Raw genomic sequence first — 121,896 nt, 5'->3', positions numbered from 1 at the left:
TGTACCTACCAACAAAATAGCTGCCTATCTCAGTTAACCTAAGTTATTTAAAGTATTTGTGCTCATCTGTATTAGTTGTTCTCCTTTCCATGGAACAATTTAGTGTCTGGTAAATTTCACTTGTTATAGGGACTATTGCTATCTCATTTTGTTGTTTCTTCCAAGCCGAAAACAAAAAGGAGCAATAGTAAGAAGAGACCCTGTGTAAAATTTCATTGAGACTTCCACGAGATGCAGAACATTGTGCTACTAGCATTAAAAACAGTGGGAGATTTTTACAGCAAATCAATTTAATATGAAGGGCCAGGTATTTTGTTAAAGGTAACTTTATGGAGAATAAAACTTTTCTTAAACAGTGAACATATGAAGAGAATCTTGTATTCTTTATACTTTTATTTGAGGATGGATATGATTTCATGTAACTAATCTATAAACACACACTTTTCTTAATAATAGCTGGAATTTCCTTAAAATGTAGGTTAATTCTCAGTGAATCAGAGGTTGAGCACACCCGTCTCAGCAGCATATGCTGCTATTTGATGTAGGGCGAAGATGGCAAGTGCTACCAAGATAAATCTTTAACTCCCTGTTCCCACCCATGTCCTGTTCTTATTTTTATGCCGCTCCAGATGTTTGAGATGCGTCATTTTCTCAAATGAGAGCTACAGTCACTTGGCACACGGAGCTACTCTCTGTCAGTTGGGGTCAGCAGAATGTGAGCAGATGCCATCTTTTCTGTAAGTGCAATCAATTCAGTTAAACCTTTAATTGTAAATGCAAACAGAAGTTTCATTGCTATGTAGGGGAAATGATTGGTCTCCTTTACTAAGTCATTTGGAGGGTATTGCAAGGATTATGAAGTAAGTGCTGAAAGGGTGAAAAAAACCTCCTGAATCGATTCATTGAGATCCCTGGAAAGATCTACGGCAGTGACGGAAAACACAAGCAATGATGTGTCTCTGACACATCACCTTTCTTTCCTCCCTTCCCCTTTTCCAGTAGCAGTGATGCTCAGTGATGTGCTTTAGGCACACTGCCAACGAATTTTCTCCAAATTTCCCATGAAGGAGTAAAAGTATTCACTGTGCATCACTTGTCGGTCAGGGGGAGGGCACTGGCACTAATAAAGCGAATGTGTGATGCTGGGGAAGCTCTCCGGGTCTTCTCCTCAAGTAATGGGAGCTGGAGCCCTGCCCCATCACGCTGCAAAGGAAATTGGCCAAGTACAACACCCCCAGGCAATTTTTGTGCCTGGGTTCACATTTTTTACAATTTGTAGCAAACGCTGTGAGATGTGTCCATGGGAAGAGGTGTAAGTGATCTGTGCATGAACTGGGGTTGCCTTGGGGCTGTGAGGATGACAAGATTAAAAGAGGATGATTTATTATGGCAGAAATCTAACTGAATCTAATAGCAGGTTGATCTCAATCTTAATTAAAACATATTTTTTACAATTTCCTATTTTACTTTAGAAGGAGAACTATTGTGGGAATTGGGGAAACTGTAATGCACTGCACTCATTTTGTGCCTCCAAATAACCTTTTATTTATTGTGGCAATATTTTCCATTTTATGTAGTGCCACATTTTTCCATGGAATGGAAACTTATGGAATTTCCCTTCCAAGAAGTGTCCTAGCATCTGTCTTGCTCAGCCCTAAAGCCAGTCTTTCATGCACCTAAGAATGGCAATTTCATGCTAAGGAGATGCTGGGTGGTTCATAATCGCACTGATCGGAGCCCACACGTGGAATCAGAAATCCCGGGCTCAGCCCAAACACTATCAGGCTCTGCTGATCTGCCGCAGGTAGGTGTGTGTCGGCACCATGTGCTCCCTCCCCAGGCTTGTGGGGTCAGCTGAACTTCAAAGGTTATGAAATGATTGTTGAATATCCCTTCAGAGGGCTGCAAGAGTATCGGCAACTCGGTGCTGTAAGATTTCAGCCTTCAGCTCTGTAAGATTTTGTATGAAGAGAAATTTGGACAGTGTTACTATTTCTAGGAAGAAAAAATACAGGCGTGTGTTTTCATCTCTCTTCTTGCACCTTTCTCCTCGATTTTCCAAGCTGAGCTATTTCTCAGAGACACAGCTATGTATCTACATATTCCCTTGCTGGCATTTCCCAGACTACTCAGACAGCCTATCATAAACAAAATAAATGCATTTTCTGAGCAAAAATTCAGGGTCTTTAGAACATAACTGACAGTGAAGTGTTTAAAAACCCGTACATGATTTATGACTTTATTTAGTCTAGAAGGAATAAAGCGTTGTGTGCATTTTGTTAATATTTACATTAAAAATGAGGGCATGATTTTTTTCCCATGCCTGAGTCAAATGACAAAGGCTTTCTGCTGCACTAAAGCTTCTGCCTGGTGTGGAAAAAGAAGAACAGCCACACACAACAGGAAGAGAAGACCACGACGTGTATGACATCCTGTCACCAGCAGCCTTGGGAATCCCAAGAAAACCAGCTGGGAATCAGCAAGACATCCCAGCTCTTACAGATTGTTCCTTGGGTCCTTTGATGAGAGCCTTTTGTACTGCCAGCTGTAAAAATAAGGGGTGGGTGTCTTGGTGGAGGGCCCCTGCCTGGGGAGCATCCCTCCAGCAGAGAGGGGAGATGGCGTTTGCCATTCTCCCGTGAGCCCTGTCTGCTTTCCTTTTGGCCTCCATCGCACCACTTGCGGAACCTTTTCTATTAGTTGTAGGTATTGGTGTTGGTGGTGCAGGATACAGAAGTAGCTTGAATTTCTTTTGCATCAGGACCATTTACTGGACTAGAAGCTAGTATGGAAACAAAGTGAGTGTTCTGGCTGCTTCAGACATAGCCTGCATGCTGTGCCCATGGGAAGGCTGTTGGGTCACAGCTAGGTATGCAAAATGAAATAGTCTTAGAGGTGCTGCACACTCACAGCTCAGCACCTCTGAAACCGTGCAGTTTGAAACTTAGATATTTGCTCTGGACACAAGAACCCTGCTTAAATCACAGAGCACATCCAGACACAGCTTAATAACCAAAGTTTTAAAAGACTGGCAAAATACTCGTGCGCTTCACTAATCCATGTATGTATCTCTTACGTAAAAACAAAAAAAGATCTTTACATATAAAAGTGTCCTTTTTCCTTCACCCTTTGGTTCAGGTAATATAGGCATAAAGAGTTTCAGCTCATCAAATTTGACTGACTTAAAACCAATTTGGCTTTTAAGTGCAGTCAATGTATCACAGTGTGACCTCTGAATCACAGGAAGTAGCCCTTTTTTTAACTACGATTTTTTTAGCAGGTTTATACATTTCCTATATTGACGGTAAAAAGACAGGAGAAAAGATTTGTGTGCAATTATGCAAGCAGAATATAAAAGAGGAAATTATTTTAATGACCTGCAGATGCCTTTTAGATTTTTAAATTTCTGGAGCAGGAAAGGCATGCTTCTAGGAGCACTGAACGGGAAAGATGACCTAGTTCAGTTTAAAACCACAGATGAACTGAAACTACTTTTCCAAACTTCACTCCAGCAAGCAATCCCATTGAAACATGGTTTTAAAATCTTATCCAAAATTGCCGTGCTAGGAAAAGGAGAAGAAAACTCATCAGCCAACACTGGGCAAGGCCTCTCTGTGCAGGCAAGTGGCTGCTCTATCCAGGCCGATACTTGAGACGACAAGGAAAGGCAATGTTGCTTCCCAGAGTGTAAAGTCTTCAGCTTTTTATTAATTGATTTTATTAATTTTAGTTTCTGTTGGATCTGTTTAACTGCTGGAGCAGGAGAGTTTATTATCTTATCTTGCACCGCTCTCAACAATCTAGTGCTCATGACAATACCTGTCCTGGTTGGCTTGACTCCTTCCATCCCTTCCCATCTCAGACTCCTTGGGAGCTTCCCATACTGAAACAACTACCTACCTGTCTATTGCTATAATTTATTTATTTATTTATTTATTTTTAGTCAGTGGCTTATCAGCAGATTTAAGGATTCTAAAACACTGCCTGAAGTACTGTGATTGCAGCACTGTCCACAGGGTACCTGGAAAGGGGTTTGTGTGGTTGTTTGCGCGGTCTCTGGAGGCTGTATGTTTGGAAATTACACCAGACTGTGGTTTTGAGGTTATTGTTACTGCACGTTGTTGGGGCTGGGATTCAGTGGCACAGCAAAGGCCACTTAACAGCATTTCTTATTTGAAGGTGAATCATATTTCTACTGCTGGTACAGAGACGTGATGCTACTAAGGCAGATTTGCAGAATAAAAATGTTCACAGCCTTTCTGAGGTAAATTTATTGGCATTATTGCAACACGGGGAGAGGCAGCCTTGATGAAAACCTTCAAACAGCCAAAGTTGCCTCTTGCTGATGGTTCTAACGCTGTGACAGTTTTGTTCTGCTACACCTGTGAATCATTTTAGGTCATTGCTGAAGATATGACCTCGCATAGCTGGCTTGTGATTCCACACAACAGTCTAAATGACTGCATTTACCTATACATTGTAGCTATTGTTCTACCTCTGAGATCCTGTTTGCACTCTTACACTGCCTGCTGCAAGCATGAGCTGGGAAGCGCTTGCTGAATCTTGATAGTTGGAAGCAGTCACACTAATTTTTAAAATCTTACAACATTTTAAGATGTTTCTCATCTGAAAGAGGTGAAGAAAACAAGTAAGAAAGATGTACAGGAAAACTGTCACAATTATCTCCACATACTATGTGACAAAAAAATGTGGCCTGTATACCGCATATTGTATAATATACTGTATATTGTTTAATGTATAATATTGCATATAAAGCACAATATGTCCTAACCCTCCTGAAGGTTAGTCCAAATTGTCAGAAATACTAATTGTAGCCTCAGATATTGCCAGGAATAGATTTTATGAGGGAAGTCAAGATCTTGCTGTTGGGAAGGATGCTGCAGCAAGTCTGCGGCGTGTGTGCCTTCACACTTGTCACTTCCCTGTGGTTCCTCCTGGCAGGGGCAGCTTGCAAATGCTCCTTGCAAAGCAGAAGCGGCAGCCCCTTCGCTGAAGGGTGATCTCCTTGAGCAATGGTTTATTTATGATTTATGGTATTTTACAGGATTTGCTTTCAGCTAAGAGGAAAAAGCGGCACACCAATGTCAGGAGGTTCATTCTAACTGACACGCTTAAACATCTGCAGAGCTATTTCAACACTGCAGATTCCCAGCCCGTTCTGTCATTTCCCAAGTTTTCCTTCAGCCCAGATAACAGCAGAAATCCGATGGAGTTTGTGTGCTGAGGGTTTGCCTTCAGAGGCACGCGCCACGTGTGGTGCTGTGGTCTCACACTCAGCAAAGCACCATGCTATGCAAGTGTGTGAAGTCAGTGAGAACAACCTGACAGATCAATGAAAGTACCTGTTGTTCTTGTGTGGGGCATGAGAATCTTTTTGGAGTTTCAAGTTTTGTGGTGCCTTTGACCTTTAACGATGGTGGTGATTTAATGTGCTACCGAAAGGCAGTTACTTAGGTTGAGTGTCCATGTGCCTAGAAACTTTCTGGCTCTTTACTACTGAGCAGTACAATTATTTTTAGCGAAGGAAAGGCTTCTTTAGCAGCTTCTCAGTCTGGTGTATCATGCTGGAGACGCTGATTTCCTAGAGCAATTGCTCCAGGAACACAGCTTCTAAATACCGATGAAAATCAGGAGCCGTACCATCCTCTGCACAGAGCCACGCGGAGGTGGAAAGGCAACATAAAAACACATTGTGTCTGCAGAACTGGGGTGCCCCACGGCTGTGGGTGGGCTACACAGGTGCCCCCCACCCCGACAGGCTGTGGCAGAAGTGACAAAGGCTGCGCTGTCTCCCAAGTCCCCGAGCCTCCCTGGGACCGGAACCTTCCCCGTGGGTGGGGGACAGCCCAAGGCCCCCACGGCCCGTGGGTTGGACAGACATCCCCCTCGATGTGGCTTGCGGAGGGCCGGGAGCCATGGCTGCCCTGGCAGGGACACACGTGCACGCGCACACTCACTCACACGCAAACGTGCATCCGCTTCCCACGCGTAACCCACGCACCCCCCAGCCCCCTCGCCCGGGGCATCCCCCCTGCCCGGCGCAGCCCCCCGACTTCGCGGCAGCCCGCGCCCAGGCCTCCCCCCGCCGCAGCCCCCCCCCCGGCTCCGCGGCAGCCCCCCGCCCAGGGCTCACCCGCGGCATCGCCCCCGCCCGGCGCAGCATCCCCCCTCACGCCGCGGCAGCTCCCCGCCCGGGGCTCAACCCCCGCGGCAGCGCCCCCCGCTCGGGGCACAGCCCCCTCCCGCCCCCGCCCGTCGCAGCCCCCCCCTCCCCCCGCGGCAGACCCTCGCTCGGGGCACAGCCCCCCCGCCGGGCGCAGCCCCCCCGCCCCCGCCCGGCGCAGCCCGCCCCAGCGCCGGGAGCACCCGGGGGCGGGAGCGCCGCTCCCCCCGCGCCCGCCCCCGCCACCGCCCGGGGCCGGCCCGGCCGCCGCGGCATGAAGAGGAGCCTCCGCGGGGGCGGGGGCTGAGGCGGGCTCGGGCCTTGCGCGGCTGCGGAGCGGCCGCCCCATGCGGGCTGCGACCCCCGCGGCCCCTCCGCGCCGGGATGGAGGCGCCGGGCTGCCGCCGGCGGCAGCTCCCCGTCCTGCTGCTGTGGGGTAAGTGGCGGGGGGTCCTGGCGGCTGCCTCGTCCGAGGCGGCGGGACCGGCCGAGCATCCCCGCGGCGTGTGCGTGGCCCCAGCGGGCAGCGGCTTCTGCCGGGGCGTGGGGGCGAACTCGGGGCGAGGCGGCAGCTGGCCCTCCGCATCCCCCCACTTGGCAAGAGCATCCCTTGCGGAGGGAGGTTTGCTTCGGGGGTCCTTCTGGGGAGCGGGCGGGCAGGGCAGGGCTCGGGGGCTGCGGGGGGATTGCTGTGTCTCTGTGTGCCTCTCCCCCCCCCCCCCCTTCCCCCCCCCCCTTCCCCCCCCCCCCTTCCCCCCCCCCCCCGGGCTCTCCGTTCGGCGCAGCATCCCCACCGCCAGCCTCCCCCCGCCGGGGGGGACCCCGAGGCACGGCACAGGGCGCGCAGCCCCCCGGCAACAACGCTCGCACCGAGTGCCGACGCCAGCGAGGCCCCCCAAACCCGCCCCGGGCGGCAAGCTTCGGCTCCCGGGAAGGGTTTCGGCTGCAGGGCAGCGGCCGCTTCCCGGTGGAGCGGTTGGGTTAGAATCCGGCGAGTTGTAGAAGTGCAGGTATCCCTCAGCTTTTAATATAAGAGTAACTCTGCTGCTAGAGCTCCCCTTTTTTTACCCCTTCCCCCCACACCCCCACCCCGTCAGGTAGCTTGCCTTAGGGCGGCTGGAGTTTACGTGCTGCAGTCTAGGCAGAAGTTGCTGGGAGAGGTCAGCTCGCATCTCCTTCATTCCCCAGGGAATGCAGCGGTGTAGTTAATCCTCCATGGTCCCAGATAGTGGAGAAGAAGATCAGACCTCGTAGGTTTAGAAGGTTTATCTGAGGACTTTATAACTTTGTTTGCTATCTTTGTGCAAAACTGGTAAACACTGGACATCTTTCTATGAAAAGACCCAAAAATAAAGGGATAGTTTTGGCGATGGTGCTTAGTAGCATCACCTTTACCTGGTCTGTCAAGAGTGACATGCCAAAGGCATCAATTTTCTGATTCTCTGTGGCTTGAGGACTGCTGAAATCTTACCTTAATTGCTCAGATTTTTTGTTATTTTCCAGCTGCAAAGGATTAAAATAAATGGCCAACACCTGTCTTGCCACATAAAGGATTTGTGCGTTCTTGAACGTAGAGAAGCAGGCAGAGATCCTTTTGGGTGGTGAGGTGGCCTGATGTTACTGGGACTTTTACGAAGCAAAATTGCTTCCTGGAGACACCCCCCCCCCCCCCCCCCCCGCCAAAAAAAAAAAAACCCAAAAAAAAAAAGACGTTAAGGATATCTGTTAATTGATAATGCGTTACTTTTGCTTGGAATTGGAAAGGAAAGATATAATCAAGAACTAATGAAATTAGACTAATTTCCTAGTAGAAAAGCCCTGAAAACGAAATCGAGGTTTTTATTAGGGAAAGCCTTAAGTGGTGGAAAACCAAAGTTCTTGAAGTAATACAAGCATGCTTTTCATGTCAGTTATTTTGGAAGGATTTTTACTTGACTTGAGTGTACTTTCTTCCCTTTTCCCTAATGGCTTCTTTTGATTGACCAGAGACCTGTGACCTCTCTCATTAAATTAAAACTCTGGCCAGGATCCCTCAGTGTTAGTTCCCACTGAATCCAGTGGGAAGCCTGCCTGGGTGGGGAGCGGGACAGTACTTCTGTAACCTCAGGCTGCTGCTTGCTGTGTATCTTTCTGCTGAGGGCTCTTGACACGTTCTCACTATGTAGAACCATCTGCTGTGTGTTCTCCCTTCTTAGCCAGGATGGCAAAAAAGGCAGCGTGTTTGCTCTCTGGAAGCTCAGTGGTTATAGGAGAAGTTCGATGTGCTGTAGGGGTGTGTGTGTGTGTATTGGAAGTGAAAGAATGTGTGAACTGAGGTACCTGGTACAGGGGCATGTCACCCGTACTGTTTACCTTATGAAGTGCTGATAACATCCAGAACGGGGTGAGATGGAGAGCTGGAAATGTCAGCTGTCAGGTGAAATCCTCAGTTCTTTGCTTAGCAGAGCTGTAGGTACTTCGAAGATGCCCACTTACTGCAGGATCTAAGTGCCTCAGAGATAACGATATATTTACTGTAATACCGCATGCTTTTATTTCACTTCTATGTATGGAAACTGACGCAAGGAGAAACTTAAGGCATAAATCAAGACTTTTAACAGACTAAGTAGGTTTTCTATACAAGTTGTGGTTTTGGCATCCCTGTCCAAACGTTTGCTCCTTTATTCTTTGTATAACGCCTGCATTTCAATGATGCTATTTGTATATGAGTTGGAAGATGCTACCAGAGACAAGCTGGGTATTTTTTTGAATTCTGGAGGAATCCTTCCCAGTATATGTATGTATGCACATACAGAGAGATGATGTGATTCATATGTGGAGCAGTTTTCCTATGTAGGTTTCAAAGACTGTCTAGAGCTGGTTGCATTTCATAACTGCTGCGAAACAGCGTTAGGGAAGCTTAGCATTTTGGCCAGAGGTGAACGACTGGACACTTGGAAAGCTGGGAACAGAGCCTGGCTCCAGGCTTGCGTTCTTACTTTCTATTTTAAAGACCATACCTCACCCTGCAAATAATAATGAAAAAGCTGTGTATTAAAGCCTGAATTCTGCCAGGTCCTGTGCCCCCCTTGCGTGGAACATGGCATCCCTAACTCCTGGAGAGTTTGGTTTCTAATGAGGGGGAAAAAAAGCCCCAAAAGGAAACAATTTTATTGGGTTAAAGTTTGCAGACCAAATCAAGTTTTTTCCCGTTATTTGCTTATGAATATATCATGCTGTTCTGCAGCTGCAAAGGGTGGAAGGAAGAAAAGGAAAACGGTTGTAGGAGTTCTGAATTTAATAGACCCAGGCGGGTGTGCGTGCAAAACAAATAAAGCTTTGCAAAAAGCAGAACATCAGACTTCTGAGACGGACCGAAGAGTTTTGACAAAAAACCCTGCTCTATTAAAACAGTGTTTTGCTTTCTAAAGACATGATTTCCAACGCTAGGTGAACGGAAAGGCAGGCAGCAGACCCCATGGATACCTATCCTGAAAGCAAAGTGTCAGTGTAAATGCAACCTCTGGTTCAACCTGCTGTCGGACCCAGGCATCCTCCCTACCATCCCTCACCTGGTCTGTGTCTCCCGAGTCCTTGTTCGGGAAGGTGTTTCCCTTTTCCCGAGGTGTGCAGGTACCACGGGAGGGGTCGGTGGTAAGTGCCCTTGGCAGGGCGGTGACGGCGTTGCTGTCCCAGCCCGACCGCCTGTGGTGGCAGCCAGCGGACTGCAGGGGGCAGCACCGAGCAGCAGATGCCACCGCAGCGTCCCCGCGACCTGCGGGGATGGCACGCGCTGGCCCGAGGTGACTCCGGACTGGAGGTGGGAAGGAGGAAAATGGCCTTTCTGAACCTGATTTACACCGATGAGGTCCAATCCTGGTGGAACAAAGCAAGGTCTTAAAAAGATTAGTCAGGACGAGTTTGGTACAATGCTCTGGGTGATGCTCTGTTTGTGCTGAGAAAGGAATGTACTCTGAATAATTAGAAAAGGTTCCACTGAGACGTTAAAGGAATGTGCTCTGAATAGTTAGAGAAGTACTCTGAATAAGAAAAGGTTCCACTGACGATGTTAAAGTAAGGAATGTACTGTGAATAATTCGAAAAGATAGGGTGGGCACCTGAAGGAGATAAGGAGACCTTGAGTCAGGAAATCGTTGAACAAAGAGTTGAAAGGTTTACTCCACCTAGATCCCACCTATTATGAATAGAATGATTGGGTGTCAAAATCAAATGAATATGTATGTAAAGATGTTGTAACCTCTCAGGAAAACTGTATACCTGACATCACTGAAAACTTTGGAGCTAGTTTGTCTGGTGGGAATCGGCTAGCTCCCCAGTGTTGCACGAAATAAATACCTTTGCTGCTTAAAGACAAAATTAGTCTCTGGGCAGTTACTCCGTGCCGTTTTGGCATCACTGGAAACCATTCAGGTAGTAAACTCTTGCTCTTCAGTTACTAAGATGTCCCCACCTGAACAGTAGAGTTTTAAACACCTTGGAGGTCTGAGGGCTCAGCTTTTTCATTTGTTTTACTCAGACCTGTGAGGCAAACTGTCGGAGGCGGTGAAGTGAAGCTGGATGTCTATATTGAGCCCGGCAAGTTCTATAGGTGCTTTATGTGCACCTGTAGCTATAGGTGCATATATGCACAGACCACGAGATTTGAAGAAAAGGGTCTTGGGCACCACTGGGCTGGCTCAAGGGGAACTGGGGGAGGTTTTGCCAATTCAGTTTGTGTGAACGTTGCTGCACCAGCGGTTTTTGCACCATTTGTTGTTTCAGTTTCTCCCACCTCTTTGCTGGCAACAGAGATGATTAGTGGCTTCAATTGGAGGCAAATGAAACAAATTCCTTTTTTTCTTACCAAGGACAGAAATGTGGTGAGGGGGTCCTTAACAAAGCACCATTTGCTACCACCTGCGTCTTTACTATTGAAATTAGTGCTTGACAGAGAGGTATGAAGAAAGCAAACTGTTCTCATTTAGGGCTCGTAAGGAGATTAATTTTCACAAACATAATGAAGCCTGTTTTAATTCACACCTCTTGATTTTAGTGGAAGCTGTCACATGAACCATCTCATTTTAGAATAGAAGTGTAGTATTTTGTTTTTTATGAAAACAGCCTGTGCTTTTTTTCTAAAATAAGAGTCTCTTCACAGCCAGGCTTGCATTGAGATAAGCTGGAAAATTATAAATGAAAAAAATGACATTATTTTAATGTAAGTGTATATGTACACCAGCCTAAGAGCTGCCTGGAGAACGGTCATTTGGGAGGAAGATGTGTGTGAGTGAGGAAAGAAAGGAGTAGGAAAGCTGAACAGGAGGAAGCCTTCTTTTCCAGAAGTTTTTAGGTTTGATCTCTGTTCATATGCTTGCTTCCCTGAAACCAGTCTGAAAAAAGGAGGCAGCTTTGTTCCTCTCTAAAGGTTTTAAAAGAAAATGCGATGGCACTGTTAGAAATGGTCCGAAGGCTACAGAGGGTGCCAGCCTTCACCTTGAGAGCAGCTTGGTGTGACCTACGGTATTGGCTTGAACAAGGGGCATGCCTGCATACCAGCTGGTGGCCTCACATTGCCCCCTGGCATACGGGATTTTGTCTGCATGAAGCCAGCCTGATGGCCTGTGAAGCCAGCCTGATGGCCTTCTGCAGATGGGATGCCACTCGCTGTGCCTCTGCTCTGAGACCAGGAGACTCGATTGGAAGAGGATGATGTAATGGGCACTGCTGGGGCCCTAGCACAGCACCGGAATGACGAAAGCACATCTTGCTTGCCTCGAACCAGATTAAGCTGATACTCAGCAAAGGACTATGCAGAAGCACCGCACCCTGCAATAAAGCATCTGTCTTATTCTTTTCACACCCTAATAAATGTGACTAATTTTCCCTTATTTTGGACAGTGCGATCTGGGGAAAAACTCTGTGGGCTGTCTGAGAAGAAATATTCTAATTCCCGTTGGCCAGTAATGACTGTCACTTCTTAGGGGAATTCAGAGTGTTGTTTCCAAGTGTTGGAAGTGACAGATTTCTTTTGCATTCCTTTCTGCTCAGAGATTGATGCTAGAGACTCTGATCTTTAAAAAATATTCTTGCATTGTTGTTGTCACAAAATACACAGTTTGAGATTTGATAGGGTGTGTAGCTCTTGGTCTCTGTGCCCTCCTGCCTTCTGCAGAAACGAAAAGAAGGTATTGCCTTAGGGTATTGCGAAGAGATGAGGGAGATACTGGGACAGAAATAGCATCTTGTTGAGGTCATTCAAGTGCTCATCAATAAGACACAAATTCCAGGTTTCTTCCAAGACTCGGACTTTAAAGCTCTTGGACTTTAGCTTTGGCCTGTAGTCCCCTCGCTTGCTCTCTCTCTTGTGCACTGGAGCACACCTGCAGGGCTGTGAGGAAAGCGTCCTCCTGGTAGGGTGGTGTAAAGGCCACAGGTGCTTGCAGTTAGTGTCAACATCTGAAGGGACTCTGCTGTCTCTGAGGTACCCAGAGATGTTCTGCAGCTTTGGAGTGGAGTGGGGCCTTTTCTCAAAGGATATCTCAGCTTTGGCATCAGGGCTTTGCCTCTTGGTAGCCACGTGGGGCTGGGGAACGGTTTTTCTCTTCATGTTTGTTTTTGGCAAGTGGCTGAAAGCATTATGCTGCCTTACCACTTCTCTGGAGTTCATGAGCTGTTCCAGCTTTACTCCTCAAGGATCTCCAGGTATCAAGAACGTAACTTGTCCAATTTAATATTAGGTTTCTTTAAATGTATTTAGCAATGTGTGATGTACACTTCCTATGATACAGCATTAAGCCTACATGTTCAAGTGAAATAGGAAAAACGAATTTGTTTGGGCTTTCAATGAGGAGATGCTCAAAGCCAGTATTTCCATGAAGTCATTGATTGTCATACAGTATGTGTGAAATCTCTTCTATTCCTATTCAATTTTTAGAAAAGCAGGTCAGTATGTAGTTTTTTAATAAACAAAATGCATACTTCAGGATAACTCAAAGTCTTAACGTATCACACCACCACCCCTATAACCCTATCCCCCCCCTCCCTGCCCTCCTTCCCCCAATGTATCATATTAAAAAATCATGGGAATCTCCTTACTTATTTTCAACCAGTGGACCTAGACTGGATTTGCATTCAGGGAAGTGGCACTTCACTGTTAGCTAATGTTGTTGCTGAATATGCTTCCAGGGGTACGTTTGGTGTAGGAAGTGTTCTACTGTAAGGTACTTGGTGATGCACAATGAAGTAGAGGCAGTGCTGCTGGAATAACCATTGGTTCGGTTTCTATTTAACTAGCTCTAGCGTAAACCAGAAACACCAGCAAGGTCAGAGCAATGTGAGGAAAGGTCAAAGGAAAATTAAGCTCCTCAAAATATTTGTGTTTTCCTGTCTTTCTGCATTTTAAGGTGTTGGAAAGAAATGTTAATACTTTTTTCTTGCATTTGATTAAATATTATTGATAATGGGGTGGGAATCACCCTCTGTGGGGTAACATAACATTTTAAGCCCAGTATTTTCAGTGAGTTTTAATTGTTTTTTCTGGTGGGGCAGTAGAGAACAGGTAGAATATGCATTGCAACACCACGAGGATGTTTGATCCTGTACTGGTCTGGTGAGGATTTTGGCTGCTGTTGTATGCTGAGTATGCCTTAGACGTATTTGGGTTTTCTTTTCCTCCCAGCTACTTCATACTTTATCATGCAGTGAATTACAAAAAATCTTGTCAAAGAAGTAGAAATTGTTGGCAGAAACAGTCAAAAATAAATGCCTTCTGTAGGGAGTGGGAGATTCTCCATCACTTGCGATCTTAGTATCTACCCTGGAAATATTTATCGAGAATATTCTGTCATTTGAGTAGATGTTACTGGCTTGATACAGAAATTATTGGAAGACTTTCTTTACCTTGTATTACAAAAGGGGTAGAGCAGAATGATCCGAGAGATTCCTTCTGGCCTTAGAGTGTATTACTCCACAGGGTTTTAAAATAAAGCTGTGTAAGTTTGTGAAGAAAGGAATTGTTGACACATTGGCAAAGTGGGAGGGAGGGAAGTCCTCATTCTTCCCTACTCCTCTTTCTGCCGATTTCTTGTGTGACTCCAAAATCCCAAGGAGGCTTTTCCTCAGTCTTTAGGGGGAAAAACGGTTCATATGGCACAAAATCATGGAAAACTTAAGCCCCAGAAGAATGTCTCCGAGATGGTGAAAGCAGGCAGATTTTGGGAAACTTTTTTGCGGCTTCACTGATGGTGTTTGAACTGAACAAAACCATATGTTCTATAGATCGATGCTGAATAACCAGTGTTCAGATTATGTCTACAGTTGTATTTTAGTTCCTGGTTTTTGGGCTGAAAGGTCTGGGTATGCAGTGGCGTGGCTGGCGGTGTGTGGAGTGCTGTCTTCTCTCGGCAAGGGTGAGTTGAAGCACTTCGCCTGCTCCGCAGGGCAGGGTTGCTGAAAAGCTCCCGTAGCAATGCAGGGGGCGTGATTTTATGCAAAACCAAACAGCCAGCTCTAATGGCACCAACTCGAGTCCCGGTGTATTGGGTTTGCCTGGGAAGGTGGTGGTGGTGGTGGGCTACTGGGGTGGCTGCTGTGAGAAGCTGCTGGAAGCTGCCCCCGTGCCCGATGGAGCCCGTGCCCGCCGGCCCCGGGGGGGACCCAGGGCTGAGCCCACCAGCCGCGGGGGCAGCGGATTTAAGGGGGGAAAATCCCCCCAAACCTGCACAACTGCAGCTGGAGAGAGGAGTGAGGAGGTGCGAGAGGCGCAGCCCGGCAGCCCCAGGGGCAGGAGGAGGCCGGGGGGAGCAGCTCCTCCCCGCAGCCCAGGGCAGAGGGTGCCCCAGGGGGGCTGTGACCAGCGGGTAGCCTGCTGGGGCAGGTTTTCTGGCAGGGCTTGTTGACCCCCTGAAGAAAAGAGCCTGGGCTGGGGCAGTGTGTGAACAGCTGCAGCCCACGGGAAGGACTTATGTTGGAGGAATTCATGGAGAACTGTCTCCCATGGGAGGGACAACGATGTGTGATGGACTGGCCGTAACCCCCGTTCCCCATCCCCCTACCCACTCTGTGGGGAGGAGGTGGAGAAATCAGGAGTGAAGCTAAGCCTGGGAAGAAGGGAGGGGTGGGGGAAAGGTGTTCTAAGATTTGGTTTTATTTCTCATTATCCTAATCTTATTTTAATTGGCCATAAATTAGATTAATTTCCCCAAGTCATGTCTGTTTTGCCCATGATAGTAGTTGGTGAGTGATCTCCCTGTTCTTATCTTGACCTGTGAGCCTCCATTAGATTTTCTCTGCCCTGCCCAGCGGAGGAGGGGGAATAATAGAGCAGCTGGGTGGGCACCTGTTGTCCAGCCAAGGTCAACCCTCCACCTCCATTTACGAAAGAGAAGTGGTGGCTGAGTCATCAGTCACACAATAATACAGTTAGTGCTGATGCTTTTTTTAATTGTGGGACATAAATTTTTTTTGCAACTGGCTTTATGCAGGTGTTAATTTGTGTAACACCCAGAAGGAGCTTTAGCTTTATTCTCAAATTATTGAAGGCTTTCTTTATTATTTATAGGGTGAAATATTGAGAAAAAGCCTCTGTGATGAAGGTTTGGATAATGACCACAATAGGGTGGCTGTGCAGCTGGGGACCCCAGGGTATGGATCAGCCATCCCAGAGCTCAGAAATGTGCAAATCCGAAGATCTCAGGAGCCTTTTCTTCAGGGCTGGTCATGTTCACTGTTTCAACCTAGCTCCACAAATAGGCATGAATGATTTCTTCTTCACACCCTAGCAATTCTCATAATCTGGGAAGAAATAGAGTTTTTCTGTACAATGTTTACTTTTTTTGGTTTTCCATACTTGTGAACTGGCATAGTTCAAGCACAGTCTTTGTTTTCCTATGTAAACGTGAGCGCTGCTGATGTGCGGTTACTGAAATGTCTTTTGGTCTTGGGCTGGTTGAGAAAGCAAGGTCAGACATACTACCCTCTTCTTAAATTTCCTTAATCAAATACTGACATGAAAGAAAAACAGGGTAGAGATTATTAACGGTGGTAAAGAAAACTTAAAGTAACAAGACGTTTGCGCTCCTCTGAGGTTCAGTTCTGTTCCTCAGATCCACTGAGAGTCAGGATTTACTCTAGGATCAGCCTAAGTAATTTCCTATACCAGAGTCTGATGCTGTGCAGTTTCCTATGTGGATATCCATCCAGGGAAAGTCACAGTGTGCAGGGATCGTGCTGCCATGCAACAGCTGGCAAGGTTCTGTTTTCTGTGTTTATTCCTTGGACCAAGGATGCTGTTGCGAAGAGCCACGCACACTTATGACGAGCAGGTACTTATATAGTAGTGTAAGTAAGCAAGTGAGGCTCTGAGGTTTTGTTAGCTTTTGATTGCTCTTGTGAGTTTGTCATGGCAGTGTGTCATTTGAAATATTATGTGATCATGTAGTTGAATATCCAGAGCTACGGAGCCACTGGTAGGCAAGCTGGGCTACAGAAGAAAAACAACCCATATGTGAAGGGTCAGGGCAACTTACTGTTTCATGGTAGGCATAGAAATCACTGAAAACATGACTACACTGAAATTACGCTGATGCAATGCCTCAACATAGTATGTAACAGCATTAGGAGTCTGTGAGAGGAGTACAGGCAGCATCGAGAGAAGGTGGATGTGCAGGGTGGGGACTGTTGTCTGGTCAGAAAAGGAAAATACCATTTTCCCAGGCCGTCTGATGGCAGTATCTTGATTTAAATGCTCTGCCTGTCAAAAGGAAGAAGAAACTTTTAATGTCTTCAAGTATCCCATGGGTTTAAACACTTCCTCAGGAGGGAGTGTGCTGTGACCCTCGTCTGTGAAACCTTCATGGGTCATTTCCCTTTGCCAAGTTTATTAAAAAAAAAAATCACGTCTCTTTCAGGCTTCTCCACAGGAGCAGATTATAGTCCTTATTTGCCTCAGGGGACTGGTGTTTGACAGTCATTCACAGGTAGATAGGTATAGAGTAAAGTCAGTATTGTGCTGACCTGACGTTTCCTGATTATAGGGAAACCTTATGTCACATCACATTTTCTCTTCTGCTTTCCTGCCTTTTTGACTAGTGACAGGCAGCTGGGTTACGATAATAAGCGCCCATTAGCTCAGATATGTGCTTCCAGGTGATCAGGTGGTGGTGTCACACTGAGGTCCTGGATGTGGGTGACATCTTCGGGGGCTGTCACAGTTCTTCTGTGGATTGGTGTGTGTGTGTGTGTGTGTGTGTCACAGTAACTGCCAGCTGTCTGGCCTTTTGGGAGGAATAAATCTGAACTGTGCTGCCTCATTTGTTGCTGCACCTTTCCCATAAACTGCACAGTGGATGCATTTCATCATTATCTTTTAGGCAGAGGGTTCATCATGTTTTTCAGTTGGTTTGGTGAACATTTTCTGAGAGAAGGTGGTAGCAGTGAGACAGCGGTCCTGGCATCAGACTGCTGGGTCACCGTGCAGTCAGCATGATGCTGGGTCCTGCTGGTGACCTTAGACAAATTCCTTGCTGGTTCTGTCATTATTTCTGCAGATGATGTGAAATGGAGACCACAGCAGCGGTACCTCACCAGGCTGTAATGAACCTGAAGAAGTGTAGGTTGTTTAGGGGATGAAAAAAGATTTTTACTTCCCCTTGCTAGAAGCGTATTTATCTGTAATCCTAAATTATTAAGAGCTATGATCTGGTTGGTTTAGAGGTTATACGTCTGTGTGACAACTGCTGTATCCCAAGACCCAGAAGGCCAGGTCTCACAGGTGGAAATGAGGATCACGAAGACTTTGGAAGGCCTGTAGATACATCCTGAATAACAATCTTTTTCCTAATGTCCTGGAGAACATGTACAGAAGTGAATTCAGTGAATTTTTGTTTGTTAGGAAAGTTGTTCTGCTCGTTTCTTCTGGCTGTAGGCTTTAGCACCACCTGGGCAGTGTAGTCCTCTGGAATGTTCCTCCAGCCACTGTCAATCAGATCGTGGTCCCTGTATTGTTGCTGAATGTCATCTTGAATCAGTTCCTAATGCCACAAATCTCGTTCTACTTAGAAGCAAATGGACTCCTCTTATTCTTCAGTTTCACTCTCTGGAAGCATGGATCTTGAGTTGGGATTTCTGTCAAGGATCACGTTTGTCTATGCCACCCCCTTAGAAGGGTTTGAAGAGAGTTTGCTTCAAACAATTGATTCTGTTGCTGGAATATTTGGTTTGTTGTCTATCTGAAAGTCAGTGTCTGTAAAAAAATTTTTTTTTTTTTATTTCAGTTACACTATGCTTCATGAAAAACATAATGGGACAGAAAAGAGATGAAGAGAACATTACATAACATTACAGGTTGAATTACAAAACTTCCATTCCAATACAGATCTTAACATTTGGTTGATTGCCAAGTAATCCCCTCCTTAAGTCTGTCATTTAACTGGTATGGTTTATTTAAATATTTAATTAATAAATAATTAAAAAACAATTACAAATACTGGTCATATATTTATTTAAATAAAACATACTGGTTTCAAAGTAGCAGAAAATCCATTCAACACCTCTGGAAGTAGACATAGGTTGTTCAGAAGTTGCGAAGCATTATTTATGTGCTGCCAGCAGGGATTTAAGAATCCTTCACAAAGGAATGTAAAGGACAATAATTTGTATTCCTGCTCTGAAAAATTCCCAGTTGAAGTATGAGTTCAGAATAATTGTCACATTTCTTTGCAGTCACTAGAAAGCTGGGGAACTCTGAACCAACATGAGACTGAACAGTTGATGCCCTCAGTAATGCTCCCTGTTGATTTGCACTGACAAAATGAAAAAGCTTAAATTGCTTCTTTTCATGCTTTTCTTGTTCTGCAGGAAGAAGACTCTAATGCCCAAAATTGTTAACTGTCTGAAATTACCTTACCAATTCCAGAGCAATAATGTAATGTTTCAAACTGTGATAAAGTACAGCACTGAACTGCACTTTTAGTTTTGAATATTACATTTCCATGGCTAATAGATGTTTTCCATACCATGGACACAATGGGGGGAAAAAAACAAAGGTGTTAAAAAGGATTCAGCATCGAAGCAGGGGATAATGGGATGCTGACTTCCACGTTACGCTAGCTCTCTACATAACTTCTTGAACACAGGGACAGATCAATCCACCCTGCCAACAGGTTTACCTTGCTCCTGCCCATTCACATGCTGAGGTATGTTTTTTCTGGGTCAATTTTGAATGCAAGTGTAACACTTCTTTCAAGTACTATATTTATTGCAAGCTTCTGTTTATTCCTGGCATCCTTCCTTTGTGTTGAGTTCCTGTCATTGCCCGGCTCCGTGAACTTCAGTTACTTCATTTCCTCAGCTGCTTTCACACTATGTGGTGATGTTCTTGCGTCCTGCCCCTGTCCCCCCTCCCCATCCCACTCCTCTTATAAAGAAAAGTGTCAAAGGGACTGTGTTAGTAGCTCAGAACAAAAGATGACCTTCTGAGCCTTATGTATTGTAGAAAGGGATATTTAAGGACTGGCAGGTGGGACTTTAGTTTTTGTACCAAAAGCATGATTTTTCCTTTCTGTGCTTTTATAACAGCCTGCAGACTTGAAGCAATACAATCATTCCTGTTAGCTTGCTCTGTGATGGTGGGCCATCTCAGAAAAGTGTTTAATTTTCCCTGTAAATATACATTTCGTGGTGTAGCAGGCAGAGGTCTCCATCTGGACTAGTTTTTGAATCTGTTTTGTTAAGCACAGGTGGAGGGCTGTGCTTTGGCTGCCGCTTGCTGACCTACTGTCAGGACCCTCAGTGCATTAAGAGCACCCTGAACAGCCCAGCCCCACTGAGTGCCCCCCTGCCTGGGTTCCCATTGTGCCCTGAGCCACACCGTAAGCTGTCCTGGCTTGCTGGCTGTTTCCCTGTATGTGCTCTGGACCTACCAACTGGGCCAACACGTCTCCCATCCCATCTCCTGCTGCTGCTGCCTGCCCTCCCCGATTCATCCCCTGCCACGCTGGAGCCAGCGGTAAAGCCTGTTTCCCACCCATGGCCCTGCCTGCCTTGGGTTACAGTGCTGGGGTCGCCCCAGCTCATCACCAAATTTACTTTTCCCCCCCGAGTGCGTTTCAGACATTTTCATAGCAGAAGTTTATATTTTGCCTATCTATAGAGCATTTTCATGTTATATTATCACTTTATTATCTCTCTTGAGGGTTTAACTACCTGGTGTAATTAGCTGGAATAAGAATTGGGCTCAGAGAAGTAATTTCTCATTTAAGGAATAACCTGGAGCTGCAGTTGTAGGGCTACGAGTTTGGCCTGCAAGGACAGTAAGCATAAAGGCTTGGATCCTTGAGCAGAGGATGCAGCAGAAGAAGGACCAGCCAGCTCCCTATGGCACTTGATGAAGGTGTCTTGTGTGCTGTTGAGAAATACATTGCTTCAAGCTTCTAGAGCCCTGTAAGAAGTGATCTGTGTTAAGACTTGTCTCCTGAGTTAACTACCTGTCCACATGTGAGGCCGTGGCACTGCAGGTGGTAAATCTGTTCTAGTAACTCAGTTATCGTGTCTGGTAAGTCAACATATGTCTGTCAGCTCCTCAGCGGGCTGAGATGCTCAAAACCCAATGGGTGCCCTTCTGTGCTAGCTAAGGGATCAGCCCCTTTGCTCCAAACGGCTGGTGTAGCAAACCTTGGCTTTTAGCTGCACGGCCAGAAATGGCAAGTTCTTTGATCTGTTTCTCTTACGTTTGGGGGCAGTTTCTGCACTCCCAGCTCCCTGGCCATATCCTTACTGGATCCGCCCGTGCCCCTTCTGCCAGTAGAGTGGTCAAGTGGGTGATACCAAACTGTGTGCCCCAATGGGATGCAAAACTGGAACAGAGAGAAGTGCTTTGTGTGCCTTTGAGAAATGCTTACGAGCAGTATTTGGCTGAAGCTGAGTATAGAGATTGTGCAGGGAAAAAAGGGGGTTTGATGAAATAGATTTGAAGAAACTTTTTTGTCTTACAGTCCTATTATTCAGAACAGGAAAGCCCAGACCTTCGTGGGGACCTTTGTGGGCTTTTCCATCAAGTTGCAGGATTGCTCAGCCTTTTCAGAGTCTGAGGTGTCATAGACACATACGTTTGACCTGCCCCCCATAGAGGGCTTGTAGAGGAGTCTTTGGAAGGCAGCCACGTGATGCTTGTGTCGGTTCATCTTTTCCTTTTGTATTCATACAGGCCTTAGTAAAATGAGGCTCTTGTGCTCGTAAATGGCCAGGAAGACACGTAAAGAAACCCTTCCCCAGTTGTAACCAGTGTTGTGCTGTTGCAGTAGGATGCCTCTTGGCATTGTGTCAGAGCATGGGGGATTTCCATGGGAGCTGCTTATGCATTAGATACCCTGAAGTGTCTGTGCATTCCTGCCAGAAAACCTGTAATGGTATAACTTGGGATTTACATAAGATTGGTGAATATAACGATCTTTAATACCACCTACGCAACGGGTACCTTGATGTAACATTTAAATACCTGGAGAAATGTTGGTACACTTCAGTAAGATCGATTTGTTCAGTATTTAAGATCAGATTTATAAAAGAAATGTGGGTAAGGAGATTTGGTCGGTATGGCAAAATGACGTTAATGGAGTATTAATCTCTCTCCTGTGTTTCCAATAAATCATTGGTGACTCTGGAGCAGCAGTTGCCATGTCAAACTTTGGTTTTAATTGCTTTCATGAACTGTATGGCAGAGCAGTTCTTGCACAGTTACGTGCCACTGTCAATAAAGCTTAAGATTCTGCAGAGACACAGGTGTTTAGTGCATAATTTCCAATATAGATCTGATGTCCTGACATATAGTTAAAGATTACATGATGGTAATTGGCAGGATTTTCTTGAAAAAGATGTGTAGAAGCAGGGTCTTGAGGTTTAATCTGAGCAGGTTAAATCTGAGGTCATTATATGTTTTTTTTTTCTTATGAAAATTATGATTGATAAAAATATGGTTTTGAATCAGGCTTCAGAAATTTTGAAGAATATACATAGGATTACAGTGCTGTAATTGCTGGTGAAAAACTGCATGCAGTGGTCAGGTAAAACAAGAATTATTTGATGCCTGTATTCTGAGAAAGTATTGGAGCTGCTTAAAAGTCTTGCTATCCTGTCAGGAACTGCAGTATCCTGAAGAAATGTTCAGGCAAGGGAAAATAATAATCTAGCATTTCCCTCTTATATACCCACACAAGGTTTTCAGAATTATTCTTATTCCTCCTTTGGAGGAACGTGCAGTAGGAAGAACACACAGCAATTCATATGCTGCTTCAGGTTTATGAAGTAGTTGTGATGCAAAGACTTGCAGTGCTACTTTTTAGCTTCTGGAAAAAACTACCAGTGAATAATATAGCAGAAGAATAAACACTGAGAAATATTTATCCATTTCATGGAAAAACAGAAGTGTATACAAATTATAGGACACTTATTGCTGTAAATCCCATTATGAATTCCCTTTTTAATGTCAGAAGAATGTCTTGTTTACAAAAGGAGAATAGAAAGTAGATAATAAAAGACTGCAGTGAAGGTTCAGGATCAGATTTTTTTTTTTTCATAGACATGATTTTGAAGTAGGTTGTTAATAAAAAAATGTTTTTTTCTTGGTTTTCTTATTTTCTATTACTTTATTCTATTGTGTTCATATTTTCTTCTTCTTTCCAAAGGCTTTTCAAAGCTATTTTTCTCCATCTTTCATTTGATGGTGCTTTCCTTCACCTCTTGCTCTGGCTGCAAGCTGGTTGGGCCCTTCACATCTGATTGCAGTAATGCTAGGGGCAATCATACATGCTGCTACAGTTTATGGAGAAAATAAAAGTTAAAGGCCATTGCTGTGGTCCAGTATTAACATGATTTAACCTGCAGGCAACTGGTACAGTTAAACTGAACCTCATTTTCCCTCCCTTAAATTTTGGTGCAGGTAGGAGTGTATGGCAAGTGTTTATTTAGGGATCATGACAACATGTTCCAACACTGTGACCCGCTTTGCTTCCCCTGTGTCTCTTCTAATGAGATGTGATGGCATCAGCCTTTCAAGAAATAAGAAGAGGTTACCCCTTCTTAAAATTGCTGCTGGAAGGGACATACTTTTTGTGTAAACTAGCACAGCAAACAGGCTCTAGTCTCCTAATTAAATCTTTGTTATGAGTTGAATATCTAGGAGTAAAGAAAACAAGGAGAAGGTGGGTATGATAGCACGTAGTGGTCTCTGTTGTTTTACCCTTCTCTAAAGTTGAGAGTCTTTTCTCAAGCTCTCAAAAGCTATTGAGAGGAAAGGTACAAAATATCCCGTGTTATTTTGTTATGAGCAGATCAGAAAATGCAAAAAGTACATTTTCCTGTGAGCAGGGGAATTTGTGAGCATGCACCTGTGAGCCTTCATTTGGTACCTGGTTTATCACAGCTGCCCTGCTTGGCGCTGGGGTCACAAAACCTCTTGTCTATAAAACATGGATGCATCATTTTCTCTTACTGCTTCTGTCTGGTTGTAAATCCTGTTTTATTTGCCTCACCGTGGTCTCATGAGGATTACTGCAGCAGTAACTATGAAGGCTCTAGAGATCGGCAATAGGAATTGATAGAATAAGAACTGGAGGTGCAGTCTGTGGTCCTCAGGGCGAGCATCTGTGCGTCTAGACTGTTTCCTCAGAATGGGTGGATTTGGCTTCCTCGTATAGGATGTGCTTTTAATTTGATCTTCAGTTTTCTGCAGTTGATAAGACACATTTTCAAGTGAGGGTTAAAGAAAAACCTACCCAGTGATTCAAGTGTATTTACTAGTATAACAGCTAATAGCCTGGAAAGAAAAGCGTTCTATTTGTGAAAGAGATTGCAGCAATCGGAGTGTATAATGGAATTTCAGCTCTGTGTGTTTGGATGCCACACAATTTTCTGATACGTGTTTCAGTACGCTCTGGCTCGTTAGTAACTGAGACAGACATTAATACTTGTCTGGATGAAAAATACGTTCCTTAGGAGGGTCTGAATTCTTAGTTGTGTGTATGCAACAATTTGCACTTAACTCAGTTGAGAGCTTGGTGTATCTCAATGACGGCACAGTCTAGATCAATATGATTGAGACTGACATTCTGCTACGTGTATCACGATTCATTTTACTGGATTGATGTGTAGGGTATAAACAAGGGGTAGGGGGCACCCATCTGTGTGAAATTACTCATTTCATTTCTGATGCAAGCGTAACACTATAAAGATTTGTCAGCATTTTTTAATTTTTTTTCAGTGGGACACCAGAAATAATTGAAGCCACATCCATCTTAGCTGTATTTGCAAAATCCTAAGTGTGGCTGGAGCTGTGTGAACACAGTGGTCTTCTGTTAATTGAAGCCATCTGGATGTACTGCAGATAGCTGATCAGAAGAGTCCTTTTGTTGGCATAGTCTCTGTTTCCGTTTGGATGCTCTTGTGGCACACCTGTGTCAGCGTAACATCCACATGAGAAGCTTACAGGTTTTGAACGTGATGTTTTTCAAAATGCATGACTTCACTGTGTAAAAGGCGAAGACCACTAAATACAGCATTACATTTCTAAATTAATGGAGTACACACTTATAATTTTGTGCTCACTTCATTTTAATAGCAAAAGGATTATTTTTTTTTTCCCCTCTGCACTTTAGAATGTTCAGTTCACCTACATTTTGAGCAAATGGGTTATTTTCTCCAACTTTTTAACTCTCAGGAAGCATAAAGTAAAAATTTCCCTGTCCCTAATCCTTAATGTTGTGAGCTACAGGAAAGAGTGGTGTGGACAGACCCATAACAACTCTGTATGACTCAGCCATTTAAAGGATAGATAAAAAAGGATTTGAAAACATAATGTTCTCTAAATGTTGGTTTTTCCGTTCAGACACACTCTTTTAAAACTGAAACTAATGTTCAATTGAACATTTTGAGTATTCTGTTGAAACCTAAATTATGTTCAAGTTTGCTTGTATCTGCGCTAATTCTTTTATATAATAGTATGGAGTTATCTAACTCATCTCTCTCTTTTTTTCCCCTCCTGCTAGTTAATGGTCTAATGACGCTTGGATTCACAGGTGAGCTTTACTTCTACAATTCAGACTTCTTTTTCTGTTTTGTTAATGGCAGTCATTTGAGAAGGGCTTCCACCCTATCTCATTGCAATTAGTCAACTGTCACATATTTTTTACAACTGGTCTTGTCCATTGGCATGTATGAACGGAGAGCGTTGTAGTGTTTTGTAAAGGTCAGTCTCAATAGTGGTGGTAAAATTGTAAAATTATTTATAATTTTGAACCCCTTTGGCCAGGGATTTAGACAGAAACTCTTGTGTCATCAGATTGTTCCTGTCGTACGACTCTATCAGAGCTCTTTCTATAACTGCAAAATACTAAAGTTCTAAAGAGAGGCAACCAAAACCACCAAGGCCATGGAAAATCCATTTAAACACACTGCTGGGAAGGGGCTGGAGTAAATTGTCAGTACACATGACGTAATGGAGGAGAAACTTGTATTCTGTTGGATTTATAGGGTAGTAAATCAAGTGATAGCTGGCTGTTTAGAATACCCTGCCAGGGAAGGCAGCTTTGCTTAACTTTTGTGAAAGCATCCGCGCAGGATTTAAGTTGCCAGCTATGCAGTTTTCATATCTGGTTTTTAATTCTGTGGAGTTTTAGCATTCATCTGCAGATCTGGCTGTGGAAAGTGTAACTTACAGCTGCTACGGCTGCCAGATGAATTGGTGGGAGCTCTTAAATAGCCAGGGTCCACACGGTCGTATTAACTTCCCAAGGGCAAAATTACGCTGCTCCCACTTCATAACTTTCACCATTTATATCACTGGTGATTAATTGTAGTTCTGATTTTTTTTTTTTTTTTTTTTTTCTGACATGAGTGAAGGCTTAGCATCAGCTTGAAGAGCTCTGTCAGTCAGACATGATGGAGGAGGAAGAGTCTGGTCCCAGTGAGCCTGGAGATGTTCAGGGTCTGTGTGAAATGGTAATGTTAGGGCCTTGTAGGCTGTCCAGTTGTAGGCCTGCTGCTCTTGGGAAGCAGGTGAAAGCAAAGTATTTCTTCCATCAGCTGTGATGACCATCTCTTGTTTGGCAGGTGGCATCACTGAGTGGGTGACCTCCCCCTAAGCAGTTAGCTGCGATGGCTGGACCTAAATCGTAAGGCCCGGCTGCCCAGGCTCTGGGGGAGCCACCTTCTTCCGAGCAAGGCACTTCACGTGCGCTGTGGCCTGTCCTCCTGTCACACACTCCATTTGGAGAGAGGTTTCTGACTGATGGCTGTGTCGTGATGTGAAGCCTGAAAACGCTCATCTTGCCTTAGTTTTTTTTGGACTAGATAGTGAAGAACAGTGCCCTGCTGGGAGTGAGGGCTGTGCCTGACTTCTCACAGAGCAAAGCTCGCACACCTTTGACCTTGCTCTGCCTGGCAGCGTGTCTGGTTGTCCCCACAGAAAATTAGAACTTTTTTCAGTGATGATGGGATCCTGCTTTCAAAGTAATTAATAGAAGAGAAAGAAATACCTAATCTCCCTGATATAAATAGGGTCTCAGTGAAAACGTAATTTGGATGAAAAAGGTGCAAAACCTGGTTGTACTTAGATTTATTTTTTTTATGGTTAAAGAACGACAAAGTGGTATGTTCTTCATGGCTTTGTGCTTAATAGAAGTTGTTCCTCCAGAATTCTCAGGAGGGTTGCCTGACACATGGGTTTGTTAGAGTTGCAGTTTTTTCAGGTAAATCCTTTTCTCAGATTTGTGCTGCTGTAAAGAGAAGAAATCGCACTGGTGGGTTTTTTTTTTTTTTTGACTAATTTTGGCATTTCTGTTAAGTATGTTGACATACATATACTTACAGGTAATTTTTAATGTTCTACAAAATGTATGCATTTGTTATACGGAAGAACAATCAAAATAGCAGCATTTATAAAAGTAAAGCAAGACATTTAACTGCTTAATCAAAACAAAATGTTTCAGCCTTATTAAAATCAAATACTTTAGTCTGAATAATAAAATTAAAATTCTGAAATAATTATAGAAATAGCAAAATACTATCTTTGTATTCCAATGCACACTTGAGCTGCATGAAAAAAACCTTTGACTAAAGATTTTTGAGTTGCCATTACAAGTTGCAAAAGATACAGACTTGCTCAAGTCAAGGTTAACTCTTGCTTTGCAAGTAGCTGTATGCTGCAACACCAACATCTGATAACGGTAAATAATTCCTTTAGTGGATATGCTAAGGAAAAAGCTTAATTGTGACTGTGGGAATTCAAGCCCTGTAGCTGCTAAGATATAGAAATGTTTTTGATGCTGAGGAGGATTTATAGTGGTATAGTTGCGTGGAGGGATGAACAGGATGTGTCTGTGTGAGCTTGAGAGGTACTTTCTAGACAGAGGTATATGGTCAGTAAGTTAGTGCGAGTAGAACCTAAGTAACGTTAGAAAAGTGACTAGGTAGATTCCTCTGTGCTAGGTCTAAAAGATAATACTGTGTATGGTAACCTGTAATATTTTATACTGTTATATTTTTTAAAAAAATATGTAAAGGTATATTTTACCTGTTTTCTAAAATTGTTGAGAAAGTTGTGTGTTAGGTTTACAACAATCTAAGCGGCAAGCAGAGTTATGTGAAGGAGTTTGTGAGTGATGTGTTCATGCTTCTTCTATTTCAATGTTGGAAATTTAAGGTGCTTTCTGATTTTACCTAGGTGCACGTCAACAGACTCATCTCTGCAATGAATCGCTCATGTTAGAAAAGTTACCTGCCTGTGGAAAATCATTTGAAGAGATGATGAAGAAAGTGGACTCTAAAAAATGGTGCAACCTGACAGAATTTATCATGTAAGAGTTAGTTTTGGTTTTGATAGTTCTCACCTCTAAAGCTGTTTGTCCTTTTAAAAAAAGGATCACCTCAAATACCAAGAAAACTGTAATACCTACATCCCTAATATATATCTCGTGCATGTGAAATGTTTGCGTTCCAGCTAAATTGAAATCCTCCTGTATTTGATTCCCTGTTGCAAAGGGCTAAGTTGTAGCTCTTTGGTCACTGCAATGCAGCCACATGTGCACAGAGACACCAGCTCTTAATTTGAAGAGTGCACAAAATAGACCACTAATGAAAACTAACCAGTGGGCTAATCAATACTAGCTGCTATTGCTTTTACCTCAGGCAGTTGTGTTTATATCTAATCTGTATTTCTGTGCATCTTAGGCAACTGTTACTTAAGGCAATTTTTTTTTCCTGTGAAACCACTATGCTTTTAGAGTCACAGTATTTTGTTCTCTGTGTTGGCAGCAATGCAGTTCCCTCCTCCGATTTCCTTTTTTCAGTAAGACAACAGGAACATTTCTGCACATGCTGTTTCAAAGATGCACCTCGCGTGTGAAATAGTTTGGTCCAAATGTAAAATGACTTGTTCTGTTGGACCTGCTGCAGTTTGTTTCCTTGCCTGCCAAATAGCGTGGAGAGCGTGAGCACCCCTTATTTTGTTTGGATGGCTAAAACATGGCAAGAATGACCATAGCGAGGGTGGCATTATTTTTTTCTTATCTTTACTCCTGTTCTGCAGTTGCTGGAGGTATTTAAACACCTCTCTATAAAGCTGCACACTTCGAAGTCTGCTTTGGAGGAAACTCATAGACTTGTGTAATTGGTGCCATTTTTGGCTTTGTGGAGCATCTGCTTCTTCAGATCATGCCTGCTCACGTACAATGCTTAGTTTTTGGAAGTGCTGAGTACCCTCTACACCAGCTGATATCAGAGCAAACTGCAGGTGTTCAGCTCTTCAGAAAACAAGGCTCAAGTGAATTAGTGCTGGCTGGTGTGGTACCAGCCTGTCTGGAGCACAGCATCTTCCTGGGTTTGAAAGTGGTGCGGTTTTGGGGGTGCTCCTGAGGCAGGGTAGCCACAAGCTAGCTGTCGTCATGCCTGGTACTGTCTCGTTTAGCCCCAGACATGTTCTTGTCTCATACGATCATTGGTCTTGTCTCCTTTTTTGTGTCACCTCCTGTGAGGCAGGATCGGAGAGGGAGTTAACGTGGAGTTAAAGGAAGCCGTTTCTTCAGAGTGATTTCTGCATGGTGCTTTTCACTTACAATGACCTTGCAAAATTTGGCTGTGTATCTTATATCAAAATGTAATGGTTATGGAAATCTGCTTCTTTTGTAAATTCTGTTTTATGGAGGAGCTCTAGCTCTTCAGGATAAATGGCTGTCCTTGGTTATGGGACTGTAAATAGCAATTACCTGCATTGCTTCACTGTTTGGCAGAACAGTCACGGGAGAGGTCTCAGTGACTTCAATTTACTGTAACTTAATTCTACTGTAAGATTTTCTGGTGGCTCCATTACTTCTTAACTTTATTCTTAAAAAACTCATATTCTTTAAAAAACATCTTAAACAGAAGAGGCTCTCACGTGGGACCTGGTACTGGAAACCAATGTAAGAGCTTTAGCCTCCATGACTGATAGTGATCTTTCTGGAAATGTAATCAGATATAAACTGTAAAAATTCAGGTGAAGTTTTACAGAAGCACTGTCAGGAGAAAGTTTCCCTATTAGTTTTTGCATTTTTGTGTGAGAATTCATGCAGAAATTAGGATACAGACACCATGGCTCATACTGTCCAAAGGTAGTTGAAAGCTTAAATATGATGAAGGATCGAAGTGGGATTTAAAAATATTTTAAGTCATTGAGATGTGATGGGTTTCAGTGATTCTGGCTTGGACGCTGGAATATAAAGGACAACCAGAAACACCTTACAAGAAAGGTAAAACTTTCAAAAAACAACTGGAGACATTAACTGACAGAAGAGGAGGGGATCTGCTGGTCACAGTTTTGCTGATGCTTTTAGGCTATTCAGAGGGAGCCCTGAAGATGGAAATGCAACTTGGTGGTTTAAATGGCAGGAAATTACGGTACCTGGCATGTGAACAAGCAGAGGCTGAAGTGTGGGTGGAAGCGATGGGGAGTTAACAAAAGCAAATAGACCTTTTGTTTGCCAGAAGACTGGAAATTACAGAAAGCTTTTTATTTTTATTGTGTAAGATTTCTGTGATTTTATATATACTTATAATAGTGTATATGATATATGTTTCTGTATTGTCTATAATATATAACAGCATCTGTATTATATTTTGGTATTATTAATAATTATTATTTCTGTATATTATTAGTATTTAGCAACTGCGGCTAAATATGTAAAATCTGCTACTGTCCACAAACTTAAGCCCATTATTAACGGCTAGATTTTTTTCACTGTGCTCTAGGCGATAAATCCTGGTCTGGTTACAATGGGACCATAGTTGAGAGGCCAGGTATGACTAATTCCTGAAGCCAGCAGCCAGATGAAGATGGGAGTACCCAGAGCTGTCTTACATGAACCTGAAAAAATGCTGCTTATTGTAGTTGCTAGCTTACTTTCTATTCTTGGCTAATGAAAGGGTTTTCTAAATACTTCTAACTAGATCCTAGAAACAATTTAGCTAGAACAAACAGTCTCTAAACAAATCTTCATGTCTCTCCCAGCCCTAACCCCTATGGAAATAGGGGACTGAAATAAGCGAATGCCAGTTCTCAGCAGCTCATTAAGCTTTTGGCCTGCTCTCAAGCACTGGTATCCTCTCTCTTCTGTGTCCCCATTTCCCAAACATTTCTGAGAGTGGCCTCAGAATTACTGAAAGGCTAGGAAGTAAAGGGATGGCTATGGCCATCTGGGCTGCACTGCTGAATGATAAAGGCCACGCAATCTGCCCAGCAGTCGCTATTTTAGACCCTGTAAGAGTGAGCGAGTATCTCATGGGAAGGCATCAACTCTTCATTTAAAAGATATGAAATTAGTATTGATCCATCACATTTATAGACAGATTATTCCAAAGGGCTCACTGTTCACAGTCAATGTGTCTTATTTCTTATCAGTTTGCCTGACTCCACTTCCTGGTGCTTATACCTTCTTACATATTTCCCTGATAAAGTAAAATTCTTTCTGTTGTCAGAAATCCTTTTTTCCCAATTAAATACAAACAAGTCACCTCTCAATCACTCTTTTTTTTTTTTTATTCATTAAGATCAAAGTTTTACGGCCTATCATGCCAACGTGTGTATTTCACATTTTTTGAACCCTTTGCAAGCTGTGGCAGCTTTTGTTTTGGAGAGTGGATTCCAGTCTAGAATTGGATGTTTCACACAGCAGTAGTTGGCAAGTTGGCACAGTATTATGTATAGACGCCCTATTTTTTCCTCTAATCCTGCTGGGTATTCAACATTTTTCTTCTGCCAAAATATTTGTTTATTGCATTAACCTTCCTAGCCATCTAGTCATTCCAGGAGGACATGCTCTACAAGTTGTACATGACTTCAAGTCATACTGAGAAGGACTTTTAAGTGTGATGTACATTATTTTTTTTATGGACCTATCTTCTTGCATTCACCACTGTTAAAATGCATATGATGTAGAGAAGTCCATATTTGTAAGTCATCCAAGTCAGTCTGTGTAACTACATCTACATCTTCTACTCTTTCTTCACCATTTACTATGCTATTTGCATATTTAAGCAAAAATTATTTGTTTGCTTCACTTGGTTGATGGAGATATTGGGCCAAAACTTTAGCAACTGCCCTCCATTTATGGCAAATACTTTATCGTTACTTTTCAAGTTCCATTTATTTTCAATTCAAGGGCTACCATTCATTTTTAATGTGGTTTTTTTTCCATCAAAAATGTTTTAAACAAAGTTTGATAGAACATTCAGTCTTCAAACAAGAATGAATGAAATACAGTGATTATAAGGAAGCATAGGGACACAGAAGCCCCAAAAGACTAATTTGAAAAATCCATAAGAATGTGTTTTGGACTCCATATATGTATTTCTGGTTGATTAGCTGCTGTGAGAGCAAACGCTGTCGAAGTAAGAAATACATATTTATATGGCATGTTGATGCAACAAGCTTTAGTACCCAGTATACCAAAAAAAGAGACATATGTAAAGAGCTTTGATTAATTCGAAAGTTTTACTTGGCATATGATATCAAGTCTTGTGAGATTAGCTTCAGTCTTTGCTATCGGTTAATCCTGTGTTGCATTCCTTATAGACGTTTATAATACTTTTTTTCACAAGGGCATCCAGTAATTCCATTCAAAGCCAGCACTTAATTTGGACTTTTTTTTTTTAAACCGTACTGTAGCACAAGTCGATTACCTTTCCTGATTTTATTACATCATTATGTCTAACATTGATGTCTTTTCAGTGGTAGCAATGGGGCTAGTGGCACTGCTCTCTGATACTCTTTGTTGAACATACCACCAAGCACCCCCTCTGTTTAGGAGTATGTGGGCCTCTTATCACTGATTTGGGCTTGCAATTTTTCTGCAATAAAAACTCTTGGGCAGTAAGAATGCAGAGTAATAATGAAGGAGTCTGTAATGGAAGAGGGAAGATGACTATTACATAGATACTTAGTCATAGACTACCTCCTTTTTGATACAGATGTTACGGGTTAATGTTTAATTTTCTCAGCTGTCAGAAAGGAACCTGTTTCAGGTAGAAGATGCACACTGTGTCTGGGGCACTGAGCAGGAGATGCTGCTAAAGAACCTGACACTACTGCCATCACTCAGGCAAGTGTATCAGGAAATCAAAACAAGGGCGGGATGCTGCATGAACAGGGACAGGGAAAGATACAGTGAAGAGAGCATCCTTCTGTCTCTGAGTAGAGCTGATCAGTCCCTCTGAAGTCGTTAGGGACAGTCATCGCAAATGAGCCCAGAAGGTGATCTTCCTTCAGATATCTTCCTTTAACCAAAGGGAAATGGATGCTTATGTGTTTTGTACATGGCTTTTGCTGCACACGTATTCAGTTGTATCCCTAGGCATCTTGTCACTCCGACAGTCCTCTCTCAACCTGAGTCTCTTCCAGGCATGCCAGCTTGGAGTTGTCTAAAGTGCATCCCCAAGCTAATTTCTCACTGATCCAAAGCAAACTACAGAGTGCTTTTCTTTAGCTGAATCAATACATGAAGTAACAGTTGATAACTTAATATCTGAAAGGTAGTGCTTTGATATCTATTTTCCAGTGTTTCCAGTCCTCTAAACGCTTCCTGGGGGGACAGACCAGCCTCAGTGACATTTGTTTGCTATTGGACTGGAATGTAGGATTTGATTGCTATCTTTGACCTACTCAAGCGTCATCCATTTCAGTGCAAGGCATTCTGTTATTTCAAGCCAATACTGCAGTTGTAGCTGCCATCTCACCATTCGCATCCCTGCTACCCTGGGAGCTCCCAGCTGATCATTCAGAGCTTGCCAGCCAAGGAATAGCTGTGAATCGAGAGGTTGAGGGTGAAATAGCAATTTGTGTTTTGGAAGAGAGCTCTAGCTAAGTAGCATGTAATGCGCGTTAAGATCTGGCTTTTAAAAAGAATTGATTGCAACAGGCTTCTTCCTGCAATCCCTACATTTCTTTCTACCTCATCAAGCCTGTCTTCATGGTTCAGAGAGCCCCTAATGTGCTGTGAGGCAGCAGCTGTGTGGCACTGCTCTGTGGCACCTGGAGGTTGTTAAAATTCTGTTTTTTTTTTTTCAAAGTTGTAAATTTCAGACCTTAGCAGAATAGGACAGGACAAAATTTTTATTTTAACTTTATGTCTGAAGCTGTTCCACTGCAAGTAGGTGTGTAGCTGGTGGAATTCCCTCGACTGCTGTGAGTGTGGTCCAAGATCTGTCCCCATGCTGAACAACCATTTCGATTTCTGTACAGCCTCAGTGTAGATTTCCTAGAACTCTTTATATCAAAAACAAATTCTATAAACAGAAGCAATAGCCTTCAGTCCCATTGAAGATGACTCAGGAGTCCACCCATGTTCTGCACAGATGTTGAAGATTTGAAAAAGGAATTAAGGAAAAAAAGATGTGTATGACTCGAGCCAAAATTGATCTAATCTTCTGGAAAAGTAATCCTAAAGCTGTTGCTCAATTTTAAATTCAATGGAGGTTTTGCCTGTTACAGCTTGGCCCAGCTAAACTAAACTAATAATAAAAACGCCTAGTTTTCAAAGAAACATAGTAAAATATAAAAGAAAGCCAGATGACATTAAGATCAATGGGAGAGCAAACTGGAAGAAATGTGTGCAATCCAAGATGAAATTATTCAAATAATCCAGTTCTTCAAGCCTGGAGCTAATAACCTCTGCTGGCGGAGCGTGTATGTAAGAGCCCTCCAAATTGAATCATTTTCTTGGTCAGTTGTATAAGTTTTTTTCATCTTCCCCATTGACTGCTGCAGGAAGTCTGATCTAGATGCTGATTGCATCCAGCTGCTAATGTCAAAACATCTGTAGATGAGGAATGTACTGTGAAAACCTCAGACAGACCACTGGGTTTGTTTTGTACCTGAGGTGAGGTGCTGATTTGCGTGAGCTAATTTGTTCCCACAGTAATGCACCTCACAATTAGAAAGCAGATACCTTTGGTTCATTCTTTTAAACTTTATCAGAAAAGCTTAAATTCTGGATTTTTGCATGGGATTTTCTCACACAAAACAGTAACTGGGGCTGCCTGGAGCTGGACCTTTGAGTGGCCAGCACATGTGGGATTTTAGATCCAGAATAGTAGTGATGAAAGGCAATTCCACTCTTCCTCAGTTGTGCCACGTTGGAGTGTGTGTGTCTGTGTTAGGATTTATATCCCAGTAGATAGACTGGGACATTGGTTATGCTGTACCTTAGTCAAAGTCATGGTAAAATGCTGCAAATCACAAATGTGCTTGCACAACAAAAGCTCACTGTATTGTTGCCTGGTCTTCTCCAGCTTATTTTCTGCAGTACTTTCGCCTAACATTCTTTGTGCCTCTGAAGAGTAATTCATTTTTTTTCCTCAAAGATTTACTGGGGAAGGGAACCAAAATTCCTTATTTACCCAGCTGTAACTCCTCCCAGTTTTGTCAGTCCAGATTTTGTAGAAGAAAATATTCCTTGTCAGTTTAGTGTCTCTGTGAAGGAATGTTGAAGAAACGTTATTTACCATGAAGTGTTTGGTGGGGTATAGAAGAACAAGGATGGCTGTGGTTGGTGGTAGCATTTTCTTCTTCGATAGGATGGTCTTCCTTTGGACTTCCCATACAGATACAGTTGCTGCTTTTTTTTAAACTTGCAGTGAAATGCAGTCCTTTCTACCCATGTATTGCTTTCACCTCTTTTCATATAAAAAATTACAGTAATTTTATATTAAAAAGTCCTTCTAAAAACTTCTGGAGGTCATGGCAGCAGTGGCAAAACCAGGCTGGTGATAATTACCCCCAAGAACATATTATTTTCCTTCTGTGACTCATGCCTGCCTTTTGAAAAGCAAAGCAAAGCAGCTTACAAATCGGTTAGGTGCAAGCAAGTACAACAATGGAAAAGAATGTCATATTTGAGCAGTTTTGTTGCCATCATGCTGGTAGCTGACAATCACAGCTTTTTCTTGCAGAAATAATAATGTTTGCCATTTATTATTTAAAAAATTGGAAAGAAAAGAACCCTACGGTTTATAAAGTCTCACCAGATTGCCACAGGGAGGGCTGTGCTGAAAATGTGTACATTCACCTGCTGTTTGGGATCAACCGTCTGAGCCACAAAGTTGCTGGGAAGTTAATGCAAAGACACAGCTTGTTCCTGAATGAGGCTGTATTAGAATATCTTCAAGAGGAGCTGCATTTCGGGTGAATCTCCATTACTTTCATATGAAATATATTGGCTTTGTTTTATATTTTGTAGATAAGAGTATGTCCTGATGGGTGTGAATTAAGTGGTTAGCTTGAATTCAGAGACCAGGATTTCATACGAAGCAAGAATACTCCATTACTGCATAATTGCTTTCATCCTGATAGATGCAGAGGCTGAAATACGGTTACTTCACACAGTTCTAATTTATCTTCTTTACTACATAGGTGAGGGAAAGACATTTTATGCAATTCATGCCTGTGAAAATGAAATCTATATTTGATAGTTCCAAATGAGGCTATAAGCCTTTGGACACTAGTTTCTAATAATTTTTCTGTCTTTTGTGCAAAGTTTCAGCGATGCAATGCTAAATCGGTGTGTCCTGTGGCCACCTGACATGATGCAGAAAGGCGGTGAAAAACATTCATGAACATAAATTTTGTAATGAGTTATTCTTAAGTATGACTTCTGAATGTTAATGATGTATTAAGGACACTGGCATTTATGAATTCTATGAAGACCTGCAGACCATTTTGCTTCTAAATGCAAACCCATCACTGTTCTGCAGCATGGTATAGAAATAGCTACCCTACAAACTAGCAAAGCCTTATCAGCTTTACATCTGATGAGATTTCTTGGGGCTTTGTTTTAGACATTGAAAAACTTTGGGTTTTGCAAAGAAAACCTTGTTTTGAAGAGCTTCCTTGAAACCAGTAAATGGATTCAATGAACAGGATAAGAAGAAATTTGCCAATCCTTTGGGAGGCCGCTGAATTAAATGCACAAATTTTCAAGAGCTCAGATTTGGTGGACTAAAACAATCTTATTTGTTATTTATCCATTTTGTAATCACAGTCTACAAAAGCATGCACTCAGGGGTACCAGGGCTGAGGAATGTGGAGAAAATGATTGGAGTTCGTTCTTCATCAAGGATAAATGTTTCATTCCTATTAAACCACTGGAGACTCTGGGTCTGCCATTGAGAAAAATATGATGACTATATCATATCATCATAGAAGCATAAAGTGGTTTGGGTTGGAAGGGACCTTGAAGATCATCTAGTTCCCGCCCCCCCTGCCCGGGGCAGGGACACCTCCCACCAGCCCAGGCTGCTCCCAGCCCCGTCCAGCCTGGCCTTGGGCACTGCCAGGGATGGGGCATCCACAGCTGCTCTGGGCAGCCTGTGCCAGTGCCTCGCCACCCTCAAAGGAAAGAATTTCTTCCTTTTATCTAATCTAAATCTCCTCTCTTTCAGTTTAAATCCAGTCCCCCTTGTCCTATTGCTACCTGCCCTTATAAAAAGTCTCCAGCTTTCTTGTAGGCCCCCTTTAGGTACTGGCAGGCTGCTATGTCTTCCCAGAGCCTTCTCTTCTCCAGGCTGAACTACCCCAAGTCTCAGCCTGTCTTCATAACAGAGGTGCTCCAGCCCTCTGATCATCTTTGTGGCCTCCTCTGGACTTGCTCCGACAGGTCCATGTCCTTCTTATGTTGGAGCCCCAGACCTGAATGCAGCACTGCAAGTGGAGTCTCAGGAGAGCAGAGGGAGAGAATCACCTCCTTTGACCTGCTGGCCATCTTCTTTTGATGCAGCCCAAGATACGGTTGGCTTTCTGGCTGCAAACGCACATTGCCAGGTCACGTTGAGCTTCTTGTCCACCAACAACCCCGAGCCTTTCTCCTCAGGCTGCTCTCAGTCCATTCGCTGTCCAGCCTGTACTTGTGCTTGGGATTGACTGGAACCATGTGCAGGACCTTGCACTTGGCCTTGTTGAACTTAACGGGGTTCATACAGGCCCACCTCTCAAGCCTGCCAGGGTCCCTCTGGATGGCATCCCTGCCCTCCAGCATGTTGACTGCACCACACAGCTTGGTGTCGTCAGCAGACTTGCTGAGGGTGTGCTCAATCACAGTGTCCATTTCTCCAATAAAGATGTTAAACAGTGGCAGTCCCAATACTGATCCCTGAGGAATGTCACTTGTCACTGGTCTCTCCTTGGATGTGGAGCTGTTGGCTGTAACTCTTTGAGTGCAACCATCCTGCCAGTTCCTTATCCGAGGACTGAGGGGTCCACGCATCAGATCCATGCCTCTCCATCTTCAAGACAAGGATGTCTTGTGGGACAGACAAATGCTTTGCGTGATCTAGATACATGACATCAGTTGCTCTTCACTTACCCACCAGTGCTGTAACCCTGTTGTAAAAGCCCAACACATTTGTCAGGCACCATTTGCCCTCTGTGAAGCCATATTGGCTGTCACCAGTCACCTCTTGTTTTCCATGTGCCTTAACATAGTTTCCAGGAGGGTCTACTCCATGATCTCGCCAGGCATGGGGGTGAAACTGACTTGCCTGTAGTTCCCTGAGTCTTCCTTTTTGAAAATGAGAGTTATTTATCATGCCAAAATAGTGTGCTTTTGCAGCCCATTCTCCATCTCTACAAGACTCTTAAGAGCAAATCTTGTTCTTCAATTTACAAAGAATTTTGCAAATCTTTGTTAAAGTTGTCAGTGTGAGAAAAGTGAAGGATCTTCTGAGCCTGCTGCGAAGTAGGGAAAAAGAACGACCTTTTTGTTGCTAATAGCTGAAATCTCTTCAATATTGGATTTCAGTTTTACAAGTGCTTTTTTCAGCGAGTTTTGACATCTGTTACATTTACTTGTCATGAATCATTGTTTTCAAAAAGAGAGTGAAATCTGGCATTTGCCAAAAGGTCACCAATGTAAATATTGATAATTTCTTCTGGAAGAGTTTTCAACACTGGTGAAGTTCAGGTCACCAGAAGACACCAGTTACAATATTTTAGCAAGTGTGGTGTGAGTCAAATCGATGTGTACTGCAGTAGATGCATTGGACTAATGACTGGTAGCGTGCACTCACAAGGTGTGGTTGGTGTGTCAGTGCTTACTTTACCAAGTCAATGAAAAAATAGTTCAAGATATAAATAGACAATATTCCTACTGAGTAAAGTCACTTGCAAAAAATAATGTAGGCAATTTAGAGGTGATGTTAGAAAGCACTCTGCTGTTAGATCTCATGACTGCTGATAGGCCTTTTCAACACCTTTTATGCCCTCTTTGAATTTTACTGTGCCAGGATCAGTAACAGGAAACAATTTTCATAGAGCTTATTATTAAAGGTTGTATTTCAAAATAAGCGATGTATAAGATTTCTATCTAAAGTTACCTGGTGGCAAAATAACATGGCATAACTGATAGACTGATGTCAATTATGCAATGCACGTATCACAGCCAGTATATTTTTAGAGGCAGTGAAAAAGAAGATCAATGTGTTATGAAAATGAATACTTAGTACAAACTTTTGTGGTCTTCTGGTTTACAAGACAGTTTCTACATTCTTGTTTTCTAAACAGATCAACCACAAACATTTATTAACCCAGATTAACTCAACAGAGACAAAATAATAGATTTTCTTACTTTAAGCTACATGTGGTATAAGTCATGTCGTTAACTGTTGACAGCACAACAAGGTATCAATTAATACTACCCATTTGTTCTGTATTCAGGGTTTTCTTCCAATTACAGAAATTTATTATATAATGAACTTTGAAAAACAGTATTTTACATGGCTAATTGACAAGGCTCTGGCACTTCTATTTATCTTTGCAAAACAATATATAATTCAATGTTGGAAAGTCATTTCCAAGCAGTTCCAAGACAAGACATGCAGTGTTCTGCACTCTTAAGGAGGTTAGTCACCTTCCTCAGCCTTTTGTGTAATTTGCAAAGGGCAGACATATATGTTGCTGGCTGCATTGACAAACTTGATGGCAATGTATGAAATGACTGTAGCAGTTAAGAAAAACAGTAGAGGTACAGCAGCTTTCTAAAGTTGAAGATTTTCTCTGTGACCAGAGCTGAGTGTATAAGGCATGGAAAGAACAAAGGTTGCCAAGGTATAGTGCATAGGTGAACAATTAAGGGTATCTTTCTTTTCAGCTTTCAAGAAACTGATGTTTGACATTTCTCTTGGGTATACAAATGCTCTTCATACATTTCACTGACTGCTAAAATGTACAATTTCATCTTAAGGTGAGTATTAGATTATATCATAGACATAGAAATGTTTAAATGAGCATTCTGGCATCTGGAACCTGGTTGTGTGTCTGCCTCCATGATGAAGCCTGTGGAACTGGGAGTTATCACTGAGGCCCTGAGTCTGATTTTTATCTGCAGGAAGGTAGCTTAAAAAGCAGGATGATTTTAAGATGGTCTATATTATGTATAATTTATCACGATGCGCTGTAATCTGTCGTGGATTTTTGCATCATGTTACTGGGGAGTGTATATATACCTAATACATATCTAGGCTTACATGTAGTATACAGGGTGTAAGGTATTAGTGTTACTACTTACAAAAAAATAGCTATAAAGATGTAAGGTTGTTTCTGCTTCTGACTATTGCCATGCAAGGGAAAAAATACTTCTTTTTTAACATCGGTGTGAAAATAAGTCACAGTTTTCATCATCCAAAGAGGAATTGGATAAAAGCTCAGAAAGTAAACCCACTACTTGGCTAGTCACAGTACTTAAAACATTAACAGACCTCATAATAACTTCCTTACGGCAAGGGTTTGTAATCTTTCACAGGTGATGTGCCATATTACACTGTTCTTTCTGAAATTAAAGCACAGCTTAGCAGGACCCAAGAAGAAGTTGAGTAAACTCAGCAGAGCCAGGAACTGAGAACCGGCTGTGTCTCTCAGGTGACACTCTCAAGATGCTGGGTCCCCTGGTTCTGATCTGCAGCCAGTCTTACTGAACATTGCCCTAAGGCTCATGGCAGAGTCTTTTTTGCACCTGCTTATGAGCCTGCTGGCTTCTCCTTAAGCATCGCCAGGGAGTGTTACAACACCCAAGCCTTTCATAAACAGTTGTGGAGGAAGAGTAGAGCCCTTTGGGTCCACCTTTTGCTTCTGTTGTCTGTGTGGGATGTCAGAACAGACTTGGGAAGCCACAAAGCACAAGAAGTTACTTAAGGAGAGGGTAGGTGTCTTTACATCCATGAGTAAGAGGCGAAGATGTAAGAAAGGAAAAAATTCACATTTAATCGTGTACAGGCTATAATGTCAAAGTCGTGTTAAAACACAATAAAGTACATAATCATGGACTTGAATAGTAGTTAAGCAGGACTTTTCTATATGAGGTTCTTCCCCTATCTTTATACCATACCTTAAATTATTTTCTAATGTTATTACTGTTCCTCTGATTCTGTGGTTAATTTTTCATCAGCGTTGGTCTCATTTGTGAACTGTCCCTGTACAGATTGAAATAGTAAAAAATATTATTCAAAACTGCATAAATCACTTGTTTGTTAACTAGTCCAGTAGTTGACTTGATCTGTATTTTGAGATCTGTAATTTGTTGCCTAATTTTTGACTCCCATTATTTGTGTTCTGCTTAGAACAGAAAACAACTGCCACTCTCTTCCCAAAGGAAATGGATTTTGTAATTACAGGAATTTTACCTGTTTATATAAAACCCATTTTCCATAAATAATCAGAAAAAAATCTACATTCTGGTGTGCTTATAAAAATTAAGTAAGTAGGGGTATGGAAATTATGATGGAAAGTTCAGTTTAGAAGCACATGATTTTTTTTGTATTTTATTTATTTCTCACTCTGCACACATGTTGCAGTGGGTGTTTCTCAAAGTGTAAGCCTGGCTGACCCGTGATTTCTGTTTCACAGCTGGATATCATCAGATATTTCTCTCCCCAGTTTCCACTTTAAGAGATGATGCTGTGGTGTTATAAAAGGCTTGTGCTACTTTGGACTAAATGGAATCTAATAACAGCTTCCACTCAGCAGATGACACTTTAATATCCTTTAACATCCTCTTAAAAATGGAATCCAAAGCAGTTTGTAGATGTAAGCTGGAATGAATCAGGAGGGCTCTTCTGTTACTTCTCTCCCTGTGAAATTTTGTCTGATGGTCAGAAAAATAACTGTGTTCACAGGTGCCTGGTTTGAATAGCGGTCTGGAGGTACAGCTGTGTAGTACTGATCTGAATTAGAGTCACGTTTATCTCCTCTGGTGTGTCACCTTGCTTCATCTAGATGAAAAGAAAAGCTGTGAGGTGCTGAGATGATACAAGGAGGGAGCTGTGAGTGGCTAGCTCTAAGAGCAGCGCAGGGCTAGGGCCTGGCTCCTCCCCAGGTGGTGGAGGACTGGATTGAAGTCAGCTGAGCTTTTGGGAGCAGTGGTGGAATAATGGTTTTAGCGTGGAGTTGGAACATTCTGAGAAAAGTGATGACAAGTGAGCCAGTATTCATTGCAAACTACAAGGTGAATAAACAAAGCGATTGATGTGTTTAGGAGAAAGCAGAATTGCCTCGACAGGTAACTGATGTTAGTGACTACCTGCGTCCACCGAGACCATTTGCCCTCGGGCTGACTGGAGTGAACATTGTTGAAACCAATGGTGACTCTGATGGTAATGCTTTTGGGAAGGAGTTGCTCTTCGGCAGGTACAAGGATAGCATACTGGTTGTATGTTTCTCCATCACTAACAGTGGCATGTTTGACTGTAATTCTTGAGTAGCTTGCTGTTTTTGTGATGCTTTTTGTTTTGTTACACAGAAGAAATGTGGGATTCATCTGTCCAATGTACTAGTTGTCCTGCACTCCCTTCCTAGTCAGTGGAAACGTGAGAAAGGTGTCTTAAAAGATATCACATACATCGTGCCCCACCATTATTCCAGTGCCTGTACTGACTATAAAGGCAGCCTACTTTCTAAGCATGTAGAAGTTTTCTTTGAAATCTAACCTGACAAGAAGTAGTGGGAATGCACCTTCAGATGGTGTCACCACCTTCTCAGGGCTCTCATCACCATAATGCTTGGGTTTTGAAGGAGGGTACGCGGTAGAAAATGTGAGTCGTTTTCTTAATGAGGCTGAAGGGAGAAGCAAAGTTGATGGGAAAGAAAAAAAAATGCAATCTTACTCTGGTTTTGCCTTTGCCTTGACATACTGTGAAATAATCTGAATGGGGTAGAGAAATACCTCATTTTAATAGAGAAGAAGCGGCTGAGGCAGCAGAGGAGATCGTGTGTCTGTGGTTTTCAGTATTGAGAAGTATTTACTAGAAATCAAAAGATAGTCTGATCATTTGGGTCTGAATTTTGGAGTACTTCCTGCTTCCCTTCACACGTTCTATACAATTTTAGATGTAAAATTTTAAATACTGGTAAGTATAGTGAACAAAAGCATATGATGTGTTTGAATATGTGCCTCAGGAACACGCTGTCTGAAGGGCTTTCACTAGCTGACCAACTTGACAAAAAGTTTGAAACTTGAGCCATAAGTAAGAAGTTTTAAAGTTTCACTTACAGAGACGTAAGCTTGATTTGTTTGACTGTAAGGGGTAGATATGTAATGATTCATGGTACCGGTAGTCAACTGATGTCACTTGACAGGTTTGCGCGTGGTCTGGTGGAAGGTACACATCTGTAGGCCATGGTGTTCCCTAGTATGTTGTCTGGCCAATTGTGTTCTCACCTAGGTGATAATTGTGCAGCTGGCAGGAATTGTCACACATTAATCCTCTTAACTTCAGACTCGTACTTGTTTGTTTTGTTTTGGTTTTTTTCTTTTCTTCCATTTTTCAGTTGTTTTACTTAAAATATGAGGTGTCTTGTAGATATATATGTATTTTTGAAAAGTTAGAAACCATTTCTAAAAAAAATTCTAATCTGAATTCAGATACTGCTTTGAACCAGAAAGGAAAATTTATGTTAAAGCTATCATGATGTGTTGTGGGTTAGCCCTGGTAGGCAGCTAAGCACCGCATAGCTGTTCACTCACTTCTCCCTTGCACCCCAGTGCATCAGGAAAAGGGGAAAAGAAGAATAAAAGCAAGAAAACTTGGGAGTCAAGATAAAACAAATAAAAAAAATCATATTCTTTAAAAAGTGAATGGTGAGCAGAAAGAAAGAGATCAAACCACACCAAGTGATGCAAAGGCAATCACCTACCACTTCCCCTGGGTAGACTAATGCCCAGCTAGTTCCTGTAGAGGAATGCAGCTGGGTTAATTAACAATATACAGCTGTGGGCTGGCTTCAGGGGTGGTGGGCTGGCTGATGTGGATAAGGTGCAGCTGTGGCTGGTTCCTGCTAAGTGGTTAAATAGCTCTAAGGGGTATGGAAGAGGGTCCCTGGATGAAGAGAGACCTGCAAGAAGTGGAGGGAGGAGAGTGCCCTGGAGGTAGGAGGGACAAGGAGAAGGATGCAGCAGAGGTAAGAGGCAGGGTGGACTGGCCTGAAGAGGATGAAGAAACAGCAGGAACAGTAGATGAACTTGTGAAACTTTGTGGGGTGTTGGTGGCTGTGCTGGGGCAAGGTGTGGGAACTACTTGTTGAAGTTAACCTGGAATGGGGTGGTAAAAGCCTTGTTGCAGCTTGATAGTTTTGATAGTGCTGTGACAAGTTGCCAAGCAAAAAGATGGCTAACCCCCCTAAAACTCCTTCTTTTCCCTTTTATTGCTGGACATGGTGTTTTATGGTATGGTTAGTTTAAATCGGCTACCCAGCTGTGTCCCCGCCCAGCCTATTGCACACCCACCAGTCTGTTCACTTAGAGGCAGAATGAGGAACAGAGAAGGTGGCCTTGATGTTGTGCAAACGCTGGTCAGCAAAAGCTAGGGCATTAGTGTGCTCTCAGTACTGTTTTGGTCAAAATTCTAAAACAGCACTGTATGAGCTGCTATGAAGAAAATTAACTCTATCCCAGCCAGGCTCAGTACAATCCCCACCCCTTATTCTAAACCATTTATGTCCTGGTCGAGAGCTGCGATATCCAATATATCCTCATTAACCACCAGACCCTTTCCTGTCCTTTGATTTAAACACAGATTTAATCTGTGGATCCTCCCTGTGAGATGTCTATAATGTGTCCACTGCGTTCATTTAGTCCATGACTTGAGTTATCACTGTTACGGTGGTCACTCTGAACAGGAGGGGCATGTTGTGTTGTGCTACTGGACATCAAAATCTGCTCAGATTAGGTCACTGCTGCACTCTTTCAGCTCTTGCAAGGCTCTTTCTCTGTTGCTTTAGGTGCTTTAGAACCGCCTGCTGTGGTTCTTCCTGAAACATTCAATTCAAATCATGGTATATTTTCCCCCGAGGTTAAATCTTTTTGAGGTACACATCAGATTTCCCCATCCTCCTGCATTACCCACCAAGTGTACTGGGTCCTTGAGCAAAAACAATCTCATGAATAGATTTGCCTTTTCCCAAGGGAGAAGCAAGCCACGCTGTCTTTCCTAGCCAGGTTCCCACATGCCTTATCTCCTTTTACAATATGCAGGGGTTTTGTTTGGGCAGGGCCAGGTCAGTGGTATTCTGAATATGATAGTGTAATCCTCTGGTATTCACTAGCCAAGTGGCTACTGCTAAATTTGCATCCTGCTGCTTATATGCCCCAGATCCCATCCCTTTCAGTATGGTGCTTTACAGTCCATTATATCTTTCAATCTTTCTCGCAGCTGCTGTGTGCCAGGGAGTGTGGTACACCAGCACCATGTTACTTGGCCCAGGTGCTGATGAGGTTGTTTTGGAAATGAGTCCCCTTGTCTGACTCAATTCTCTTTGGGTGCCCTATTGCCACAGAATTCGCTTTTCAAGGCCCAGGATGGGGTTTCAGGAAGTGGTTTGGGTTACAGGGTGTGTTTCCAACTGTCCGGTGGTTACTTCTACCATGGTAAGCAGATGGTGTTTGCCTTGGTAGGTTTGTGGCGCTGTGATATAACCATCTGCGAGGTCTCCCCTTACTGATACTGCAACCGCCGTCCTTTATACCAGAGAGGCTTTACTCATGTGGCTTGCTTGGTTATGGTGTATATTTCAAATTTGTGAATAACCTGTGCAATGGCTTCAGTGGTGAGGTCCACCCTTTGATCTCCAGCCCAAATATGTGTTGCATCTCTCTCCCTGGATGTCTTGATGTTATATGGGACCAGTGAACTGTAAATAGTTCACTCATGTTCCCAACATTAGAGCATCCAGGTAGAAATTTACTCACCTGGCTGATGGGTGAAATTGTTTTGCCTGTCTTGAAGCTTGGTCGCGGATAGGGACCAAATGTTTTTTTTTGCCTTTTTTACAATTTCTGTCTTTCCTGTCCTGTCCTGCTGCAGAATAGGCTGTCTCTTCTGATTCTTCCTCTCTCCCCCTCTCAAGAAGAGCTACTTCTCTTGTTACTGAGTTGACCTCTGCTTCCACTGTTTGCACTTGACTACAGGAGCAAGTACTGTGGTTGAGGGTTAGCTCTCTGGTTTAGTCTCAGGACCTGTTTGTGTGGCCTCAGAGCAGGAGACCTTCTTGTCCCTTTGAGGGCACTGGACAGTGGCTTGATAGACATGGGCCAGGCCCCCAGCATACCTTTAGAAGTCCTGCGTTACATGGAAAGTGTTGCCAAGCTTGTACCAGACAACAGAGAGACACCAGGGAGCAGCGGACACGGTGTTTGATGAGTGCTGGAAACACTCTTGACAGAGTTGTTTGAAAGCTCTGTCCAAATGGCAGATGTTCAGAGTTCAGGATTAAGGGACTAGGCACGCTGATGTAACTGCTCAGCATTTCATGCGTCTTGGAAAGCAAACTAGAAAGGGGAAGATAAACAGCCATATTAAAACATCTCTTTGGAACCCAAACCTATGTGGTTCTGTAAAGATTCTGATATTTTTATGTTGCTTGCATGACAGTATTGTCTTGAGGACCTATTCAGCTGTAGAAGTAAAAGAATCTAAAGTGGATGCACCTCCTCAGCCTTCAAGGAGGTGTGAGTACTTAGGAGACTGCTGGAAACAGCCAGTAGCCCGAGTGCCTTTCTGAAGCAACCCTTGATTTACTGTTTTCTCTGAAAAGAGAATTGCATCCCTTGTTTTTTTGCTTAACCAAGAGTGTTGCCCCTGCTGCCATCTCCAGAGCTGCTCTGATTGTACCACTGCTCACAAGGCCTTTGGAAACAGACTGGGAAATGTTCCTGTGAGATGTCGAGATTGGTGGCAGCCTGGGCTGCAGTGATCATGGCCTGGTGGAAATCGTGATCTTGAGGGATATGGGCCAAGTGAAGTCTAGAGTCATGACCATGAATTTTAGGAGAGCAAACTTTCAGTTTTTTAAGGAATTAGTGGATGGGACCCCCTTGGAAACTGCCCTCGGGGATAAAGGAGCAGAACAGAGCTGGCAGTTTTTTAAGGATGTTTTTCTTAAAAGTGCAAGAGCTCTTGATTCCTGTGTGTAAATAAGCAAGCAAGGAAGGCAGGAGACCAGCATGGCTGAGTAAGGACCTCCTGGTCAAATCAAAGTGAAAGAATGAAATGCACAGGCAGTGGAACTGGGGACGTGTATCCTCGGAAAAATATAGGGATGCCGCCCAGATGTGTAGGGATGCAGTCAGGGAAGCTAAGGCACAGTTGGAGCAAAATTTGGCAAGGGGTGTGAATAATCATAATAAGGGCTTCTAAAAGTGTGTTGGTGAGAAGATTAAGGAAAATTTTCCCACCTGATAAATAAGACAAGAAAACTGGTGACAACTAGCATGGACCTGTTTTGTCTTTTTACTTTTTAGGGGGACATTAATCCTCAGTTGAAGCAGTCTTTTATCCCCATACAAACTGAAAGAAGGCATGTAGATCATGTGAGCAAAAAAGCTGTTTCCTAGCAGCAGTCCCTTCAGCTCCCTGAAAGAGATTTGGTTTGCTGGCAGAAGAGCTTTTAAGTTTTTCCAAGCAGAAATGTTACCTGCTCACTGAAAAGTATTGAGTGGTTGGAGACTGTTAAATGTTAAGTGAGGGAACAGGCTTCTGCAGCAGTTTTGTTCACTGTAGCTTGTTCTGTGTGTTGGCTGTTGTAGTTCCCTTCATTAGAGATGTGTCTAGCAAAACTGCAGCATGTGATACTTTGAATAGAATAATGACTGTGTAATGTCCTTGCTGCTATGCTGAAAATGTAATGCTTGCATGCACTGAAGATGCTTTCTACTGATTAAAAAAAAAAATAAAAATTACCATTCTAGAGACACCAAAATACATCTAGAATGCTTTTTTTTTTTGAGAACTGCCCTTATGAAATACTTATTTTCCTCAAAAACCATGTTATGTTACTCAGGTTTGGAAGGACTTAGTGCTTTTACAGAATTTAGCATTCAGACCCATTCTGCTTCAAAGCAATACTCTAATATAAATTAGGCTGATTTTTTTTGGGGGGGGGAAGTGTGTTTTTTGTTTGTCTTTCTTAAGGAAGAGTCACTGCTGAATTACTGAATTAAGTATAATGCCCTTGTAGCGAGATACCTGTCCACACTCAGAATGTTTAATGCAATTAAATTCTTTGAGCTGCTGAGCTATCTTGTGCTTTTGTACAATTTCACCTTTCAGCATGCTATTTAGTTGTGTATTTTGTTCTCTACAAGCAATACCTGTTTCTGTGTGGGAAGTTCACAGCCAGCTGTTACGGCATTTCAGCTGGGAGGTAAAGAACGATGCTGAGCTGGAAATAAGTGACAAGTGTCAGAGTTCATTTGTGACTGGGGAGGTGGTGTTTGAGGATGCAGTGTCACCAGCCAATTTGTAAACTTGACACAACTGAGGTTTTCTACACAGTCACAATATTCCAGGAAGGAAAACATCTATTTTATAACAATAAGAATGTGGGATTTTTCCTCCATGGACATTGTTTAGGGTCCTTTAGTTTTGTTAACTGTGACTCTGCTTACCTGATGATATCAAGGAACTGATCAAGCCCATTTTCCCTTGGTTGTTAGATTAATTTACATTCAGCTTTGTTTTTCTTGAAGGAAGCTGGAGGGGCTATAGAAATCTTGGAACAGTGAAGCTCAGTAATCTTGTACAAAAGTTGCTATGGCATTTCTTGGACTTTCAGTGATATTGCTTTGAATATAAATGGGATAGGACTTGATCAACGAGTAGCACTTGCTATTCTTCATTTCTAAATAGTGCTGAAAACAAGTGTCTCCTTGCTGAAGCATGAAAATTTGTTTACTAATAAGATGTGACATTCACTACTGGCTGGAGTTCTGCAAATGAGACCCCCATTTTTCAAATGAGAGCGAACAGGTTTTCTTCTCATTCGTATGAATTACTGCTTTTGAAGTGGAGTAGGGACCTGAACTCTGAGTTTCAGAAGGAAAGGAGTCATGCAGTGGATGTGTCCACATAATGACTCCAGCATTAGCTGCAGTGTAATGTCAGCTCAACTGCCTGCCTTGAAAACCAGGCAGATTGGGAACAAAACCAGTCCACTCCAGTGGACAATGGAGCTAAGCAAAGCTGTCTGCAAAGAAGAGATGCGTGGGCCGGTTCTGAGGTGCCCGTACGTAAGGCTAAACTGTTTCTAATATTCAGGCTGGCTAATCAAAAGTTACTGTGGTATAATTGTATTGTGCTATATTGGTTTAATGGCTCAAGCATAAACTGATGTATAGATTGAAAAGCACCTTTTTGTTTGTGATTAATTTACCATAGGAATAACGGTTATGTGCTTATTTTGTGTGATTATAATTGCAGGGAGAGTTGCTGGGTTCGTCGCCTATGTAAGTTCTTTCTAGGGAATCATTAATGAGAAATGATTGTGTTGCTGCTTGGCTGGATTAATACAGTTCATCCCTTGCCACTTTATGGCACTGGAGGTAGGAGCTCTTTGACACATCATGTGGGCTGTTCACAGGAAGGCTTTTCTGCTGCCATTCCCACTAGAACACCACCTCCTTTATCCAGGTCTGGAAGCGATGGTTTAGGTAGCAATAAAAGTGATGTTGAGGAATTCCATTCTAGGTCTGTGGTTTAGCTGTTCCTGTTTTTTCCTTTTGCTGAATTTGAGGGTTAGGATTTTTCAGCGTGTTCAGGGATTTGGCTGGAGGAGGAACTCTGTTCCTATGGGAACACTGTGTTTCATTAGACCTAAGTTTAGGAGAACATCGCAGCAGTTTAGCAGTAACCACTCCCACATTGGTTTAGCCAGTAAAGCACTTAATATCCATACACACTTAGATTTTAATCTACATTTTGAAATAGATTAATAATAGTAGAATATGTTTGTTTTCATAGTAGGATTAATTCTTAAAGGATTTAAGGGCTATTTCATTATTAGAGTTTGACGGAAAGGATCACTTTTTTTTTTAACCTTGGCAGTAGTTTTACTGCAGACCAAAATGTTGGGGAAGGTGTCTTTTATTTTCTGTGCATTTGTTTTACTGTTGAGACTTAGTTATTCAAGAGAGTTGACTCTAAGCAGAGCTGCAGGCAAACTTCAAACTCTACTACTCATGCAGGTTTCCATCTTTTAAGCTGCTCCCGTGCATCATTTTGTTTACTTTAAAGCTAGCAGTCTTTCCAAAAGCTTTGTTTGATAAAAAAACCCAAAACGCCAAAACCCAATAGCACTTGCAGAGAATAGAAAACAGTGTCAGTTGGTGACACCCGCCGCAGCAGTATGTCATGGAATCTTAGGATGAACAAGCTTACAAAAACAGATCTTGTGAGAAGTCTGACAGATGTTTTGAAAATACAGAAGAACTTAGCTACCCATGAGCTAGGACAAAACCTGCTTTTCATCTGTCCAGGACCATGTTCCCTTGTTGCAGTAACTGGAGAAGTGATGAGTGGGTGGTGATGAGACTTCAGAGGTGACAGGAAGCCTGGTTGCACAAGCATTGCCAGGAGCAAAAAATTGCCTCTCGCTAGGAAGGGAACTGTTACCAGGTGTCCATGGTTTTTTTTGTTTGAAAGATTGGAATCAGTGTCCTGAGTTTATTCTGAAAGATCAGCTTCTTTAGGGCACATGAATGCTATTGGTCTCTTAAGAACGTAAGTATATAAGCAACATAAGTGTATATATATATAAGAAAATAAGTATACAAGTATATAAAGAACACTGAGATTTCTGTGTGGCTGAGCTGAACCCACATGTCTGGTCTATTGTTAAATGGAATTAATTATTTCTCACTTATTGTTTTCTGCTATGAAATGTATGTTTTCCCAGGCATCAAAGATTGACGAGGTCATCGTTTTAATGAGAAAGTGTGGAAGGGAGAAACAGTTGCTGTGAAAATCAAGTTTAAAGTAGTCACAAGTATTGAGAACTCTTAAATCTGTTTTTCTTCCTCACCTTTATGGACTTGCTTGCAGCACGTCTCAAAAGTATGATTTCAAGTTTATGTAACGTAAATTCCTTCTAGAGAGCTTTGCAGGAACTGTGCAGAACTGAAAACTGGCAAGCCATTTGCTGAAGATACGGGTTCAACCTTGTGGTGAAAAATACAAACTTGATGCACTTGCAAGGGACTGGAGTCAGATGAAAGCAAGATGTAACGAAGTCCCACCTGTGTTTTGTGTCTGAATTCTGGTATGGTGGTGTGGTTCGCTTGCTGTGCAATACTGCAGAAGCTTTCTCTTCTGACTGCCCATCACCAGGGCTCTAGCACGTCGGGGGGCTGATCTGGCCTGTGTGCTGAGTTTTGCTTCTTGTGGAAACAAAGGGAGAGATGAGGTGGGTAACGGTGCAGAATTAGTTTGCAATTGAGTTCCCCTTAACCTGGGAACCGTGTTGCAGTCTTCAGCAACATAAATGAAACTGAAATTTATATCAAAGCTTACATGAACTCTCTGGGAGCAGAGCCTCTTGTACATGCTCAGGACTGAGGTACAAGGGTGTCTTTTATACTTTGAATTCAAGATGGTAGTTCATGTATTCCTTATTTGCAAATGAGCAGCTCAGTACTGTCACTCATGCATCTCCTTCAGCCTGTTGCAGTTTTGTGTATATTCTGGGATAATTGCTCAGCTCTAACTTCTGCCCCTGAGCCCAGTGTGGACAGCATTTCCCTTGTCAGTCACAGAGGAAAGAGCAGAAGAAAGTTTGGGGCATCTTTCTTTTCTCCTCTGTCAGGTTCTGGTGGACATGGTGCCCTGTTGTCCAAGTAATCCCTGAAGACTGAGCTTTTCTGGAGCTCTGCTTTCTCTGAAAAAACAGGCCACTTTCAGACCTGGTTTCGTAAGAAATTAAGTCATATGTAGTCATGGTGTGTGTGTGTGTAGTTCAAACAGTGGAGATTTCACAAGGAGAGAGTTGTTTTCAGTACCCCAGTTCCAGGATAAGAATCAGAGTTCTTGTAAGCACTGTGGATTTTATCGGGAGCCTGGTCCTTAGCCGGGAAGAACCACGCTCTTTTCCCAGTTCTGCCATAAACTACTGCTGTGGGCAAATTGTGATTCCATATTATGGTTGAGGTTTCTCATCTAGAAAACAATGAGGACATTTGCTTCCTATGTAAATGAACAAATGAAAGGTATTAGATGACATCTAGGTGTTATTAGCAATATTTTTTTGCCTTTACCCATTAGTAGAAAAAACAAACCACTGGTATGTTTGTATATATAAGTCAGTGTCTGAAACGGCAATCTTGCATACTTTTTTGCATTACCATCCCTTATTTAGAAATCAGTTGTTTTCTTTTAGCTAGCATTTCATAACTGCTCTCTGACTATACAGTTACCCATGCTGGTTTTATTTGGTTGGGGTTTTTTTTTCCATTTTATAGTAGTGTCTTGATGTCACTGTCACTGCAGGCATACTTATATGCATGAGATTTTGAGTACAGATGTTGTGAAGTGATACAGAAAATATGCCACATCTATCTGGCTCTTCTATAGCAGAAATTGTAAAGGGAAGGCTTTCTTTGCTTTGTTTAACCTGCTACCTACAGTTTAAGCAGCACAGCAAACAGGATTTGGAATGAGAAACAGATACAGCTACCATGGGCTTCATTTTAACACAAGGCAATCAGTCAAATGGCACAGGGATTGTTTTATATATAACTTGGGAAGGTTTTGAACATCTAAACTGGGTGCCAACTCTTTGTATATGACACATATGGTCCCTATTAAGGTAGTCATTAGAGACCAAATTGTCTTTTACTAAACAACGTTTCTGTGAAGTTGGACAATACTACTTTAGCCTCATTTACAGAGGGACAAATAAGGAACAGAGATGTCTAACTGATGAGCACATGCAAATGGGGTTGGCAACACCTCTTCTCAAGCATCTGCAGGGCAGACTGCCACAGTTCCTTCTGGTGCTCCAGCATCGTGCTGTACAGCATGATGGTTCAGAAACCAGCTTGTGAAGAGCTGATATTGTGGTGCTGGAGGAGGAGGAGGAGGAATACAGCAGTGTAGAAACCTTTTCCTCTGTGTCAAGTTGAACTGCCCTTGCTTTTTGGTTGTAGGACTTGAATTCTCAAATACTTTCGGGATGATTGTAGCTGAAATACAGCTACAGAGACTTTATTAGCCACCAAAAGAAAAGGAAAGGAGGATTTACATGTACCTTCCAGGGAGTTCATGTGTGTCTGTTTTTTACTGACTACAAAATAATACACATGATTTCAAGGGCTTTTACTGACTGTCTGTAGGGATTTCACTAGTTTTAAGTATCTGTCTCTAAATAATTGCTGTAGATCTCATAAGGGCTTGTGTCCCTCCAGACCCACGCTACACACTTAAGCTCTGCTCATGAAATAAAATTAAGCACAATGTATTAAACAAGTATGTCCTAAACAACGCTTCACACAAGACAGAACTAGCTGTAATATCATAGGTTTCTAAAATGAAAGGTACAATATAGTAAAAATGTACATTTGTGATTAATCTTCTTTCTCTTCCACATCAATCTCATTCTCTTTCCAAATACTATTTTGTGGTTAAGCTTTCTTCTCCAGGTTTGGGAATTGGAAGTGTCTTTTTTAGCTCACAGCACTAAAGTCTGTTTTAAAAATTACTCTGCCTTCTTTCAGCTTTCAATGAATAACAAATTAGCCTTATTTTCCCCCTTGCCGTTCTCTCTGTTTTTCATCAAATGTCAGTGGTACTACAATAGCTGCTGGTGTTGGACCAGGGCAGAGAGTAGGCATCAGACTTCCTAAAATAGTACCGAACCCTCAGGTCTGTTTGCAGTGTTCCATGTTAAGATCATTCTGGATTGAGGTGGTGGGTTTGCTGCTGCAAATCTGGGGACATGTTTACTGAGGAGCTTGTTCAAAGTGACTTTGCTGTATCTCAGGAGCTTACACAGGAATGAGCTGCAGTTGGAACTCTGGTCTCTATCAGATGCTCTGTCATCAAAGTTGTAATTCAAGTCCACTTTAGAAACTGAGCAATGATGATTTAAAAGCAGTGAGTCACGGATTACCCTATCTATGTGGTAAAGAAATGTACAATTTGAGGCCCCAAATGCAAAGGGTCCGATGTGTGTGTTAATTGACATAGCAGTTTATTATCTGTTGTGTCAAAGTGGTGGTGAAGGGATTTGCTTTACCTTGGCAAACCTCCAGGAGAATTCATGTTCACCACTAAAATAGCACGTATTTCTTCATCGCTAGCTCAAGGATTTATTTGGAGAAGTTCAGCCACCTTCTTTTTAATCTTTGTCCCCAATGAGTTCGTGATTAAGTAATGTGTTCCGACATAATTTGCTGTTCATGCAATAGCATAAGTAAATAATGGTTTCTACAAACTATAATAAAGCCATAGCTCTTGAGCCAGACCACTGCATAGAGCAGAGTGAGACTGCAGTGTTGTAATCATCTCTTGAGGGGCAAAATAAACTCTTACCTGGAAGATGCAGTACATGAATGAACGTTTGCAAGGCACACATTTGCAGAGCATATCAGCGTTTGGATTGCAGGATGCCAGTTCCATGTGCTCCTCTTGCATCTTCCTGTGCCCTCTGCAGTGCATTCCCTTCATCTTCATTTCTCTCTGAGCTGGAGAGGTGGGAGTTTGTGAGGTGGCTGACAGAATCTGAGACCCACTGCAGACTCTTTGGTATATTAAGGACATCTTTTTCCACACCATTGCTGGCAGTGATGGCTACTTAGGACCTGCTGTGCATACAAGAAGTTGAATACACATGCTTAAGTACTGGTGGGATTAGGATTTGCCTTCACTTACTCTTTGGATTTTTGTCTAATTCCAGGGCGTTATGGGACTGGCTCCTGTAGACTTGGTGCAGTGATGGCTTCAGAGAATACTTCCCCTTCAAGCTGGTGCTTCCCCAAAATGAACCAAATTTACAATGAAGTAATCATTAAAATGTAGCTCGGGAGTGGTGGAAGACAAAGGCTACTTGCTAGTAGAAGCTTCTGGCTTGGTAAAACTCCCATGCTACTAAATATTTTATCTTTATAACATGGTACCTGGTGTCAGACATTTCCCTCCTTGTTCTACATTTGCTTAATGTAGTAGTTTCTGTTGCTCATTGGAGATGGATATTATGTATATAAACTACTGCTTACACGTACGGTTGCTCTTTATATTTACATTTTTTGCCGTATGTTTTTATTTAGTAATAGTTCTGCATTTTAGGGTTTTCAGTTAGGTTTAGTCAACCACGTTTCATTTTCCAGACAGCTGTTGATGTGAAGCCAAGGGTGGAGATCTGTAATTGTTTCAAAGGACACCAGAAGGTATTTATTATTTTCAACCCAAGTGAGTAAATCTGTCACAGTGCCCGTTACTTAGTGGCATGAGAGTAAACTACTTTATAAAGTTGTCAGTAAACCAGCAAGGGTGGGTTTTGGGTTTTTTTTGCCTCCCCCAGCCCCATTCATTTCCTTCATTATGATATGTAGTGCATTATTTTCTTCTGGCTGAACTCTGTACTGGAGATGCACAACAGCAGATCTGATCTGATTAGGGAGGTAGAAATGTGTCTGTGAGAACAATCCTCTTGGCAGAAGATACATGGTTTAAGTAATATCAGCCACAAATCTCTTTGGAGAGTTGTTGAATGAAAAAAGTTCAGAAATATTCTATCATTTGTAGGCTCATAGCTGGTTATAAAACTGAAGCTTTCCTTTTAATGTGATGGTGAAACCTCAGCAAATAGTCATCTTAAGGTTTGGACCCTTTTTTTGAAGTTCATCCAGACTATTACACCCTTAAATTCTGTAAAATCTGGCTGCATATCACATAAAAATAGGTGTGCTTTTTTTGTGTGTGAGGTTGTTTGGTACTGCCTGCCTCCTCTTCATCTGGAAATGCTGCAAGAGAAATATTTTTCATTATATGATGTTTATAATTATTATATTTCGGCATTTTTCATTCCAGATTGGGTGAAGGTTACCAGGATGATAATTCAGTTTGAACTCTGATTTAATATATGACTATTTTAAAAGAAATTTCTTGTTTGAACCACCTGGGGCAAAATAAAGTTTTAAATCTTCTTCATTAAAATACACCACATATCTGGTTCTAGGATACTACAAGTTTCCTGTTGAGGATTGTGGAGTAGCAGAAGGAGTGAATTTCCTGGAGTATCTTATTATGTGACTTACCTCAAGACTAGTTTATGTAGAGAGAATTTTGCCCGTATTTTTGGAATACTTGATGGACTCAAAATAACAAAAACTAACTCATAATGTATGTAGCCTGCTGTACCCTTCCATAATGACATCACACACTGTGAAGCTGATTTATGTAAAACAGGATAGTTGTTAAAGTGCGGTGATTGTTTTGTTTTTTAATTCCTGATCCTTCTTGTTAAGCAATGGCAAAACATAAGTGACTGCATGTGTGCAGAGTGTCTCTGTAGTGATCTGTTCATGAGTGCTGCAGAGGTGACAAAATTGTCTTATTGGAAGTGCTGATGGGTCTGCTGGCTGCAGTCAGTGAATGCCTTCAAAAGTTTGTCTTCAGTAACATGATGTATGGTACTCTGCTTTTTGTGAATTGTTTGGGATTTTTTTGAAAGAACAATTTTTCTTTGGAGAGGGCTCACTTGTTGAAACTCTTAATAAAACAATCTATTCATTTTCTTGGTCTCATGAAAATTTGGAGGAGGGAGTTGTATTTTTTTGGGGGTGTGTTTGTGAACCAGTCATCTGCAGTTTTTCTGTGCAGAGATGATGAAGAGGGAACAAGAATGTACCACATTCCTCTCTGGGGAAGTATGGATGAGACTGAAGCTCCTACTTAGACTGACCAGTGCCGTGAGTGGTAGGCAATTGGGTACCCTGAGATGGGTGAGGTTGTCTATTTAAATGGTTTGAGTGGGCATCCATGATACACTGTTCCATTAAGGCAAGTATGTGCACTAGCATTCCTGCTAACTGCCTGTGTGGTTATAGGTAAATATATAAGTATGTTTTCTCACAGGTAAAATAACTCACAAAATAAAATTTTCCAGTTTTTATGAAAACTAACCACACAGTTGTTGTTATCTTTTTTAGTGGAAACATAAAGTACATGAGGAAAAGCGTTTGTGCTCTGAAAATGTATTGTGCTAGAATATTGAAAACTGTCTTTCATGACAAATGTGTTGCAGCTCAGAGATTGCTCCAAAGAGGAATAAAGTATTTTTCATGTTCTCTGAAAGTATTTTCAGTAATCCATAGTATGACCAAGTAGTTGGTTCCTCAATAAACTTTACAGTTTACTTACTGCTGAGCATATGAGGGAAAAGCATATCTTTATATGAATTTTGGTGCTCAGACTATGCTTAGTTTTTGGGTTTTGGTGCTGGCCTAATGAACTGAGTTGAAACTCTTAGCTACGTTAATTTTTCAGTTCACTGATCACAAAGCTTATCACCCGGCTTTCAGTGAATATACCTTTTCTGAGTATTAACTAACTAGGGTCCTCGTTAACTAGCCTGAAAGAGATGAAAATGTGACTCAGCACAGAGAATAATAACCTTCCTACACCTGCTTATAGTCCGAGAGGTGAAGGAGCTTGTGCTACTGTACTGCTGTCCAATTACTTGTCCTGGGAACAAGCAGAAAATGCCATTTCTTGTTCTTTCCTTTCACAAAGCATGTAATTTTTATGCCTTTGTGCTGAAGTACCTCCAGTCAAAGGCCAGGGCGTCTTTGTTATAGTCATTTGATTCTGCAGAATGAAAATGTTCCCTGCTCTAGCCTTTACCATCTGAATAAAGAGAATTACATAAGGCATAAGAGAATTGAGCATAGAAGAACTGAATTGGAATTAAATACCTCTTAACCCCTACCTCCCTCTTAAAAAAGCTTGCAAGCCACTTGATCAACTACGAAACGGCCGTACTGTAATAATGAGGATCCAGTTGCTCCCTTCTGAGCTGGCTGCAGCACCGTACCATGCAGAGGATTTTTTTTAACGTGAATTTTCTGTTGCAGTGCATAAACTCTTAAATTACTTAAATGTTTAGGTGAATTGAGCTTTACTAGCAGACACGTAACTCTCAAATACTTGAGATTTTTTGTTATCTACATTCCTGTAATTGTGTGAAAGAACAGTTATAGTGCAGGTAGTTTTTTGTGTGGTTGGTTGGTTTTTTTTTTGTTTTTTTTTTTTTTTTTTTGTTAGAGAGAGAGGCTATTAAGGGAAAGTCTTAAGGAATTCAAACTATTAAGATAACATTTTTATTCAATTTTGTCTCTTTGGGATTCAGTCTTTCAATATAATTCCCTGCTATTTCGGCTCTGGCTCTTTGGCAACATTTAATCAGATTTTCTAGCTATGTTGTACTTTAAATGCAAAATCAGTGGAAAGTGGTTTTGCTCACACCATCTAACATTTATGAAAAAAAACCAACCCTTCAGAATTCATGGAACAACACTGAACTTTCTATAGGATTTTACATCAGGGACGGGGAGAAAAAGAGAAAAAAGGGGGGGGGGGAAGAGAAAGATTTAAAGATATAAAACCTTTCAGTTTAGGGTACACTTATATGAAGCCTGCTCAGATCACCAGTATTTGGAGGTTTTATTACTCCATTTTATTACATGAACAGATGGGTGAATTGGGTGGCTGTGGCAGCAGGGAGCTGAAGTGGCCGTCGATGGGACACACTTGCTCACCAGAGCATGGCACAGAGCAGGGCTGGAGCAGAGCCAGATGCTCTTTGGAATCTGCCTGGTGTCTGTGCTACACACAGCACTGACCTGTCTGGGCAGCTGTGTGTTAGCTCTGCCATCCCTGCACTGCAGTCCATCGAACGTTGTAGGCATGCCTTCAGATGTGTCATTCTTCAGGTCCTCTGGGACTGTCTTTCCCATATTCAGCTAGCCATCTTCAACTCCTAATTTAGTCCAAGGACATAAAGAATGGATGCAACCGGGTCACATGCAAGAATGACACTATTAAAATAAAACAGCTAATATCTGTATTTTATTTTTAGCTTATTTCCTGTTGTTTCCGTGTGGCTGCTGATGTTGTCACAAAAGCTTCCTTTCTAGTTGCTTTGCTTAAAATATACATGCATTGTGCATACATGCATCTGCGTGCCAGAGCATCTAGGTGTGGACACGTCAGCTCAACCAGTGGATACGCTTATGAAAAAAGCAGCATCAGCTCAAACTCCCTGAGAATGAGAACTGTGAGGAGGCTGCAGAAGGACCTTTCTGTGAGGCTTTTTCTTCTTCTGTGAATACAGCCCTGGGAATGCAGACGCTCTGCAGCCTGTATTCTCAGCCTGTGTGTTTGCAGGCAGACATTTCCCGTGACAGACAGGCAAGAGGCAGTGGACTTCAGTCTTGACCCAAACACTGAATGTCTCTGCTACTTTGCAGTAAAGGACTGAGTCAGCATTAGTCCCCTGGGGTTCTTAATGTCAGAACGAGTCATTCATCAGGAGTTACTGTATTTATATGTACTGAAAGGCACCATAGGACCTTCAGATGCTAGTGCAGGATGCTATCCCCTGAGGTGTCATGTGGTTTCTTGCTCTCCCTTTTCTATTTTTAATTTTCCTTTGAAGTGAATTTATTGAGTTGTGCAGGACTGAAATAAATATTTTTAAATACAACAAACAATAATTCAGCTTCCTTATTTCTTGCCCTATTCATGTACTGACCAGACACTCTTTGTCTTGTTAATTTCCGATCTCCTCCCCCCATACTCTGTTTGCTTTCTGAATTTCTTTGGCTTATGATAACACCACAAAACCCATCCCATTACTCATTCAGGCTTATTGTTTCTTTTTTTTTTTGTGGGGCATAGCCAATTCTCATAAATATAAGTTATCCCCGGACAGGTAAATTTCAGCATATGCTGTGTTGAAATTGAATGTTAGGCATTACAGGGGATTCCCAACCTTTCATGAGCACTGCGAACAGGTGTAGTTAGGAATGATTTTTTTTCTTCCTGCTGGGCATTTGCTGCAGTTGGGAAAATGATAAATGTTGTCAACAGCTAACTTTCTGTGTTTAGTTTCCTGTTACCTTCTCGTTGCCTGAGGGTACAAGAGAACGGACATTGTTACACAGCAATGCATGTTGTGGATCAGTCCCAGCATTACATCGTCATTTTTACCACAACATCATGTCCAATGGCAGATGAGGCATGAATTATCCACATTTTGATCAAAACGCCCTGTTCTTGGCACATTTGTGTGCGTTTTTTTAAAGATACTGTAGATGTCTCTAGTGAGAGAGTTCTAATTCTACTTAAAGTGGCATTAGGAGGTCCTGGCTATAGTAATGCCACCCAAAAGACAAGGTTTTGACTACTATCCATCTGGGATCTCAGAGTTTCACATGGAATCTCTCAGTTCTATGAGCGTATGTGAGTCAGTTCTTCAGGCTCACAGTGTAGTACCCAGAGCTTTCGTTAGAGGTCCTTCAGCAGAATATCTGCATGATAGACCTAGTCTTATACATTCTATATGCGACCCTGTGTAGCATCCTCTAAGTATGATATGCGAATGCATTCTGCTCAAAACTTCTATCAATTTTCTTCTTCTCCTAGGTATTATGACAACTTTACCCAGTGCACAGAACGTGAAGCCAACAATGCAAGTTGCTTTTGGCCAAACCCCCTTGCAGAGGGCTTTATCACTGGAATTCATAAACAGTTCTTTTCAAACTGTACTTCAGAAAAGGTTCACTGGGAAGATCCACCAGATGAAATTCTCATAACTCTGATCTTGATCCCAGTCATGTTGACATGTGCCATGATAACACTGGTAGTATGGTGCAGCAAGAGAAGTGATATCCTGGTGTAAGTTGTTCCTCTGGGCTTTCTTTATCTCCAATTCCTTCATCCAAAACCCCTAAGAGACGAAGAGAGAAACTCAACATAAAGGTTTGAGATCAACTGAAGTGGAACCTGTGAGATACTGAGACAGAGGCAATGCTCCTGTGAACAATGAGCTGCCTGCTGCTGCTGCAGAAGTCACTGCTTTTGAGCTGGGCCATTGGTGTTGCTGGTGCAAAGCTCTCTACTTCCATGGGACCTCATCATCATGGAATTTACAGGCAGCTCCCAGAAACAGGAGAGCCTCTAGGCAAATGGACCCGTTACCTGAAAAAAGGGTAAAGTTACTTTCCCATGGGTAAAGCTGGTTGGTGAACTAGGTGTTGCGAAACTGCATGTAGGTATGGTGTTACTGACTGCAGGGGAGATGATATCTCTTGAGTTTTTGTGCAGGACACTTGAGGTTTTCATCTGTGATCCCTGTAACTTAGATCATCACTGACGAAGGAACTGAACATGGATTTAACCAGGTGGCAGCTTTTCTGGAAGCTAGTCAAAAGCATTATCAAAACCTGGAAGTATTGTCCTGGCAAAGGAACAATTTATGTGTCCAGTGACTAGCCCCATGGGGGAATTATCATGCCATGTTATAAAATGGTTTATAAAATACCTTTAAGCATGGCTACTTGGAATTGTATGGCTTACAAACAAACTCTGGGAAGATATGCAGGTCTTACTTTACAGAGCTGGAAAATGTGAAATTGGTTGATTATAAATATACTAAGGAGTAATGAAGAAACTTTCATATGCCAGACTCTTTATTTTTCCTCTTTTATAATTACTCCTGACGACTTGTGTTCACTGTATACTCCCCACTCTCACTTCAATTTATGCAAGTGATATATTACAAATAAATTTGAAGGTGTCATGTTGACTGAGGTGCCTTTCAGAGTGTAATTTTGTACATAAATAATTATTCATCCTGTAAAGAGTGTGGGAACTAATGTATGAACATCAAAGCTTGGAACAGACATAGGAGGAAAAAGAAAAAAATATACTCAGAAATCTTATTCTATAAAACTATTCCTGTGTAACAGTTTAAGTAAAGTTCATATGCCCCAAATAAAACAAACTTCTATGTTTGTGTTGTAAACCTTTCTTTTCTGTAAGTTCACAAAATGCCTTTAGTTGAATGCTCTTCTATTATATATGAGGAATATCTGTTAAAAGTGGCTCTTCATTTTTCCATACCTTGTGCACACAAATAAAATACAGGTGGAATGGTCAAATAATGGTGTTTCATATCTTTGCTAGTTAGATTTTCTCCTTTAAGATTCTGGCTCAGTGTTTGAGACTCAGGTCTGTGTGTATGAGAAGCGTTTCCAGGCTTGATTCAAATTAGAAATGCCCCCTTTACTGGAATTGTTTATCTGTAGATAGATAAAGAACACCTGTAGCCATACTGGTTTGTTTTCACATCCTTTCACAAGGGTTGAAGGCACTGGCTTGTTTTTTCATTACCCTGATGTTAGAATGATTCATTTTCTAAGGTGTTTCCTGTGTGTTTTTCCAAAGATACATTTTCTTTCTCTAGATGTTAGCAGAAGATTGCTCTTTGTAGAAGAAGAATGACATGTGATTTTGGTTTAGTTTTCTACTTTATTATTATTTCCTTCATTAAAATGGTTTGGTCATTTGGTCACCAAAACTAGTGGGGAAGCCCTATTCATTTGATCCAAAAGATTGTTTGGGTAAGCATTTTGTGTGGCCAACCTCAAAAAAATCTATTTTTTGCATGGAGTTTCATTTTAATCCTCATTTTACTTTAAATTTTAACAAGCTTCAAAGCAAATTTCAAACCTTTAATTTGTAAACCACATATGAATAATTGTGACTTTTTCAAAGATGTGTTCATTTCAATCCAATTACCATGTTTGATGCGAATTCTTGACCAGTTCTGGCTTGTTTGAAACTGCATTCACCTGGTCATCTGAGAGATATCAGCCAGCTAAATTAAATGTAAAACAGATTGGCCTGAGTACTAAATGGAGAAGAAACTGTCACCTTGATGACCTCATACTACTGGATGTGTATTGTGGTCTTCAAATAAATGCCATGTTTCAACAGATTCTATTTATTTTGAAAATGAACTCCAGTGTGACCTTTTCAAAGAGCCTAAGAAATGTAAGATTCAAAGAACAAAACCCAGTGGATTTTCCTTCAAGTGCTGTGGGGGAAGGATTCTGTCACTGCTGTGTGCTTTGAATGTGAAAATTTAATCTTTTTTGTGTGTCTTTCCAATCCAAAGTGTGATCTTCCACTATTTTATTTTATATACTTGATAGAAGGGCAGAGAAATTGAAACAGTGCATGGGAAAAACTCTGCTAATTTAATGAAGCCTCAGTAGTTAAATCTGGAAAAACATTTATACTGCTTTAAGGAAAAAAGCAACCACAGTGTCCAGTTCTTTAAAAGCTGTGTACATTAATAGGAAATCAAAATGGTAACTATTGGATCTTTTGACATAGCTTGTACTGTATGCTAGTGAGAGTTAGTGGTTCTTTGCTGCTGCATGGACCTTGCTACCTTTCCCCCAAAGCCTGTTTCCATTGCCAAGAAAATCACATCTGGGAACAAGAATCTGGCTCGTTTTATAATTGCAAATTAATTCTATATTACAACAGAGTCTCAGAGGAAAACAGGCAGAGACTCAAACAGAAAGAAAATAATTGGTTCAGAATCATTCCTGGAATTGGAAAAGTGGTTGAACCCAAGCAATGCTTAGGCCAGAGTGGAAGTCACAAGCTGGTGAGCAGCTAGCTGACGCTGCTTAATTACTATGAGTTCTGGGATTTTTGCATTCAGGAACAACTGGGAGAGTGTGCATTTCCAAGCGGTGTAAGAGTTATAGCAAAGAGCTGAAAAAAGATGTCAAAGACTAGCTGGAGCAAAAAAAAGGCTGAGAGGGCTGCCGTCACTTTCCAGACACCAAAGGTGAAAGCCAAAGCAGGAGAAGAGCTACTGAATTGCAGGGAAAAAGATGGTCAATAACACAAAAAACCAACCCTACGACTTCTTCCAAAGAGGACAACCCCACCACAAGCAGGGCATGAGCAAATGTCCCCTGGTGCATTGGTAAGGAGTGGTGAGGAAATCCTGCGTGTGCTCTCTGCATCTCTGCAGAGTCCATGCAGAGGGAACCACAAGCCCGTCTTATCCCCTCTCACATCCCCCATCCAAAGGAACGCGACTGGCATAAATGCCCTTTGCAGAGTCTGGCTGTCCAGATGGATGGAGAGGGACTCCCAGCAGCTGTGCCCCGTGCATGGCCACCAAGGGCAGGGACAGCCCCCAGGCCTGCTGGGCACAGGGGCTGCCTCGGGGCCGGCACCACAAAGCCCTTCCTCCCAGGGGTGCTGGGCGGGGGATGAGGTGGCAACTGGGGGACTGTGTCACCCCCATGTCACAGTGCCATCACCTGGCAACGCAGCAGTCACAGTGCCCCGGGGGAGTACAAAAGGGGCCTCGTCCTGTGTCCCCCGGCCAGAGCTGGCCTGGCACCGGCCTGAAGACACCCGAGAGGAAGGCCTGGAGGGGCCGGTGGGATTCCCCGGGGGCTGAGGGAGGAAGGCTGGGGGACACTGGATATGAAGTTGCTGGAGCTTCTCCGCTTCAAGGGCAGCTGTGACAAGGCTATGTTCCAAGTTCATCTGATGGATGGAAATCTCGCTTGAGCCTTCAGGGAGCAGACACAAGCCCCTCAGGGGATGAGAAGAACCACCAGCACCTGGAGGTGCTCAAGGCTATTGGGCTTTTTCAGCTGGACAGCCATGGCACCACCAAGGGAATGCCTTCTTGAGGAGCGCTGCAGAGCTCACCGACTTCATCCCTGTGGAGCCAGGGGCGGTGGCTGTGAGTTATGGGATGCAGAGATATTGCCAGGGGTCCCAGAGCTTTGGAGCACCCACTGGTGCCCTGCCAGGCACAGGAAGGATTCTTGTCCCCCCAGGTCGATCAGGTCAGGGGTGTTTGGTCACTCTTGGAAGCCCCTGAGGTGGCTCCGGGCTGAGGGAGAAGAGGGCTGGGGCATCTCCCGGGAGGCATGCCCGGCCCGTGGGACGAGGAGGCCGGTCCCGCTCACGTGCTCAGGGAACAGCCGATCGCCAGCGCTGCCTGGGGTCAGGAAGGAATTTTCCCCCGGGGCACATTGGCACTGGCCCCCGGGGGTTTTTTGCCTTCCTCTGCAGCACTGAGCGCGACCGCTTGTCAGGGCTCCTGCGTTACCTCGGGCCAGGTCAGCGCCTGCTGCTGGTGCCCCACGAAGGTGGCCTCTCGTGCCCCGCAGCTGGGGGGAGGAAGGCTTTTTTTCCCCCGCGGTGGGCGAGCAAGTGTCCCTGCCCGGGGTTTTTTGCCTGCCTCTGCAGCACCGCGCAGGGCCCCTGGCCAGGGCTCCTTTGGGCCATTCTGGCCAGGTGCCTGCTGCTGGTGCCCCACGAAGGTGGCCTCGTGCCCCGCACGCGGGGGGAGGAAGCTTTCGAGGCTCCCAGGGGGCCCCCAGCGTGGCCCCCGCGGGTTGCTGCTTTTCCTCGGTAGCACTGAGCACAGCCCCTGGCCAGGGCTCCTCGGGGCCCTTTCGGCCAGGTTCTTGCCCGCTGCCCTCGCACCCCCGAGGCACCCCCGTGCCCTGGCGCTCTGGCTCTCTTGCCCATCGCAAGCCTTGGCAGGAGCCAGCTCTGCAAAACCATCTCATTGTCGTTTTTCAACCGGTGGTGAATGCCGGGAACAGAAGGCTCTCCTTGTCATAATGTTTATGGTTGGCCACTTTGGAGACAAGACCGCTAGGCCACGGACGTCTGCTCTGAGGGAGCAGTGCTCGCCAGGAAGCCTGTCCCAGGGATTGACCATTTGAAGTGTGATCAAGGAACAAAACAAGTTTTGTACGTTTTCCCAAGAGAATGACCTCCCCACAAGCAGGGCAGGAACAAATGTCCCTTGGTGCATCGGTAAGGAGTGGTGAGAAAATCCTGCGCCTGGGGGGCTGCGTCACCCCTGGTCACCCCCGTGTCACAGTGCCATCACCTGGCAACGCAGCAGTCACAGTGCCCCGGGGGAGTACAAAAGGGGCCTCGTCCTGTGTCCCCTGTCCAGAGCTGGCCTGGCACTGGCCTGAAGACACCCGAGAGGAAGGCCTGGAGGGGCCGGTGGGATTCCCCGGGGGCTGAGGGAGGAAGGCTGGGGGACACTGGATATGAAGTTGCTGGAGCTTCTCCGCTTCAAGGGCAGCTGTGACAAGGCTATGTTCCAAGTTCATCTGATGGATGGAAATCTCGCTTGAGCCTTCAGGGAGCAGACACAAGCCCCTCAGGGGATGAGAAGAACCACCAGCACCTGGAGGTGCTCAAGGCTATTGGGCTTTTTCAGCTGGACAGCCATGGCACCACCAAGGGAATGCCTTCTTGAGGAGCGCTGCAGAGCTCACCGACTTCATCCCTGTGGAGCCAGGGGCGGTGGCCGTGAGTTATGGGATGCAGAGATATTGCCAGGGGTCCCAGAGCTTTGGAGCACCCACTGGTGCCCTGCCAGGCACAGGAAGGATTCTTGTCCCCCCAGGTCGATCAGGCCAGGGGTGTTTGGTCACTCTTGGAAGCCCCTGAGGTGGCTCCGGGCTGAGGGAGAAGAGGGCTGGGGCATCTCCCGGGAGGCGTGCCCGGCCCGTGGGACGAGGAGGCCGGTCCCGCTCACGTGCTCAGGGAACAGCCGATCGCCAGCGCTGCCTGGGGTCAGGAAGGAATTTTCCCCCGGGGCACATTGGCACTGGCCCCCGGGGGTTTTTTGCCTTCCTCTGCAGCACTGAGCGCGACCGCTTGTCAGGGCTCCTGCGGTCCCTCGGGCCAGGTCACCGCCTGCTGCTGGTGCCCCACGAAGGTGGCCTCTCGTGCCCCGCAGCTGGGGGGAGGAAGGCTTTTTTTCCCCCGCGGTGGGCGAGCAAGTGTCCCTGCCCGGGGTTTTTTGCCTGCCTCTGCAGCACCGCGCAGGGCCCCTGGCCAGGGCTCCTTTGGGCCATTCTGGCCAGGTGCCTGCTGCTGGTGCCCCACGAAGGTGGCCTCGTGCCCCGCACGCGGGGGGAGGAAGCTTTCGAGGCTCCCAGGGGGCCCCCAGCGTGGCCCCCGCGGGTTGCTGCTTTTCCTCGGTAGCACTGAGCACAGCCCCTGGCCAGGGCTCCTCGGGGCCCTTTCGGCCAGGTTCTTGCCCGCTGCCCTCGCACCCCCGAGGCACCCCCGTGCCCTGGCGCTCTGGCTCTCTTGCCCATCGCAAGCCTTGGCAGGAGCCAGCTCTGCAAAACCATCTCATTGTCGTTTTTCAACCGGTGGTGAATGCCGGGAACAGAAGGCTCTCCTTGCATAGTGTTTATGGTTGGCCACTTTGGAGACAAGACCGCTAGGCCACGGACGTCTGCTCTGAGGGAGCAGTGCTCGCCAGGAAGCCTGTCCCAGGGATTGACCATTTGAAGTGTGATCAAGGAACAAAACAAGTTTTGTACGTTTTCCCAAGAGAATGACCTCCCCACAAGCAGGGCAGGAACAAATGTCCCTTGGTGCATCGGTAAGGAGTGGTGAGAAAATCCTGCGCCTGGGGGGCTGCGTCACCCCTGGTCACCCCCGTGTCACAGTGCCATCACCTGGCAACGCAGCAGTCACAGTGCCCCGGGGGAGTACAAAAGGGGCCTCGTCCTGTGTCCCCTGTCCAGAGCTGGCCTGGCACTGGCCTGAAGACACCCGAGAGGAAGGCCTGGAGGGGCCGGTGGGATTCCCCGGGGGCTGAGGGAGGAAGGCTGGGGGACACTGGATATGAAGTTGCTGGAGCTTCTCCGCTTCAAGGGCAGCTGTGACAAGGCTATGTTCCAAGTTCATCTGATGGATGGAAATCTCGCTTGAGCCTTCAGGGAGCAGACACAAGCCCCTCAGGGGATGAGAAGAACCACCAGCACCTGGAGGTGCTCAAGGCTATTGGGCTTTTTCAGCTGGACAGCCATGGCACCACCAAGGGAATGCCTTCTTGAGGAGCGCTGCAGAGCTCACCGACTTCATCCCTGTGGAGCCAGGGGCGGTGGCCGTGAGTTATGGGATGCAGAGATATTGCCAGGGGTCCCAGAGTTTTGGAGCACCCACTGGTTCCCTGCCAGGCACGGGAAGGATTCTTGTCCCCCCAGGTCGATCAGGCCAGGGGTGTTTGGTCACTCTTGGAAGCCCCTGAGGTGGCTCCGGGCTGAGGGAGAAGAGGGCTGGGGCATCTCCCGGGAGGCGTGCCCGGCCCGTGGGACGAGGAGGCCGGTCCCGCTCACGTGCTCAGGGAACAGCCGATCGCCAGCGCTGCCTGGGGTCAGGAAGGAATTTTCCCCCGGGGCACATTGGCACTGGCCCCCGGGGGTTTTTTGCCTTCCTCTGCAGCACTGAGCGCGACCGCTTGTCAGGGCTCCTGCGGTCCCTCGGGCCAGGTCAGCGCCTGCTGCTGGTGCCCCACGAAGGTGGCCTCTCGTGCCCCGCAGCTGGGGGGAGGAAGGCTTTTTTTCCCCCGCGGTGGGCGAGCAAGTGTCCCTGCCCGGGGTTTTTTGCCTGCCTCTGCAGCACCGCGCAGGGCCCCTGGCCAGGGCTCCTTTGGGCCATTCTGGCCAGGTGCCTGCTGCTGGTGCCCCACGAAGGTGGCCTCGTGCCCCGCACGCGGGGGGAGGAAGCTTTCGAGGCTCCCAGGGGGCCCCCAGCGTGGCCCCCGCGGGTTGCTGCTTTTCCTCGGTAGCACTGAGCACAGCCCCTGGCCAGGGCTCCTCGGGGCCCTTTCGGCCAGGTTCTTGCCCGCTGCCCTCGCACCCCCGAGGCACCCCCGTGCCCTGGCGCTCTGGCTCTCTTGCCCATCGCAAGCCTTGGCAGGAGCCAGCTCTGCAAAACCATCTCATTGTCGTTTTTCAACCGGTGGTGAATGCCGGGAACAGAAGGCTCTCCTTGCATAGTGTTTATGGTTGGCCACTTTGGAGACAAGACCGCTAGGCCACGGACGTCTGCTCTGAGGGAGCAGTGCTCGCCAGGAAGCCTGTCCCAGGGATTGACCATTTGAAGTGTGATCAAGGAACAAAACAAGTTTTGTACGTTTTCCCAAGAGAATGACCTCCCCACAAGCAGGGCAGGAACAAATGTCCCTTGGTGCATCGGTAAGGAGTGGTGAGAAAATCCTGCGCCTGGGGGGCTGCGTCACCCCTGGTCACCCCCGTGTCACAGTGCCATCACCTGGCAACGCAGCAGTCACAGTGCCCCGGGGGAGTACAAAAGGGGCCTCGTCCTGTGTCCCCTGTCCAGAGCTGGCCTGGCACTGGCCTGAAGACACCCGAGAGGAAGGCCTGGAGGGGCCGGTGGGATTCCCCGGGGGCTGAGGGAGGAAGGCTGGGGGACACTGGATATGAAGTTGCTGGAGCTTCTCCGCTTCAAGGGCAGCTGTGACAAGGCTATGTTCCAAGTTCATCTGATGGATGGAAATCTCGCTTGAGCCTTCAGGGAGCAGACACAAGCCCCTCAGGGGATGAGAAGAACCACCAGCACCTGGAGGTGCTCAAGGCTATTGGGCTTTTTCAGCTGGACAGCCATGGCACCACCAAGGGAATGCCTTCTTGAGGAGCGCTGCAGAGCTCACCGACTTCATCCCTGTGGAGCCAGGGGCGGTGGCCGTGAGTTATGGGATGCAGAGATATTGCCAGGGGTCCCAGAGCTTTGGAGCACCCACTGGTGCCCTGCCAGGCACGGGAAGGATTCTTGTCCCCCCAGGTCGATCAGGCCAGGGGTGTTTGGTCACTCTTGGAAGCCCCTGAGGTGGCTCCGGGCTGAGGGAGAAGAGGGCTGGGGCATCTCCCGGGAGGCGTGCCCGGCCCGTGGGACGAGGAGGCCGGTCCCGCTCACGTGCTCAGGGAACAGCCGATCGCCAGCGCTGCCTGGGGTCAGGAAGGAATTTTCCCCCGGGGCACATTGGCACTGGCCCCCGGGGGTTTTTTGCCTTCCTCTGCAGCACTGAGCGCGACCGCTTGTCAGGGCTCCTGCGGTCCCTCGGGCCAGGTCACCGCCTGCTGCTGGTGCCCCACGAAGGTGGCCTCTCGTGCCCCGCAGCTGGGGGGAGGAAGGCTTTTTTTCCCCCGCGGTGGGCGAGCAAGTGTCCCTGCCCGGGGTTTTTTGCCTGCCTCTGCAGCACCGCGCAGGGCCCCTGGCCAGGGCTCCTTTGGGCCATTCTGGCCAGGTGCCTGCTGCTGGTGCCCCACGAAGGTGGCCTCGTGCCCCGCACACGGGGGGAGGAAGCTTTCGAGGCTCCCAGGGGGCCCCCAGCGTGGCCCCCGCGGGTTGCTGCTTTTCCTCGGTAGCACTGAGCACAGCCCCTGGCCAGGGCTCCTCGGGGCCCTTTCGGCCAGGTTCTTGCCCGCTGCCCTCGCACCCCCGAGGCACCCCCGTGCCCTGGCGCTCTGGCTCTCTTGCCCATCGCAAGCCTTGGCAGGAGCCAGCTCTGCAAAACCATCTCATTGTCGTTTTTCAACCGGTGGTGAATGCCGGGAACAGAAGGCTCTCCTTGTCATAATGTTTATGGTTGGCCACTTTGGAGACAAGACCGCTAGGCCACGGACGTCTGCTCTGAGGGAGCAGTGCTCGCCAGGAAGCCTGTCCCAGGGATTGACCATTTGAAGTGTGATCAAGGAACAAAACAAGTTTTGTACGTTTTCCCAAGAGAATGACCTCCCCACAAGCAGGGCAGGAGCAAATGTCCCTTGGTGCATCGGTAAGGAGTGGTGAGAAAATCCTGCGCCTGGGGGGCTGCGTCACCCCTGGTCACCCCCGTGTCACAGTGCCATCACCTGGCAACGCAGCAGTCACAGTGCCCCGGGGGAGTACAAAAGGGGCCTCGTCCTGTGTCCCCTGTCCAGAGCTGGCCTGGCACTGGCCTGAAGACACCCGAGAGGAAGGCCTGGAGGGGCCGGTGGGATTCCCCGGGGGCTGAGGGAGGAAGGCTGGGGGACACTGGATATGAAGTTGCTGGAGCTTCTCCGCTTCAAGGGCAGCTGTGACAAGGCTATGTTCCAAGTTCATCTGATGGATGGAAATCTCGCTTGAGCCTTCAGGGAGCAGACACAAGCCCCTCAGGGGATGAGAAGAACCACCAGCACCTGGAGGTGCTCAAGGCTATTGGGCTTTTTCAGCTGGACAGCCATGGCACCACCAAGGGAATGCCTTCTTGAGGAGCGCTGCAGAGCTCACCGACTTCATCCCTGTGGAGCCAGGGGCGGTGGCCGTGAGTTATGGGATGCAGAGATATTGCCTGGGGTCCCAGAGTTTTGGAGCACCCACTGGTTCCCTGCCAGGCACGGGAAGGATTCTTGTCCCCCCAGGTCGATCAGGCCAGGGGTGTTTGGTCACTCTTGGAAGCCCCTGAGGTGGCTCCGGGCTGAGGGAGAAGAGGGCTGGGGCATCTCCCGGGAGGCGTGCCCGGCCCGTGGGACGAGGAGGCCGGTCCCGCTCACGTGCTCAGGGAACAGCCGATCGCCAGCGCTGCCTGGGGTCAGGAAGGAATTTTCCCCCGGGGCACATTGGCACTGGCCCCCGGGGGTTTTTTGCCTTCCTCTGCAGCACTGAGCGCGACCGCTTGTCAGGGCTCCTGCGGTCCCTCGGGCCAGGTCACCGCCTGCTGCTGGTGCCCCACGAAGGTGGCCTCTCGTGCCCCGCAGCTGGGGGGAGGAAGGCTTTTTTTCCCCCGCGGTGGGCGAGCAAGTGTCCCTGCCCGGGGTTTTTTGCCTGCCTCTGCAGCACCGCGCAGGGCCCCTGGCCAGGGCTCCTTTGGGCCATTCTGGCCAGGTGCCTGCTGCTGGTGCCCCACGAAGGTGGCCTCGTGCCCCGCACGCGGGGGGAGGAAGCTTTCGAGGCTCCCAGGGGGCCCCCAGCGTGGCCCCCGCGGGTTGCTGCTTTTCCTCGGTAGCACTGAGCACAGCCCCTGGCCAGGGCTCCTCGGGGCCCTTTCGGCCAGGTTCTTGCCCGCTGCCCTCGCACCCCCGAGGCACCCCCGTGCCCTGGCGCTCTGGCTCTCTTGCCCATCGCAAGCCTTGGCAGGAGCCAGCTCTGCAAAACCATCTCATTGTCGTTTTTCAACCGGTGGTGAATGCCGGGAACAGAAGGCTCTCCTTGCATAGTGTTTATGGTTGGCCACTTTGGAGACAAGACCGCTAGGCCACGGACGTCTGCTCTGAGGGAGCAGTGCTCGCCAGGAAGCCTGTCCCAGGGATTGACCATTTGAAGTGTGATCAAGGAACAAAACAAGTTTTGTACGTTTTCCCAAGAGAATGACCTCCCCACAAGCAGGGCAGGAACAAATGTCCCTTGGTGCATCGGTAAGGAGTGGTGAGAAAATCCTGCGCCTGGGGGGCTGCGTCACCCCTGGTCACCCCCGTGTCACAGTGCCATCACCTGGCAACGCAGCAGTCACAGTGCCCCGGGGGAGTACAAAAGGGGCCTCGTCCTGTGTCCCCTGTCCAGAGCTGGCCTGGCACTGGCCTGAAGACACCCGAGAGGAAGGCCTGGAGGGGCCGGTGGGATTCCCCGGGGGCTGAGGGAGGAAGGCTGGGGGACACTGGATATGAAGTTGCTGGAGCTTCTCCGCTTCAAGGGCAGCTGTGACAAGGCTATGTTCCAAGTTCATCTGATGGATGGAAATCTCGCTTGAGCCTTCAGGGAGCAGACACAAGCCCCTCAGGGGATGAGAAGAACCACCAGCACCTGGAGGTGCTCAAGGCTATTGGGCTTTTTCAGCTGGACAGCCATGGCACCACCAAGGGAATGCCTTCTTGAGGAGCGCTGCAGAGCTCACCGACTTCATCCCTGTGGAGCCAGGGGCGGTGGCCGTGAGTTATGGGATGCAGAGATATTGCCTGGGGTCCCAGAGTTTTGGAGCACCCACTGGTTCCCTGCCAGGCACGGGAAGGATTCTTGTCCCCCCCGGTCGATCAGGCCAGGGGTGTTTGGTCACTCTTGGAAGCCCCTGAGGTGGCTCCGGGCTGAGGGAGAAGAGGGCTGGGGCATCTCCCGGGAGGCGTGCCCGGCCCGTGGGACGAGGAGGCCGGTCCCGCTCACGTGCTCAGGGAACAGCCGATCGCCAGCGCTGCCTGGGGTCAGGAAGGAATTTTCCCCCGGGGCACATTGGCACTGGCCCCCGGGGGTTTTTTGCCTTCCTCTGCAGCACTGAGCGCGACCGCTTGTCAGGGCTCCTGCGGTCCCTCGGGCCAGGTCAGCGCCTGCTGCTGGTGCCCCACGAAGGTGGCCTCTCGTGCCCCGCAGCTGGGGGGAGGAAGGCTTTTTTTCCCCCGCGGTGGGCGAGCAAGTGTCCCTGCCCGGGGTTTTTTGCCTGCCTCTGCAGCACCGCGCAGGGCCCCTGGCCAGGGCTCCTTTGGGCCATTCTGGCCAGGTGCCTGCTGCTGGTGCCCCACGAAGGTGGCCTCGTGCCCCGCACGCGGGGGGAGGAAGCTTTCGAGGCTCCCAGGGGGCCCCCAGCGTGGCCCCCGCGGGTTGCTGCTTTTCCTCGGTAGCACTGAGCACAGCCCCTGGCCAGGGCTCCTCGGGGCCCTTTCGGCCAGGTTCTTGCCCGCTGCCCTCGCACCCCCGAGGCACCCCCGTGCCCTGGCGCTCTGGCTCTCTTGCCCATCGCAAGCCTTGGCAGGAGCCAGCTCTGCAAAACCATCTCATTGTCGTTTTTCAACCGGTGGTGAATGCCGGGAACAGAAGGCTCTCCTTGCATAGTGTTTATGGTTGGCCACTTTGGAGACAAGACCGCTAGGCCACGGACGTCTGCTCTGAGGGAGCAGTGCTCGCCAGGAAGCCTGTCCCAGGGATTGACCATTTGAAGTGTGATCAAGGAACAAAACAAGTTTTGTACGTTTTCCCAAGAGAATGACCTCCCCACAAGCAGGGCAGGAACAAATGTCCCTTGGTGCATCGGTAAGGAGTGGTGAGAAAATCCTGCGCCTGGGGGGCTGCGTCACCCCTGGTCACCCCCGTGTCACAGTGCCATCACCTGGCAACGCAGCAGTCACAGTGCCCCGGGGGAGTACAAAAGGGGCCTCGTCCTGTGTCCCCTGTCCAGAGCTGGCCTGGCACTGGCCTGAAGACACCCGAGAGGAAGGCCTGGAGGGGCCGGTGGGATTCCCCGGGGGCTGAGGGAGGAAGGCTGGGGGACACTGGATATGAAGTTGCTGGAGCTTCTCCGCTTCAAGGGCAGCTGTGACAAGGCTATGTTCCAAGTTCATCTGATGGATGGAAATCTCGCTTGAGCCTTCAGGGAGCAGACACAAGCCCCTCAGGGGATGAGAAGAACCACCAGCACCTGGAGGTGCTCAAGGCTATTGGGCTTTTTCAGCTGGACAGCCATGGCACCACCAAGGGAATGCCTTCTTGAGGAGCGCTGCAGAGCTCACCGACTTCATCCCTGTGGAGCCAGGGGCGGTGGCCGTGAGTTATGGGATGCAGAGATATTGCCAGGGGTCCCAGAGCTTTGGAGCACCCACTGGTGCCCTGCCAGGCACGGGAAGGATTCTTGTCCCCCCAGGTCGATCAGGCCAGGGGTGTTTGGTCACTCTTGGAAGCCCCTGAGGTGGCTCCGGGCTGAGGGAGAAGAGGGCTGGGGCATCTCCCGGGAGGCGTGCCCGGCCCGTGGGACGAGGAGGCCGGTCCCGCTCACGTGCTCAGGGAACAGCCGATCGCCAGCGCTGCCTGGGGTCAGGAAGGAATTTTCCCCCGGGGCACATTGGCACTGGCCCCCGGGGGTTTTTTGCCTTCCTCTGCAGCACTGAGCGCGACCGCTTGTCAGGGCTCCTGCGTTACCTCGGGCCAGGTCACCGCCTGCTGCTGGTGCCCCACGAAGGTGGCCTCTCGTGCCCCGCAGCTGGGGGGAGGAAGGCTTTTTTTCCCCCGCGGTGGGCGAGCAAGTGTCCCTGCCCGGGGTTTTTTGCCTGCCTCTGCAGCACCGCGCAGGGCCCCTGGCCAGGGCTCCTTTGGGCCATTCTGGCCAGGTGCCTGCTGCTGGTGCCCCACGAAGGTGGCCTCGTGCCCCGCATGCGGGGGGAGGAAGCTTTCGAGGCTCCCAGGGGGCCCCCAGCGTGGCCCCCGCGGGTTGCTGCTTTTCCTCGGTAGCACTGAGCACAGCCCCTGGCCAGGGCTCCTCGGGGCCCTTTCGGCCAGGTTCTTGCCCGCTGCCCTCGCACCCCCGAGGCACCCCCGTGCCCTGGCGCTCTGGCTCTCTTGCCCATCGCAAGCCTTGGCAGGAGCCAGCTCTGCAAAACCATCTCATTGTCGTTTTTCAACCGGTGGTGAATGCCGGGAACAGAAGGCTCTCCTTGTCATAATGTTTATGGTTGGCCACTTTGGAGACAAGACCGCTAGGCCACGGACGTCTGCTCTGAGGGAGCAGTGCTCGCCAGGAAGCCTGTCCCAGGGATTGACCATTTGAAGTGTGATCAAGGAACAAAACAAGTTTTGTACGTTTTCCCAAGAGAATGACCTCCCCACAAGCAGGGCAGGAACAAATGTCCCTTGGTGCATCGGTAAGGAGTGGTGAGAAAATCCTGCGCCTGGGGGGCTGCGTCACCCCTGGTCACCCCCGTGTCACAGTGCCATCACCTGGCAACGCAGCAGTCACAGTGCCCCGGGGGAGTACAAAAGGGGCCTCGTCCTGTGTCCCCTGTCCAGAGCTGGCCTGGCACTGGCCTGAAGACACCCGAGAGGAAGGCCTGGAGGGGCCGGTGGGATTCCCCGGGGGCTGAGGGAGGAAGGCCGGGGGACACTGGATATGAAGTTGCTGGAGCTTCTCCGCTTCAAGGGCAGCTGTGACAAGGCTATGTTCCAAGTTCATCTGATGGATGGAAATCTCGCTTGAGCCTTCAGGGAGCAGACACAAGCCCCTCAGGGGATGAGAAGAACCACCAGCACCTGGAGGTGCTCAAGGCTATTGGGCTTTTTCAGCTGGACAGCCATGGCACCACCAAGGGAATGCCTTCTTGAGGAGCGCTGCAGAGCTCACCGACTTCATCCCTGTGGAGCCAGGGGCGGTGGCCGTGAGTTATGGGATGCAGAGATATTGCCAGGGGTCCCAGAGCTTTGGAGCACCCACTGGTGCCCTGCCAGGCACGGGAAGGATTCTTGTCCCCCCAGGTCGATCAGGCCAGGGGTGTTTGGTCACTCTTGGAAGCCCCTGAGGTGGCTCCGGGCTGAGGGAGAAGAGGGCTGGGGCATCTCCCGGGAGGCGTGCCCGGCCCGTGGGACGAGGAGGCCGGTCCCGCTCACGTGCTCAGGGAACAGCCGATCGCCAGCGCTGCCTGGGGTCAGGAAGGAATTTTCCCCCGGGGCACATTGGCACTGGCCCCCGGGGGTTTTTTGCCTTCCTCTGCAGCACTGAGCGCGACCGCTTGTCAGGGCTCCTGCGGTCCCTCGGGCCAGGTCACCGCCTGCTGCTGGTGCCCCACGAAGGTGGCCTCTCGTGCCCCGCAGCTGGGGGGAGGAAGGCTTTTTTTCCCCCGCGGTGGGCGAGCAAGTGTCCCTGCCCGGGGTTTTTTGCCTGCCTCTGCAGCACCGCGCAGGGCCCCCTGGCCAGGGCTCCTTTGGGCCATTCTGGCCAGGTGCCTGCTGCTGGTGCCCCACGAAGGTGGCCTCGTGCCCCGCATGCGGGGGGAGGAAGCTTTCGAGGCTCCCAGGGGGCCCCCAGCGTGGCCCCCGCGGGTTGCTGCTTTTCCTCGGTAGCACTGAGCACAGCCCCTGGCCAGGGCTCCTCGGGGCCCTTTCGGCCAGGTTCTTGCCCGCTGCCCTCGCACCCCCGAGGCACCCCCGTGCCCTGGCGCTCTGGCTCTCTTGCCCATCGCAAGCCTTGGCAGGAGCCAGCTCTGCAAAACCATCTCATTGTCGTTTTTCAACCGGTGGTGAATGCCGGGAACAGAAGGCTCTCCTTGTCATAATGTTTATGGTTGGCCACTTTGGAGACAAGACCGCTAGGCCACGGACGTCTGCTCTGAGGGAGCAGTGCTCGCCAGGAAGCCTGTCCCAGGGATTGACCATTTGAAGTGTGATCAAGGAACAAAACAAGTTTTGTACGTTTTCCCAAGAGAATGACCTCCCCACAAGCAGGGCAGGAACAAATGTCCCTTGGTGCATCGGTAAGGAGTGGTGAGAAAATCCTGCGCCTGGGGGGCTGCGTCACCCCTGGTCACCCCCGTGTCACAGTGCCATCACCTGGCAACGCAGCAGTCAGTGCCCCGGGGGAGTACAAAAGGGGCCTCGTCCTGTGTCCCCTGTCCAGAGCTGGCCTGGCACTGGCCTGAAGACACCCGAGAGGAAGGCCTGGAGGGGCCGGTGGGATTCCCCGGGGGCTGAGGGAGGAAGGCTGGGGGACACTGGATATGAAGTTGCTGGAGCTTCTCCGCTTCAAGGGCAGCTGTGACAAGGCTATGTTCCAAGTTCATCTGATGGATGGAAATCTCGCTTGAGCCTTCAGGGAGCAGACACAAGCCCCTCAGGGGATGAGAAGAACCACCAGCACCTGGAGGTGCTCAAGGCTATTGGGCTTTTTCAGCTGGACAGCCATGGCACCACCAAGGGAATGCCTTCTTGAGGAGCGCTGCAGAGCTCACCGACTTCATCCCTGTGGAGCCAGGGGCGGTGGCCGTGAGTTATGGGATGCAGAGATATTGCCAGGGGTCCCAGAGCTTTGGAGCACCCACTGGTTCCCTGCCAGGCACGGGAAGGATTCTTGTCCCCCCAGGTCGATCAGGCCAGGGGTGTTTGGTCACTCTTGGAAGCCCCTGAGGTGGCTCCGGGCTGAGGGAGAAGAGGGCTGGGGCATCTCCCGGGAGGCGTGCCCGGCCCGTGGGACGAGGAGGCCGGTCCCGCTCACGTGCTCAGGGAACAGCCGATCGCCAGCGCTGCCTGGGGTCAGGAAGGAATTTTCCCCCGGGGCACATTGGCACTGGCCCCCGGGGGTTTTTTGCCTTCCTCTGCAGCACTGAGCGCGACCGCTTGTCAGGGCTCCTGCGGTCCCTCGGGCCAGGTCACCGCCTGCTGCTGGTGCCCCACGAAGGTGGCCTCTCGTGCCCCGCAGCTGGGGGGAGGAAGGCTTTTTTTCCCCCGCGGTGGGCGAGCAAGTGTCCCTGCCCGGGGTTTTTTGCCTGCCTCTGCAGCACCGCGCAGGGCCCCTGGCCGGGGCTCCTTTGGGCCATTCTGGCCAGGTGCCTGCTGCTGGTGCCCCACGAAGGTGGCCTCGTGCCCCGCACGCGGGGGGAGGAAGCTTTCGAGGCTCCCAGGGGGCCCCCAGCGTGGCCCCCGCGGGTTGCTGCTTTTCCTCGGTAGCACTGAGCACAGCCCCTGGCCAGGGCTCCTCGGGGCCCTTTCGGCCAGGTTCTTGCCCGCTGCCCTCGCACCCCCGAGGCACCCCCGTGCCCTGGCGCTCTGGCTCTCTTGCCCATCGCAAGCCTTGGCAGGAGCCAGCTCTGCAAAACCATCTCATTGTCGTTTTTCAACCGGTGGTGAATGCCGGGAACAGAAGGCTCTCCTTGTCATAATGTTTATGGTTGGCCACTTTGGAGACAAGACCGCTAGGCCACGGACGTCTGCTCTGAGGGAGCAGTGCTCGCCAGGAAGCCTGTCCCAGGGATTGACCATTTGAAGTGTGATCAAGGAACAAAACAAGTTTTGTACGTTTTCCCAAGAGAATGACCTCCCCACAAGCAGGGCAGGAACAAATGTCCCTTGGTGCATCGGTAAGGAGTGGTGAGAAAATCCTGCGCCTGGGGGGCTGCGTCACCCCTGGTCACCCCCGTGTCACAGTGCCATCACCTGGCAACGCAGCAGTCACAGTGCCCCGGGGGAGTACAAAAGGGGCCTCGTCCTGTGTCCCCTGTCCAGAGCTGGCCTGGCACTGGCCTGAAGGCACCCGAGAGGAAGGCCTGGAGGGGCCGGTGGGATTCCCCGGGGGCTGAGGGAGGAAGGCTGGGGGACACTGGATATGAAGTTGCTGGAGCTTCTCCGCTTCAAGGGCAGCTGTGACAAGGCTATGTTCCAAGTTCATCTGATGGATGGAAATCTCGCTTGAGCCTTCAGGGAGCAGACACAAGCCCCTCAGGGGATGAGAAGAACCACCAGCACCTGGAGGTGCTCAAGGCTATTGGGCTTTTTCAGCTGGACAGCCATGGCACCACCAAGGGAATGCCTTCTTGAGGAGCGCTGCAGAGCTCACCGACTTCATCCCTGTGGAGCCAGGGGCGGTGGCCGTGAGTTATGGGATGCAGAGATATTGCCAGGGGTCCCAGAGCTTTGGAGCACCCACTGGTTCCCTGCCAGGCACGGGAAGGATTCTTGTCCCCCCAGGTCGATCAGGCCAGGGGTGTTTGGTCACTCTTGGAAGCCCCTGAGGTGGCTCCGGGCTGAGGGAGAAGAGGGCTGGGGCATCTCCCGGGAGGCGTGCCCGGCCCGTGGGACGAGGAGGCCGGTCCCGCTCACGTGCTCAGGGAACAGCCGATCGCCAGCGCTGCCTGGGGTCAGGAAGGAATTTTCCCCCGGGGCACATTGGCACTGGCCCCCGGGGGTTTTTTGCCTTCCTCTGCAGCACTGAGCGCGACCGCTTGTCAGGGCTCCTGCGGTCCCTCGGGCCAGGTCACCGCCTGCTGCTGGTGCCCCACGAAGGTGGCCTCTCGTGCCCCGCAGCTGGGGGGAGGAAGGCTTTTTTTCCCCCGCGGTGGGCGAGCAAGTGTCCCTGCCCGGGGTTTTTTGCCTGCCTCTGCAGCACCGCGCAGGGCCCCTGGCCAGGGCTCCTTTGGGCCATTCTGGCCAGGTGCCTGCTGCTGGTGCCCCACGAAGGTGGCCTCGTGCCCCGCATGCGGGGGGAGGAAGCTTTCGAGGCTCCCAGGGGGCCCCCAGCGTGGCCCCCGCGGGTTGCTGCTTTTCCTCGGTAGCACTGAGCACAGCCCCTGGCCAGGGCTCCTCGGGGCCCTTTCGGCCAGGTTCTTGCCCGCTGCCCTCGCACCCCCGAGGCACCCCCGTGCCCTGGCGCTCTGGCTCTCTTGCCCATCGCAAGCCTTGGCAGGAGCCAGCTCTGCAAAACCATCTCATTGTCGTTTTTCAACCGGTGGTGAATGCCGGGAACAGAAGGCTCTCCTTGCATAGTGTTTATGGTTGGCCACTTTGGAGACAAGACCGCTAGGCCACGGACGTCTGCTCTGAGGGAGCAGTGCTCGCCAGGAAGCCTGTCCCAGGGATTGACCATTTGAAGTGTGATCAAGGAACAAAACAAGTTTTGTACGTTTTCCCAAGAGAATGACCTCCCCACAAGCAGGGCAGGAACAAATGTCCCTTGGTGCATCGGTAAGGAGTGGTGAGAAAATCCTGCGCCTGGGGGGCTGCGTCACCCCTGGTCACCCCCGTGTCACAGTGCCATCACCTGGCAACGCAGCAGTCACAGTGCCCCGGGGGAGTACAAAAGGGGCCTCGTCCTGTGTCCCCTGTCCAGAGCTGGCCTGGCACTGGCCTGAAGACACCCGAGAGGAAGGCCTGGAGGGGCCGGTGGGATTCCCCGGGGGCTGAGGGAGGAAGGCCGGGGGACACTGGATATGAAGTTGCTGGAGCTTCTCCGCTTCAAGGGCAGCTGTGACAAGGCTATGTTCCAAGTTCATCTGATGGATGGAAATCTCGCTTGAGCCTTCAGGGAGCAGACACAAGCCCCTCAGGGGATGAGAAGAACCACCAGCACCTGGAGGTGCTCAAGGCTATTGGGCTTTTTCAGCTGGACAGCCATGGCACCACCAAGGGAATGCCTTCTTGAGGAGCGCTGCAGAGCTCACCGACTTCATCCCTGTGGAGCCAGGGGCGGTGGCCGTGAGTTATGGGATGCAGAGATATTGCCAGGGGTCCCAGAGCTTTGGAGCACCCACTGGTTCCCTGCCAGGCACGGGAAGGATTCTTGTCCCCCCCGGTCGATCAGGCCAGGGGTGTTTGGTCACTCTTGGAAGCCCCTGAGGTGGCTCCGGGCTGAGGGAGAAGAGGGCTGGGGCATCTCCCGGGAGGCGTGCCCGGCCCGTGGGACGAGGAGGCCGGTCCCGCTCACGTGCTCAGGGAACAGCCGATCGCCAGCGCTGCCTGGGGTCAGGAAGGAATTTTCCCCCGGGGCACATTGGCACTGGCCCCCGGGGGTTTTTTGCCTTCCTCTGCAGCACTGAGCGCGACCGCTTGTCAGGGCTCCTGCGGTCCCTCGGGCCAGGTCACCGCCTGCTGCTGGTGCCCCACGAAGGTGGCCTCTCGTGCCCCGCAGCTGGGGGGAGGAAGGCTTTTTTTCCCCCGCGGTGGGCGAGCAAGTGTCCCTGCCCGGGGTTTTTTGCCTGCCTCTGCAGCACCGCGCAGGGCCCCTGGCCAGGGCTCCTTTGGGCCATTCTGGCCAGGTGCCTGCTGCTGGTGCCCCACGAAGGTGGCCTCGTGCCCCGCACGCGGGGGGAGGAAGCTTTCGAGGCTCCCAGGGGGCCCCCAGCGTGGCCCCCGCGGGTTGCTGCTTTTCCTCGGTAGCACTGAGCACAGCCCCTGGCCAGGGCTCCTCGGGGCCCTTTCGGCCAGGTTCTTGCCCGCTGCCCTCGCACCCCCGAGGCACCCCCGTGCCCTGGCGCTCTGGCTCTCTTGCCCATCGCAAGCCTTGGCAGGAGCCAGCTCTGCAAAACCATCTCATTGTCGTTTTTCAACCGGTGGTGAATGCCGGGAACAGAAGGCTCTCCTTGCATAGTGTTTATGGTTGGCCACTTTGGAGACAAGACCGCTAGGCCACGGACGTCTGCTCTGAGGGAGCAGTGCTCGCCAGGAAGCCTGTCCCAGGGATTGACCATTTGAAGTGTGATCAAGGAACAAAACAAGTTTTGTACGTTTTCCCAAGAGAATGACCTCCCCACAAGCAGGGCAGGAACAAATGTCCCTTGGTGCATCGGTAAGGAGTGGTGAGAAAATCCTGCGCCTGGGGGGCTGCGTCACCCCTGGTCACCCCCGTGTCACAGTGCCATCACCTGGCAACGCAGCAGTCACAGTGCCCCGGGGGAGTACAAAAGGGGCCTCGTCCTGTGTCCCCTGTCCAGAGCTGGCCTGGCACTGGCCTGAAGACACCCGAGAGGAAGGCCTGGAGGGGCCGGTGGGATTCCCCGGGGGCTGAGGGAGGAAGGCCGGGGGACACTGGATATGAAGTTGCTGGAGCTTCTCCGCTTCAAGGGCAGCTGTGACAAGGCTATGTTCCAAGTTCATCTGATGGATGGAAATCTCGCTTGAGCCTTCAGGGAGCAGACACAAGCCCCTCAGGGGATGAGAAGAACCACCAGCACCTGGAGGTGCTCAAGGCTATTGGGCTTTTTCAGCTGGACAGCCATGGCACCACCAAGGGAATGCCTTCTTGAGGAGCGCTGCAGAGCTCACCGACTTCATCCCTGTGGAGCCAGGGGCGGTGGCCGTGAGTTATGGGATGCAGAGATATTGCCAGGGGTCCCAGAGCTTTGGAGCACCCACTGGTGCCCTGCCAGGCACAGGAAGGATTCTTGTCCCCCCAGGTCGATCAGGCCAGGGGTGTTTGGTCACTCTTGGAAGCCCCTGAGGTGGCTCCGGGCTGAGGGAGAAGAGGGCTGGGGCATCTCCCAGGAGGCGTGCCCGGCCCGTGGGACGAGGAGGCCGGTCCCGCTCACGTGCTCAGGGAACAGCCGATCGCCAGCGCTGCCTGGGGTCAGGAAGGAATTTTCCCCCGGGGCACATTGGCACTGGCCCCCGGGGGTTTTTTGCCTTCCTCTGCAGCACTGAGCGCGACCGCTTGTCAGGGCTCCTGCGGTCCCTCGGGCCAGGTCACCGCCTGCTGCTGGTGCCCCACGAAGGTGGCCTCTCGTGCCCCGCAGCTGGGGGGAGGAAGGCTTTTTTTCCCCCGCGGTGGGCGAGCAAGTGTCCCTGCCCGGGGTTTTTTGCCTGCCTCTGCAGCACCGCGCAGGGCCCCTGGCCAGGGCTCCTTTGGGCCATTCTGGCCAGGTGCCTGCTGCTGGTGCCCCACGAAGGTGGCCTCGTGCCCCGCACGCGGGGCGAGGAAGCTTTCGAGGCTCCCAGGGGGCCCCCAGCGTGGCCCCCGCGGGTTGCTGCTTTTCCTCGGTAGCACTGAGCACAGCCCCTGGCCAGGGCTCCTCGGGGCCCTTTCGGCCAGGTTCTTGCCCGCTGCCCTCGCACCCCCGAGGCACCCCCGTGCCCTGGCGCTCTGGCTCTCTTGCCCATCGCAAGCCTTGGCAGGAGCCAGCTCTGCAAAACCATCTCATTGTCGTTTTTCAACCGGTGGTGAATGCCGGGAACAGAAGGCTCTCCTTGCATAGTGTTTATGGTTGGCCACTTTGGAGACAAGACCGCTAGGCCACGGACGTCTGCTCTGAGGGAGCAGTGCTCGCCAGGAAGCCTGTCCCAGGGATTGACCATTTGAAGTGTGATCAAGGAACAAAACAAGTTTTGTATGTTTTCCCAAGAGAATGACCTCCCCACAAGCAGGGCAGGAACAAATGTCCCTTGGTGCATCGGTAAGGAGTGGTGAGAAAATCCTGCGCCTGGGGGGCTGCGTCACCCCTGGTCACCCCCGTGTCACAGTGCCATCACCTGGCAACGCAGCAGTCACAGTGCCCCGGGGGAGTACAAAAGGGGCCTCGTCCTGTGTCCCCTGTCCAGAGCTGGCCTGGCACTGGCCTGAAGACACCCGAGAGGAAGGCCTGGAGGGGCCGGTGGGATTCCCCGGGGGCTGAGGGAGGAAGGCCGGGGGACACTGGATATGAAGTTGCTGGAGCTTCTCCGCTTCAAGGGCAGCTGTGACAAGGCTATGTTCCAAGTTCATCTGATGGATGGAAATCTCGCTTGAGCCTTCAGGGAGCAGACACAAGCCCCTCAGGGGATGAGAAGAACCACCAGCACCTGGAGGTGCTCAAGGCTATTGGGCTTTTTCAGCTGGACAGCCATGGCACCACCAAGGGAATGCCTTCTTGAGGAGCGCTGCAGAGCTCACCGACTTCATCCCTGTGGAGCCAGGGGCGGTGGCCGTGAGTTATGGGATGCAGAGATATTGCCAGGGGTCCCAGAGCTTTGGAGCACCCACTGGTTCCCTGCCAGGCACGGGAAGGATTCTTGTCCCCCCAGGTCGATCAGGCCAGGGGTGTTTGGTCACTCTTGGAAGCCCCTGAGGTGGCTCCGGGCTGAGGGAGAAGAGGGCTGGGGCATCTCCCGGGAGGCGTGCCCGGCCCGTGGGACGAGGAGGCCGGTCCCGCTCACGTGCTCAGGGAACAGCCGATCGCCAGCGCTGCCTGGGGTCAGGAAGGAATTTTCCCCCGGGGCACATTGGCACTGGCCCCCGGGGGTTTTTTGCCTTCCTCTGCAGCACTGAGCGCGACCGCTTGTCAGGGCTCCTGCGGTCCCTCGGGCCAGGTCACCGCCTGCTGCTGGTGCCCCACGAAGGTGGCCTCTCGTGCCCCGCAGCTGGGGGGAGGAAGGCTTTTTTTCCCCCGCGGTGGGCGAGCAAGTGTCCCTGCCCGGGGTTTTTTGCCTGCCTCTGCAGCACCGCGCAGGGCCCCTGGCCAGGGCTCCTTTGGGCCATTCTGGCCAGGTGCCTGCTGCTGGTGCCCCACGAAGGTGGCCTCGTGCCCCGCACGCGGGGGGAGGAAGCTTTCGAGGCTCCCAGGGGGCCCCCAGCGTGGCCCCCGCGGGTTGCTGCTTTTCCTCGGTAGCACTGAGCACAGCCCCTGGCCAGGGCTCCTCGGGGCCCTTTCGGCCAGGTTCTTGCCCGCTGCCCTCGCACCCCCGAGGCACCCCCGTGCCCTGGCGCTCTGGCTCTCTTGCCCATCGCAAGCCTTGGCAGGAGCCAGCTCTGCAAAACCATCTCATTGTCGTTTTTCAACCGGTGGTGAATGCCGGGAACAGAAGGCTCTCCTTGTCATAATGTTTATGGTTGGCCACTTTGGAGACAAGACCGCTAGGCCACGGACGTCTGCTCTGAGGGAGCAGTGCTCGCCAGGAAGCCTGTCCCAGGGATTGACCATTTGAAGTGTGATCAAGGAACAAAACAAGTTTTGTATGTTTTCCCAAGAGAATGACCTCCCCACAAGCAGGGCAGGAACAAATGTCCCTTGGTGCATCGGTAAGGAGTGGTGAGAAAATCCTGCGCCTGGGGGGCTGCGTCACCCCTGGTCACCCCCCGTGTCACAGTGCCATCACCTGGCAACGCAGCAGTCACAGTGCCCCGGGGGAGTACAAAAGGGGCCTCGTCCTGTGTCCCCTGTCCAGAGCTGGCCTGGCACTGGCCTGAAGACACCCGAGAGGAAGGCCTGGAGGGGCCGGTGGGATTCCCCGGGGGCTGAGGGAGGAAGGCCGGGGGACACTGGATATGAAGTTGCTGGAGCTTCTCCGCTTCAAGGGCAGCTGTGACAAGGCTATGTTCCAAGTTCATCTGATGGATGGAAATCTCGCTTGAGCCTTCAGGGAGCAGACACAAGCCCCTCAGGGGATGAGAAGAACCACCAGCACCTGGAGGTGCTCAAGGCTATTGGGCTTTTTCAGCTGGACAGCCATGGCACCACCAAGGGAATGCCTTCTTGAGGAGCGCTGCAGAGCTCACCGACTTCATCCCTGTGGAGCCAGGGGCGGTGGCCGTGAGTTATGGGATGCAGAGATATTGCCAGGGGTCCCAGAGCTTTGGAGCACCCACTGGTGCCCTGCCAGGCACGGGAAGGATTCTTGTCCCCCCAGGTCGATCAGGCCAGGGGTGTTTGGTCACTCTTGGAAGCCCCTGAGGTGGCTCCGGGCTGAGGGAGAAGAGGGCTGGGGCATCTCCCGGGAGGCGTGCCCGGCCCGTGGGACGAGGAGGCCGGTCCCGCTCACGTGCTCAGGGAACAGCCGATCGCCAGCGCTGCCTGGGGTCAGGAAGGAATTTTCCCCCGGGGCACATTGGCACTGGCCCCCGGGGGTTTTTTGCCTTCCTCTGCAGCACTGAGCGCGACCGCTTGTCAGGGCTCCTGCGGTCCCTCGGGCCAGGTCACCGCCTGCTGCTGGTGCCCCACGAAGGTGGCCTCTCGTGCCCCGCAGCTGGGGGGAGGAAGGCTTTTTTTCCCCCGCGGTGGGCGAGCAAGTGTCCCTGCCCGGGGTTTTTTGCCTGCCTCTGCAGCACCGCGCAGGGCCCCTGGCCAGGGCTCCTTTGGGCCATTCTGGCCAGGTGCCTGCTGCTGGTGCCCCACGAAGGTGGCCTCGTGCCCCGCACGCGGGGGGAGGAAGCTTTCGAGGCTCCCAGGGGGCCCCCAGCGTGGCCCCCGCGGGTTGCTGCTTTTCCTCGGTAGCACTGAGCACAGCCCCTGGCCAGGGCTCCTCGGGGCCCTTTCGGCCAGGTTCTTGCCCGCTGCCCTCGCACCCCCGAGGCACCCCCGTGCCCTGGCGCTCTGGCTCTCTTGCCCATCGCAAGCCTTGGCAGGAGCCAGCTCTGCAAAACCATCTCATTGTCGTTTTTCAACCGGTGGTGAATGCCGGGAACAGAAGGCTCTCCTTGCATAGTGTTTATGGTTGGCCACTTTGGAGACAAGACCGCTAGGCCACGGACGTCTGCTCTGAGGGAGCAGTGCTCGCCAGGAAGCCTGTCCCAGGGATTGACCATTTGAAGTGTGATCAAGGAACAAAACAAGTTTTGTACGTTTTCCCAAGAGAATGACCTCCCCACAAGCAGGGCAGGAACAAATGTCCCTTGGTGCATCGGTAAGGAGTGGTGAGAAAATCCTGCGCCTGGGGGGCTGCGTCACCCCTGGTCACCCCCGTGTCACAGTGCCATCACCTGGCAACGCAGCAGTCACAGTGCCCCGGGGGAGTACAAAAGGGGCCTCGTCCTGTGTCCCCTGTCCAGAGCTGGCCTGGCACTGGCCTGAAGACACCCGAGAGGAAGGCCTGGAGGGGCCGGTGGGATTCCCCGGGGGCTGAGGGAGGAAGGCCGGGGGACACTGGATATGAAGTTGCTGGAGCTTCTCCGCTTCAAGGGCAGCTGTGACAAGGCTATGTTCCAAGTTCATCTGATGGATGGAAATCTCGCTTGAGCCTTCAGGGAGCAGACACAAGCCCCTCAGGGGATGAGAAGAACCACCAGCACCTGGAGGTGCTCAAGGCTATTGGGCTTTTTCAGCTGGACAGCCATGGCACCACCAAGGGAATGCCTTCTTGAGGAGCGCTGCAGAGCTCACCGACTTCATCCCTGTGGAGCCAGGGGCGGTGGCCGTGAGTTATGGGATGCAGAGATATTGCCAGGGGTCCCAGAGCTTTGGAGCACCCACTGGTGCCCTGCCAGGCACGGGAAGGATTCTTGTCCCCCCAGGTCGATCAGGCCAGGGGTGTTTGGTCACTCTTGGAAGCCCCTGAGGTGGCTCCGGGCTGAGGGAGAAGAGGGCTGGGGCATCTCCCGGGAGGCGTGCCCGGCCCGTGGGACGAGGAGGCCGGTCCCGCTCACGTGCTCAGGGAACAGCCGATCGCCAGCGCTGCCTGGGGTCAGGAAGGAATTTTCCCCCGGGGCACATTGGCACTGGCCCCCGGGGGTTTTTTGCCTTCCTCTGCAGCACTGAGCGCGACCGCTTGTCAGGGCTCCTGCGGTCCCTCGGGCCAGGTCACCGCCTGCTGCTGGTGCCCCACGAAGGTGGCCTCTCGTGCCCCGCAGCTGGGGGGAGGAAGGCTTTTTTTCCCCCGCGGTGGGCGAGCAAGTGTCCCTGCCCGGGGTTTTTTGCCTGCCTCTGCAGCACCGCGCAGGGCCCCTGGCCAGGGCTCCTTTGGGCCATTCTGGCCAGGTGCCTGCTGCTGGTGCCCCACGAAGGTGGCCTCGTGCCCCGCACGCGGGGGGAGGAAGCTTTCGAGGCTCCCAGGGGGCCCCCAGCGTGGCCCCCGCGGGTTGCTGCTTTTCCTCGGTAGCACTGAGCACAGCCCCTGGGCAGGGCTCCTCGGGGCCCTTTCAGCCAGGTTCTTGCCCGCTGCCCTCGCACCCCCGAGGCACCCCCGTGCCCTGGCGCTCTGGCTCTCTTGCCCATCGCAAGCCTTGGCAGGAGCCAGCTCTGCAAAACCATCTCATTGTCGTTTTTCAACCGGTGGTGAATGCCGGGAACAGAAGGCTCTCCTTGCATAGTGTTTATGGTTGGCCACTTTGGAGACAAGACCGCTAGGCCACGGACGTCTGCTCTGAGGGAGCAGTGCTCGCCAGGAAGCCTGTCCCAGGGATTGACCATTTGAAGTGTGATCAAGGAACAAAACAAGTTTTGTACGTTTTCCCAAGAGAATGACCTCCCCACAAGCAGGGCAGGAACAAATGTCCCTTGGTGCATCGGTAAGGAGTGGTGAGAAAATCCTGCGCCTGGGGGGCTGCGTCACCCCTGGTCACCCCCGTGTCACAGTGCCATCACCTGGCAACGCAGCAGTCACAGTGCCCCGGGGGAGTACAAAAGGGGCCTCGTCCTGTGTCCCCTGTCCAGAGCTGGCCTGGCACTGGCCTGAAGACACCCGAGAGGAAGGCCTGGAGGGGCCGGTGGGATTCCCCGGGGGCTGAGGGAGGAAGGCCGGGGGACACTGGATATGAAGTTGCTGGAGCTTCTCCGCTTCAAGGGCAGCTGTGACAAGGCTATGTTCCAAGTTCATCTGATGGATGGAAATCTCGCTTGAGCCTTCAGGGAGCAGACACAAGCCCCTCAGGGGATGAGAAGAACCACCAGCACCTGGAGGTGCTCAAGGCTATTGGGCTTTTTCAGCTGGACAGCCATGGCACCACCAAGGGAATGCCTTCTTGAGGAGCGCTGCAGAGCTCACCGACTTCATCCCTGTGGAGCCAGGGGCGGTGGCCGTGAGTTATGGGATGCAGAGATATTGCCAGGGGTCCCAGAGCTTTGGAGCACCCACTGGTGCCCTGCCAGGCACGGGAAGGATTCTTGTCCCCCCAGGTCGATCAGGCCAGGGGTGTTTGGTCACTCTTGGAAGCCCCTGAGGTGGCTCCGGGCTGAGGGAGAAGAGGGCTGGGGCATCTCCCGGGAGGCGTGCCCGGCCCGTGGGACGAGGAGGCCGGTCCCGCTCACGTGCTCAGGGAACAGCCGATCGCCAGCGCTGCCTGGGGTCAGGAAGGAATTTTCCCCCGGGGCACATTGGCACTGGCCCCCGGGGGTTTTTTTGCCTTCCTCTGCAGCACTGAGCGCGACCGCTTGTCAGGGCTCCTGCGGTCCCTCGGGCCAGGTCACCGCCTGCTGCTGGTGCCCCACGAAGGTGGCCTCTCGTGCCCCGCAGCTGGGGGGAGGAAGGCTTTTTTTCCCCCGCGGTGGGCGAGCAAGTGTCCCTGCCCGGGGTTTTTTGCCTGCCTCTGCAGCACCGCGCAGGGCCCCTGGCCAGGGCTCCTTTGGGCCATTCTGGCCAGGTGCCTGCTGCTGGTGCCCCACGAAGGTGGCCTCGTGCCCCGCACGCGGGGGGAGGAAGCTTTCGAGGCTCCCAGGGGGCCCCCAGCGTGGCCCCCGCGGGTTGCTGCTTTTCCTCGGTAGCACTGAGCACAGCCCCTGGGCAGGGCTCCTCGGGGCCCTTTCGGCCAGGTTCTTGCCCGCTGCCCTCGCACCCCCGAGGCACCCCCGTGCCCTGGCGCTCTGGCTCTCTTGCCCATCGCAAGCCTTGGCAGGAGCCAGCTCTGCAAAACCATCTCATTGTCGTTTTTCAACCGGTGGTGAATGCCGGGAACAGAAGGCTCTCCTTGCATAGTGTTTATGGTTGGCCACTTTGGAGACAAGACCGCTAGGCCACGGACGTCTGCTCTGAGGGAGCAGTGCTCGCCAGGAAGCCTGTCCCAGGGATTGACCATTTGAAGTGTGATCAAGGAACAAAACAAGTTTTGTACGTTTTCCCAAGAGAATGACCTCCCCACAAGCAGGGCAGGAACAAATGTCCCTTGGTGCATCGGTAAGGAGTGGTGAGAAAATCCTGCGCCTGGGGGGCTGCGTCACCCCTGGTCACCCCCGTGTCACAGTGCCATCACCTGGCAACGCAGCAGTCACAGTGCCCCGGGGGAGTACAAAAGGGGCCTCGTCCTGTGTCCCCTGTCCAGAGCTGGCCTGGCACTGGCCTGAAGACACCCGAGAGGAAGGCCTGGAGGGGCCGGTGGGATTCCCCGGGGGCTGAGGGAGGAAGGCTGGGGGACACTGGATATGAAGTTGCTGGAGCTTCTCCGCTTCAAGGGCAGCTGTGACAAGGCTATGTTCCAAGTTCATCTGATGGATGGAAATCTCGCTTGAGCCTTCAGGGAGCAGACACAAGCCCCTCAGGGGATGAGAAGAACCACCAGCACCTGGAGGTGCTCAAGGCTATTGGGCTTTTTCAGCTGGACAGCCATGGCACCACCAAGGGAATGCCTTCTTGAGGAGCGCTGCAGAGCTCACCGACTTCATCCCTGTGGAGCCAGGGGCGGTGGCCGTGAGTTATGGGATGCAGAGATATTGCCAGGGGTCCCAGAGCTTTGGAGCACCCACTGGTTCCCTGCCAGGCACGGGAAGGATTCTTGTCCCCCCAGGTCGATCAGGCCAGGGGTGTTTGGTCACTCTTGGAAGCCCCTGAGGTGGCTCCGGGCTGAGGGAGAAGAGGGCTGGGGCATCTCCCGGGAGGCGTGCCCGGCCCGTGGGACGAGGAGGCCGGTCCCGCTCACGTGCTCAGGGAACAGCCGATCGCCAGCGCTGCCTGGGGTCAGGAAGGAATTTTCCCCCGGGGCACATTGGCACTGGCCCCCGGGGGTTTTTTGCCTTCCTCTGCAGCACTGAGCGCGACCGCTTGTCAGGGCTCCTGCGGTCCCTCGGGCCAGGTCACCGCCTGCTGCTGGTGCCCCACGAAGGTGGCCTCTCGTGCCCCGCAGCTGGGGGGAGGAAGGCTTTTTTTCCCCCGCGGTGGGCGAGCAAGTGTCCCTGCCCGGGGTTTTTTGCCTGCCTCTGCAGCACCGCGCAGGGCCCCTGGCCAGGGCTCCTTTGGGCCATTCTGGCCAGGTGCCTGCTGCTGGTGCCCCACGAAGGTGGCCTCGTGCCCCGCACGTGGGGGGAGGAAGCTTTCGAGGCTCCCAGGGGGCCCCCAGCGTGGCCCCCGCGGGTTGCTGCTTTTCCTCGGTAGCACTGAGCACAGCCCCTGGCCAGGGCTCCTCGGGGCCCTTTCGGCCAGGTTCTTGCCCGCTGCCCTCGCACCCCCGAGGCACCCCCGTGCCCTGGCGCTCTGGCTCTCTTGCCCATCGCAAGCCTTGGCAGGAGCCAGCTCTGCAAAACCATCTCATTGTCGTTTTTCAACCGGTGGTGAATGCCGGGAACAGAAGGCTCTCCTAGTCATAATGTTTATGGTTGGCCACTTTGGAGACAAGACCGCTAGGCCACGGACGTCTGCTCTGAGGGAGCAGTGCTCGCCAGGAAGCCTGTCCCAGGGATTGACCATTTGAAGTGTGATCAAGGAACAAAACAAGTTTTGTATGTTTTCCCAAGAGAATGACCTCCCCACAAGCAGGGCAGGAACAAATGTCCCTTGGTGCATCGGTAAGGAGTGGTGAGAAAATCCTGCGCCTGGGGGGCTGCGTCACCCCTGGTCACCCCCGTGTCACAGTGCCATCACCTGGCAACGCAGCAGTCACAGTGCCCCGGGGGAGTACAAAAGGGGCCTCGTCCTGTGTCCCCTGTCCAGAGCTGGCCTGGCACTGGCCTGAAGACACCCGAGAGGAAGGCCTGGAGGGGCCGGTGGGATTCCCCGGGGGCTGAGGGAGGAAGGCCGGGGGACACTGGATATGAAGTTGCTGGAGCTTCTCCGCTTCAAGGGCAGCTGTGACAAGGCTATGTTCCAAGTTCATCTGATGGATGGAAATCTCGCTTGAGCCTTCAGGGAGCAGACACAAGCCCCTCAGGGGATGAGAAGAACCACCAGCACCTGGAGGTGCTCAAGGCTATTGGGCTTTTTCAGCTGGACAGCCATGGCACCACCAAGGGAATGCCTTCTTGAGGAGCGCTGCAGAGCTCACCGACTTCATCCCTGTGGAGCCAGGGGCGGTGGCCGTGAGTTATGGGATGCAGAGATATTGCCTGGGGTCCCAGAGTTTTGGAGCACCCACTGGTTCCCTGCCAGGCACGGGAAGGATTCTTGTCCCCCCAGGTCGATCAGGCCAGGGGTGTTTGGTCACTCTTGGAAGCCCCTGAGGTGGCTCCGGGCTGAGGGAGAAGAGGGCTGGGGCATCTCCCGGGAGGCGTGCCCGGCCCGTGGGACGAGGAGGCCGGTCCCGCTCACGTGCTCAGGGAACAGCCGATCGCCAGCGCTGCCTGGGGTCAGGAAGGAATTTTCCCCCGGGGCACATTGGCACTGGCCCCCGGGGGTTTTTTGCCTTCCTCTGCAGCACTGAGCGCGACCGCTTGTCAGGGCTCCTGCGGTCCCTCGGGCCAGGTCACCGCCTGCTGCTGGTGCCCCACGAAGGTGGCCTCTCGTGCCCCGCAGCTGGGGGGAGGAAGGCTTTTTTTCCCCCGCGGTGGGCGAGCAAGTGTCCCTGCCCGGGGTTTTTTGCCTGCCTCTGCAGCACCGCGCAGGGCCCCTGGCCAGGGCTCCTTTGGGCCATTCTGGCCAGGTGCCTGCTGCTGGTGCCCCACGAAGGTGGCCTCGTGCCCCGCACGCGGGGCGAGGAAGCTTTCGAGGCTCCCAGGGGGCCCCCAGCGTGGCCCCCGCGGGTTGCTGCTTTTCCTCGGTAGCACTGAGCACAGCCCCTGGGCAGGGCTCCTCGGGGCCCTTTCGGCCAGGTTCTTGCCCGCTGCCCTCGCACCCCCGAGGCACCCCCGTGCCCTGGCGCTCTGGCTCTCTTGCCCATCGCAAGCCTTGGCAGGAGCCAGCTCTGCAAAACCATCTCATTGTCGTTTTTCAACCGGTGGTGAATGCCGGGAACAGAAGGCTCTCCTTGCATAGTGTTTATGGTTGGCCACTTTGGAGACAAGACCGCTAGGCCACGGACGTCTGCTCTGAGGGAGCAGTGCTCGCCAGGAAGCCTGTCCCAGGGATTGACCATTTGAAGTGTGATCAAGGAACAAAACAAGTTTTGTATGTTTTCCCAAGAGAATGACCTCCCCACAAGCAGGGCAGGAACAAATGTCCCTTGGTGCATCGGTAAGGAGTGGTGAGAAAATCCTGCGCCTGGGGGGCTGCGTCACCCCTGGTCACCCCCGTGTCACAGTGCCATCACCTGGCAACGCAGCAGTCACAGTGCCCCGGGGGAGTACAAAAGGGGCCTCGTCCTGTGTCCCCTGTCCAGAGCTGGCCTGGCACTGGCCTGAAGACACCCGAGAGGAAGGCCTGGAGGGGCCGGTGGGATTCCCCGGGGGCTGAGGGAGGAAGGCCGGGGGACACTGGATATGAAGTTGCTGGAGCTTCTCCGCTTCAAGGGCAGCTGTGACAAGGCTATGTTCCAAGTTCATCTGATGGATGGAAATCTCGCTTGAGCCTTCAGGGAGCAGACACAAGCCCCTCAGGGGATGAGAAGAACCACCAGCACCTGGAGGTGCTCAAGGCTATTGGGCTTTTTCAGCTGGACAGCCATGGCACCACCAAGGGAATGCCTTCTTGAGGAGCGCTGCAGAGCTCACCGACTTCATCCCTGTGGAGCCAGGGGCGGTGGCCGTGAGTTATGGGATGCAGAGATATTGCCAGGGGTCCCAGAGCTTTGGAGCACCCACTGGTTCCCTGCCAGGCACGGGAAGGATTCTTGTCCCCCCAGGTCGATCAGGCCAGGGGTGTTTGGTCACTCTTGGAAGCCCCTGAGGTGGCTCCGGGCTGAGGGAGAAGAGGGCTGGGGCATCTCCCGGGAGGCGTGCCCGGCCCGTGGGACGAGGAGGCCGGTCCCGCTCACGTGCTCAGGGAACAGCCGATCGCCAGCGCTGCCTGGGGTCAGGAAGGAATTTTCCCCCGGGGCACATTGGCACTGGCCCCCGGGGGTTTTTTGCCTTCCTCTGCAGCACTGAGCGCGACCGCTTGTCAGGGCTCCTGCGGTCCCTCGGGCCAGGTCACCGCCTGCTGCTGGTGCCCCACGAAGGTGGCCTCTCGTGCCCCGCAGCTGGGGGGAGGAAGGCTTTTTTTCCCCCGCGGTGGGCGAGCAAGTGTCCCTGCCCGGGGTTTTTTGCCTGCCTCTGCAGCACCGCGCAGGGCCCCTGGCCAGGGCTCCTTTGGGCCATTCTGGCCAGGTGCCTGCTGCTGGTGCCCCACGAAGGTGGCCTCGTGCCCCGCACGCGGGGGGAGGAAGCTTTCGAGGCTCCCAGGGGGCCCCCAGCGTGGCCCCCGCGGGTTGCTGCTTTTCCTCGGTAGCACTGAGCACAGCCCCTGGCCAGGGCTCCTCGGGGCCCTTTCGGCCAGGTTCTTGCCCGCTGCCCTCGCACCCCCGAGGCACCCCCGTGCCCTGGCGCTCTGGCTCTCTTGCCCATCGCAAGCCTTGGCAGGAGCCAGCTCTGCAAAACCATCTCATTGTCGTTTTTCAACCGGTGGTGAATGCCGGGAACAGAAGGCTCTCCTTGTCATAATGTTTATGGTTGGCCACTTTGGAGACAAGACCGCTAGGCCACGGACGTCTGCTCTGAGGGAGCAGTGCTCGCCAGGAAGCCTGTCCCAGGGATTGACCATTTGAAGTGTGATCAAGGAACAAAACAAGTTTTGTACGTTTTCCCAAGAGAATGACCTCCCCACAAGCAGGGCAGGAACAAATGTCCCTTGGTGCATCGGTAAGGAGTGGTGAGAAAATCCTGCGCCTGGGGGGCTGCGTCACCCCTGGTCACCCCCGTGTCACAGTGCCATCACCTGGCAACGCAGCAGTCACAGTGCCCCGGGGGAGTACAAAAGGGGCCTCGTCCTGTGTCCCCTGTCCAGAGCTGGCCTGGCACTGGCCTGAAGACACCCGAGAGGAAGGCCTGGAGGGGCCGGTGGGATTCCCCGGGGGCTGAGGGAGGAAGGCCGGGGGACACTGGATATGAAGTTGCTGGAGCTTCTCCGCTTCAAGGGCAGCTGTGACAAGGCTATGTTCCAAGTTCATCTGATGGATGGAAATCTCGCTTGAGCCTTCAGGGAGCAGACACAAGCCCCTCAGGGGATGAGAAGAACCACCAGCACCTGGAGGTGCTCAAGGCTATTGGGCTTTTTCAGCTGGACAGCCATGGCACCACCAAGGGAATGCCTTCTTGAGGAGCGCTGCAGAGCTCACCGACTTCATCCCTGTGGAGCCAGGGGCGGTGGCCGTGAGTTATGGGATGCAGAGATATTGCCAGGGGTCCCAGAGCTTTGGAGCACCCACTGGTTCCCTGCCAGGCACGGGAAGGATTCTTGTCCCCCCAGGTCGATCAGGCCAGGGGTGTTTGGTCACTCTTGGAAGCCCCTGAGGTGGCTCCGGGCTGAGGGAGAAGAGGGCTGGGGCATCTCCCGGGAGGCGTGCCCGGCCCGTGGGACGAGGAGGCCGGTCCCGCTCACGTGCTCAGGGAACAGCCGATCGCCAGCGCTGCCTGGGGTCAGGAAGGAATTTTCCCCCGGGGCACATTGGCACTGGCCCCCGGGGGTTTTTTGCCTTCCTCTGCAGCACTGAGCGCGACCGCTTGTCAGGGCTCCTGCGGTCCCTCGGGCCAGGTCACCGCCTGCTGCTGGTGCCCCACGAAGGTGGCCTCTCGTGCCCCGCAGCTGGGGGGAGGAAGGCTTTTTTTCCCCCGCGGTGGGCGAGCAAGTGTCCCTGCCCGGGGTTTTTTGCCTGCCTCTGCAGCACCGCGCAGGGCCCCTGGCCAGGGCTCCTTTGGGCCATTCTGGCCAGGTGCCTGCTGCTGGTGCCCCACGAAGGTGGCCTCGTGCCCCGCACGCGGGGGGAGGAAGCTTTCGAGGCTCCCAGGGGGCCCCCAGCGTGGCCCCCGCGGGTTGCTGCTTTTCCTCGGTAGCACTGAGCACAGCCCCTGGCCAGGGCTCCTCGGGGCCCTTTCGGCCAGGTTCTTGCCCGCTGCCCTCGCACCCCCGAGGCACCCCCGTGCCCTGGCGCTCTGGCTCTCTTGCCCATCGCAAGCCTTGGCAGGAGCCAGCTCTGCAAAACCATCTCATTGTCGTTTTTCAACCGGTGGTGAATGCCGGGAACAGAAGGCTCTCCTTGCATAGTGTTTATGGTTGGCCACTTTGGAGACAAGACCGCTAGGCCACGGACGTCTGCTCTGAGGGAGCAGTGCTCGCCAGGAAGCCTGTCCCAGGGATTGACCATTTGAAGTGTGATCAAGGAACAAAACAAGTTTTGTACGTTTTCCCAAGAGAATGACCTCCCCACAAGCAGGGCAGGAACAAATGTCCCTTGGTGCATCGGTAAGGAGTGGTGAGAAAATCCTGCGCCTGGGGGGCTGCGTCACCCCTGGTCACCCCCGTGTCACAGTGCCATCACCTGGCAACGCAGCAGTCACAGTGCCCCGGGGGAGTACAAAAGGGGCCTCGTCCTGTGTCCCCTGTCCAGAGCTGGCCTGGCACTGGCCTGAAGACACCCGAGAGGAAGGCCTGGAGGGGCCGGTGGGATTCCCCGGGGGCTGAGGGAGGAAGGCCGGGGGACACTGGATATGAAGTTGCTGGAGCTTCTCCGCTTCAAGGGCAGCTGTGACAAGGCTATGTTCCAAGTTCATCTGATGGATGGAAATCTCGCTTGAGCCTTCAGGGAGCAGACACAAGCCCCTCAGGGGATGAGAAGAACCACCAGCACCTGGAGGTGCTCAAGGCTATTGGGCTTTTTCAGCTGGACAGCCATGGCACCACCAAGGGAATGCCTTCTTGAGGAGCGCTGCAGAGCTCACCGACTTCATCCCTGTGGAGCCAGGGGCGGTGGCCGTGAGTTATGGGATGCAGAGATATTGCCAGGGGTCCCAGAGCTTTGGAGCACCCACTGGTGCCCTGCCAGGCACGGGAAGGATTCTTGTCCCCCCAGGTCGATCAGGCCAGGGGTGTTTGGTCACTCTTGGAAGCCCCTGAGGTGGCTCCGGGCTGAGGGAGAAGAGGGCTGGGGCATCTCCCGGGAGGCGTGCCCGGCCCGTGGGACGAGGAGGCCGGTCCCGCTCACGTGCTCAGGGAACAGCCGATCGCCAGCGCTGCCTGGGGTCAGGAAGGAATTTTCCCCCGGGGCACATTGGCACTGGCCCCCGGGGGTTTTTTGCCTTCCTCTGCAGCACTGAGCGCGACCGCTTGTCAGGGCTCCTGCGGTCCCTCGGGCCAGGTCACCGCCTGCTGCTGGTGCCCCACGAAGGTGGCCTCTCGTGCCCCGCAGCTGGGGGGAGGAAGGCTTTTTTTCCCCCGCGGTGGGCGAGCAAGTGTCCCTGCCCGGGGTTTTTTGCCTGCCTCTGCAGCACCGCGCAGGGCCCCTGGCCAGGGCTCCTTTGGGCCATTCTGGCCAGGTGCCTGCTGCTGGTGCCCCACGAAGGTGGCCTCGTGCCCCGCACGCGGGGGGAGGAAGCTTTCGAGGCTCCCAGGGGGCCCCCAGCGTGGCCCCCGCGGGTTGCTGCTTTTCCTCGGTAGCACTGAGCACAGCCCCTGGCCAGGGCTCCTCGGGGCCCTTTCGGCCAGGTTCTTGCCCGCTGCCCTCGCACCCCCGAGGCACCCCCGTGCCCTGGCGCTCTGGCTCTCTTGCCCATCGCAAGCCTTGGCAGGAGCCAGCTCTGCAAAACCATCTCATTGTCGTTTTTCAACCGGTGGTGAATGCCGGGAACAGAAGGCTCTCCTTGCATAGTGTTTATGGTTGGCCACTTTGGAGACAAGACCGCTAGGCCACGGACGTCTGCTCTGAGGGAGCAGTGCTCGCCAGGAAGCCTGTCCCAGGGATTGACCATTTGAAGTGTGATCAAGGAACAAAACAAGTTTTGTACGTTTTCCCAAGAGAATGACCTCCCCACAAGCAGGGCAGGAACAAATGTCCCTTGGTGCATCGGTAAGGAGTGGTGAGAAAATCCTGCGCCTGGGGGGCTGCGTCACCCCTGGTCACCCCCGTGTCACAGTGCCATCACCTGGCAACGCAGCAGTCACAGTGCCCCGGGGGAGTACAAAAGGGGCCTCGTCCTGTGTCCCCTGTCCAGAGCTGGCCTGGCACTGGCCTGAAGACACCCGAGAGGAAGGCCTGGAGGGGCCGGTGGGATTCCCCGGGGGCTGAGGGAGGAAGGCTGGGGGACACTGGATATGAAGTTGCTGGAGCTTCTCCGCTTCAAGGGCAGCTGTGACAAGGCTATGTTCCAAGTTCATCTGATGGATGGAAATCTCGCTTGAGCCTTCAGGGAGCAGACACAAGCCCCTCAGGGGATGAGAAGAACCACCAGCACCTGGAGGTGCTCAAGGCTATTGGGCTTTTTCAGCTGGACAGCCATGGCACCACCAAGGGAATGCCTTCTTGAGGAGCGCTGCAGAGCTCACCGACTTCATCCCTGTGGAGCCAGGGGCGGTGGCCGTGAGTTATGGGATGCAGAGATATTGCCTGGGGTCCCAGAGTTTTGGAGCACCCACTGGTTCCCTGCCAGGCACGGGAAGGATTCTTGTCCCCCCAGGTCGATCAGGCCAGGGGTGTTTGGTCACTCTTGGAAGCCCCTGAGGTGGCTCCGGGCTGAGGGAGAAGAGGGCTGGGGCATCTCCCAGGAGGCGTGCCCGGCCCGTGGGACGAGGAGGCCGGTCCCGCTCACGTGCTCAGGGAACAGCCGATCGCCAGCGCTGCCTGGGGTCAGGAAGGAATTTTCCCCCGGGGCACATTGGCACTGGCCCCCGGGGGTTTTTTGCCTTCCTCTGCAGCACTGAGCGCGACCGCTTGTCAGGGCTCCTGCGGTCCCTCGGGCCAGGTCACCGCCTGCTGCTGGTGCCCCACGAAGGTGGCCTCTCGTGCCCCGCAGCTGGGGGGAGGAAGGCTTTTTTTCCCCCGCGGTGGGCGAGCAAGTGTCCCTGCCCGGGGTTTTTTGCCTGCCTCTGCAGCACCGCGCAGGGCCCCTGGCCAGGGCTCCTTTGGGCCATTCTGGCCAGGTGCCTGCTGCTGGTGCCCCACGAAGGTGGCCTCGTGCCCCGCACGCGGGGGGAGGAAGCTTTCGAGGCTCCCAGGGGGCCCCCAGCGTGGCCCCCGCGGGTTGCTGCTTTTCCTCGGTAGCACTGAGCACAGCCCCTGGCCAGGGCTCCTCGGGGCCCTTTCGGCCAGGTTCTTGCCCGCTGCCCTCGCACCCCCGAGGCACCCCCGTGCCCTGGCGCTCTGGCTCTCTTGCCCATCGCAAGCCTTGGCAGGAGCCAGCTCTGCAAAACCATCTCATTGTCGTTTTTCAACCGGTGGTGAATGCCGGGAACAGAAGGCTCTCCTTGTCATAATGTTTATGGTTGGCCACTTTGGAGACAAGACCGCTAGGCCACGGACGTCTGCTCTGAGGGAGCAGTGCTCGCCAGGAAGCCTGTCCCAGGGATTGACCATTTGAAGTGTGATCAAGGAACAAAACAAGTTTTGTACGTTTTCCCAAGAGAATGACCTCCCCACAAGCAGGGCAGGAACAAATGTCCCTTGGTGCATCGGTAAGGAGTGGTGAGAAAATCCTGCGCCTGGGGGGCTGCGTCACCCCTGGTCACCCCCGTGTCACAGTGCCATCACCTGGCAACGCAGCAGTCACAGTGCCCCGGGGGAGTACAAAAGGGGCCTCGTCCTGTGTCCCCTGTCCAGAGCTGGCCTGGCACTGGCCTGAAGACACCCGAGAGGAAGGCCTGGAGGGGCCGGTGGGATTCCCCGGGGGCTGAGGGAGGAAGGCCGGGGGACACTGGATATGAAGTTGCTGGAGCTTCTCCGCTTCAAGGGCAGCTGTGACAAGGCTATGTTCCAAGTTCATCTGATGGATGGAAATCTCGCTTGAGCCTTCAGGGAGCAGACACAAGCCCCTCAGGGGATGAGAAGAACCACCAGCACCTGGAGGTGCTCAAGGCTATTGGGCTTTTTCAGCTGGACAGCCATGGCACCACCAAGGGAATGCCTTCTTGAGGAGCGCTGCAGAGCTCACCGACTTCATCCCTGTGGAGCCAGGGGCGGTGGCCGTGAGTTATGGGATGCAGAGATATTGCCAGGGGTCCCAGAGCTTTGGAGCACCCACTGGTGCCCTGCCAGGCACAGGAAGGATTCTTGTCCCCCCAGGTCGATCAGGCCAGGGGTGTTTGGTCACTCTTGGAAGCCCCTGAGGTGGCTCCGGGCTGAGGGAGAAGAGGGCTGGGGCATCTCCCAGGAGGCGTGCCCGGCCCGTGGGACGAGGAGGCCGGTCCCGCTCACGTGCTCAGGGAACAGCCGATCGCCAGCGCTGCCTGGGGTCAGGAAGGAATTTTCCCCCGGGGCACATTGGCACTGGCCCCCGGGGGTTTTTTGCCTTCCTCTGCAGCACTGAGCGCGACCGCTTGTCAGGGCTCCTGCGGTCCCTCGGGCCAGGTCACCGCCTGCTGCTGGTGCCCCACGAAGGTGGCCTCTCGTGCCCCGCAGCTGGGGGGAGGAAGGCTTTTTTTCCCCCGCGGTGGGCGAGCAAGTGTCCCTGCCCGGGGTTTTTTGCCTGCCTCTGCAGCACCGCGCAGGGCCCCTGGCCAGGGCTCCTTTGGGCCATTCTGGCCAGGTGCCTGCTGCTGGTGCCCCACGAAGGTGGCCTCGTGCCCCGCACGCGGGGGGAGGAAGCTTTCGAGGCTCCCAGGGGGCCCCCAGCGTGGCCCCCGCGGGTTGCTGCTTTTCCTCGGTAGCACTGAGCACAGCCCCTGGCCAGGGCTCCTCGGGGCCCTTTCGGCCAGGTTCTTGCCCGCTGCCCTCGCACCCCCGAGGCACCCCCGTGCCCTGGCGCTCTGGCTCTCTTGCCCATCGCAAGCCTTGGCAGGAGCCAGCTCTGCAAAACCATCTCATTGTCGTTTTTCAACCGGTGGTGAATGCCGGGAACAGAAGGCTCTCCTTGTCATAATGTTTATGGTTGGCCACTTTGGAGACAAGACCGCTAGGCCACGGACGTCTGCTCTGAGGGAGCAGTGCTCGCCAGGAAGCCTGTCCCAGGGATTGACCATTTGAAGTGTGATCAAGGAACAAAACAAGTTTTGTACGTTTTCCCAAGAGAATGACCTCCCCACAAGCAGGGCAGGAACAAATGTCCCTTGGTGCATCGGTAAGGAGTGGTGAGAAAATCCTGCGCCTGGGGGGCTGCGTCACCCCTGGTCACCCCCGTGTCACAGTGCCATCACCTGGCAACGCAGCAGTCACAGTGCCCCGGGGGAGTACAAAAGGGGCCTCGTCCTGTGTCCCCTGTCCAGAGCTGGCCTGGCACTGGCCTGAAGACACCCGAGAGGAAGGCCTGGAGGGGCCGGTGGGATTCCCCGGGGGCTGAGGGAGGAAGGCCGGGGGACACTGGATATGAAGTTGCTGGAGCTTCTCCGCTTCAAGGGCAGCTGTGACAAGGCTATGTTCCAAGTTCATCTGATGGATGGAAATCTCGCTTGAGCCTTCAGGGAGCAGACACAAGCCCCTCAGGGGATGAGAAGAACCACCAGCACCTGGAGGTGCTCAAGGCTATTGGGCTTTTTCAGCTGGACAGCCATGGCACCACCAAGGGAATGCCTTCTTGAGGAGCGCTGCAGAGCTCACCGACTTCATCCCTGTGGAGCCAGGGGCGGTGGCCGTGAGTTGTGGGATGCAGAGATATTGCCAGGGGTCCCAGAGCTTTGGAGCACCCACTGGTGCCCTGCCAGGCACGGGAAGGATTCTTGTCCCCCCAGGTCGATCAGGCCAGGGGTGTTTGGTCACTCTTGGAAGCCCCTGAGGTGGCTCCGGGCTGAGGGAGAAGAGGGCTGGGGCATCTCCCGGGAGGCGTGCCCGGCCCGTGGGACGAGGAGGCCGGTCCCACTCACGTGCTCAGGGAACAGCCGATCGCCAGCGCTGCCTGGGGTCAGGAAGGAATTTTCCCCCGGGGCACATTGGCACTGGCCCCCGGGGGTTTTTTGCCTTCCTCTGCAGCACTGAGCGCGACCGCTTGTCAGGGCTCCTGCGGTCCCTCGGGCCAGGTCACCGCCTGCTGCTGGTGCCCCACGAAGGTGGCCTCTCGTGCCCCGCAGCTGGGGGGAGGAAGCCTTTTTTTCCCCCGCGGTGGGCGAGCAAGTGTCCCTGCCCGGGGTTTTTTGCCTGCCTCTGCAGCACCGCGCAGGGCCCCTGGCCAGGGCTCCTTTGGGCCATTCTGGCCAGGTGCCTGCTGCTGGTGCCCCACGAAGGTGGCCTCTCGTGCCCCGCAGCTGGGGGGAGGAAGGCTTTTTTTCCCCCGCGGTGGGCGAGCAAGTGTCCCTGCCCGGGGTTTTTTGCCTGCCTCTGCAGCACTGCGCAGGGCCCCTGGCCAGGGCTCCTTTGGGCCATTCTGGCCAGGTGCCTGCTGCTGGTGCCCCACGAAGGTGGCCTCGTGCCCCGCATGCGGGGGGAGGAAGCTTTCGAGGCTCCCAGGGGGCCCCCAGCGTGGCCCCCGCGGGTTGCTGCTTTTCCTCGGTAGCACTGAGCACAGCCCCTGGCCAGGGCTCCTCGGGGCCCTTTCGGCCAGGTTCTTGCCCGCTGCCCTCGCACCCCCGAGGCACCCCCGTGCCCTGGCGCTCTGGCTCTCTTGCCCATCGCAAGCCTTGGCAGGAGCCAGCTCTGCAAAACCATCTCATTGTCGTTTTTCAACCGGTGGTGAATGCCGGGAACAGAAGGCTCTCCTTGCATAATGTTTATGGTTGGCCACTTTGGAGACAAGACCGCTAGGCCACGGACGTCTGCTCTGAGGGAGCAGTGCTCGCCAGGAAGCCTGTCCCAGGGATTGACCATTTGAAGTGTGATCAAGGAACAAAACAAGTTTTGTACGTTTTCCCAAGAGAATGACCTCCCCACAAGCAGGGCAGGAACAAATGTCCCTTGGTGCATCGGTAAGGAGTGGTGAGAAAATCCTGCGCCTGGGGGGCTGCGTCACCCCTGGTCACCCCCGTGTCACAGTGCCATCACCTGGCAACGCAGCAGTCACAGTGCCCCGGGGGAGTACAAAAGGGGCCTCGTCCTGTGTCCCCTGTCCAGAGCTGGCCTGGCACTGGCCTGAAGACACCCGAGAGGAAGGCCTGGAGGGGCCGGTGGGATTCCCCGGGGGCTGAGGGAGGAAGGCCGGGGGACACTGGATATGAAGTTGCTGGAGCTTCTCCGCTTCAAGGGCAGCTGTGACAAGGCTATGTTCCAAGTTCATCTGATGGATGGAAATCTCGCTTGAGCCTTCAGGGAGCAGACACAAGCCCCTCAGGGGATGAGAAGAACCACCAGCACCTGGAGGTGCTCAAGGCTATTGGGCTTTTTCAGCTGGACAGCCATGGCACCACCAAGGGAATGCCTTCTTGAGGAGCGCTGCAGAGCTCACCGACTTCATCCCTGTGGAGCCAGGGGCGGTGGCCGTGAGTTATGGGATGCAGAGATATTGCCTGGGGTCCCAGAGCTTTGGAGCACCCACTGGTGCCCTGCCAGGCACGGGAAGGATTCTTGTCCCCCCAGGTCGATCAGGCCAGGGGTGTTTGGTCACTCTTGGAAGCCCCTGAGGTGGCTCCGGGCTGAGGGAGAAGAGGGCTGGGGCATCTCCCGGGAGGCGTGCCCGGCCCGTGGGACGAGGAGGCCGGTCCCGCTCACGTGCTCAGGGAACAGCCGATCGCCAGCGCTGCCTGGGGTCAGGAAGGAATTTTCCCCCGGGGCACATTGGCACTGGCCCCCGGGGGTTTTTTGCCTTCCTCTGCAGCACTGAGCGCGACCGCTTGTCAGGGCTCCTGCGGTCCCTCGGGCCAGGTCACCGCCTGCTGCTGGTGCCCCACGAAGGTGGCCTCTCGTGCCCCGCAGCTGGGGGGAGGAAGGCTTTTTTTCCCCCGCGGTGGGCGAGCAAGTGTCCCTGCCCGGGGTTTTTTGCCTGCCTCTGCAGCACCGCGCAGGGCCCCTGGCCAGGGCTCCTTTGGGCCATTCTGGCCAGGTGCCTGCTGCTGGTGCCCCACGAAGGTGGCCTCGTGCCCCGCATGCGGGGGGAGGAAGCTTTCGAGGCTCCCAGGGGGCCCCCAGCGTGGCCCCCGCGGGTTGCTGCTTTTCCTCGGTAGCACTGAGCACAGCCCCTGGCCAGGGCTCCTCGGGGCCTCAGAATCTTCGGTCTGAGAGTGTACTGTTGTTGTCAGTCTCTTGTGTTTTAGTATGCTTTTCCAGGGAAAACATCTTTTAACTATTTCCAAAAATGAGTACATGAAGAAAAAAAATAGTCCACAGGGAATTGAAAAGGTATTGCTCACTTCCAGAGATTTGCAACCGTTCAGGAACATGTCCTGCTTCATACTGATGGCCTGGTCTCTGAGCCTCAACAGGGTCAGTAATGTTGGGTTTGCCATCCTGTGGAAATGCAGCAAAACTGGATTAACACAGAAGACTTCCAAAAACCTGCGCTTCACTCATGGTTTTTACAAATTTGTTCAGATAGTCAAATTATCTTGAGATGATCCACAGCTCTCATGCCTATCAGAATGTACATACCTTCTACTCTCAATATGACAGAGGCAATTGCCAGGCTGGGACACGACTGCCCCTTCAATCCCTTCTGCTTAGTGCAGGGCTGGGAAGAAATGTCCACAGAGATTTCCTCAGCACGTGTTCTTCGGGAAAGGAGGAGGTAGGAAGATGAACTGAGAGGGGAGTGGAGAAGCAAAGCAAAGGGAAGAGAAAAGAAAAGAAAAAAGAAAAAAAGAAAATATGAAAAAGAAGAGAATGGTTCAGCTGGAAGGGACCGACAACAACCGTCTAGTCCAATACCTGGCCTCTTTAGGGTTAACTAAAGTTAAAGCATAGTGTTAAGGGTGTTGTGACACACTGACAGGTGTGGGGCATCAATCACCCCTTTAGGAACCCTGTTCTAGGGTTTGACCGATCTCTTGGTAAAGAAATGTTTTCTTGTCTCAATTTTGAATTTTGAGCCATTCCCAGGTGTCCTGGCACTGGCTCCCAGGGAGAAGAGATCACCTCCCTCTCCCCAGCCCCTCAGGATGCTGTAGAAAGTGGTGGTCACCCTTCAGCCTTCTCCTCTTCAAACTAGAGTGCTCTGCTGCTCCTCAGAGGACACACCTTCCAGCACCTTCCCCAGCTTTGTACACTCCTCTGAAGAGAATTCAAGTACCTTAATATCCTTTTTAAATTGTGGATCCTGATTTACAGATTGCATTTACCTACTGTGACTTCCTACAGCTATAGCGAATTATTTCAGGATGTGTTACTTCAGCATGCATTTACCTTGTGGGGCTCCTTTGAAAAAAAGAAAGCAAAGGAATAATCAGCAGGATTATCAGCAGGATAATCAGTGGGGTGATCACGGGGATAATCACCTTTGGATGGGCTGCTTATGCTGTATTTAATGCACCCCAGGATGCAGTTTCCCCTCTTGGCTGCCAGGGCACACTGCTGACTGCTGTTGAGCCTGCAGTCAACCAGCACCCCCAGAGCCCTTCCTGCAGGGCTGCTCTCCCGCCACTCCTCTCCCAGTTTATGGTGCAAAATTCAGCAATGCTTGATTGAATCCTGGATTGAACCTGCAATCCTGGTAAGGCTAAGTGGAGATTGGAAAATAGGCTTTACTTAGTCTTTACAGAGCTTTTTGAGTTTGGAAGAGTCTGCATTTCAGGATGATCTGGCTTAGTAACTTCTGCAGGTCAATTCTGGCCAAGAACCTCTCTGCCTGACAGATCATGATTTTCTACCTTGTGGAATGAGACTTAACATCATCCCTTTCTTTGGCTGGTATAGGTGGTGTCTCTGCCTACCTAAATGTCATCTGTGGATTGTAGTAGCAGATGTCTACCTGCTCCAATACATTGTTTAGATCTTTTGGAACATGGTGTGAGGTATGAATTTTGTGAGGTAGGAAGACAACGTGTAGTTAATGCTGCAATACTGGACATTATTTTGTTCCAAGCCTTAATCATCAAAGACATGAGGGTATTTCATGACTTCATTCCCAGAGAATGAAAGATCTTGACCTGAATTTGCAGTGTCTGTCTGAGTTCCAAGAGGAACTTCCTTTTTTTGGGTGCATTTTTTTACTTCATGGGTGTGTTGAGAGGATAATGGCAATTAGCGACTGCCATTGCTTCTGAATAGGAGAACAGTGAAGCTCTATAGGTGCTTAGACATACCTAAGACCATGCAGTGTTATCTTCATACTGAGAAGTACTTCAGGATATAGCACAAGCTATTTAATTGTAGTTAAAGAACCTGTGTTTCTGCTACTCTAACAGAACTTTGCAAGAATGAGCTGAGACCCCAAAATAGCTCTATGAAAATAGCTCTAAGAAAACCAGATTATCTGCATAGTGGGAAATACGAGATACGGAGAGCCAGACAATACTAGTCTCTGGAACACTGAAGCTACTACCTTGTCCTTAGGTAACTCTCATCAGAGCATTTGGAAAAGAGACAAACAGTAAAGGTGCATAACTGGCATATTTTGTCAACACCAACTGAACCAAAACACTCAGGGAATGGAGGTGGAAAATGTCATGTTTCTGGATCCCAGGTGGTCACAGGTAGCATATAGGCACCAATCTGTTTAGAGCTCATTGTGAAATGTGATGCTGTACTTGGCTTTGAGAGATGTACCTTGTTGTAGGGCCTTATGCATAGAGCCTGACTAATGCAATGACCTGACTGCGGGGCTGGAGAGAACTTGAAACATGGGGCTGGAGAAAATGTGCCTTTGTAGTTTCCTGTAAGTACATACATATACACGAGGCTACCAGGCACATTAGTGGCTTTTTTTAGGAACCTGCACAGGCGTCAGCAGTGTAGCTGGAATTACTCCACATTTGCAATTCAGAGGTACCTGAATTCTGTCTGAATCCTTCAGAGTGTAGGTATCTACATGAAAGCACATGGTCTAATCTCATTTTCATCATGTTCTAAAGGATAAACCTGTTTTTGGTCAGATTAATGGTCAGAAAAGCCTGTTAAATGCACAGCCATATATATATATGAAAAATGCTGTTGTATTTCTCCTCTACGATTAACATTAGCACAGGTCTTTGCATTCTCCTGCTGCTCTGAGATGAGGAGAGTGAAGATGACAAAAGAGCAGCAGGAGAATGCAATTTTTGTCTGACAGTTTCAGTAACATGAAAGATGCAGAATGACAGTGGAAGGTTTTTAGCACACAGCTGCTTAAATCTGAAATATGTTGACTGGCTTAGAAACCAAGTGTACTGTTCTTAGGGGGTACATCAAGGGACTGCATACGCATATATATAGACAGTGAGTAGGGACACAGATAATTCCTCTGGCACAACTTCACTTTAAGTCCTAGGAAGTTATGTTACATTTAATTACCTCATACAAACACCTCAGCTTAGTCAGTCAAAAATAACTGAAGGAAGCTTATCTATCTCCATCATGTATGTAAGAGACTACCTTATTTCCCCCTTCCCTTTAACTGGATTGTAACATAGCTGCAAGGGGATGCGCTGCTGTTTTCCAGCTGGGCTAGCAGGCTGTGTATGCCTTATGGAGACTCCTCTCCATGACTGTGTGTGTACAATTGGCTGTGAATGGTATATCTGCTCAATATTTGATGCACACACACTGTAGAAAACAGGGTTATGTGTGTGCTTGTCACTGCAAAGAGGAACTCCTACCAGTTTTATCTGCGTGACAAACCACTGGAGGCACACAGGCCATTTCAGCATGTCTCAGCCACCAGCAAGAACACAAAGCCAAGCGTCGTTCGAACAAAGTGCTTAAGGGAGGCCAACCTGAAGCATCCCTGTTTCTGATTGGACTCCTATAATGTCATTACCTACAGATACTGTCAGACAGAGCTGGAAAGGGCTGTTTATTAGGAATCCTGTATTTGGTCAGCTGGTGTTGAAGGCAAAGATATGTACTTTAGCAGAACTGAACAAATAAGCGGTTTTGTTAGAAACTCAAATAGGTACCAGTTTTGAAGGCAATGTCACATTACATCATACCCATTCCAAATGACTGGAAAAAGGCTGGATTTGAGTGAGCTGTAGAAATATAATTAAACTAAATATTCACTTCTATGTAAAACAATGCATGCAAAGTTACACATTGATTTTTAAGTGGGTCTTTGGCACTTGCATGAACATTAACCTGAAGAGAGAAGGATAAAGAAGAAAGGGAAATAAAATGCCAGAATATTATATGAAGTAGCAATAATTTTATTAATTTATTAAATGAATTATTATTTTTTTGCTTTACTCTGTGATGTATCCTTTATATAAAAATACATAACTTTGTTTAAGGTGAAGCATGTGTACTTTTTCAAAGGCATGAAGCTATTAACCCAGCCAACTTTGGAAATGTAGGTGCCTTGCCTTCTGTTTAGTACATGGTGAGATGTCACTGTTTGCCGCTTAGTCATTTGGGACATTTCTAGATGAAAATCTTGGATACAGTTGTGGTAGGGTCATGGTCTTTGAGCCAATAGAACTGAAGGAACAGCTGGGTCAAATTTTGAAGGAAATCTTATTAGTCCTAATGGAGCATTGTAACAGGAGCGCTTCATTCAGCTTTGGGCTATCTGGAGTCAGTCTGCACACTTAACGGCCTCACCTGGGAGGACTCGAGTCTGCAGGGTTTTGACAAACAGAATAATTTCTAAGGATAAGTATTAATAAGAGAGGCCACGGTTTATAGAAATTCTATGGGATCAGCATCTTACAGGCCTGTGTACCTTTGCAGGGATTTTGGATAAGTGGATTCCCATAAGCTTGAGTCTCTAAAGAGAGATATTTGCTTAGAGCATAATATTTATAAAGTGGTTGCAATGAATTTTCCTGTCAGCGGTGAGTGAATCACAGCTCTTTTGGACAGCCTAATTTGTACCAGCTCATTTTAAAGTGAAAAGCTCTGCCAGCAAATTTTACCTTTTTAGGAATTAATCTGGGTGTTAAAACTTCTTTTTCAAACCTTTGGAGAAACATCAGTATTTGACAATCATGTTGGCAGAGTATTTGCAGATTCCCCATGTTTTTCCTGTGTTTCAACAGTTTGATTTTGCTAGCAAAAATACCATATTTTAGGAGTACTTTCTTTAGCAGAGTAGCAGAACTGGCAGTCCATATCTAAAAACACCTTTCTAATAACTAAAGCTGTAATACTTGTTGCAAAATACTCTGATAAATGAACTATATAAACTTTCTTTTTCTGAAATAAGTATAAGAAACTCAAATTAATAAGCATTGTTTTAGTACTTCAACTGTGGTGATTGATCACTGGATCCTCTCCATCTGCATGCTGTATATAATCTGAAATAATTATGAAACAGGGTCAGATAATTTTGATTTAAGTACAAAAATTAAAGGAAAAAGGTTCTGGCTCTGGCTACATCCAGTGAATTTGGCAGATTGTTAGACTGAAAGATACAGTGTTTTGTGTAACATGCAATACTGTCAATTTTGCTGTAGGGTGATGGTTTAGAGATAGAAATAAAGAACTGTAATAGGCCACAAATATTTCTGATGCTGCAAAAGTATACTAATGAAACTGGAGGGTTTTCCTGAGGAAAAAACTACATTTGCTTAGATGTATCAAGGATCAAGTACAATGGTTTACACTAGTTGAGGCTTTTATTAAAAATTAACAAAACCCAAACCCTGGTAAAAAGCAAGAATACAGTCAAATGAATGCTTGAAAGAGCAAAGACCTAGATCTGCATCAGCTTCTGTATTTTCCTAAATATAATCACTGTCTGATTTGAGTCTGTCAGATGTCTTTACCATGCTGTGGATTGCTACAATTAATAGTCCTGGTTTCCAGAAGTTTTAAGAACATTAAATTCAAGAGAACAAACACAGCTAATCAAGTAAAATTTATAAAATGGAGTGCAGCTTAAGTAACATGGATTCCAGAGACCACAATGAAGTGAATTCTGTTAAAAACACCACATGGCTCATCTTGTGGGGGTTTTTTTTCCTTCTTTTTTCAAAAATACCCCTGTTCACATTCTGCCCCTGAATGTCTGTTGATTTGGAGTGAAATCTGAAAACCGAAGGATATAATTTTAGTCTGAGATCTGAGTCTTAATTTCAGTAACCACCATAATGGCAAAATTTACTTGGAAGACTGTATGTAGATGTGATAATACTCTTTAATTATACTGCTGCTCAGACTGTAAAAGTGCCAGAGTTAGAGACACACTGGAAAAGGATCAGTATTCATCTAGTCTTTCAAATCTAATTATCTGAATATATCAGCAGCTATGGAAAGTACATGGGGGAATTACAGTATCTCTTTTATCAGTACTTAGCCATTAGGCTCTACTGCATTAAAACCAGTAAATAATAATAATAGTAATTCCTTTTTTCTCTGAAATGAACTTGTGCAATTAGACCAAAATATAAGTCAGTCATTATAAGTTTCTGCTCACAGTAATTCTATTTTTAAAAAAATCTATGTGATTGGTTAGCTTAAAGAAAAGGAAAAAAGAAGTAGATAAAAGGTATCCAGACGAATCCAAATTTGTAGACACTGAGAACTTAGATAAAATGTCTGACTGCTGTTAACTCTGCATGAAAAGATGATTATGAAGGAAATAATTATGTCTTACTGAAAATACTTGAATCCTACTATACATATACCAATAGTCTTTTAAAAATCTATTTTAAAATGTCTCATACTTCTTCAAGGAGTATGAAAAACTTGAAAATATGAGTTTGGATCTTGTTTAGACAGCACACTGTGTGGCGTTTCATGGGTAGAATGGAAGAATTTAATAAAATCTACTGCAAGATGTAAATGTTATGGTATATGCATATGAAATGTTACGGTAAAGAACGAATACATTGGGACCTGCTTCTCCCAGACTGACACAATAAAAAAAATTGCTAACAGGAGACAACAAATGTGCTCACAACATGTTGCATAAAAATTATGTACAGTAGGCATCCTGAGATCCATCCATAGGCATCCATGCAGGCATCCATAAATCCCTCCTGAAGCAGTAATTTGTATAGTTAGTATATGGGTTTCTGTGCAGTGATTATCTTCCATATTACTGAAGACCATTGCTCCAAAACAATATACAGTATTGAAAACCTGTCGTGATAAAAGACTATAACAAAACCCCCAAATCTTCCAGGGTATAAGAAGAAGATATATACGTTCAATAAACATACTGCTTCTGTAGGTGTTTTCTGCATGCATATTTAAATAGTTGGCTGTGATCCATACTTCTGAAAATGCTGCAAATTTCTACCTAGTTAGGCATTGCAGTAATGCAATAAGGGTTGGGCTTTTTTTGTTTTTTTAATTTTATTATGTATTTTTAAAACTGTTGTCTTCAAAACTATCAAAACAATACTCAAAGCAATTTATCTGAATTCTATATTGTGTTCTTTATTTTGAAGTCCCTTTGCAGAGTTCTGTGCCCCCATACTGAATGTTTGGTGGTTGTTGAGTTAAAAAAACAAGTCTTGAGTAGTATGTTTGATAGATGATGCATTGTTGTTGCTGAGAGCATCATCTGCATAGGACTTTTTGAAACAGAGACAGTTGAAACAGAGGTTGGTTAAGAATTGCAGTTGCTTGAAAATATTAACATTAACATTAACGGGTATCTCACTTCAAGCTCACAAATGTGAAAGCTGTGATTTCACTGGGTTAGAGGTGGGATAATTGTACAAATTCAAACTGTTTTTTGCATTTCCTAAATGTATGGTATTGATAGATTGTAATGAAAATACACTTTTCTATCAGCGTACTTCATGGTAAGAGATCAGAGTTGGACTCCTTTGCTTTCAGAGCAGTAGCAGGGAGGACCAGCACACAAGGTGTTTCCTGTTTTCCTCTTCTGGACGTTAAGTGTGCAGATGACTGTCACCTAAAGATGGTCATGATGAGAACGTTCTGGAAGAAGCATGTTAAGAAGTAGAGAAGTGTACCCATTGCAAGCCATTTTACATTCTCTTATGAACAGCCAAAGAAATACACTTCTGGATCTGATCCTTCCTGGTCCTCTAGTACATTTTCTGTTCAGCTCAAATGCCTTTGAGAACAATGATGGAGATAGGTGCTCTGCAGTCTGGAGAATTTCTTTTGCACCTCAGCAGGTGACTGTCTTAACATCCTCCTTTAAAGAGGTTAATCTTCATTTTAGCTCAACGGCTTTAAAAAAATGTCAGTCAAACATAAGCACCACCACTGCATTTCTCCACTCTCAATGCAGATTACAGGGTCTTACAGACTTTTGGCCTCCAGAAATATACCAATCAGCATTTAAGGTTCTTTTGTAATGTTGCTGGTATTAATAGCGTATCAGCAGATGGAAAAGATTATCTATCCACCTTTATCTTGACTTCTAGATAGGTTAGAAAGAAGTATATAAGGAGAAGTAAAAAGAAACGGTCACATTTTCTTGAGAAAAATGACAGAATTGCTAGTTTATGGAAAACTTGATGGAAGTTTTACAGCAGCTGTAACAAGTGGTGGCAAAAATCATATGATCAATCTAAGTATTCATTTAAAGTTTCATTATATTAGTAAAATTAATTTATACAATAATAGTTACACACTGGTGTTTTCCCTTGGTTTCCAGATTTCCCCAGTGTATTGAAGTAAATACTGCAGAGGTTTTATAACACAAGTTGGGAAAAGTAGGATGAATTTTTCATACTTGTATTCTTTTGTGCCCAAAGCTATTATTAAAATCAAAGTGTTCAGAGGAGAAAGGCCAATGCACTAACCAATTTGACCACCCAGTTTACAAGCAAAAATAGAAGCAGCATTCTCTTTGTTGAATATATGCTATTCCAGCTCATGGGGACACTCAATTAGACAGAAAAAATGTGGTTTTTGGTCTTCCAAATATTTCTTATAAATGGAATGCTTCACTTCTTTTTCCCCTTCTGTAATGTACTACCCAGGAAAAAAAAGTCTTGGAGTGAAAAAAAAAAATGATTCATGGTATCTCTCATGAAGCATTTTTTCAGCCTTCAAGGATACAGCCAAGGGAATAGATACTTAACTGGGTTTGGTGGAATTTACAGATAGCCAACCATACTGCATGGTCAGCATCCAACTAAAGTTAGCTAGCTCTATTTTGCACTTACGCAATGCACTTTATTGACATGGAGAATGAATCTGCCACTTATGGTAGATCGTTATCACTTGTGATTCATGTACTAGGGTTTCCAAGTCATTGTTTTATGGATGACTTCTGTGGTGTGTTTCACTGATAGCCAGCCCAGACAATAAATATCCTTGATCGAAACTGAGTATGACATTAAGAGTAAAAGCTTCTCTAGAAGCTCCTTCCAAAGCTTTTTCAGTCCAGCCAGGAGGAAGACTCCTACCATCAGATGTGAGCTGCTTCTCATTTACTATGATGCAGAGGAGATGTGAGGGCAGTGTAGAAACCCTGGCCCCATGGTGGCATGTGAGGTGTTGGTATCGCCGTTCCCACAGCAAATCCGCATCATTTGTCCACTTACTCAGGGGACCACGCAGGTGTTTGGGAGGCAGCCTTTGCAAGAAGAGAAGACAGTGAGGTCAGCATATGCAAGCTACAAAAAAAATGTTATTACTGATGTAACCTGAAAATGAACAGCTGAGAGTGAATGATGTTATCTCCCCTGCCTTCCAGGGCTCTGTGGCCTTGTCCCTCCTGCCCTGGGGCTGAGAGGAGTTACTTGGAGGCCTCACAGGAGGCCTCCCTGCTTGCTTGGGAGCTTCTTCAATCTCAAGCCTTGGTCTCAGCCCACACAATGTCATGGCTGTGTTGTGTCCAGCGATGTCTTTTCTGCCAGCATGGCTTTCTGGCCAGGCCTCACCCTGGGCCTGTCCCTGTGGCCTGCTGGTGGCCGCTGGGCCCCCTGCCACCCCACCCGGCTGGGTGCTGCAGGGATGGGGGCCTGCTGCCTTGCTCCCTCACACCTGGATGCTAGGGAAAAGCTGTTTAACCTATTATACATGATTTCATGCCTCAAAAGAACATCACATGGGATTATTATTTTCACAAGCCTGTGATTACTGACAATGCTTCTGTCCCATTCCCATTACATTAAATAAACCACTACGAAACAGGGTGAAAGGATGTATTACCAATACATAACTTAAAAGCAATCTCCAGGGCAAATGTCACTTGATGTTTGTAAGTTAATAGCAATAAAAGCAGAAAAGCTAAATTACCTGGTTAACCCAGGATTTTTTTAATTGAATTGAAGCTAGTGAGCAAACTTGAGTTAAAGTGCATGTGTATCAAAATGCAACCTACCGGTCAGTACTCTTCTGACCTGGGAATTTTTTTATTTTGGCTCAAAATTTCAGTGTCTTCAATGACTTCAGCTGCTTGTAAGCATCTACATTTCCATAATTCTTTCCTGACTTGTTCTTAAATGTGTTAAGGAACTACTCATGTGCCAGTGAGGTCAATGGAGGTTTTGATCCACTGACCTGCCTTTGGCTGGATCATGCCAGAACCATGACATTTATACAAAGCAAAAATTGGATCCAGCTCTGAAACTGGTGGAAGAGAAAGAGCAAAGCCAAAATACAGTTTGGCTTTGACTGCTGTTGCATTTTTGATTCAGCATTAATAACACTAACTCAGACTTTTGACTGCCATCACAAATGAAGCCCCAATACTGTGGGGAAATTTTACGCTTTTCAGTGGCTGAAGGGTATTAAAACATGAGTGGATATTGTCAGCTGCAGAACTTTCAAACCAGATACTTGCTTCTTGCACCAGTCTTTGACATCATAGAATTGATTAATGTATGGGCTATCAGTCTTTAGCTAGACACCAGCCTTTTGGAAAGTCTTGTTTTTGAAAAAGGAAATACATGGGATTTAGAGGTCAAAGAAAAGGGTGGGCTGAAAAAATTACCTGAAATGAAATCTCAGTTTATTGTCCCTTTACAGATAATAACGGAAAATACACCTGAAATCACAGATGCAGAAGTCTGTGTCAAACACCATTTCTTTTTTAAAACATACTACAAGTTCCTGTTAAATTCCCCCTGCTAAACATGATGTAGCTGAGACAGGCACAAGTCTTCCAAAATGGAAGATCCCATATAATAGCAGCCCATATATGAGAACAGCAGCAGTAACAACTAAGCATGCTGCAAGCTACACACTTCCTGAGACTGATGATCTAGACAAAAGTTAATGACTGCTCCTAATGTCACCAATGCATACTGTTCATTAGGATCCCACCAGAGACTGTTCATATCAGAACAATCATTTCAGTAACTCCCAGGGTCATATGATCAGTCTCCTCAGTCTTATTTCCACTCTCTGGGGTGAAAAAAGTGCCTGAGAAAAGAAGAAAATGGAAATATTTATAACATTGTGTTATGTGTTTCTCTATTAAGTAGTTAGCAGGGTTTCTGGCTGCTGCAGTGGATTAGAAGCATGCAGTGACTACCCTGCTCTATTTATATTCCTCTTTTGAGGCTAGCAAAGAGTCATCTAAGCAGTTGACAAGGACAACACAATTCATAAGAAATGTAACTAATGGTGTAAGGTCACTTTTGTTGCAGCTGACTTATAGTGTAATTCATGGGAAAGTTAGGTCATTTATATTTCAGCTGGCTTGTATTTTTGTGGGAGTGTGAAGAAACTGCAGAATCCCAAGAGACTTCACTGGGCCATACTCTAGCCTAGACTTTTTTGGACTGATTTCTTCTGAACATTCAAATGACTCTGCTCGTGCCTAACGTGAATGTCCTTTGCCCCTGGCCTGGGCTCTTTGCACTGATGCTGAAGTGCAAACCAGGCACTCCCCAGGTTTACTATATACCAGTTTGTCCATATGGACCAGGTTGAAGGGTTGGCCTGGTGGATATATTTGCCCCATTAGTCACCGTGATACCTGAAAGCTGCTTTAACTTGTGTAATGACTAGGCTCAGAAGAGCAAGCTGATCCTTTCTCAGAAAGGTGCCTTGTTTTGGATCTCTGCCTATACAGTCAATACGGAGAGCATTAAGGACAATGCCCAGGTTAAACACACATGGCAATAATCTGAACAAGGGAGCCTGCCACTTTCAATTGATTTTACAGGTTTGGGCAATGGGAGTCATTCATTAGTGCAGATGTTATTAGAATCATGCAAATTCTCTCAGATGTTCTGTGAAGATATCTGATTATAGCCCTGAGTACTTTTCCAAAATTATTTCTTATATAAAGAAAAAAAAAAAAAAGTGGTTGCATTAGCCAAATGTAACAGTGAGGGGATGGAAATTTGCATAAAAAGTAAAATACATGATTAATTATTTGTGTGTCTTATTTTAAAATAAAAGTATGTGGAAGTAAGGTAAGAATTTTATTACTTACCAGGTACATAAGACACATTACCAGACAGTTGCACAGTACGACACCAAAAATAAATTCATTTTACTGGGGAATGTTTATTAGTGATCAAAAGCTGAGAATTATGCTGTGCTGCTTTTGAGAATTGGTCTTTATGAGTTCTGAGGATTTCATAGATCAGTAATCTTCACTGAATGGAAACAAAAGCACACAGTAGATGTGATGGTAATTTAAATAGTCATAATTTGCTTTATTTTGTTCAAAACAGTTGCTTTCAGTTAGAAGGAAGTCTATTTGCATTGTTGGTAGGAAATTCTCCATATTTCTCTGCCAAGTTTTTTTAAATGGCTGATGACAGAACTGTGCCAAAGGTAGATGCTGTGAGAAGTCTTGGGTTTTCCAATTAGGTTTTTTATTAACCACATTCTTCCTGTTGTGTAACACAGGAGTTGGAAATATTAGGTAGATTTAATAGGTAGAAAAGTTTAATCTAGTGAATTTCTTCACATGAAATATGGTTAAATTGTGGAACTTTCTGCCCCAGGAAGTTGCTGAGATCAAAATTTTAGTAAAGCCAGTAAAACCCAGATTGATTTACTTGTATGAAAAACAAGAATGCTAATATTACCAGAGTTTTTGTTAGTTTTGGAGTCCATATAGGTTTCTGCCTTGAAATCTAAATAATAGAATATATAATTGAGAGTGGCTTTGGAGGACCAGCAGATATTTGTGTATATGCTTCTTGTTCTTGATGTATAACTTCTACTTTCATTTAGTTTCTTGAATCCAATATTGCCTGCTGGAGACTGAGAAGGCATTTCAGGAAGAGAAATACTAGCTTTGTTGACTATGACCTTGGAGCAGAAAAAGTAAGTTGCCATTTAGCCCAGAGAGGATTGTACTTGAAACAAGTGAAATTTTCCCTAAAGGAACTCTTTGGGCTCATTGGCTACAGCTAAGTCTCCAAGCAATTTCTGTGAAGGGAGAAAGGAAAGAGTAGGGGAAATTGTATTGTAGAGGAATGAAGGTGGGTTAATTAACATTGATAATATACAGCTGTGGGCCGGCTTCAGGGGCGGTGGGTTGGCTGATGTGGATAAAGTGCAGCTGTGGCTGGTTCCTGCTAAGCAGTTAAATGGCTCTGAGGGGTACAGAAGAGGAGTGCTGGATGGAGAGAGACCTGGAAGAAGCGGAGGGAGGAGACAGTATGCAAGAAGCAGGGTGGACTTGCCTGAAGAGGATGAAGAAACAGCACAGACAGTAGGTGAACTTTGAAACCTTGTGAGGGATTGGTGGCTGTGCTGGAGCAAGGTGTAGGAACTACTTGTTGAAGTAAACCTGGTATGGGATGGTAAAAGCTAGTTTGGATAGTGTTGTGACAGCAGGGAAGCAGAGAAGAGTTCTTAGCAAGTTCAGCCTCTGACATTCCCCCACTTAACCAAGGGTAAAGCTACTGACAGCAAGCAAAATCTGTCTCCTGGACCGCTGTGAAGGAGCTGACTGAGGCATATTAGAATAGGTATCTTTGTTAGCATGTGAACAGTTCTGCCCTACCATGTAAGGCATTTTTGCCAACTCAGTTTGAAGTTTATTTGTACACAATGAGCAGGTTACGAGTCAGCTAATTTCTGAAAAGGTTTGATGTGTTTGCAGTGGTAACTGAGGTGCTGGTGATCCTAGAATGGAGATGGGATGGCTCTGGTGACCACTAACCACCAATAAGTAGCTACTACTTACTTAGACCTCTAACTACTTCTAAGTACTTCCTGCATTGAGCACTGTGCTTTGTTTTTTGCATACTTGGGGTTACTATAAATGATATACTTGCAACAGTGTAAACAATATTGAACATGTAAGGGATGGGCCCAACCTAGTGAAAAATGAACACTAAATGGTTGTGTAGGTGAGTTGCCATATGATGTATTGTAGGTAATTTACGGAGCAGCTCAGGGTTTTGTCATCCTGTCATGGACATTTGAGAAGAGAAAGTGCATTTGCTTCTAATCAAGGCCATTACTTTCAGCAAGACTTATAAATTAAACTTAATATCAAAGTATTAAAAAGAACAAGCATTTGTTTTAAGGTGACAACATATCTGGCACCTAGAATTATGAGCAAGTTGCCAAACCCTCTTTTAATAGGCTTGAAATTATTTATGTGTGATTGCATTATCACTGGTCAAGCCCTGAATTTGGGCCACAAAACTTAAGTGCTTATTCTAATAGTCACCTCTTCATTTTCAGCCAGGACCATCCCATAGGCCTTTTCAGTCTTTTCAGAGCTTTTGGAGCTCTTTAGGATCTCATCTTGCCCTTAATGTTCTCACAGGAACTGGCTTTGACACTGATGGAAACTTTACAGAGTGTGAATGAGGTTACGCCCCAAATATGGAGAATACGGAGTTTTCCACATGAAGCAATGGTGCTTGGTACTCCTTACCCATTCCAAGGCTGTGACCCACTATTAATTGTGCCACTTTGGAGGGGAAAGAGTTGATGTTTGCTTGCTTCTTTTGCTCAGAAGGGGTTGATTGCCTCAGTGCTCAGGACTATGTTGTTACAGATGACTGTACAAGACAGACATGGACCTGTCAGAGCAGGTCCAGAGGAGGACCATGGAAATGACTGGAGGACCTCTCTTGGGGGAAAAAAACGGTGAAACAGTTGGGATTGATCAGCCTGGAGGAGAGGGGAGACTTTACTGTGGTCCTTCAACATGTAAAGTGGGCTTGTAAGATAAGGCAGGGAAAGACTTTTTACCAGGGTGGGTACTGACAGGACAAAGGGCAACAGTTTTAAACTGAAAGAGGGTAGGTTTAGAATGGATATAAGGAAGACTTTATTTTTTTAAGATGAGGATGGTGTCACCCTGGAACAGGTTTTCAGGAGAAGTTGTGGATACCCCATCATTGGAATTGTTCAAAATCAAGTTGGATGGGGGCTTTGAGCAACCTGATTAGTGCAAGATATCCCTGCACATGGAAGGGGGATTGGACTGGATCATCTTTGATGGTCCCTCCCAACCCATTCTGTGATTCTATGTCTCTATGAGATATTTGGCTTAATCTTTTTTTTGATTAAAAAAACCCCCATAGTTCCCACGCCTTTCTCCAGCACAGCCACCAATCTTCCACAAGGTTTCAAAAGTTCACCTACTGTCTGTGCTATTTCTTCACCCTCTTCAGGCAAGTCCACCCTGCTTCTTCAAAGAGAACTTGATTCACTGTCAAGTTACTCCAATTTTATTCTGCTGTAATCCTACTGATTCAACTGAGCAACCCTGAAGTAAAGTTTAATGGTCATGAATTATGCCTTTTTTTTCTTTCTAAATGTAAAAACTATGTAGTAAATGTTTCCTTCTCACAGAGTAACTATGAGGGGAAACATACTTTCCCTGAATATTAAAGATGTAAATTGGCAGCAGTTAAAAGTATTAGAGTGTAGAGGGTTGGATTGGATAGCTCAGTGAATTATTTGTTTAGTAGTACTGCTGTTGACATTCTTGCTTCTCTCAGGACACCTTTGGAAATAAATGAATATATCTCTTGGGGGGGAAAAAGGCCCATGAAGCAGAACTAGGGAAGAGATTATAATGAATTTGGAACAACTCGGGTATATTTTGTTCCCATAAGCAAAGGAGTTTCCAGATTCAACCACTGTGGTCTGTAATTTTCTATTACCTTAAATTGTCCAGCTTCTTAGACAAACCTTAAATTGCCCGGCTTCTTCAGCTTTAGGAAGCTACTCAGTGCTTCCTAAAACTAGGGTCCTTTAAGGCTAACAGTGGAATCAAGCCTCCTGAGCCTAGCTCTGGTGCCCTGTTCCCAGGACCACATTCCCCTGAGTGTTCGTTGCATATTCCAACTAATCTTTCAACTTTCCAAGTTTTTGCCCTGTTCTATTGGTTCCAATGCTTTCATTCCATCTTGAATACAGACACATTCTTTATGTTCTAATTCATCTTCCTCTTGTTAATTAGTTCTTAATTTTGCAAGTAAGCTTCAGGCAACTTAGTCTTGCAGACTTTGTTTCTAATAACTTCTGTGCTCATTTGGCTTCTGCCCCATTTACCCAAAGACCACACTGTGATTCTGTAGGCCTGTCTACTGAGGTGGTCCACCAAGTGAGAACAGTTGTATTTTACTAGTTGTCTGTATAGATTCAGACAGTTATGTAAGGAATATAAAATTTCCCTTGGACTGTTCACAATCAGTGATACAAACTTCACAATTAAAAAAAAAGTAATATTTAAGTAGGACCAAATGACAGTTCTAATGAAACATTCTCCTCTTCGCAATGTATGAGAAAGAATGCTATGATACGTCTTACTTCACCAGTGTGGTGTCTTCAGGGAATTGGTAAAGGTTTGACAACTTAAGTCAAGCTGATAATGATGCATAATAATAAGTGTTATGTATGCATAAGTCATTGTAACTGATGTTACAAGTGATGGGCACTAATGGATATTTTTCACTGCTGTATGTGAAACTGCTAATATCCGCATTTATGTTGCCAATGTTACAGAGGATAAAAGTATTAGTCAATTCTGTGAAAAAATAAAATGGAAATCCTGCATCCTATTTTTCTGTTAGGGTTTAGGCTAAAATATGATCCCTTCTGTAGCATGATGAAGATTTTTTTTCAGTTTGTTCATGTGCCAGTTCTTCACAGCATATTAATTGCCTGTTGAGAAATCTGTCTTCAGCATTTTATACCTGTGTGTGGTCCAGAATTCTGGTATTCACAGTCCAGGATTTGCTGCAGAATTTGACTGCATCTTTTCCCTGGGAGGAAGAGTTTCAGGATGCAGGCCTCCTCTTGACAAGTGCAAAGACATTGTCAGCTTCCACTTCACGATATACATATAATCCAAAATTTATTTGGACTTTGGAAAAATCTATTTTGCTTGACACAGACTGACTTTTTCCTGCAATGAACTGTAAATAGTACGCTATTAACAGATGGATTACTCCATGTTAGTCTTTCATATGCTCTTGCACCAAAACAAGACAATTGTTTTTCTGTAATAAGGATATGTGAGGTCTTACACAGCTTCTGAGCTGCATTCTTTATCTGTATCTGCCTGATGTAATTTTTCTCCTTGGAAAGATCATGGATATATCTTTGTTTCATACCTGCTACAGTAATTATAACCTTGAGTAGTTACATGGAATAACATGTGCTAGCTTTCCCTGCCCCCCGAAATGAATGCACCCAATACTGTGCAAATTTAGTCTGTTAAAAATTGCTGCAATAATCAAGAGAAGCTAAGTGATGAACAAATATGGGGCAGTAGTTTATCAACTTGTTGAAATGTTGATTTAGCAGAGATGTCAAAAGACCATTTATTAGCTAGACTAATGAAAAACTTTGAGTAAACTTGGATTAGTCATTTAAATTTTCTATTTCTGACTTGCTACATATCATAATAACCTTATGGCTTGAATCCATTACCATTAATCAAAAAAAATGATGATCAAAATAGCAAATAGACAAATTTATAAAGGTAGGTTCATAAAAGATTATTAAATACTCTAGTCTGATGCGAAACTTCTGATTGTCACCAAGACAGTGATTTCTGGAATCTGGGAGGAGCTCGTAGAATTATATTCTACACTTACCTTATTTCTTATACTTACGACTTCATGGGTCCTGT

The 121,896-nt window shown here is 48.7% G+C and overlaps 1 protein-coding gene across 3 annotated transcripts; it reads left to right on the top strand.

Annotated features, from left to right (window-relative positions):
- The first annotated feature begins 640 nt into the window (after positions 1 to 640).
- Positions 641 to 62,001, top strand: RAMP3 (receptor activity modifying protein 3). Of its 3 annotated transcripts, none has more exons than XM_005236026.3 (4): positions 641 to 737; positions 25,198 to 25,227; positions 27,873 to 28,005; positions 60,632 to 62,001. In XM_005236026.3, exons 1-4 carry the CDS (start codon positions 656 to 658, stop codon positions 60,885 to 60,887), a joined length of 501 nt encoding a protein of 166 aa, XP_005236083.2. In that variant the 5' UTR covers positions 641 to 655; the 3' UTR covers positions 60,888 to 62,001. The 3 variants fall into 3 exon arrangements, with proteins under 3 accessions (XP_005236083.2, XP_055661547.1, XP_055661546.1); XM_055805571.1 differs by lacking the exon at positions 641 to 737 and adding an exon at positions 6,444 to 6,620; XM_055805572.1 differs by lacking the exons at positions 641 to 737; positions 25,198 to 25,227 and adding an exon at positions 6,441 to 6,620.
- Positions 62,002 to 121,896: the final 59,895 nt, after the last annotated feature.

This window comes from Falco peregrinus, chromosome 5, assembly GCF_023634155.1.
Source record: "Falco peregrinus isolate bFalPer1 chromosome 5, bFalPer1.pri, whole genome shotgun sequence".
Classification (NCBI taxonomy): Eukaryota; Metazoa; Chordata; class Aves; order Falconiformes; family Falconidae; genus Falco; species Falco peregrinus.
Note: the sequence above shows the minus strand (reverse complement) of the source record. Positions and strands in the feature narration are given on the sequence as shown.

Coding starts and splice junctions, on each gene's coding strand:
- RAMP3 (XM_005236026.3), top strand. CDS start 656: ATGAGAGCTACAGTCACTTGGCACACGGAGCTACTCTCTGTCAGTTGG. Junction 738..25,197: donor GAGCAGATGCCATCTTTTCT/GTAAGTGCAATC, acceptor CCCTCCTGCTAG/TTAATGGTCTAATGACGCTT. Junction 25,228..27,872: donor AATGACGCTTGGATTCACAG/GTGAGCTTTACT, acceptor GATTTTACCTAG/GTGCACGTCAACAGACTCAT.